Source organism: Oncorhynchus gorbuscha, linkage group LG07 (genome assembly GCF_021184085.1).
Source record: "Oncorhynchus gorbuscha isolate QuinsamMale2020 ecotype Even-year linkage group LG07, OgorEven_v1.0, whole genome shotgun sequence".
In the NCBI taxonomy this organism is placed as follows: Eukaryota; Metazoa; Chordata; class Actinopteri; order Salmoniformes; family Salmonidae; genus Oncorhynchus; species Oncorhynchus gorbuscha.
This window is the reverse complement of record NC_060179.1, coordinates 46,861,269-47,005,447: the sequence shown is the minus strand read 5'-3', so window position 1 is coordinate 47,005,447 and position 144,179 is coordinate 46,861,269. Positions and strand designations below refer to the sequence as shown.

The window sequence follows — 144,179 nt, the reverse complement described above, 5'->3', positions numbered from 1 at the left end:
CCCGCCCCGGCCGGAGAGGAAGAAGGCACTATGGTACCGGCGTCAAGAGACACAGATAAATAATCCTCGAGAGCCTTACGTTCGGGAGCCGACAGAGAGTATAGTCTACCCCGAGGAGGAGTGGTCCCCGGAAGGAGATCAATACTACAATCATACGACCGGTGAGGAGGAAGGGAGTTGGCTCGGGACCGACTGAAGACCGTACGCAGATCATGATATTCCTCCGGCACTCCTGTCAAATCGCCAGGTTCCTCCTGAGAAGTGGGGACAGAAGAAATGGGAGGGATGGCAGACATTAAACACTTCACATGACAAGAAACGTTCCAGGATAGGATAGAATTACTAGACCAATTAATAGAAGGATTATGACATACTAGCCAGGGATGACCCAAAACAACAGGTGTAAAAGGTGAACGAAAAATCAAAAAAGAAATAGTCTCACTGTGGTTACCAGATACTGTGAGAGTTAAAGGTAGTGTCTCAAATCTGATACTGGGAAGATGACTACCATCTAAGGCAAACATGGGCGTAGGCTTGTCTAACTGTCTGAAAGGAATGTCATGTTTCCGAGCCCATGCTTCGTCCATGAAACAACCCTCAGCCCCAGAGTCAATCAAGGCACTGCATGTAGCACCCGAACCGGTCCAGCGTAGATGGACCGACATAGTAGTACAGGATCTAGATGAAGAGACCTGAGTAGTAGCGCTCACCAGTAGCCCTCCGCTTACTGATGAGCTCTGGCCTCTTACTGGACATGAATTGACAAAATGTCCATCAAATCCGCAATAGAGGCACAGGCGGTTGGTGATCCTCCGTTCCCTCTCCTTGGTCGAGATGCGAATACCTCCCAGCTGCATGGGCTCAGTCTCTGAGCCAGAGGAGGGAGATGGTTGCGATGCGGAGCAGGGAAACACCGTTGACGCGAGCTCTCTTCCACGAGCTTGGTGACGAAGATCTACCCGTCGTTCTATGCGGATGGCGAGAGCAATCAAAGAGTCCACACTGGAAGGAACCTCCCGAGAGAGAATCTCATCTTTGACCACTGCGTGGAGTCCCTCCAGAAAACGAGCGAGCAGCGCCGGCTCGTTCCAGTCACTAGAGGCAGCAAGAGTGCGAAACTCTATAGAGTAATCCGTTATGGATCGATCACCTTGGCATAGGGAAGCCAGGGCCCTAGAAGCCTCCCTACCAAAAACTGAACGGTCAAAAACCCGAATCATCTCCTCTTTAAAGTTCTGGTAATTGTTAGAACAATCAGCCCTTGCCTCCCAGATAGCTGTGCCCCACTCTCGAGCCCGGCCAGTAAGGAGTGAAATGACGTAAGAAACCCGAGCTCTCTCGCTAGAGTATGTGTTGGGTTGGAGAGAGAACACAATATCACACTGGGTGAGAAAGGAGCGGCACTCCGTGGGCTGCCCGGAGTAGCAAGGTGGGTTATTAACCCTAGGTTCCGGAGGCTCGGCAGGCCAGGAAGTAACAGGTGGCACGAGACGAAGACTCTGGAACTGTCCAGAGAGGTCGGAAACCTGAGCGGCCAGGTTCTCCACGGCATGGCGAGCAGCAGACAATTCCTGCTCGTGTCTGCCGAGCATGGCTCCTTGGATCTCGACGGCAGTAATATATGCCATTTAGCAGACGCTTTTATCCAAAGCGACTTACAGTCATGTGTGCATACATTCTACGTATGGGTGGTCCCGGGGATCGAACCCACTACCCTGGCGTTACAAGCGCCATGCTCTACCAACTGAGCTACACAGGACCACAGTGTTACGAGCATCTGTAGTCGCTGGGTCCATTCTTTGGTCGGATCCTTCTGTTATGCAGGTGAATGAGGACCCAAAAGCGACTTGGCGAAAACAGAGTTTTTAATCCAGTAAAGTTACTTTACAAACAAAAGGCATAATACTACTCGTAATGACGAGAACAGACTGGAGACTTGATCAAGAACTGCAGGTTGCCTCAGGAAGGCACTTGAACGTAGCAGACTCAGACACCTGCTCACCACGCAGCATCTGAGGGAAACACGACACGACAGGGCAATACATAGACACAGCACGGTGAATAATAGACAAGGATCCGACAGGGCAGGAACGGAAAACAGGGAGAGAAATAGGGACTCTAATCAGGGAAAAGGATCGGGAACAGGTGTGGGAAGACTAAATGATTGATTAGGGGAATAGGAACAGCTGGGAGCAGGAACGGAACGATAGAGAGAAGAGAGAGCGAGAGAGTGAGAGAGGGAGGGGGAGAGAGAGGGATAGAAAGAGGGAAAGAACCTAATAAGACCAGCAGAGGGAAACGAATAGAAGGGGAAGCACAGGGACAAGACATGATAATCAATGACAAAACATGACAGCAATCTGAGGTGAAGTTAAGTCTAATGAACGTATCCTCTAGAGCAGAGGTAATTCTGGGTCTTCCTTTCCTGTGGCAGTCCTCATGAGAGGCAGTTTCATCATAATGCTTGATGGGTTTTGCAACTGCACTTGAAGAAACTTTCAAATTTCTTGAAATGTTCCATATTGACTGACCTTCATGTCTGATCCCCCCCCCCCCCCCCCACCCCACACACTCACACACACAGGACGGTTGAGCTAACGTGTGCTAATGTGATTAGCATGAGGTTGTAAGTAACAAGAACATTTCCCAGGACATAGACGTATCTGACATGGGCAGAAATCATAAATTCTTGTAAATCTAACTGCACTGTCCAATTTACAGTAGCTATTGCAGTGCAAGAATACCATGCTATTGTTTGAGAATAGTGCACAGTTAATAAACCAATTAGGCACATTTGGGCAGACTTGATACAACATTTTGAACAGAAATGCAATGGTTCATTGGATCAGTATAAATTGTGCACATACACTGCTGCCATCTAGTGGTCAAAATGTAAATTGTGCTTAAACAGGAATAATACATTTTGGCCTTTCTCTTGAGTTTCAAAGATGATAAAAATAAAACAAAAATGTAAAAAATATTTTCGTTGTATTATCTTTCACCAGATCTAATGTGTTGTATTATTCTACTTTAATTTTACATTTCCACAAACTTCAGTGTTTCCTTTCAAATGGTATCAGGAATATGCATATCCTTGCTTCAGGTCCTAAGCTTCAGGCAGTTCGATTTGGGTATGTCATTTTAGGTGAAAATTTAAAAAAGGGCTCCGAAGTAATGATGGACTGTAATTTCTCTTTGCTTATTTGAGCTGTTCTTGCTATAATAAAGACTTGGTCTTTTACCAAATAGGGCTATCTTCTGTATACTACCCCTACCTTCTCACAACACAACCGATTGGCTCAAACACATTAAGAAGGAATGAAATTCCACAAATTAACTTTTAACAGCAGGGCGGCAGGGTAGCCTAGTGGTTAGAGCATGGACTAGTAACAGAAAGGTTGCAAGTTCAAATCCCCGAGCTGACAAGGTAAAAATCTGTCGTTCTGCCCCTGAACAGGCAGTTAACCCACTGTTCCTAGGCCGTCATTGAAAATAAGAATTTGTTCTTACCAAGAGTGTGCAAAGCTGTCAAGGCAAAGGTTGGCTACTTTGAAGAATCTCAAATGTAAGATATATTTTGCTTTGTTTAACATTTTTTGGGTTACTACATGATTCCACATGTGTTATTTCATAGTGTTGTCTTCACTATTATTCTGCAATGTAGAAAGTAGTCGAAATAAAGAAAACCCTGGAATGAGTAGTTGTGTCCAAACTTTTGACTGGTACTGTATGTGTTCCAGAGTAGAGAGTAGAGTGCAGGTTGTTGGTGGCACCTTAATTGTGGAGGACAGACTCATAGTAATGGCTAGAACGGAATAAATGGAATGGTATCTCAGGGTAGCCTAGTGGTTAGCGCGTTGGACTAGTCACTGAAAGGTTGCAAGTTCAAATCCACAAGGTACAAATCTGTCGTTTTTCCCCTGAACAGGCAGTTAACCCACTGTTCCTAGGCCGTCATTGAAAATAAGAATTTGTTCTTAACTGACTTGCCTAGTTAAATAAAGGTAAATCAAACACAGATAACATTCCAATAACTCCTTTCCAGACATTATTATGAGCTGTCCTCCCCTCAGCAGCCTACTGTGGAGTAGTGTTCCAGAGTAGAGAGACCCACAGTAGGAACTGTAATTGAGTACTAGCAGTGTCTGCTGTGGCATGTGGGAATGTGCAAGTTACATGAAAAAGATCTAATCTCTCAATGTTTGAATCGCTCAATGTTCATTTCAAAGTGCACCAAATTCATATATTTATCTGTTGAAATCATTTTCTTCATTTTTTAGCCTTGGGTGAATGTACACGAGAGTGTAACCCCTACTGGCTTTGGGCTAAGCCCACAGTGTCTTCAATTCTTATAAATGCCCCTGATGGTTTTAGGTCGATTTTAAGATATTCGCATGAAAATCTGTTGCCAATTGGATGGAATCCTAGTTATTGAGAAAGAGGTCAAATTATGTAAAAAATTGCAATAAAATGTTTTCTATTGATTAGAATTGGAGGCAGCTGACAGCAGCAAGAACTAAACTAAATCTTGAAGAAACTCGCCATATTAAACAAATATTGCTGGTTTACTACTCTCCTCAAATAACAGCCAAACTAAGTACACGTATGTCCTTGTGCACTGCTGGGACTTGGCTTGAACAAACTTTTGTTCCTCAGTCTGTAGCATGGTAGAAGATCAACAGTAATACATAATTGGAATAGACAAGCCAGTCTGTTTAACTGATAAGTCGAAAACCACATCCTCAATGCCAGTCTCTTTGAAATGCAATCAAAACTGTTAAATAATGTTTATCTATATTATATATTGCACACGTATTACACACTATTGATATAGCTACAGTAATATGGTACATCAGGCCAACTCAAAGGACCATGCAAATGGATTTTACAATATTCAACATATCTGTTTCTGGAATAGCTTTTCCAAATAGATAAGGTATTGCAAAAAGGACAGAAATGGAGCATACACTTACTTTTAACATTATTAGCAAAATTTCAGTTGCGTTTTACTGTACTATACCTCCAGTACAGCAGGTGTCAGTAATTATCCCATGTTAATTGTAGAACATTTAATGAAGAAGACGTTCCTCTGTCGGAAGTACCCCTTCATCCAACGGAAGTTTAGAATTTCAAGATGGCGCTGGAAGGAATGGACCATAATGTAAGTGATTTCGTTGTCTTTATTATGACTATCACACTTTTGAGAATTTATTGTAGATAAGGCATTGATTAGACACTGAACAGTGTGTTCCGTAAAGTTGGTGCTCGTCAGAAGACGGTTGAACTGTTTTGAATGGACCAAAACGGTCTGTCAAAAATAGACAACCCTGCCAGTTTGCTGTCTCATTGTAAGCTACTTTTAGCTAGCTAGCTAACTGTTAGCTTTCTACCTAGTTAATCTAATTAATTATGTTAGTTTCAGTGACATTCCTTATTTTTGTGACTATGCATAACTTGGTATAAGTTAAGTATAATGGACAACAACAAAAAATATAGCTAGTTAAGTAACGTTAGCTAGCTAATTTAGTTATCCGCTAGTATGACATTTTTGTTAGTAAGCTGGTAAAAATCTTATCTTCAGCTAGTCGTCTTTCTAGATAGCTAGTTAGGCCTATATATATACACGTTAGTCACCTTGATGTTAGCTAGATAATTAACGTTATATACATTGTGTACTTGACAACTGTCCAACAACTATCTCAGTTATTGAACATGTATCGGTGTATTTGCAGATGGAGATGGAGGACAGTAAAGGTGGTTCTGGTCTCAGGCAATACTACCAGTCCAAGATAGAAGAGTTACAGGTAAGCAAACACAGGTTTTAATCCAATTGTATTAGCTAACGTTACATGTTGTCTGTTGACACCGTAGTGACACTACTAATACAACTGTCAAGCAAAGAAGTAACTGGTCTCTCTGCCTCCAGTTGACAGTGAATGACAAGAGTCAGAATCTCAGACGTCTACAGGCTCAGAGGAATGAACTCAATGCAAAAGGTAGGAATTATGGTTGTCTACCCAGAACAACAGCTAAACTTCTCTTCTAAATAGCAGTGTAGCTAACTAGATAGTAGTTAATTAATTGTGACAAAGCCTAAAGTTCAAGCCCCTGAGCTGACATGGTACAAATCTGTCATTCTGCCCCTGAACAGGCAGTTAACCCACTGTTCCTAGGCCGTCATTGAAAATAAGAATTTGTTCTTAACTGACTTGCCTAGTTAAATAAAGGTTTTAAATTAAAAATAAATATTGTAGCAATAATTGTGTGGATTATAAATTGTCAGTGCTGTGTCGGACTACTGTAATTTGATTGCACTCAGGAACATGCACATTATGAATTGTTCAAATCTATTTGCTTTGTCCTCAGTGCGTCTCCTTCGTGAGGAGCTGCAGTTGCTACAGGAGCAGGGTTCCTATGTTGGAGAGGTAGTGAGGGCCATGGACAAAAAGAAAGTGCTGGTCAAGGTGTGTATGAAGCTTCTTTTTTTTTTTTGCTGAAATGTAACACAAACTTTTTCGGTGGTAAACTGTAGTTGCTCTTAGATGTCATTGGCAGTCTACTGTACTATTGTGTCCAGGTCCATCCAGAGGGAAAATTTGTGGTGGATGTGGATAAGAATATTGACATCAATGATGTAAGTAAGGAAACATTGTTGTTGATATTTCACCACATTGTGGAGAGAACTTAATGTTTCTATGTACAAAGGTAGATCTATCTGTGTACAGTTCAGATTATCAACACACGGGAACCATATTTTAACCACATTCATTTGTTTTTGTCAAATTGGAATAAGTGTTAACAAAATTCAGTTGAAAAGCAAAAAATATCCAGATCCTATCCAGATGGCTGGACAGAAGATTATTATTCATTAATGTATTCACTGATTAACCCCGTTGCCCATTCCAACAGGTGACTCCAAATTGCCGCGTGGCACTGCGCAATGACAGCTACACCCTTCACAAGATCCTGCCCAACAAGGTGGACCCGCTGGTCTCCCTCATGATGGTGGAGAAAGTGCCTGACTCCACCTACGAGATGATTGGCGGCCTGGACAAGCAGATCAAGGAGATCAAGGAAGTGATTGAGCTGCCAGTCAAGCACCCAGAGCTCTTCGAGGCTCTCGGCATTGCGCAGCCCAAGGTGGGTAGCCCAAATGGAATAAATCCCTTATTGTGTTCTTTCTTAATTCAGATGTTGTATCATCTGTATATGTTAACCACTCTTACAATGTAAAGTCAAACAATTACCTTTTGCATTTGAGTTTACTTTATAAGCATATAGAGTAGGCAATGTCTGAAAGGGATGCAACACTCCAAAATCAACTTTTTGTCAGACCTTTTCATACGTTGTTGGCAGTGCCCTAAGGTCTTGTTCTGGTCATGTCTCATAGCATTCATCACATAAACCTCAACAGTCTTGATTGCCAGAAAGAACAGAAAGTGTCACCAGTTAATTCCAGCATAATCATCCTAAAATACATCATGAAATTTGAGATGCACTCTGTGTCATGTCTCTTAGGTTGTCTAACCCCCCTTGTTGTGTGTCTCGCCACCAGGGTGTGCTGCTGTACGGACCCCCAGGTACAGGGAAGACCCTGCTGGCCAGAGCTGTGGCCCACCACACTGACTGCACCTTTATCAGGGTGTCCGGCTCGGAGCTGGTGCAGAAGTTCATTGGAGAGGGTGAGTCATCAATGGTCAGCCATTTCGGTTACCATTCGACAGGGTTCCCAACTGTGAAGTAATTCCGGTAATAACAAGGAATTAAAGTTAGGGAATTCCAGAATCAAGGAGAGATGTTTTGCTGCTTACATTCTCCAAATAGCTGCTGTTTAGCTCAAGCATGTTTAAGTGCATTTCACTACTTTTTCATGGAGAACCGCAATGAGTGAAAGTAGTGGGCTAAATGTCTCTCACCATGCGTAAAACAGAAGCTGTTATTATAAGTATTTCACTCGCATCACGCTGCTGGCTGAAACCCTGCTCTCTTCCCCATCCCAGGTGCCCGTATGGTGCGCGAGCTGTTCGTCATGGCCCGCGAGCACGCACCCTCCATCATCTTCATGGACGAGATTGACTCGATCGGCTCGTCACGTCTGGAGGGTGGCAGTGGGGGCGACAGCGAGGTGCAGAGGACCATGCTGGAGCTGCTGAACCAGCTGGATGGCTTCGAGGCCACCAAGAACATTAAGGTGGGTGACTCGTACACCACTGTCATCTTTATATTGCTTTATAAATTCTACTCTACAATAAAACTGGACACTTATATAACACCACACACACAGTCTACACCCTTACTTAATTTGTATGCTATTACTCTGCTACACCACTCTTGACACCACTTTCTCTGCGGCTTTTCTCCACTGATTTCAATCTGCAGCTCTCCTGTCAGTAATGTCTGACAACACTTTCTTTCCACTGCTCACCAATCAATCACACGCTAGATATTCTATTCTCTATTCACTGTCCTCCCACCCAGTCTAGCACTCAACAACCTCTTAATCTGTATTTGCATGTTCTCTGTGATGGTACAAATAGACAAAACAACCAGTATTTTTTTTAAGACAATTCTATAGAAATTAGCAATAAATGCTGGATGGTGGGGGTGGACCGAAAGTCTGAGAGAACGGCAGCGTTTTTGACAAACCTGACTTCCAAGGGCTCCGCGAGCTCCTGCAGGCTCTCTTCCTGCTCCACCTCCCTCTTCCTCCTCTCCTGATGCTAGAGGGAAGGAGGGATGAATGGACAGAGAAAGAAAGAGTAGGTCAACACCACACAGTATGACAATCAGACCCGTAACACTATCAAAGGGGAAATTGTGTTCCTCTGTAGCAGTACAGTACTCCGTGTACAAAACATTCAGGACAGCCTCAATTCATCAGGGCATAGACTCTACAAGGTGTCAAGTGTTCCATAGTGATGTTGGCCCATGTTGACTCTAATGCTTCCCACAGTTGTGTTAAGTTGGCTGGATGTTTTTTGAGGGGTATTCTTTATACACCCGAGTAACTGTTAAACGTGAACAATCCAGCAGCGTTGCGGTTCTTGACACACTCAAAACGGTGAGCATGGCACCAAACCCCTTTTAAAGCCTGTTGTCTTTCCCACTGAATAGCACACACAGACAATCCACGTCTCAATTGTCTCAAGGCTTAAGTAACTTTCTTTAACCCGTCTCCCCTTCATTTACACTGAAAGTGGATGACATCAATATGGGGACATGGCTTTCACCTGGATTCACCTGGTCAGTCTATGGCATGAAAAGAGCTGGTGTTCCTACTGTTTTTGTACACTCAGTGTATGTATACATGCAGTGACATGCCTCTGCCATGAGAGAAAAGTCTTTCAGTGAAGAACGTGACTGAGCTGGGCCTGGGGACAATAGAATTAGGAATTAAAATGAATCTTGTTATGGTGGTCTTAAGGTCGGCAATGTTAGTCAGGGAGTTGGTTAACAATGGTTTGCCAGTGCTTTGATAAGGTGTTAAACTATGAATGTGAAGAATGTATATGCACTGTATGTGTGTTAGCTAGCCAGACAGTTTTAGAGGAGTGATTCCATGAATTCTTCAAATTAACTGCCAATCTGCCAACATTCCATTCAGACAATTTAGTCAATCCACAGCTACACTGGTTCAAATCAGTTGATGCTAGGACAAGTAGAACATGCAACAAATACTGATATTGTATCATATAATAGCACTCACTGCTTTCCAAGAAAACATTTATGGTCTGTTTACATATACTGAACAATAATATAAATGCAACAATTTCAACGATTTTACTGAGTTACAGTTCATAAAAGGAAATCAGTCAATTGAAAAAAATAAATTGGGGCCCAGATCTATGGATTTCACATCATTGGGCAGGGCTGCAGCCTTGGGAGGGCATAGGCCCACCCACTGTGGAGCCAGACCTAGACAATCAATAGTTTTCCCCCACAAAAGGGCTTTATTACAGACCAATAGTCCACAGTTTCATCAGCTGTCCGGGTGGCTGGTCTCCGATGATCCCGCAGGTGAAGAAGCCGGATGTGGAGGTCCTGGGCTGGCGTGGTTGGACATATTGCCAAATTCTATAAAATGATGTTGGTTGAAATGAGCATTCAATCCTCTGGAAACTGCTCTGCTGTACATTTCTGCTGTCAGCATGCCAATTGCGCGCTCTCTCTAAACTTGAGATATCTATGGCATTGTGTTGTGACAAAACTGCCCATTTTTAAATTCAGAATGTAGTATGCTTATTGGTCATAGTATGGATATAGTTAGAATGCCAAAGGTTCCCAGATGTCGTACTAAATTCACCAAGATACGAAGTATATAAGCAGTGGACACTTTCTGTGCTTTTAGGGCCCACAATGCAGTTCTTCAGGAAATGGGTGTGGCTTCACAACGTTTTCAGATTTGAAGAAAACTGAGGACAATATGCAGTGGAAGTACAACGAATGCATACAAATTCATTGCTTTAACCTATTATAAGAAATGTTAAGAATGTTGAGCAATCTAATAAATTAATGACTTTTCACAAGTTACTTTATGTTGGCTGACGACGTTAGTTGGCTACTAATACATCGAACTTGCCAGTATATTAACTATATGCTATCTAACTAACTACCCAACGTTTATTAACTTGATTATTCATGTCATTCTTAGCTTGTAGTGACGCATCTAGCGCTGAGATTCAGTGCCATAGATCGTTGCGCCACTCAGAACACTCAACCTCGGCCAGAGCGGCCAGTGTGCGCTCTGAACACTCCGAGAGCGAAACGCTCTGGATTTACGAAGTCCCAGAGCTCTTCCTACTGCTTTGTATAATGCCCACATGTACCTGGATTTGAAATGTGTCCATTTCTTGAGCAAATCTCTAAACATAATGCACAGAAATTGGCACAGTTGTAAAAGCAAGACCACTCAAGACTATAGTATAACGTTAGGATTCATCTTCCTATCATATGTTTCTAATTCTGTTCAATTTACAGAACAAATGTTGTGTGGAGTAACTGGGAGTAATTTGTGTTCAGATGTGTTAATTCCCTAAACCCTTTATGCTAATGTTCTTGCAATCTCCAATCTACTTTTCCCACACTGCAGTCTTTTGTCTTCAGAAAGTATTTATACCCCATGACATATTCCACATTTTGTTGTTACAGCCTGAATTCAACATGGATTAAATACATTTCTCACCCATCTACACACTACCCCATAATGACAAAGTGAGAACATGTTTTTAGAAATGTTTGCTAATTTATTCAAATTGGAGAAATATCTAAATTACATAAGTATTTCACACCTAAGTCAATACTTTGCAGAAGCACCTTTTGGCGGCGATTACAGCTGCAATATTTGCCCATATATTATTTTAAAAATTCATCAAACTCTGTCAAATTGATCGTTGCTAGAAAGCCATTTCCATGTCTTGCTATAAGATTGAAGTCTAAACTGTAACTAGGCCACTCAAGAACATTCAATGCTGTCTTGGTAAGCAACTCCAGTGTAGATTTGGTCTTGTGTTTTACGTTATTGTCCTGCTGAAAGGGGAATTAATCTCCATGTCTGTTGGAAAGCAAACTGTACCAGGTTTTCCTCTAGGATTTTTCCTGTGCTTATAGCTGTATCCGTTTTTTTTTCATCCTAAAATAAACTCCATGGTCCTTGCCGATGACAAGCATACCCATGCAGCCGCCACCCTGCTTGAAAATATTAGGATTTGCACGCAGTTATGTGTTGTTGAATTTGCCCCAAACATGACACTTGGTATTCAGGACAAAAGGGTTATAAGTGTCTTATTGCAAACCGGGTGCATGTTTTGGAATATTTTCATTATTATTCTCTACGGGCTTACTTTTCACTCTGTCATTTAGGTTAGTATTGTTGAGTAACTACAATGTTGTTGATCCATCCTCAGTTTTCTCCTATGACACTAATCCCTGAGCAGTTTCATTCCTCTCTGGCAACTGAGTTAAGAAGGACACCTGTATCTTTTGTCGTTACTGGGTGTATTGATACACAATCCAAAGTCTAATTATTAACTTCATCATGCTCAAAGGGATATTCAGTATCTGCTTTTTATTATTTTTTACTCATCTACCAATCGGTGCCATTTGCGAGGCATTGAAAAACCTCCTTGGTCTTTGTGGTTTAATCTGTGATAGAAATTCACTGCTTGACTGGGGGACCATGCAGATAATTGTTATGTATGGGGTACGCAGAAGTCATAAAAAAATGTTAGCCACTATTACTGAACACGGAATGAGTCCATGCAACTTATGATATTTGTTAGGCACATGTTTACTCTTGAACTTTAGGCTTGCCATAACCAAGGGGTTGAATACTTATTGACTCGAGACATTTCAGTTTTTAGTTAATACAAAAACAAATTAAATACACAATTCCACTTTGACATTATGGCGTATTGTGTGTAGATCAGTGACACAATATTGATTTAATACATAAATTCAGACCATAACACAAATGTGGAAAAAATGGAAATATCACTTTTACATAAGTTCAGACCCTTTATTCGGTGCTTTGTTGTTGCAGCGATTACAGCCTTGAGTCTTCTTGGGTATAACGCTACAAGCTTGGCACACCTGTATTTTGGGAGTTTCTCCCCTTCTTCTCTGCAGATTCTCTCAAGCTCTGTCAGGTTGGATGGTGGAGCATCACTGCACAGCTAATTACAGGTCTCTCCAGGGATGCTCGATCGGGCTCTGCCTGGGCCACTCAAGGACATTCAGAGACTTGTCCTGAAGCCCTCCTGAGTTGTCTTGGCTGTTTACTTAGGGTTGTTGTCCTGTTGGGAGGTGAGCCTTCTCGCCAGTCTGAGCGCTCTGGAGCAGGTTTTCATCAAGGATATCTCTCTGTACTTTGTTCTGTTAATCTTTGCCTCAATCCTGACTAGTTCCCCAGTCCCTGCCGCTGAAAAACATCCCCACCGCATGATGCTGCCACCATGCGTCACCGTAGGGATGGTGCCAGGTTTCGTCCAGACGTGACACTTGTCACTCAGGCCATAGAGTTGATTTTTGCTTTCATCAGACCAGAGAATCTTGTTTCTCATGGTCAGAGTCCTTCAGGTGCATTTTGGCAATTTCCAAGTGGGCTGTCGTGCCTTCTGAGTGGTTTCCGTCTGGCCACTCAACCATAAAGGCATAATTGGTGGAGTGCTGCAGAGATGGTTGTCCTTCTGGAAGGTTCTCCCATCTCTACAGAGGAACTCAGGTTCTTGGCCACCTCCCTGACCAAGGCCTTTCTCCCCTGATTGCTTAGGTTGGCTGGACGGCCAGCTCTAGAAAAGTCTTGGTGGTTCCAAGCATCTTTAATTTAAGAATTACGTGGGACCTTTATAAAGACTGTTGTGCCTTTCCAAATCATGTTCAATTGTAAAACCTGTTTTGCTTTGTCATTATAGGGTATTGTGGGTGGATTGAGGATTTTTATATTTAACATTTTGTATTTGATCCATTTTAGAATAAGGCTGTAATGTAACAAAATGTGGAAAAAGTCAAGTGGTCTGGATACTTTTCGAATGTACAGTATATAGATAAGAAGGGCATACCAAAGAAGCCAATAGGCAGAAGGTGAATAAATACACCTCTGCCATCTTCAACCAGGATCTCAACGATCACTGCCTCATTGCCTGCGTCCGTAATGTGTCCGCGGTCAAACGACCTCCCATCATTACTCTCAAACGCTCCCTAAAACACTTCAATGAGCAGGCCTTTCTAATCGACCTGGCCCGGGTATCCTGGAAGGATATTGACCTCATTCCATCAGTACGGGATGCCTGGTTGCTCTTTTAAAAGTGCTTTCCTCACCATCTTAAATAAACATGCCCTGTTCAAAAAATATAGAACTAAGATCAGATATAGCCCTTGGTTCACCCCAGACTTGACTGCCCTTGACCAGCACAAAAACATCCTGTGGCATACTGCATTAGTATCGAATAGCCCCCGCGATATGCAACTTTTCAGGGAAGTCAGGAACCAATATATTCGGCCAGTTAGGAAAGCAAAGGCTAGCTTTTTCAAACAGAAATTTACATCCTGTAGCACTAATTCCCAAAAGTTTTGGGACAATGTAAAGTCCATGGAGAATAAGAGCACCTCCCCCCAGCTGCCCACTGCACTGAGACTAGGAAACACTGTCACCACCAGTAAATCCCCGATATTTGAGATTTTCAATAAGCATTTTTTACGGCTGGCCATGCTCCCCACTTGGCTACCCTTACCGGCCAACAGCTCTGCACTCCCTACAGCAAGCCCCCCCCCTTTTCTCCTTCACCCAAATTCAGACCGCTAATGTTCTGAAAGAGCTTCAAAATCTGGATCCCTACAAATCAGCTGGGCCAGACCATCTGGACCTTCCCTTTCTAAAATTATCAGCCGAAATCGTTGCAACCCCTATCACTAGCCTATTCAACCTTGCTTTCGTATCATATGAGATCCCCCAAAGATTGGAAAGCTGCCGCGGTCACCCCCCTTGCAGTCATCCCCCTCTAGACCAAACTGTTATAGACCTATATTCATCCTGTTCTAAAATCTTTGAAAGCTAAGTTAACTTCTTACGGGCACATCCCACCTGGCCAACATCCGGTGAAATTGCTGAGTGCAAAATTCAAACTACAGAATTATAAATATTTAACTTTCATAAAAACAAAGTGTAATACATCAGTAAATCCTAACTTCTTGTTAATCTAGCCGCTGTGTCAGATTTCAAAAAGGCTTTACAGCTCAAGCACACCATGCGATTATGTGAGGACAGCCCCCCGCATACAAAAGGATGAAAAACATATTTCAACCAAGCAGGTGCGCCACGAAAGTCAGAAATAGTGATATATAAATGCCTTACCTTTGATCTTCTTCTGTTGGCACTCCAAAAGGTCCCAGATACATCACAAATGGTCCTTTTGTTCGATAATGTCCTCCTTTTATATCCATAACTCAGTTTACCTAGCGCGCTTCAGTCAATAATCCACCCAGTTTCCCTCCATCAAAATGCATACAAAATGAATTCTAAACGTTACTAATAAACTTTTCCAAACAAGTCAAGCAGCGTTTATAATCAAACCTTATGTACCCTAATACGTAAATAAACGATCAAATTTAAGAAGGAGAATCATTATTGTCTTTACTGGAGAAAAATACCAAAGAACGCACTCTCTTCCACTTGCTTGGAAACACTACAGCCAAAATGGGAGCCACCTAGAAAAAACTACCATTTGTGGCTCATTTTCCCCCCAAAATTAGACCTCTAGGAACTGCAATTTGGGACGATTTCGCCTTATAATAAAAGTGACAGCCATTGAAAACAGTGGTAGGCTGAATATTCTTTGGGGGGGGGTGGTTTGTCCTTGGAGTTTTGCCTGCCATATCAGTTCTGTTACACTCACAGACATTAGTCTAACAGTTTTTTAGAAACTGTAGAGTCTTGTTTATCCAAATTTACCAATTAGATGCATATCCTAGCTTCTGGGCCTGAGAAACAGGCTTTTCATCCGGATGTGAAAATACTGCCCCCTACCTAAGAGAGGTTAACAAAGAGATCACCAGCCATTTCGAATCCCACCGTACATTCCCCACTATGGAATCTGGTCTCCGAGCTGGTCATGGGTGCACGTCAGCCACACTCAAGGTCCTAGACGATATCATAACCGCCATCAACAAAAGACAATACTGTGCAGCCGTCTTCACCGACCTGGCCAAGGCTTTTCACTCTGTCAATCACTGCATACTTATCGGCAGACTCAACAGCCTTGGTTTCTCAAATGACTGCCTCGCCTGGTTCACCAACTACTTCTCAGACAGAGTTCGGTGTGTCAAATCGGAGGTCCTGTATTCCGAACCTCTGGCGGTCTCTATGGGGATACCAAAGAGTTCAAAACCTTGGGCCAGCTCTTTTTCTCTGTATAAATCAATGATGTTGCTCTTGCTGCTGGTGAGTCTCTGATCGACACCATTCTGTATGCTTCTGGCACTTCTTTGGACACTGTGTTAACAAACCTCCAAACGAGCTTCAATTCCATACAACACTCGTTCCGTGGTCTCCAACTGGTTTTAAATGCTAGTAAAACTAAATGAATGCTCTTCAACCAATTGCTGCCCGCCCGCCTAGCGTCACTACTCTGGAAGCTAGGCAGAATATTTGAACAAATACCTAGGTGTCTGGTTAGACTGTAAACTCTCCTTCCAGACTCACATTAAGCATCTCCAATCCAAAATTATACCTAGAATCTGCTTCCTATTTCGCAACAAAGCCTTCTTCACTCATGCTGCAAAACATACCCTCGTAAAGTTAACCATCCTACTGATCCTCGACTTCGGCGATGTCATTTACAAAATAGCTTCCAATACTCTACTCAGCTACTCTACTCACTATCACAGTGCCATCCGTTTTGTCACCAAAGCCCAATATACTACCCACCACTGTGACCTGTATGCTCTCGTTGGCTGGCCCTCGCTACATATTCATTGCCAAACCCACTGGCTCCACGTCATCTATAAGTCTTTGCTAGGTAAAGCACCGTCTTACCTCAGCTCACTGGTCACCATAGCAACACCCACCCGTAGCACGGGTATATTTCACTGGTCATCCCCAGAGCCAACACCTGCTTTGGCCGCCTTTCCTTCTAGTTCTCTGCTGCCAATGACTGGAACCAATTGCAAAAATCACTGAAGCTGGAGTCTTATCTCCCTCTCTAACTTTAAGAATCAGCTGTCAGAGCAGCTTACCGATCACTGTGCACAGCCCATCTGTAAATAGCACACCCATCTACCTCATCCCCATATTGTTAATTATCTTCTTGCTCTTTTGCACATCAGTATCTCAACTTGCACATCATCATCTGCGCATCTATCACTCCAGTGTTAATGCTAAATTGTAATTATTTTGCCTCTATGGCCTATTTATTTCCTTACCACCCAAATCTTCTACATTTGCACACACTGTACATAGATTTTTCTGTTGTCATTGACAGTACTTTTGTTTGTGTAAGTCTGTTGTTTTTGTCGCTTTGCTTTATCGTGGCCAGGTCGCAGATGTAAATGAGAACTTCTTCTCAACTGGCCTACCTGGTGAAATAAATAAAATAAAGGTGAATAAGACCCAAGGGACTAATATTGTATGTTAAATGTGTTTTTACTCCCTCAGGTCATCATGGCCACCAACCGTATTGACATCCTAGACTCTGCCTTGCTCCGACCCGGCCGCATCGACAGGAAGATCGAGTTCCCCCCTCCCAATGAAGAGGTCAGTACAGCCCCATACATATTTTTTTGTTTTTTGCCTAAAACATTGTGTTTATCAATATATCCTATGTTTATTTTAGTGTCAATCTCGTCATAAACACATTTGATTTATTTAAATTCAGCCCACAACTGGAATCAAAGTAATCATCAATTCTGAGCGCAGCACCACGAGACCTAGTCGTAATGCCCATGGTCAATTTGGTTTGACATTCGATATCCCTATGGGGCTAGCTAGGGGCCATCAATAAATCAATGATTTAAATGAAGGATTTATGCCAATGAGTCTAGTCCAACATCTTTACCGTCTCCTCACACAGATATTGTTGTATTTGCGTTGACACTTATTCAGCTTCATGTAAGCAGCTTGCTACTACAGTGTCTGCTCCTCCTTAGGCCCGTTTGGACATCCTGAAGATCCACTCGAGGAAGATGAACCTGACGCGTGGAATTAACCTGAGGAAGATTGCAGAACTGATGCCTGGAGCCTCTGGGGCTGAAGTTAAGGTAATAGACTGAGACGCACAGTTTGGAATGGGGCCCACCAAATGAAGGCTAGCACAGACAGTTCAGTGTATGAGGGGTTCAGTGTATGATGTGTAGTAGGGAAAACTTTGGCCCCGTCCAGAGATGACCCCTACCCCACAGTTGTGTAGATCTGTTTGTTTCACCATTGTACATTTTACATTTTGTAATGGTTCATTGTAAGTGGATACATGTCCAAATGGGCTTGACATTTACGGTGTATGTAGAATATCAGGAGAGAATAACCCCAGACTTGATACTCCACAAGTTATAGAATGGGGCCCACCACATTAGGACTAGCACATGCACAAGGGAAGAACATGTACAACTAGGGCTGTGGAGGTGACCATATTATCAGTCATGACCGCAGTAAAATTCATGATAATATCCTCTCATGCACTCTGGACATGTGTACCCAACTCGCTAAAGATCTTCAAGTTGCTAATGGATGGTACTGAGGGCTATATTGTCACTCTAACCACTCTGACAACAATGCAGATGCAGTCGAAAATCACAAACACTTATCATCAAACCAGTATGTGCTTTTAAAACTCACCTCACCGTGATTGATCAATATGAAGAAAAGTTCGACAACAGGTTGAAACTGAGTGGAAAACATAGTTGTTGAGGATGTTGTTTCAAAGCCTAACAATGAAATGGACAGCGCTTTCTAAGTTGATGATTAGTGAAACTCAACCATATACATATTAGAGCTTATGCAAACACATAGGCCTGAGCTCAAGCCCGAAAAAAAAACCATGAATTAAAATAATGGCTGTGCTGTTATAGCCTACCACATATTAAACACAGCAAATCACCTACATGACCAAAAGTAGTGAACAACTCATTCTAAAATCATGGTCGTTAATATAGAGTTGGTTCCTCTTTGCTGCTATAACAGCCTCCACTCCTCTGGAAAGGCTTTCCACTAGATGTTGGAACAGTGCTGTGTGGGCTTGCTTCCATTCAGCCACGAGCATTAGTGAGGTCGGGCACTAATAGTCAGTGTTCCAGTTCATCAAAGGTGTTCAATACGGTTGACGTCAGGAGGCCTGGAGATTCAAAACGTGTTTATGTTAATTGACTGTAAATTACCATGAGACCGGCATTCTTTTGCATGACAAATAAACGTCTGACAAAATGTCATGACCGCCACAGCTCTATGTACAACGAGCCATCCTGAAACATCCCCTAGTCCAGGGATTGGTAACCATGTTCCTGGAGTGCCTTAGTGTTTGACCACTGTCGGTCTTACTTACTTTTTCTTATTTCACCATGGGGATAAACCTTTGTTTCTGTTCCATCTTATTCCTCAGGGTGTGTGCACCGAGTCAGGGATGTACGCCCTCAGGGAGAGGAGAGTGCACGTCAACCAGGAGGACTTTGAGATGGCTGTCGCCAAGGTAAGTCTTCTATCAATGTTACTGACTTAACACTCCAAGAGACAGTTTGACTCTATTTTACCTCTAGCTCCCTTTTGTCCATATTATCCCGAATGTAATCATACACTGAACAAAAATATAAATGCAACATGTAAAGTGTTGGTCCCATGTTTTGTGAACTGAAATAAAATATTTCAGAAAGGTCCCATATGCACAAAAGGCTTATTTCGCTCAAATGTTGTGCAAAAATGTTTATATCCCTGTTAGTGACCATTTCTCCTTTGCCATACCACATGACAGGTGTGGCATATCAAGAAGCTGAACATTACACAGATGCACCTTGTGCTGGAGGGCAATAATAGGCAACTCTAAAATGTTCAGTTTTTATTCACAACGCAATGCCACAGATGTCTAAAGTTGAGGGAGCATGCAATTATTATCTGACTGCAGGAATGTCCACCAGAGCTCTTTCCAGATAAGTGAATGTTCATTTCTCTACTATAAGCTGCCTCCAGCGTCGTGTTTTTGGAGAATTTTAGCAATTTTATCTGTCCAACCAGCCTCACAACCGCAGACCACGTGTAACCACGCCAGCCCAAGACCTCCACATCTGGCTTCTTCACCTGCAGGATCATCTGAGACCAGCCACCTGGACAGCTAATGAAACTGTGGGTTTACACATCTAAAGAATTTCTGCACAAACTGTCAGAAACCGTCTCCGGGAAGCTCTTCTGCGTGCTCGTGTGTGCTCGTCGTCCTCACTAGGGTCTTGACCTGACTACAGTTCGATGTCGTAACCGACTTCAGTGGCCAAATGCTCACCTTCGATGGCCACTGGAAAGTGTGCCCTTCACGGATGAATTCCAGTTTCAACTGTACCGGGCAGATGCAGAGCATAGCGTGTGTGGAGTCGTGTTGCCGAGCGGTTTTCTGATGTCAACAGAGTGGCCCATGGTGGCAGTGGGATTATGGTATGGGCAGTCATAAACTACGGAAAATGAACATAATTGCATTTTATTGATAGCTATTTGAATGCACGGAGATACCGTGACGAGATCCTGAGTCCCATTGTTGTGCCATTCATCTGCTGCCATCACCTCACGTTTCAGCATGATAATGCACAGCCCCATGTCACAAGGATCTGTACACAATTCCTTGAAGCTGAAAATGACCCAGTTCTTCCGTGGCCTGCATATGTCACCCATTTGAGCATGTTTAGGATGCTCTCGATCAACGTGTACGACATCGAGTTCCAGTTTCCGCCAACATTCAGCAACTTCGCACAGGCATTGAAGAGGAGAGGGACAACATTCCACAAGCCACAATCATCAGCCTGATCAACTCTATGTGAAGGACATGTGTCGCCCTGCATGAGGCAAATGGTGATCACACCAGATACTGACTGGTTTTCTGATCCATGCCCCTACTTTATTCTATTTTTAAGTCATCTGTGATCAACACATGAATATCTGTTTACCCAATCATATGACATCCATATATTAGGGGCTAATGAATTTATTTCAATTTCCTTATTTCCTTATATGAACTGTACCTCAGTAAAGTCTCTGCAATTGTTGCGTTTATTTTTGTACAGTGTAGTTACTCTTGATCAGAGATTTTGTATAAAATAAAAATGATATATACTGGTCCCAGATCGGTTTGTAGTCTTTCCAACTACTATGGTCATTGGCATGACAGTTTGACACGTGACTATACAAAGCTCAAACAGATTTTGGACCATCTTGTCAGCATGTCAATTGCATTTAATATAATACAAAAATCTCCATAAAAATCAGTGTTTAAGTTGGATTTATTTTAGTTTGAGTTTTTTTTTTTTTTTTTACTTGGACAGTGCACATTAATCAACGTTTCAGTAAAATTGCCGGTTTTAGCCAGCCGGCTAATTTTCAACCGCAGTCCCTGGGCAGGTCTCAATATGAAAATAGTGCTTTTACAATGTAAAGAAACTCAATATTCCACAAATGACTTTGTAATTACAATGACTGGTATTTGTATCAGCATTTCAGCTTTTATAATAAACTAATGTCTTTACATTGTAATAAACTAAAGGTTTATACTTTTAGGGATTGAAATGGACAGACCCTTTTCCCCAGAGTTTGTTGTTTTGTTGATCACTGATTTTAATTTGGCTCCTTATGATGAGGTCCATTATCACTGGCTAACGACCCCTGCCCTGTGTCTTTCCAGGTGATGCAGAAGGACAGCGAGAAGAACATGTCCATCAAGAAACTCTGGAAGTAGACCTTTGGAATTTTTTGGGACCCGAACGCAGATATTTACCTGCAAAGTCAAACATGTATATTTTTACTCTTTTGTTTTAAGATTGGTTTATAATTGTTACCCAAAATTAAGTCTAAAATAAAATGGTGTCTCCCCACTGAGAAACAAGTCCCCTATTTCCATTTTTGTCCCCACCCTCTTCTCCTGTAGCCTGATCCAAGGTCTGTTTGTGCTTGGTAGCCTACACAACTATTGGAGTTGGCTATACAGGCTCTCTTCCCCACGCATTCAAGGTAAATACTGCGGATGTTGGCTCAATTGGAAATGACCTTTTAAATGTCACGCGCTATACATAGCCTGGTTTCTGATTGAATCCCGGCCTCAATAAGGAATACTCCTCTTAGCAGACTTCAAGGCGTTTTTATCTTTTCTTTCCTCGATTCCTTGTGTCCCATCTTCTCGCCACTCTCATCCAATAGATCTCATCCATTGGTTTGTGCAGGGCCTAGTAGAGCCCTATGCTGTAACAACAAGTCGTGAACCACTTTTTACACGCCCACAACCCAATCATCAGATTACGAACACCACATCTTAATGCAAGGTATAACCGGGGCTAGAAGGTCAATAACAAGTGAGGCCAAATAAACAGGGTCATCTTGTATATTTATGGAAGAGATTTTCTTGGATGGTTTGGTTAAATTTGAGATCTCACAATCAGTGTTATTTTTCTTACTATTAATAATTGATCATTTACTAATCAATATCTTCATCTTGTCGACATGTTTCATTTAAATCAATACTGATACTTACTAGATTAATCTACATATTCTAGATTATTATAGAGGGTATAGCTCTGTTAAATAATATATATGGATAGTATATACACTAGGTTTTCAAGACCATTGTCCAACATGCTTTTTCATGGTCGTCACATTGCCAATTAGGATTAGGCCTATTATGCACTACAAGCCCAGCCAGTATCCACAACTCTCAAATTGCACAGAGACAAAATAAATTCAGTAAACTGGACAAGCTCATGCAATGAGAGAATGAGCAGTACAATTTTTTTTTAAACGGTCCACAATGCAAAATAATTGATCGAGGTAACAACATCCAATACTTCTGATCCAACTTGAAATGGCAACGACAAGTCTCACAAACAGACATCCATTGTCAAGAGCTAAGCAAACCCACGCAGTTTAAATTGATTCCACTGTATTCACTTGAGTCACCACCGATAGCTGTTCACCTTGTGGAAAGGTCCCATTCCCAAGTTCCCTCTTTAATCTCCACTCATCTTAATGTCCGTTTGCCACCACCAACACCATCACTCTGGCAGTGGTGGTCTCGTGATTTAGCGTAAATGCATGTGATTTTGTTCTGGTTTCTGAGATTATGACAGAGAAACACTTAAGTCCAAATCCATTCCTATTATCTCAGTCACCAGCTAGTTTCCATGGTGTACAGTAATGGAGCTTTATTGTATTATAATAGCCCCTCTGTAGCTCCAGGGATTGTATGCTAGGTGGTCTGGACCCAGTGGACCTCAATCTCAACCCTCTGCAGTATGTCCCGGAGTTCTAAACGTCCTCCCACTGTAAACGTCCTCCCACTTATTATCAGGGGGGGGGGTCAAAATCAAAAGTAACAGTCAGTATCTGGTGTGGCCACCAGCTGCATTAAGTACTGCAGTGCATCTCCTCATGGGCTGCACCAGATTTGGCAGTTCTTGCTGTGAGATGTTAACCCGCTCTTCCACCAAGGCACCTGCAAGTTCCTGGACATTTCTGGGGGGAATGGCCCTAGCCCTCACCCTCCGATCCAACAGGTCCCAGACATGCTCAATGGGATTGAGATCCTGGCTCTTCGCTGGCCATGGCAGACACTGACATTCTGTCTTGCAGGAAATCACGCACAGAACGAGCAGTATGGCTGGTGACATTGTCATGCTGGAGGGTCATGTCAGGATGAGCCTGCAGGAAGGGTACCACATGAGGCAGGATGTCTTCCCTGTAACGCACAGTGTTGAGATTGCCTGCAATGACAACAAGCTTAGTCCGATGATGCTGTGACACACCGCCCCAGACCATGACAGACCCTCCACCTCCAAATCGATCCCTCTCCAGAGTACAGGCCTCAATGTAACGCTCAGTCCTTCGACGATAAATGCAAATCCGACCATCACCTCTGGTGAGACAACTGTGACTCGTCAGTGAAGAGCACTTTTTGCCAGTCCTGTCTGGTCCAGCGATGGTGTGTTTGTGCCCATAGGCAACGCTGCCTTACAACAGGCCTACAAGCCCTAAGTCCAGCCTCAGCCTAGTATGGACAGTCTGAGCACTGATGGAAGGATTGTGCGTTCCTGGTGTAACTCCGGCAGTTGTTGTTGCCATCCTGTACCTGTCCCGCAGGTGTGATGTTCGGATGTACCGATCCTGTGCAGGTGTTGTTACACGTGGTCTGCAACTGCGAGGACAATCAGCTGTCTGTCTTGTCTCCCTGTAGCTCTGTCTTAGGCGTCTCACAGTATGGACGTTGCAATTTATTGCCCTGGCCACATCTGCAGTCCTCATGCCTCATTGCACCATGCCTAAGGCACGTTCATGCAGATATGCAGGGACCCTGGGGATCTTTATTTTGGTGTTTTTCAGAGTCAGTAGAAAGGCCTCTCTAGTGTCCTAAGTTTTCATAACTGTGACCTTAATTGCCTACCGTCTGTAAGCTATTAGTGTCTTAACAACCATTCCACAAGTGCATGTTCGTTAATTGTTTTTGGTTCATGGGAAACAGCATGGGAAACAGTATTTAAACCCTTTACAATTAAAATCTGAAGTTATTTGGGGTTTTACGAATTATCTTTGAAAGACAGGGTCCCTAAAAAGGAATGTTTCTTTTTTTGCTGAGTTTACATGGGTGCTGTCTAAGTCCTCCTTTACTAGAACCCGGTCGATTAGGTGGCCATAACCCTCGACCGACTGCCTCATCTCCTGAAGGTCCTCCTAGCCATGGAACAGAGAGTGAGCGGAGAGCGAGAGATTCAGGAGTATCAGATGTTTTAAAAGTATTGTTTTTACTGTAGCTACTGGAAACACTTGAGTAACTGAGGATTACAAAGTGTAATGAAACTAGGGGCTTCCACACAGGTGTGGTTCCTGGGTTAGTTCATCAATTAACATCCCATCATGCTTAGGTTCATGGTTCAAAAATTCAAAAATAAACGTAACATGTAAAATGTTGGTTTCATGAGTTGAAATAAAAGATCCCATGAATGTTCCTTGTGTACAAAAAGCTTATTTCTCTGAACTGTTTTGCACAAATTTGTTTGGATCCCTCTTAATGACAATGTCTCCTTTGCCATGATAATCCATCCACTTGACAGGTGTGGCATATCAAGAAGCTGATTAAACAGCATGATCATTGCACCTTATGCTGGGGACAATAAAATGCCAGTAAAATGTGCAGTTTTGTCACACAACACAATGCCACAGATGTCTTAAGTTTTGAGGGAGTGTGCAATTGGTATGCTGACCACCAGAGCTGTTGCCAGAGAACTGAATGTTAATTTCTCTACCATAAGCCACCTCCAACGTAGTTAAAAAAATTGAGTGTGGCAGTACATCCAACCAACCTCACAACCGCAGAACACGTGTAACCACGCCAGCCCAGGACCTCCACATGGTTTCATAAGAAAGAAAACTATATTGCATGGCTGTCACCAGATCTCAACCCATTTGAGATGTTGTGCCTGAGACACCAACAAGACAAAAATGGTGTCACATTCCCTCAATAGAGTTCCAGACACTTGTAGAATACATGCCAAGGTGCATTGAAGCTGTTCTTGCTCATGGTAGCTCAACACCCTATGTTGATGTTTCCTTTATTTTGGCAGCTACCTGTACATAGGTATTATCATGTTCATTTGAATGAATTTAGCCTATTTTGTTCTCAAATTGTGAAATCGAGCTGCTTTTCCCTTTTTCAATGTATGTATGTCAATAGGATGCGATTGCTGTCCCTATGAAGGTGGGCGTGTCCCCTTAGGTTGAGTTTGACTTAAAGGGAACTGCACCCGCAGACTTGGCCTCATTTTTGGGCTTGCTCCTCAAGAAATGCTGGCGGTCATGACAGAAGCCAAACAAGAGTTGGCTTGGGGGTATGGGTTGATGTGAGTGTTCCTTGGGTGTGTCCTTGCCACCACCAAGACACACCAATCTGTCAGAACCTTGCCCACCGCTGTTAACCCCCACTAAATCACAACAAACAAACCTCCTGCAGGTTGAGTTCGATAACTACAGGCAGTAGGTATGGTGAGATGCCGGAAGAAGCTTTGCATAGGTCAGTACATGCACACCAATATTCCATTATTATTCAGAATCCTGAAGTATTCTATTTTTGAGTTGACGCATATGAACATCATATCCCGTTTACAATAACCCGAAAAGGCTTCTATTCCAATTATGAGAAACCCGGATAAGATGCCTGGGATAGGCTGATCTTAGACGGGATACAGTGGCATGTAAACATCCCGTTTACGGTTGTTTTCCACAGTTGCGCAGGCTCAAATTTACATTAAAATCATGGTTGTTGTGTAATGATGTTTTAATCTGATTGACAAACAAATCACTTCAAAAAGTAGGCTACCTGCGCAGTTCGATCCACTATAGCAATTCCATTATTAACTTTGCTCATACTCTATATTTAAGTAATAAGACCCACAGAGGTGTGGTATATGGCTAATATACCATGGATAAGGGCTGTTCTTAAGCACGACGCAAAGCGGAGTGCCTGGACACCACCCTTAGCCGTTGTATATTGACCATATATCACAAACCCCCAGAGGTGCCTTATTGCTATTATAAACTGGTTACCAATGTAATTAGAGCATTACAAATGCACATTTTGTCATACCCATGGTATATGGTCTGATATCACTGCTGTCAGCCAATCAGCATTCAGAACTCGAACCACCCAGTTTATAATGGACCGTATAGCCTACTGCCTACTTAACACCCTTAAAGTTGTCTGTTTCGTTTAGGGACCGGAGAGAAAACAACTCCAAAACAGAAATATTGGTCCTGTGCAAAATGTCATCAGTTTGACCGGTTTTAAGGAAATGAAAAGCTGAGAAAACAATTAAACATGTTTCTGTTAAGACTTCAGTTATTCGTGGTTGCATGTTTTAAGTGGTTGAAATACTGTCTGCTTGCATGTCAGTGTCAAAGATGAACTACGCGCGCATTCACATTTTCTCAAGAGATCCTATGCTGAAAGAAATCCATCATATTTCTCTGCTCCTGTTCCTGAGATAAAATTGACATTTGTTCTATAATTTTACTGCAAGAAATGCATAATGCAAAAATGATATTTCGCTACCTGTGAGAGGTTATAGGCCTACAGTCAGTGTCCAGATTTAAATTTCTATTCCATTTAACCCATGACAGTGGTCATACCTTCGTGTGTAGTATACAGTGCCTTCAGAAAGTATTCAGACCCTTAGACTTTTCCCATATTGTGTGTGTTGTGTTAGACAGAATTTAAAATTGATTTCATTTCTGTTTTGTGTCACTGGCCTACACACAATAATACCCCATAATATCATAACATAATGTTTTTTTACATTTTATTAATGAATAAAAAAAAATTAAGCTGAAATGTTCTTGAGTCAATAAGTATTCCACCCCATTTATGGCAAGCCTAAATGAGTAAAAATATGCTTAAGTAACACGTTTCATGGACTAATAAGTTATACATATGTAAATAAGATTTCAGTTTTAATTTTCAATACATTTGTCATTATGGGATATTGTGTCAATTTAATCCATTTTGAAATCAGGCTGTAACACAAAATGTGGTTTAAGTCAAGGGGTATGAATACTTTTAAGGCACTGCAACAGGAGTTCCCTCATCGTGTTCCCTCGAGAATTTCCCTGTATTTAGCTCCATCCATCATTCCTTCAATTCTGACCAGTTTCCCAGTCCCTGCCGATGAAAAACATCCCCACAGGATGATGCTGTTCTCGTATTGGGTTTGCGCCAGACATAGCATTTTCCTTGATGACCAAAAAACACAATTATAGTCTCATCTGACCAGAGTACCTTGTTCCATATGTTTTGGGAGTCAACAACATGCCTTTTGGCGAACACCAACCGGGTTTGCTTATTTGTATCTTTGATCTCTTTGTTGTTGTTCTGATTATTGCTCTCCTTGCCTGGTCTGTGAGTTTTGGTGGGCGGCCTTCTCTTGGCAGGTTTGTTGTGGTGCCATATTCTTTCAATGTTTTTAATAATGGATTTAATGGTGCTCCTTGGGATGTTCAAAGTTTTTTACATTTTTTTTTTATAACAAAACCCTGAGCTGTACTTCTCCACAACGTTGTCCCTGACCTGTTTGGAGAGCTCCTTCGTCTTCATGGTGCTGCTTGCTTGGTGGTGCCCCTTGCTTAGTGGTGTTGTAGACTGTAGGGCCTTTCAGAACAGCTGTATATATACTGAGATCATGTGACAGGCCATGTGACACTTAGATTGACAAAAGGGGAACTTTATTTACAGTGCCTTGCGAAAGTATTCGGCCCCCTTGAACTTTGCGACCTTTTGCCACATTTCAGGCTTCAAACATAAAGATATAAAACTGTATTTTTTTGGGAAGAATCAACAACAAGTGGGACACAATCATGAAGTGGAACGACATTTATTGGATATTTCAAACTTTTTGAACAAATCAAAAACTGGAAAATTGGGCGTGCAAAATTATTCAGCCCCCTTAAGTTAAATACTTTGTAGCGCCACCTTTTGCTGCGATTACAGCTGTAAGTCGCTTGGGGTATGTCTCTATCAGTTTTGCACATCGAGTGACTGAAATTTCTTCCCATTCCTCCTTGCAAAACAGCTCGAGCTCAGTGAGGTTGGATGGAGAGCATTTGTGAACAGCAGTTTTCAGTTCTTTCCACAGATTCTTGATTGGATTCAGGTCTGGACTTGGCCATTCTAACACCTGGATATGTTTATTTTTGAACCATTCCATTGTAGTTTTTGCTTTATGTTTTGGATCATTGTCTTGTTGGAAGACAAATCTCCGTCCCAGTGTCAGGTCTTTTGCAGACTCCATCAGGTTTTCTTCCAGAATGGTCCTGTATTTGGCTCCATCCATCTTCCCATCAATTTTAACCATCTTCCCTGTCCCTGCTGAAGAAAAGCAGGCCCAAACCATGATGCTGCCACCACCATGTTTGACAGTGGGGATGGTGTGTTCAGGGTGATGAGCTGTGTTGCTTTTACACCAAACATAACGTTTTGCATTGTTGCCAAAAAGTTCAATTTTGGTTTCATCTGACCAGAGCACCTTCTTCCACATGTTTGGTGTGTCTCCCAGGTGGCTTGTGGCAAACTTTAAACAACACTTTTTATGGATATCTTTAAGAAATGGCTTTCTTCTTGCCACTCTTCCATAAAGGCCAGATTTGTGCAATATACGACTGATTGTTGTCCTATGGACAGAGTCTCCTACCTCAGCTGTAGATCTCTGCAGTTCATCCAGAGTGATCATGGGCATCTTGGCTGCATCTCTGATCAGTCTTCTCCTTGTATGAGCTGAAAGTTTAGAGGGACGGCCAGGTCTTGGTAGATTTGCAGTGGTCTGATACTCCTTCCATTTCAATATTATCGCTTGCACAGTGCTCCTTGGGATGTTTAAAGCTTGGGAAATCTTTTTGTATCCAAATCAAGCTTTAAACTTCTTCACAACAGTATCTCGGACCTGCCTGGTGTGGTCCTTGTTCTTCATGATGCTCTCTGCGCTTTGAACGGACCTCTGAGACTATCACAGTGCAGGTGCATTTATACGGAGACTTGATTACACACAGGTGGATTGTATTTATCATCATTAGTCATTTAGGTCAACATTGGATCATTCAGAGATCCTCACTGAACTTCTGGAGAGTGTGTGCTGCACTGAAAGTAAAGGGGCTGAGTAATTTTGCACGCCCAATTTTTCAGTTTTTGATTTGTTAAAGTTTGAAATATCCAATAAATGTCGTTCCACTTCATGATTGTGTCCCACTTGTTGTTGATTCTTCACAAAAAAATAGTTTTATATCTTTATGTTTGAAGCCTGAAATGTGGCAAAAGGTCGCAAAGTTCAAGGGGGCCGAATACTTTCGCAAGGCACTGTAACTAATTATGTGACTTCTGAAGGTAATTGGTTGCACCAGATCTTATTTAGGGGCTTCATAGCAAAGTGGGTGAATATACATGCACAAACCATTTTTCTTATTTTTATTTAATTTTTTCAAGCAAGCTATTTTTTTCACTTCACAAATTTGGACTATATTGTCCGAAATAAAAATCAATTTAAATTACAGGATGTAATGCAACAAAATAGGAAAAACGCCAAGGGGGTGTCCTTGCCTAAACCTTCCTAATTCTGGTCTCCCCATCGACAACAATTGGTAAGCAAGCAAGAGATGAGACTGAAGCTGAGGTCTTTGCCAGCGCCCCATTGATGGGCATAGCCGGTAGATCAGCTCCTTGCCACTCATCAAAGATACTGGTCTTACACACACACACACTGATTACATTATCGATGTAATTATGATATCTGATGTGAAATAGAAAAGTGAATGCAGCAATCAGGCTGATTCCACCAGGCTAATCATAACCACCATCGATAATGTAATCGACCATGCCCGGGTAGAATGGTAAACACAGCAATCAGGCTGATCGTAACCACCATCGATAATGTAATCGACCATGCCCGGGTAAAATGGTAAACACAGCAATCAGGCTGATTCCACTATGCTAATCATAACCACCATCGATAATGTAATCGACCATGCCCGAGTAGAATGGTAAACACAGCAATCAGGCTGATTCCACTATGCTAATCATAACCACCATCGATAATGTAATCGACCATGCCCGAGTAGAATGGTAAACACAGCAATCAGGCTGATTCCACCAGGCTAATCATAACCACCATCGATAATGTAATCGACCATGCGCTATTGCACCTTCTTCACCACACTGTCATTGTGGGTGGACCATTTCAGTCTGTCCGTGATATGTATGGCGCGGAAAACGTTCCACCTTCTCGACTGCTGTCCCGTCGATGTCGATAATGGGGTGCTCCCTCTGCTGTTTCCTGAAGTCCACGATCATCTCCTTTTGTTTTTTAAAAGTTAAGTGAGAGGTTCTTTTGCATTGTCTGTGGACCTATTGGGGCGTTAAGCACATTGAAGTGGGTCTAGGGTGACAGGTAAGGTGGAGGTGATATGATCCTTGACTAGTCTCTCAAAGCACTTCATGATGACAGAAGTGCTACAGGGCGACAGTCATTTAGTTCGGTTGCCTTTGCATTCTTGGGTACAGGAACAATGATAGCCCTCTTGAAGCATGTGGGGACAGCAGACTGGGATAGGGAGAGATTGAATATGTATATAAACACACCAGCCAGCTGGTCTGCCCATGCTCTGAGGACGCGGCTAAGGATGCCATCTAGCCCGGCAGCCTTGCGAGGGTTAAAATGTTTAAATGTCTTACTCATGTCAGCCAAGGAGACGGAGAGCCCACAGTCCTTGGTAGTGGGCCACGTCAGTGGCACTGTGTTATCCTCAAGGCAGGCAAAGAACGTGTTTAGCTTGTCCGGAAGCAAGACATCAGTGTCTGTGACGTGGCTGGTTTTCCTTTTGTAGTGTGTGATTGTCTGTAGACCATGCCACATACATCTTGTGTCTGAGCCGTTGAATTGCGACTCCACTTTGTCTCTATACTGACGTTTTCCCGGTTAGATCTCCTTGCAGAGGGAATGACTACCCTGTTTGTATTCTGCCATATTCCCAGTCACCTTGCCATGGTAAATGTGGTGGTTCAAGCTCCACAGTTTCTGGTTTTAACAGTTACAGTGGGTTCTTTTTTCAGGTGTTATTGTTTTTGTTTGTGTTTCATGTCTATACGCTACTCCTCTTTGTTATATTGTTCGATGTTCCGCTTATAATTCAATTCACCACCTGACCTTGCAAAACATTTTTCAAAAATAAAAATAGATATGAATAAAAATAAAATAAATGACAAAATAAACATTTAAACTCAACAGCTGCACTTGCTTTCTGACTCCCAACATTTCAGAATACTGACTGTTCCTGTTTATATGTTTCATGTCTGTACACTACTCGTGTTTCTTGTTTTGTTCCATGTTCGTTTATTTGTTAAATTCACTCCCTGCTTCCCGATTATTAGTGTACACGTTACAGAATAACACCTCACCAAAGGGAAGCAACAGCAGTTAATTTTTTTCTGGTTACATCGGGTACATGAGCCACTGCCGAAGCAACCGGGGATGCCTCAGCTAGCTTGTCAGGCTTTCAAGCCTCAGCTAGCTCGTCAGGCTTTCAAGCCTCAGCTAGTTCGTCAGGCTTTCAAGCCTCAGCTAGCTCGTCAGGCTCCCATGCCTCAGCCCGCTCGTCAGTCTCCCATGCCTCAGCTGGATCGTCAGGTTCCCGCGCTTCAGCTGGATTTGTAGGTTCCCATGCCTAAGCTGATTCTACAGGTTCCCACGCCTCAGCAGAGGCGACCGGCCCGCTTCAGGTCCCCGGGACCGTCCCTCTGGTTGGCGTCCTGTGGCAGGAGCCACACGTCAGGGAGGGGGTACTGTCACCTCTACCCGCTCCCCTCTCTGGTGCTCGTTGTCACCAGTTTTCTCATTATTACGCACACCTGTCACCATCGTTACGCGCACCTGCGCCTCACGTGAGTCTGGATCCAAGATGTTTTGTCTTGTCCCGTGTAAATATAATTTTGTATATAATTCATATATATTTTAATCTCACTTTCCATCTACGGACTGAACATACTCAACCGGCAACCCGCCTCACCCAATGTGGTACGGATCTGTTATTTTTATACTTTATAACCGGAACCCCCTTCAGAAGCTAGCCAGCTAACAAGCTACTAGCTAGTAGCCAGTTAGCCACTGCTAGCGGTCTTCACCGTTAACTCGGACACCAGCCAGCCTCAGATCAGTCAATACCTGCCAGTCTGCACAGCGCGATATCAACCTAGAGCATATTGGAATGCTTTTCTCGACCACATCTCCGGATTCCTACCGCAAGCTCTGAACCATTACACCGGATCATTGCAGCTAGCTAGCTTTAATCCAAGTGGCTACTCCTGGTTAACGTCTCTGTCCCAAAGCAACCACCAGTTAGCCTTGAGCTAACCTCAAGCTAGGCCCATCTCCAGGCTCGCCAAAGAGATCTACCAGCCAATTCTTGGGCTACAATACCTCTTTTGCCAATTGGCCTGGACCCTTTACTGCCGACCTGGAGCCTCGCCAATCCATCACGACTGGTCTGCCGACATAATCACCTGAGGTGGTTTCAACAGGCTCTTCCGTTGCGATGTCGCCGGAAGGCCCATCTGCTAGCCCTGGCCCGCTAGCTGTCTGAATCGCCGTGTCTCCAGCTCGCCTAGCGTGGTAACAACTACTGAATCGGCTCCCTGACTCATCTATTGCTACTCATTGGACCCTATGATCACTCGGCTACACATGCCTCTCCCTAATGTCAATTTGCCTTGTCTATTGCTGTTTTGGTTAGTGATTATTGTCTTATTTCACTGTAGACCCCCCAGCCCTGCCCAATATGCCTTAGGTAGCCCTTTTGTTCCAACACCGACACATGCGGTGACCTCACCTGGCTTAACTGGTGCCTCTAGAGACAAAACCTCTCTCATTGTCACTCAATGACTAGGTTTACCTCCACTGTACTCACATCCTACCATACCCTTGTCTGCACATTATGCCCTGAATCTACTCTTCCACGCCTAGAAATCTGCTCCTTCTACTCTCTGTTCCTAACGCACTAGACGACCAGTTCTTATAGCCTTTAGCTGTACCCTTATCCTACTTCTCCTCTGTTCCTCTGGTGATGTAGAGGTTAAACCAGCACCTGCAGCCCCCAACACCCCTTCCATATTTCAGGCTGAAAGATTAGTGGAATCTGTGTGGGTTGCTGGACAGGTAGGATGACTGACAGTGAAGGTGAACAGGTGGTCACGTGTCAGGTGACAGAGGAATGTATGAGACTGAGGCAGGAATTCCTTTAACCATAAAGTGGTATATTTACTGAGTAGTCTGTGCTGCATCACAAAGGAAACAAATAACATATATACAATCAAATTCATAATCAAAGATCAAATCATATCAGTCATTATTAACATAAGTTAGGGAATTCAACAGTCCAGTTCATTAAGAAGTCAATAGTAATCATCCGTGAGTCATTAGGCTCATAACTATTTATCATAAATCATGAAAGAATACAAACAGTGAATGGTTATACAATCTATAATCCCCATGATCAAAGTCAATCAGTTAGCAAACAATGACGTTTCTCATTTCACGCTTTCAATTGTCTTCATGTGTACATATAATTAATTTCAATACACATGAACCATATCGATTGCATAATTGGCCTATGAGGATCCGTAGGGCCGTGATCATTGACAATTCACATTACACAATATGTTTGAAGCGTGCGCTCCAAGCCGCGCTCCGCGGTGATAACTATAAACAATAACTGAATGGCCCACTCTCCCGATCACCACAGATCATTCAGATGAAAGGTAAGAGTCGGTGGACTTACGTGGATTCATGGACGCACAGAACTTCTGGATCAGATGGATTTAGGGAAGAGAAAGCAGCGAGATCAGGCGATGGCAATTTCCTCCTTTTATGGAGTTGAGATCTGTAGGACATTTCCACCTGACCTAATTAAAGCGCCCCTGGCCCAGCTGAGTAAATGGCAATGAATTAAAGGAGTATTCCACCAACTCCATGGGCCTTTTCTACAGCCACCCCGGAAATTTGTTAATTTCCACATTCCTCAAAAAGGCTCATTGCTCCCCGTCCTCTGTCATCTCAGGGAGAGGAATCAGTCGGGCAACTGGCCGGATATATGTCTGGTTCTTCACCTGGATTTCCACTGATCTAACACGACCATCGGTCCCAGGCATGGTCTTAGTTATACGGCCCACCGGCCAGGAGGCTCGAGGCAGCTGAGGGTCCACCATCATTACTACTTGGCCAGTTTCCAGGCTGGCCATTTCTCTCCGCCATTTCCCTCTGTGCTGTAGACTTGGTAGGTAATCCCGAATGAATCGGGCCCAAAAATGGTCAGCTAAGATTTGGCTGTGTCGCCACCGGCGTCTGCCTACGAGGTTGGTATCAGCATACATGGCTTGAGGAAGTGACGCATCTCGGCGTCCCATCAAGAGCATATTCGGTGTAAACGGATCGGGGTCAGCGATGTCTGCAGAGAGATATCCCAAGGGTTTGGAGTTCAGAATCCCTTCCACCTCTATCAGGACAGTCCTCAAGACAGTTTAAGTGACAGTTCGGTCCCCTAGTACGACTCGTAAGGCCGTCTTTACAGATTTGATCTCTCGCTCCCATGTTCCTCCAAAATGAGGAGCGCCTGGAGGGTTAAATTTGAATGAGATTTGTTGGTCCATCAGCTGATCCTGGAGGCTGGGTTCCATGGCTTGGAAGGCTTCCTCCAACCTGGCTTCTCCTGCCTTGATGTTCGTACCTCTGTCAGCCAGGATCTCGTAGGGTTTCCCCCGTCGGGAGATAAACCGCCGTAGGGCCATGAGGAAGGCTTCTGTATCCAAACTCTCCAGTAGGTCCAGGTGGACACATCTGGTTATCAAACACTTGAATAGAATGCCCCAGCGCTTTTCCACACGACGACCTAACTTGATCATCAAGGGGCCAAAGCAATCTACTCCTGTTGACCAGAAGGGTGGTTTAAGGAGGTGCAAGCGAGCAGGGGGTAAATCTGCCATTTTGGGCACCGTAGCTCCGGCCCGCCATCTCTGACATTCTACGCAGGCGTATTGGTGCTTACGAATGGCTCCTCGTCCTCCAATTATCCAGTACTTCCGCCTCATCTCCCCATAGACCCTCTCTGGACCTGGGTGGAGAAGCCGCTCATCATAACTCTTGATGAGGAGCCTGGTAAGAGGGTGTCTGGAGTCAAGGATAATTGGGTGGATAGCATCTGGGTCCAAAACCTCTGCTTGGCGCAGCCTCCCTCCGACTCTGATCACTCCAAGGATTGGATCATATTCTGGGGCAAGAGAGAGAAGACGGCTGTCCTTAGCCACGTCCCTACCGGCTTTCAGAGCTTTTAACTCCTCAGGGAAGCTAACTGCTTGTGCTTGCTTGAGGAGTAGTGTCTCTGCCGCGAGGGAGGTAGGTATAGAAGCCACCCCATCTGAGGTCTGGTTTGTGGCGGTGATCAGATCCGGCAGTGTTTGGGATTGTGTTAGGTCAGGGAGATCCGTTGTTGGTTCCGTAGAAATGCTGTAGCATTGGGCGGACTTCCTTAACTCATGAGCTTCAGTTGGTTGCGGAGGGGCCGCACGCCTGGGGGCTGTCGGCCACTCGTTCTCTGGTTGGGACAAGAATGGTGGTCCCAAGCTCCAGCGATGGGGTTTAGCCAATTCCTTAAGGGTTTTACCTCTAGTAATGTCATCAGCAGGATTGTTCATGCTATCAACATACCTCCAGTCCTGGACTTCTGTTAGGTCTTGGATTTCAGCGATGCGAGTTCCGACGAACACCTTATGCCTGCAGGACTCCGACTTGAGCCAGGTCAATACAGTGGTCGAATCACTCCAGTAGATGACCCGTTGGATTGACAAGGTGAGCTCGGCTCGCAAGGTAGAGGCCAACTGGGCTCCGGAAAGGGCAGCACTGAGTTCCAGCCTAGGCATTGACAACTGCTTCTTGGGTGCGACCCTGGACCTGGCCATGACAAAGGAGACATGGGTGTGGCCTGCCTCCATAAGGTTATGAATCTCTCGGTTATGAACTTCTGCAAGCTCAGGATTCTTCACCAGGCGTCGCTCTGTTCCACGCAGTAGTGGGAGTACAGCCCGTGTCGTGGTTGCCAGAGGAGGATGGTTGGGCACCCGTAGCAGTGGGGTTGCATACCTGCGAACGCCATCCATTTCAGTGGTGGTGGTCCTCTTCTCCAGGAGGTCTAATGCATAGGAGTCATGTTTTGAGCGAGTGACCTCCTGTAGCTTCTAGTTGGAGAAGGTGTCCATCTTCCATAGCATCTCAACATTCCGAAGGAGGTCAGTGGCTGCATCTGGATTGCTTCTGGTGAAGAGGACTAGCTGTGACTGTACAGCTTGGGTGGAGAGAAGTAGATGGGATGGACCTTGCACAGCCCAACCCAAGGATGTATGGACAGCAATGGGTCCTCCTTCTGGTCCAGCTCGTATAGACTCAGTCGGGGTGACGAGATGTGGGTGGTCTGACCCAATCAGGATAAGTGGCGCTACTCTGGCCAGGTTAGGAAGAGGCAATCCTCGTAGATGAGGATATTGTTTCTATAGAACACTTACCGGGCAGGAGTGCTCTGCGAGATTCAAGCCATCTGCCGTGAAGGCATTGGTGATGTTATAGGCCACGTCCCTGTTTCCTGAAGGTGAAATGCTAAAGGTTACAGCAGAGCCTTTCATTTGGATAACATCATGTCGCACCGTTCTAAGATTAAGGGTCTCGGGGGTCCCTTCCAGGTTAAGCTGACGGGTGGCCGCTGTGAGAATGATTGTTCTTTCTGACCCATCATCTAGAACGGCGAATGTATCAATGCTTCTCCCTTCACTTTGCAGAGTGACTTTGACCACCTTCAACATGACCCTTGGAGACCGGTTCTGCTGGTCGAGGTACAGCTCCGTTGCAGCTCCTACCATGAGCATACTCTGCTCCTTCTTTTGTCATGCAGGTGAATGAGGACCCAAAAGCGACTTGGCGAAAACAGAGTTTTTAATCCAGTAAGAAACTTTACAAAACAAAAAGCATAATACTACTCGTAAAGACGAGAACAGACTGGAGACTTGATCGAGAACTGCAGGTTGCCTCGGGAAGGCACTTGAACCTAGCAGACTCAGACACCTGCTCACCACGCAGCATCTGAGGGAAACACGACACGACAGGGCAAAACATAGACACAGCACGGTGAATTATAGATGAGGATCCGACAGGGCAGGAACGGAAAACAAGGAGAGAAATAGGGACTCTAATCAGGGAAAAGGATCGGGAACAGGTGTGGGAAGACTAAATGATGATTAGGGGAATAGGAACAGCTGGGAGCAGGAACGGAACGATAGAGAGAAGAGAGAGCGAGAGAGTGAGAGAGGGAGGGGGAGAGAGAGGGATAGAAAGAGGGAAAGAACCTAATAAGACCAGCAGAGGGAAACGAATAGAAGGGGAAGCACAGGGACAAGACATGATAATTAATGACAAAACATGACAGTACCCCCCACTCACCGAGCGCCTCCTGGCGCACTCGAGGAGGAATCCTGGCGGCAACGGAGGAAATCATCAATGAGTGAACGGTCCAGCACGTCCCGAGACGGAACCCAACTCCTCTCCTCAGGACCGTAACCCTCCCAATCCACTAAGTATTGGTGACCCCGTCCCCGAGAACGCATGTCCATGATCTTATGTACCTTGTAAATAGGTGCGCTCTCGACAAGGACGGGAGGGGGGAGGGAAGACGAACGGGGGTGCGAAGAAAGGGCTTGACACAGGAGACATGGAAGACAGGATGGACGCGACGAAGATGTCGCGGAAGAAGCAGTCGCACAGCGACAGGATTGACGACCTGGGAGACACGGAACGGACCAATGAACCGCGGAGTCAACTTACGAGAAGCTGTCGTAAGAGGAAGGTTGCGAGTGGAAAGCCACACTCTCTGGCCGCAACAATACCTTGGACTCTTAATCCTGCGTTTATTGGCGGCTCTCACAGTCTGTGCCCTGTAGCGGCAAAGTGCAGACCTCACCCTCCTCCAGGTGCGCTCACAACGTTGGACAAACGCTTGAGCGGAGGGAACGCTGGACTCGGCAAGCTGGGAAGAGAACAGAGGAGGCTGGTAACCCAGACTACTCTGAAACGGAGATAACCCGGTAGCAGACGAAGGAAGCGAGTTGTGAGCGTATTCTGCCCAGGGGAGCTGTTCTGCCCAAGACGCAGGGTTTCTGAAAGAAAGGCTGCGTAATATGCGACCAATCGTCTGATTGGCCCTCTCTGCTTGACCGTTAGACTGGGGATGAAACCCGGAAGAGAGACTGACGGATGCACCAATCAAACGACAGAACTCCCTCCAAAACTGTGACGTGAATTGCGGGCCTCTGTCTGAAACGGCGTCTAACGGGAGGCCATGAATTCTGAACACATTCTCGATAATGATTTGTGCCGTCTCCTTAGCGGAAGGAAGTTTAGCGAGGGGAATGAAATGTGCCGCCTTAGAGAACCTATCGACAACCGTAAGAATCACAGTCTTCCCCACAGACAAAGGCAGACCGGTAATGAAGTCTAGGGCGATGTGAGACCATGGTCGAGAAGGAATGGGGAGCGGTCTGAGACGACCGGCAGGAGGAGAGTTACCCGACTTAGTCTGCGCGCAGTCCGAACAAGCAGCCACGAAACGGCGCGTGTCACGCTCCTGAGTCGGCCACCAAAAGCGCTGGCGAATAGACGCAAGAGTGCCTCGAACACCGGGATGACCAGCTAACTTGGCAGAGTGAGCCCACTGAAGAACAGCCAGACGAGTGGAAACAGGAACGAAAAGGAGGTTACTAGGACAAGCGCGCGGCGACGCAGTGTGCGTGAGTGCTTGCTTAACCTGTCTTTCAATTCCCCAGACTGTCAACCCGACAACACGCCCATAAGGAAGAATCCCCTCGGGATCAGTAGAAGCCACAGAAGAACTAAACAGACGGGATAAGGCATCAGGCTTGGTGTTCTTGCTACCCGGACGGTAAGAAATCACAAACTCGAAACGAGCGAAAAACAACGCCCAACGAGCTTGACGGGCATTAAGTCGTTTGGCAGAACGGATGTACTCAAGGTTCTTATGGTCTGTCCAAACGACAAAAGGAACGGTCGCCCCCTCCAACCACTGTCGCCATTCGCCTAGGGCTAAGCGGATGGCGAGCAGTTCACGGTTACCCACATCATAGTTGCGCTCAGATGGCGACAGGCGATGAGAAAAATAAGCGCAAGGATGAACCATATCGTCAGACTGGAAGCGCTGGGATAGAATGGCTCCCACGCCTACCTCTGAAGCGTCAACCTCGACAATGAATTGTCTAGTGACGTCAGGAGTAACGAGGATAGGAGCGGACGTAAAACGTTCTTTTAGAAGATCAAAAGCTCCCTGGGCGGAACCGGACCACTTAAAACACGTCTTGACAGAAGTAAGAGCTGTGAGAGGGGCAGCAACTTGACCGAAATTACGAATGAAACGCCGATAGAAATTAGCGAAACCTAAAAAGCGCTGCAACTCGACACGTGACCTTGGAACGGGCCAATCACTGACAGCTTGGACCTTAGCGGAATCCATCTGAATGCCTTCAGCGGAAATAACGGAACCGAGAAAAGTAACGGAGGAGACATGAAAAGAGCACTTCTCAGCCTTTACGTAGAGACAATTCTCTAAAAGGCGCTGTAGAACACGTCGAACGTGCTGAACATGAATCTCGAGTGACGGTGAAAAAATCAGGATATCGTCAAGATAGACAAAAACAAAGATGTTCAGCATGTCTCTCAGAACATCATTAACTAATGCCTGAAAAACAGCTGGCGCATTGGCGAGACCAAACGGCAGAACCCGGTACTCAAAATGCCCTAACGGAGTGTTAAACGCCGTTTTCCACTCGTCCCCCTCTCTGATGCGCACGAGATGGTAAGCGTTACGAAGGTCCAACTTAGTAAAGCACCTGGCTCCCTGCAGAATCTCGAAGGCTGATGACATAAGGGGAAGCGGATAACGATTCTTAACCGTTATGTCATTCAGCCCTCGATAATCCATGCAGGGGCGCAGAGTACCGTCCTTCTTCTTAACAAAAAGAACCCCGCCCCGGCCGGAGAGGAAGAAGGCACTATGGTACCGGCGTCAAGAGACACAGATAAATAATCCTCGAGAGCCTTACGTTCGGGAGCCGACAGAGAGTATAGTCTACCCCGAGGAGGAGTGGTCCCCGGAAGGAGATCAATACTACAATCATACGACCGGTGAGGAGGAAGGGAGTTGGCTCGGGACCGACTGAAGACCGTGCGCAGATCATGATATTCCTCCGGCACTCCTGTCAAATCGCCAGGTTCCTCCTGAGAAGTGGGGACAGAAGAAATGGGAGGGATGGCAGACATTAAGCACTTCACATGACAAGATACGTTCCAGGATAGGATAGAATTACAAGACCAATTAATAGAAGGATTATGACATACTAGCCAGGGATGACCCAAAACAACAGGTGTGAAAGGTGAACGAAAAATCAAAAAAGAAATAGTCTCACTGTGGTTACCAGATACTGTGAGAGTTAAAGGTAGTGTCTCAAATCTGATACTGGGAAGATGACTACCATCTAAGGCAAACATGGGCGTAGGCTTGTCTAACTGTCTGAAAGGAATGTTATGTTTCCGAACCCATGCTTCGTCCATGAAACAACCCTCAGCCCCAGAGTCAATCAAGGCACTGCATGTAGCACCCGAACCGGTCCAGCGTAGATGGACCGACATAGTAGTACAGGATCTAGATGAAGAGACCTGAGTAGTAGCGCTCACCAGTAGCCCTCCGCTTACTGATGGGCTCTGGCCTCTTACTGGACATGAATTAACAAAATGTCCATCAAATCCGCAATAGAGGCACAGGCGGTTGGTGATCCTCCGTTCCCTCTCCTTAGTCGAGATGCGAATCCCTCCCAGCTGCATGGGCTCAGTCTCAGAGCCAGAGGAGGGAGATGGTTGCGATGCGGAGCAGGGAAACACCGTTGATGCGAGCTCTCTTCCACGAGCCTGGTGACGAAGATCTACCCGTCGTTCTATGCGGATGGCGAGAGCAATCAAAGAGTCCACACTGGAAGGAACCTCCCGAGAGAGAATCTCATCTTTGACCACTGTGTGGAGTCCCTCCAGAAAACGAGCGAGCAGCGCCGGCTCGTTCCAGTCACTAGAGGCAGCAAGAGTACGAAACTCTATAGAGTAATCCGTTATGGATCGATCACCTTGGCATAGGGAAGCCAGGGCCCTAGAAGCCTCCCCACCAAAAACTGAACGGTCAAAAACCCGAATCATCTCCTCTTTAAAGTTCTGGTAATTGTTAGAACAATCAGCCCTTGCCTCCCAGATAGCTGTGCCCCACTCTCGGGCCCGGCCAGTAAGGAGTGAAATGACGTAAGCAACCCGAGCTCTCTCTCTAGAGTATGTGTTGGGTTGGAGAGAGAACACAATCTCACACTGGGTGAGAAAGGAGCGGCACTCAGTGGGCTGCCCGGAGTAGCAAGGTGGGTTATTAACCCTAGGTTCTGGAGGCTCGGCAGGCCAGGAAGTAACAGGTGGCACGAGACGAAGACTCTGGAACTGTCCAGAGAGGTCGGAAACCTGAGCGGCCAGGTTCTCCACGGCATGGCGAGCAGCAGACAATTCCTGCTCGTGTCTGCCGAGCATGGCTCCTTGGATCTCGACGGCAGTGTTACGAGCGTCTGTAGTCGCTGGGTCCATTCCTTGGTCGGATCCTTCTGTCATGCAGGTGAATGAGGACCCAAAAGCGACTTGGCGAAAACAGAGTTTTTAATCCAGTAAGAAACTTTACAAAACAAAAAGCATAATACTACTCGTAAAGACGAGAACAGACTGGAGACTTGATCGAGAACTGCAGGTTGCCTCGGGAAGGCACTTGAACCTAGCAGACTCAGACACCTGCTCACCACGCAGCATCTGAGGGAAACACGACACGACAGGGCAAAACATAGACACAGCACGGTGAATTATAGATGAGGATCCGACAGGGCAGGAACGGAAAACAAGGAGAGAAATAGGGACTCTAATCAGGGAAAAGGATCGGGAACAGGTGTGGGAAGACTAAATGATGATTAGGGGAATAGGAACAGCTGGGAGCAGGAACGGAACGATAGAGAGAAGAGAGAGCGAGAGAGTGAGAGAGGGAGGGGGAGAGAGAGGGATAGAAAGAGGGAAAGAACCTAATAAGACCAGCAGAGGGAAACGAATAGAAGGGGAAGCACAGGGACAAGACATGATAATTAATGACAAAACATGACATCTTTGCTTGGGGAAATAGATCATGCAACACGGTGAGATGGATTTCTTTACAGCGGTTGCAGGGTTTCCTCAATGTGCAGGTCTCCACCTTATGGCTATGGGCACACTTGTAGCATCGCTCGCCTGAAGTGATCCAGGCCTTCAATTGAGTTTGAGTGAGCTTTTTTACTCTGGGGCATGAGCCAAGGAAGTGCCCCTTACTATTGCAATATGGGCAGTAAGGCTGGAATTTGATGTTCTTGCTCTTGAGAGGGGTTTTCTTCCCGGGTTCCTCCCCGGCCTCACTATTTAAGTACATGGTAGTGGGATTTGGTATTTTCTGTCCCTGCTGGCGTTCAAACTCCTTCCTTCCCCCTGTGGCTATGGCGGAGATTGTGGCCTGGTGAGCGATGCTCTTCGCCTTTGCCTTCACCTCCAACCATGTGGCCAGGTCTCTGAGAGCATAGGTGCTTCTCGAGCCCTCCTTCAGGATGCCCTTATTCAAACAATGTTCAATGAAACTGTCTCTGAGGTACACTGGAAGTTTGCTAAGAAGCCTGTCCACGTGGGAGCCACATTTAAGCTCATTCCCGTCTTCTCCTTCAACGGATTGGAGCATCGAGGTCAGGGATTGGACAGCCAGGGAGAATTCTTGGAAGGCAGCATGGTCTCCCATTTTAATTGGAGACGTGTTCAGGATGTTGTTTAGTTCATTCTGGACTAGCTGACGTGGCTCACCATATCTCGCCTTCAGGGCCTGGAGAGCTGTTGTGTATGGTGTTGCGGAGTGCATAAAGGATTGGGCCAGCCTGTATGCACTTGGAAACCGCAAATGATCCATTAGTACTTGGTATTTGTAGCGTTCTGACAGATGACCGTGAATACCCAGTAGGCTCTCCAATGCCATTTCCAAAAGGACAAATTCACTCTCCTTTCCATTTTCAAAATATGGCAGTTTGGGTCTGGGAATTCCATAGGCTGAGGCTACTAGAAGTTTCATAATGTTGGCTCCCTCTTCTGGTTGCGTGAAGGATAAACCCGGGACTTCTGATGAACCCACTGTGGCCTCATTGGGCCTGTCCCCTACTGTCCCAGACCCTCCATTTGTGGCAGCCGGAATAGGGCGAGAGCCCTCCGACCTGTTGTTTGAGGACTGGCCTGGCCCTGGATGAAAGGAACGATTTGCCTTGGTTGGTAATTGGCGGAAAGGCGAAGGAGTGATGCTTTGTCCAGATGGAGGAATGCTAACTTGTGTCACTGGCATAGAGGGCGTTGGCGGAGCGGCCCATCTCCCGTGCTCCGTGTTGGCTGTTGACCCCAGAGCCTCCGAGGACTGTGTGCCATGCTGTACCAGAGGGGCAGATTGGGAAAGAAAGGCAGACAGTTCAGGTCCATGTGGAAGGGTGGTCAGGTCAACTCCCTGTTCGTTCTTCTCCAGGAAGGATGAGACCATCCGTGCCTCCTCTAATTCCCTTCTGGCTTGACGGTGCCGTCGCTGCTGTGCCAGGTCCTTGGCAATGAATTCCCTTTCCTGTAGAGCTCTACGGGCCTGCACATCCAATTGGTGACATCGTTCGTCAGCCTGTCGTTCCTCCTCAATCTGACGCTCAATTTCCTCCAAAGCTAATAGTTTCATCCTCTCTTGTAGGACAGCGGTCTGTGAATTGCTGAGGGCTAGTGAATGGCGGCTGCCATGGCCACTCCCAAAGGGGTATCCACTGGTCGAACTCCCACTCCGTCTAGAGTGCTTCGACGATTTCCCATTAGTTAAGGGGTGAGCGGAGCCTGCCTATGGAAGCTGGTCGACCTGTGCAGTGGGAGTTACCTCCTCCATAGGTTCTTCACGTAGACCACTTTCCTGCTCCAAAGCAGTTTCCGGTCCTTGGCTCAGAGGGGATGGTTGATGGCTGAAACATATAGTTGATCCATCAACTCTTTGAGCTCTGGTGGGCTTGCCCTTTGATGTCGGAACCTCGACCACATAGTCCTTAAGATAACCAGGTGCTTGCCTGGTTCTTCTGGTGCTGCTGGTAGTTGAGGATGAAGCCTTTGTTGCTTTAGGCTTAACTCCTGGATATTTCCTTTGTTCCAAGACCTTTCCCTCAGCTGCTCTCTCCTCCTCTCTTCTTCCTTCCAGTGGAGACAATTCTTCCCTCTCCGCCTCCATTTCCTTTTCACCTGTCTTTGGTTCAGTCATCATCCGGCTCAAAGGACCATTGAAAGATTAGTGGAATCTGTGTGGGTTGCTGGACAGGTAGGATGACTGACAGTGAAGGTGAACAGGTGGTCACGTGTCAGGTGACAGAGGAATGTATGAGACTGAGGCAGGAATTCCTTTAACCATAAAGTGGTATATTTACTGAGTAGTCTGTGCTGCATCACAAAGGAAACAAATAACATATATACAATCAAATTCATAATCAAAGATCAAATCATATCAGTCATTATTAACATAAGTTAGGGAATTCAACAGTCCAGTTCATTAAGAAGTCAATAGTAATCATCCGCGAGTCATTAGGCTCATAACTATTTATCATAAATCACTCCCAGTTAGGGGGAGTGATGAGCTCTACAGCAGAGTCTCACAACTCAATCGCTGGTTGAAAACTGTTTTCTGCCCCTCCCAAAAGATAGAATTTGTAGATAATTGGCCCTCTTTCTGGGACTCACCCACAAACAGGACCAAGCCTGACCTGCTGAGGAGTGACGGACTCCATCCTAGCTGGAGGGGTGCTCTCATCTTATCTGCCAACATAGACAGGGCTCTAACTCCTCTAGCTCCACAATGAAATAGGGTGCAGGCCAGGCAGCAGGCTATTAGCCAGCCTGCCAGCATAGTGGAGTCTGCCACTAGCATAGTTAGTGTAGTCAGCTCAGCTATCACCATTGAGACCGTGTCTGTGCCTCGACCTGGGTTGGGCAAAACTAAACATGGCGGTGTTCGCCTTAGCAATCTCACTAGGATAATGACCACCTCCATTCCTGTCATTACTGAAAGAGATCATGATATCTCACATCTCAAAATAGGGCTACTTAATGTTAGATCCCTTACTTCAAAGGCAATTATAGTCAATGAACTAATCACTGATCATAATCTTGATGTGATTGGCCTGACTGAAACATGGCTTAAGCCTGATGAATTTACTGTGTTAAATGAGGCCTCACCTCCTGGCTACACTAGTGACCATATCCCCCGTGCATCCCGCAAAGGCGGAGGGGTTGCTAACATTTACGATAGCAAATTTCAATTTACAAAAACAAAAATGACGTTTTCGTCTTTTGAGCTTCTAGTCATGAAATCTATGCAGCCTACTCAATCACTTTTTATAGCTACTGTTTACAGGCCTCCTGGGCCATATACAGCGTTTCTCACTGAGTTCCCTGAATTCCTATCAGACCTTGTAGTCATTGCAGATAATATTCTAATCTTTGGTGACTTTAATATTCACATGGAAAAGTCCACAGACCCACTCCAAAAGGCTTTTGGAGCCATCATCGACTCAGTGGGTTTTGTCCAACATGTCTCTGGACCCACTCACTCTCACAGTCATACGCTGGACCTAGTTTTGTCCCATGGAATAAATGTTGTGGATCTTAATGTTTTTCCTCATAATCCTGGACTATCGGACCACCATTTTATTACGTTTACAATTGCAACAAATAATCTGCTCAGACCCCAACCAAGGAACACCAAAAGTTGTGCTATAAATTCACAGACAACACAAAGATTCCTTGATGCCCTTCCAGACTCCCTCTGCCTACCCAAGGACGCCAGAGGACAAAAATCCGTTAACCACCTAACTGAGGATCTCAATTTAACCTTGCGCAATACCCTAGATGCAGTTGCACCCCTAAAAACTAAAAAAATGTCTCAAAAGAAACTAGCTCCCTGGTACACAGAAAATACCCGAGCTCTGAAGCAAGCTTCCAGAAAATTGGAACGGAAATGGCGCCACACCAAACTGGAAGTCTTCCGACTAGCTTGGAAGGACGGTACCGTGCAGTACCGAAGAGCCCTTACTGCTGCTCGATCGTCCTATTTTTCTAACTTAATTGAGGAAAATAAGAACAATCCGAAATTCCTTTTTGATACTGTGGCAAAGCTAACTAAAAAGCAGCATTCCCCAAGAGAGGATGACTTGCACTTTAGCAGTGATAAATTCATGAACTTCTTTGAGGAAAAGATTATGATTATTAGAAAGCAAATTACGGACTCCTCTTTAAACCTGCGTATTCCTCCAAACCTCAGTTGTCCTGAGTCTGCACAACTCTGCCAGGACCTAGGATCAAGAGAGACGCTCAAGTGTTTTAGTACTATATCTCTTGACACAATGATGAAAATAATCATGGCCTCTAAACCTTCAAGCTGTATACTGGACCCTATTCCAACTAAACTACTGAAAGAGCTGCTTCCTGTGCTTGGCCCTCCTATGTTGAACATAATAAACGGCTCTCTATCCACTGGATGTGTACCAAACTCACTAAAAGTGGCAGTAATAAAGCCTCTCTTGAAAAAGCCAAACCTTGACCCAGAAAATATAAAAAACTATCGGCCTATATCGAATCTTCCATTCCTCTCAAAGATTTTAGAGAAGGCTGTTGCGCAGCAACTCACTGCCTTCCTGAAGACAAACAATGTATACGAAATGCTTCAGTCTGGTTTTAGACCCCATCATAGCACTGAGACGGCACTTGTGAAGGTGGTAAATGACATTTTGATGGCATCGGACCGAGGCTCTGCATCTGTCCTCGTGCTCCTAGACCTTAGTGCTGCTTTTGATACCATCGATCACCACATTCTTTTGGAGAGATTGGAAACCCAAATTGGTCTACACGGATATGTTCTGGCCTGGTTTAGGTCTTATCTGTCGGAAAGATATCAGTTTGTCTCTGTGAATGGTTTGTCCTCTGACAAATCAACTGTACATTTCGGTGTTCCTCAAGGTTCTGTTTTAGGACCACTATTGTTTTCACTATATATTTTACCTCTTGGGGATGTTATTCGAAAACATAATGTAAACTTTCACTGCTATGCGGATGACACACAGCTGTACATTTCAATGAAACATGGTGAAGCCCCAAAATTGCCCTCGCTAGAAGCATGTGTTTCAGACATAAGGAAGTGGATGGCTGCAAACTTTCTACTATTAAACTCGGACAAAACAGAGATGCTTGTTCTAGGTCCCAAGAAACAAAGAGATCTTCTGTTGAATCTGACAATTAATCTTAATGGTTGTACAGTCGTCTCAAATAAAACTGTGAAGGACCTCGGCGTTACTCTGGACCCTGATCTCTCTTTTGAAGAACATATCAAGACCATTTCGAGGACAGCTTTTTTCCATCTACGTAACATTGCAAAAATCAGAAACTTTCTGTCCAAAAATGATGCAGAAAAATTAATCCATGCTTTTGTCACTTCTAGGTTAGACTACTGCAATGCTCTATTTTCCGGCTACCCGGATAAAGCACTAAATAAACTTCAGTTAGTGCTAAATACGGCTGCTAGAATCCTGACTAGAACCAAAAAATTTGATCATATTACTCCAGTGCTAGCCTCTCTACACTGGCTTCCTGTCAAAGCAAGGGCTGATTTCAAGGTTTTACTGCTAACCTACAAAGCATTACATGGGCTTGCTCCTACCTACCTCTCTGATTTGGTCCTGCCGTACATACCTACACGTACGCTACGGTCACAAGACGCAGGCCTCCTAATTGTCCCTAGAATTTCTAAGCAAACAGCTGGAGGCAGGGCTTTCTCCTATAGAGCTCCATTTTTATGGAACGGTCTGCCTACCCATGTCAGAGACGCAAACTCGGTCTCAACCTTTAAGTCTTTACTGAAGACTCATCTCTTCAGTGGGTCATATGATTGAGTGTAGTCTGGCCCAGGAGTGGGAAGGTGAACGGAAAGGCTCTGGAGCAACGAACCGCCCTTGCTGTCTCTGCCTGGCCGGTTCCCCTCTTTTCACTGGGATTCTTTGCCTCTAACCCTGTTACGGGGCTGAGTCACTGGCTTGCTGGGGCTCTCTCGTGCCGTCCCTGGGGGGGGTGCGTCACCTGGGTGGGTTGATTCACTGTTGTGGTCGGCCTGTCTGGGCCCCCCCCCCCTTGGGTTGTACCGTGTCGGAGATCTTTGTGGGCTATACTCGGCCTTGTCTCAGGATGGTAAGTTGGCGGTTGAAGATTTACCTCTAGTGGTGTGGGGGCTGTGTTTTGGCAAAGTGGGTGGGGTTATATCCTTCCTGTTTGGCCCTGTCCGGGGGTGTCCTCGGATGGGGCCACAGTGTCTCCTGACCCCTCCTGTCTCAGCCTCCAGTATTTATGCTGCAGTAGTTTATGTGTCGGGGGGCTAGAGTCAGTTTGTTTATCTGGAGTACTTCTCCTGTCCTATTCAGGTGTCCTGTGTGAATCTAAGTGTGCGTTCTCTAATTCTCTCCTTCTCTCTTTCTTTCTCTCTCTCGGAGGACCTGAGGCCTAGGACCATGCCCCAGGACTACCTGACATGATGACTCCTTGCTGTCCCCAGTCCACCTGGCCATGCTGCTGCTCCAGTTTCAACTGGCCTGGGCCCTAGGACCATGTCCCAGGACTACCTGACATGAGGACTCCTTGCTGTCCCCAGTCCACCTGGCCATGCTCCTGCTCCAGTTTCAACTGTTCTGCCTTACTATTATTCAACCATGCTGGTCATTTATGAACATTTGAACATCTTGGCCATGTTCTGTTATAATCTCCACCCGGCACAGCCAGAAGAGGACTGGCCACCCCACATATGCTCTCTCTAATTCTCTCTTTCTTTCTCTCTCTCGGAGGACCTGAGCCCTAGGACCGTGCCCCAGGACTACCTGACATGATGGCTCCTTGCTGTCCCCAGTCCACCTGACTGTGCTGCTGCTCCAGTTTCAACTGTTCTGCCTTATTGTTATTTGACCATGCTGGTCATTTATGAACATTTGAACATCTTGGTCATGTTCTGTTATAATCTCTACCCGGCACAGCCAGAAGAGGACTGGCCACCCCACATAGCCCGGTTCCTCTCTAGGTTTCTTCCTAGGTTTTGGCCTTTCTAGGGAGTTTTTCCTAGCCACCGTGCTTTTACACCTGCATTGTTTGCTGTTTGGGGTTTTAGGCTGGGTTTCTGTACAGCACTTTGAGATATCAGCTGATGTACGAAGGGCTATATAAATAAATTTGATTTGATTTGATTTGATGAAAGAATACAAACAGTGAATGGTTATACAATCTATAATCCCCATGATCAAAGTCAATCAGTTAGCAAACAATGACGTTTCTCATTTCACGCTTTCAATTGTCTTCATGTGTACATATAATTAATTTCAATACACATGAACCATATCGATTGCATAATTGGCCTATGAGGATCCGTAGGGCTGTGATCATTGACAATTCACATTACACAATATGTTTGAAGCGTGCGCTCCAAGCCGCGCTCCGCGGTGATAACTATAAACAATAACTGAATGGCCCACTCTCCCGATCACCACAGATCATTCAGATGAAAGGTAAGAGTCGGTGGACTTACGTGGATTCATGGACGCACAGAACTTCTGGATCAGATGGATTTAGGGAAGAGAAAGCAGCAAGATCAGGCGATGGCAATTTCCTCCTTTTATGGAGTTGAGATCTGTAGGACATTTCCACCTGACCTAATTAAAGCGCCCCTGGCCCAGCTGAGTAAATGGCAATGAATTAGGAGTATTCCACCAACTCCATGGGCCTTTTCTACACAGGCGCTCTCATTTGTTGACTTCTGTAAATGTAAAAGCCTTGGTTTCATGCATGTTAACATTAGTAGCCTCCTCCCTAAGTTTGTTTCATTCACTGCTTTAGCACACTCCGCAACCCTGATGTCCTAGCCGTGTCTGAATCCTGGCTAAGGAAGGCCACCAAAAATCCTGAAATTTCCATCCCCAACTACAACATTCTCAGACAAGATATAACTGCCAAATGGGAGATCTGTCATAATATCCAGGTCTGTGCCAAAACAATTCGAGCTTCTACTTTTAAAAATCCATCTCTCCAGAAGCAAGTCTCTCACCATTGCCGCTTGTTATAGACCCCTCTCAGCCCCCAGCTGTGCCCTGGACACCATATGTGAATTGATTGCCCCCCATCTATCTTCAGAGTTTTTACTGTTAGGTGACCTAAACTGGGATATGCTTAACACCCCGGCCGTCCTAAAATCTAACCTAGATCTCTTCAATCTCACACAAATGTTCATGAAAACCACAAGGTACAACCCTAAATCCGTAACCATGGGCAGCCTCTTAGATATCATCTTGACCAGCTTGCCCTCTAAATACACCTCTGCAGTCTTCAACCAGGATCTCAGAGATCACTGCCTCATTGCCTGGGTCCGGTAATGGTTCCGCGTTCAAAAAACCGTCCCTCATCACTGCCAAACACTTTCTAACACTTTCTAATCGACCTGGTCCGGATATCCTGGAAGGATATTGACCTCATCCCGCCAGTAGAGGATGCCTGGTTGCTCTTTAAAAGTGCTTTCCTCACCATCTTAAATAACCATGCACCATTCAAAAAATGTAGAACTAAGAACAGATATAGCCCTTGGTTCACCCCAGACTTTACTGCCCTTGACCAGCACAAAAACATCCTGTGCCGTTCTGCGTTAGAATTGAATAGCCCCCGCAATGTGCAACTTTTCAGGGAAGTCAGGAACCAATATACCAGCCACCATAATTTGCAAATAAATTCATTAAAAATCCTACAATGTGATTTTCTGGATTTTTCCCCCTAATTTTGTCTGTCATTGTTGAAGTGTACCTCTGATGAAAATTACAGGTCTCTCTCACAATTGCACAATCTCTCAGAACTTGCACAATTGGTGGCTGACTAAATACTTTTTCCCCCACTGTATATCTCCCTCTCTAACTTTAAGCATCAGCTGTCAAAGCAGTTTACCCATCACTGAACATAGCACACCCAACTACCTCACCCCCATGTTATTACTTACCCTCTTGCTCTTTTGCACCTCAGTATCTCTACTTAGACATCATCATCTGCACATCTATCACTCCAGTATTAATGCGAAATTGTAATTATTTTGCCTCTATGGCCTATTTATTGCCTACCTCCCTACTCTTTGTACACACTGTACATATATTTTTCAATTTTTTTCTATTATGTTATCGACTGTATGTTTGTTTATGAGTAACTCTGTTGTTTTTGTGAGCACTGCTTTGATATCTCTTGGCCAGGTCGCAGTTGTTAATGAGAACTTATTCTCAACTTGCCTACCTGGTTAAATAAAAGTGAAATTATTATTTTTATTTTTATTTATTTTAATTGATGGACGTCTATGGGAAAGCAGGAGTGAGAGGAGGTCTGGCCTAGGGCACACTCGTTCATCCACAATGGCTCGCTCACCTTCAAAAGAATCTGGGAGTCCCCGAAGGCTGTTTTTCTGAGAGGATCCAAAGACACCCGAGCTCCCTCGAGAATCATCGGCGACAGGTGAGTCAGATACTCCGGAACCTATGCAACTGGGCAGAGATAGATTATTGTCTAGAGAACGTTCACATAGGCTAAATTCCAACAGTTGTCTACTGTTGGGCAGCGGGACATTATATAGCCACCTGCCCGGTTAAGAGACCTATTTCTGTAGTTGGTACAAGTACTCTGGTGAGCCAGACTGGGAATCCTCTAAATCCCATCAACTGCACTCCTTTTTTTATACTGCCCTGGGGAGACCAGTCTAAATCTCTTCGGGTGCTCATTGACTCTGGGGCGGATGAGAGTTTTATGGATGCTACCCTAGTTTCTGAATTTGATATCCCCACTCAACTCCTCTCTGTTCCCATGGACGCTAGAGCACTGGACGGGCGCTCCATTGGAAGTTGGTAGCACTGTTCCAGTTAATTTGCGGGTTTCAGGAAATCAGTGAGGCTATACAACTTCTCCTCAGTGAGTCTCCACATGTTCCTGATTTGGGATTTTCTTGGCTCAAGATACCGAACCCCATTATTGATTGGACCACATGTTCACACCTGGGTTGGAGTCCGTTCTGACATTCCCATTGCCTCAAAGCATTGCCTTCCCCGAGATGGCCTCCTCAGGGCTTAAGTCAAGTCTCAGATTTCTATGCTGTCCCCACAGAGTACCACGATCTCCTGGAAGTCATCAGCAAGGCACAGGCTACTTCTCTTCCCCCGCACCGTCCTTATGATTGTGCCATTGATCTCCTCCCAGCCACCACGCTACCTCATAGTAGGATATATACTCTATCTGGGCCGGAGCCCAAGGCCATGGAGGAGTACATAGAGGAGTCTCTGGCTCCTGGGGCCATCCGTCCATCTGCATCTCCTGCAGGCGCAGGGTTTTTCTTTGTGGAGAAGAAGGACAAGACCCTGCATCCGTGCGTTGACTACCGGCGTCTGAATGACATTACGGTTAAGAATCGTTAACCCCCTACTACTCCTCTCCTCGGGGGGCCACCCTTTTTTCCAAGCTGGACTTTCTGAATGCCTACCACCTGGTTCGAAAACACGAAGGAGATGATTGGAAGACAGCCTTCAACACAGCCAGTGGACATTTGGACTCACGCTGTCTTCCAGGCTCTAGTAACCGATGTGCTCCGGGACACGCTAAACCGTTTTGTGTTCGTTTACCTTGATGACATCCTGTTTTTTTTCCTGGTCTGCCCAAGAACATGTTCTTCATGTCAGACTTGTCCTTCAGCGCCTCCTGGAGAACCAATTGTTTGTGGAAGCCAAGAAGTGTGAGTTCCAATGCTCTACAATCTCATTTTCTGGGATATGTCATCGCTGAGGGAAATGTCCAGATGGATCCTGGAAAGGTGAAAGCAGTGGTGGATTGGCCTCAACCCACGTCCAGGGTGTAGTTGCAATATTTCCTGGGTTTTGCTAACTTCTACCGCCGTTTAATTTGGGGTTACAGCACCCTGGCACCCCCTTCCCCCCCTCTGCACTCAACTCTCCCAAAGTACCGTTTACATGGTCTCGAGCTGTCGACAGAGCCTTTGTGGACCTGACGCATCGGTTTACCACAGCACCCATCCAGACCCGTCCCGTAAATTTGTGGTAGAGGTTGAGAATTCTGATGTTGGAGTGGGGGCCATCTAGTCCCAGCAATCTGCCCAGGACCAAATGCTTCATCCCTGTGCCTTCCTGTCCCAGGCAACCGAGAACTCCTGGCGGTGAAGATGGCATTGGAAAACTGGCTGGAAGGAGCAGAACAGCCATTCTTGGTCTGGACCGACCATAAAAACATTGAATATCTCTGTACAGCCAAGCACCTTAACTCCAGGCAGGCCCAGTGGGCTCTTTTATTTACAATATTTAACTTCACCATTTCCTACCGACCAGGGTCCAAGAATGTGAAGCCTGACGCCCTCTCCTGCCTATACAGTTCCTCTGCCATACCCTCAGTCTCCAAATCCATTATCCCTACCTGCCTTGCAGCCTCAGTGGGTTGGGGTATTGAGACCCTGGTTCGCAAGGCACAACATTCCCAGCCTGGACCTGAAGGGGGCCCCGGTTAACCTGCTATTTGTCCCTAACTCAGTCCGGTCCTGGAATGGGCTCATTCCTCCTGACTGACCTGTCATCCCAGTTTCCTCCGTACCGTAGCATTGCTCCGACAACGTTCCTGGTGGCCTACAATGGTTCCTGACGTCTCTGCCTTTGTCGCCGCTTGCACGGTCTGTGCCCAGAACAAGACTCCACAGCTCCTTCTGGCCTTCTTCAGCCACTACCGGTCCCTCATCGTCCCTGGTCTCATATCTCTCTGGACTTTGTCACTGGGCTTCCCCCATCTGATTGCAACACCGTCATTCTGACAGTGGTGGATCGGTTCTCAAAGGCCGCTCATTTCATCCCTCTCCCCAAACCTCCAAGGAAACGAAGGAAACGGCCCAGCTCATGGTACAGCACATCTTCAGGATCCATGGATTCCCGGTGAATATGGTTTCTGTCTGGGGTCCTCAGTTCTGGAAGGCGTTCTGCACCCTTATTGGGGTGTCGGCCAGCCTATCCTCCAGATTCCATCCTCAGTCGAATGGCCAGTCGGAGCGAGCTAACCAGGACCTGGAGACCACCATACGATGCCTGGTCTCAACTAACCCCACTACCTGGAGCCGACACCTGATCTGGGTGGAGTATGCCCGGAACACCCTTCCCTGTTCAGCCACAGGACTCTCCCCTTTTGAGGGCTCCATGGGGGAATCAACCTCCACTCTTCCCAGAACAAGAACCGGAAGTCAACGTACCCTTGGCCCAGATGTTTATTCACCACTGTTGACGTACCTTGAGAAGAGCTCAGGTAGCACTTCTCAAGACCAACTCCAGGTATCGTCAACAAGCGGACCGCCGCCGGACTCCAGCTCCCCGCTACCGCAGAGGGTGTGTTGGCTGTCCATACGGGATCTGCCACGTCGTGTAGAGTCCCGCAAACTGTCCCCCTGTTTCATTGGTCCTTTTCTCATCTCCAGAGTCCTTAGTTCAACTGATGTCCATCTCTTGTTATCCCGTACCCTCCATATTCACCCTATGTTCCATGTGTCTAGAATTAAGCCTGTGTCTCAGTCTTCTGTTTTCCTGTACTCCTGATTCTATTATCTTTTTGCTATTACTCCCGGTTTTAACCCTTGCCTGTTTTCTGGACTCCGTTCCCGCCTGCCCTCGGGCCTGCCTGCCACTCTGTACCTCCTGGAGTCTGAACTAGTTTTTACCTTTTGCCTGTCCACAACCATTCTCTTGCTTACCCCTTTTGGATTGATTAATACATATCAAAGACTCAAACCATCTGTCTCCCATGTCTGCATCTGAGTCTCAGCTCAAGTCTATCTGGGACCCTAAGTGAGATTTGAATTCGGTGCCTCTCCTATAGAAGTTGAGGGTCATGCGTTCCTGGGACACTCAAGTCATCTCATATCACTAACATTTGTCTTACCTCTCATTATTGAAGGTCTGCAATAAAGCCCTGAGGAGGTTCAAGAGGAGGAAGGGTTTCCAAATTGGGTCAAGTTCTATACGGAGATTGGTGGTGATTAATAGAAGTTCTCGCACAAAAGAAATGTATAGCATTCTCTATTTTGGTGTAGTGACATTCATTATCTGGGCTTGGGAGCTGAGAGAATTTGTTGATATATTTCACTAATGGTAATCAGTTGGCTTTTTTAATGTACTCCTCAGTAGATACAGTATATGGATAAAAAATAGAGGGTTTCCCCATTTCATATATTGGAATTATTTTATCAATACATTTGTGTGCTCTTGGACACATCATCAGTGACGTTTCCTAGGAACAAGTTTTGGGTCTTTCAACATTTTAGAACGTCACCCATCAGACCTTTGCTTATTATAAGTGACATCATGCTAGTTCCCATGGATTTACTGATGCCCCACCATTCCAAGGCAACTAACCACTGGCCAACTCCCTGTCACAAAATAACAATATTGTAACGGTTTTCTTCTGGCGAAAGAGAGGCGGACCAAATTGCAGCGTGGTTATTTTTGTACATCTTTAATAAAGATGAAAATACAACAATCTACAAAACAAGAAACGTGAAAAACCGAAACAGTCCTATCTGGTGCCACAAACACAAAGACAGGAACAATCACCCACAAAACCCAACACAAAACAGGCTACCTAAATATGGTTCCCAATCAGAGACAATGACTAACACCTGCCTCTGATTGAGAACCATATCAGGCCAAACATAGAAATAGACAAACCAGACACACAACATAGAATGCCCACCCAGCTCACGTCCTGACCAACACTAAAACAAGGAAAACACACAAGAACGATGGTCAGAACGTGACAGATATGCACTTGTTCCTATCTTTCAGTACAATCGTGGAAGGATTGGGCCAACATTGAGAAGGGTTGGGTGTTTGGGATGATGGAGGTCAAACCCAACAGACGGTGGCAAGTTCTTAAAATGGTGGGAAACCGTTCACAGAAAACCTTAATCCCTCTCATCAGACGACATGTGCAAAGAGGTTCATTCTGAGTGATTGCTGGAGAGTGTATGTCAAGTCTCTGAATAGGCTGGGTTACAATCACCAGACAGTCAACCACATAAAAAAACTTTGTAGATCCTCACACAGGATGTCACACGCAACACATTGAAAGAGCGTGGCAGACAATAAAGGGGTAGGTCTGGATGCTAAAGGGCAATCGGACCAAAAAAGGTTTCTTGAGTGGATGTACTGGTTGGGTAAAGAAAATAAGGAATACTCTCTCAACCCTTCAAAGACATCCGATTAGTATATCAGCTGTAAGATTTTCACTCTTAGCATACACCCCCTAGAGGAAATGGAACCGTGGGTACCCGACGCCCGTGTACTTTGCCACCTAAATTGAAATAGCGGTCAATACCGGCCTTTTAAATCCATACGACCACTACAAGCTCTATTTAGCCGAAAAACAGATTCTTATATCAACCATTACGATGTCTTTGGAACTACTATCTTATAACACATTAATGTTTCATTCTTTTGACAGGGTTATAAGCATGTTTTGTTGCTATCAGTGTTTTTTTGGGGTCACTCCACTAAAATGTATTTGATATCATATGAAACGGGAGACTTCCAAACATATCACTGTCCGATCAACAGGCGATTGAGATGGATTCCTATCGATCACAAGTACTGTATTGGGTGTCTCTAATCATTGTAAAATAATAACTACATAGAAATTACATGAGGGATTTGAAGATTTGATTAGATGTATTTCACTTTACATTAAGTTACTTTTTCCTGAGTAGAAACATTGTAATAATTGACATTTTGATATATCCTGTGAAATATGTAATTACCTTGAAAGTACATTGTAATTGCAGTTATAGGTGCTGTAACAACAGTTATTCTATATTGAAGTGTATTTTCCCAATGATTGTAATAAAAAGGTTTACCCTACTATATCTCACTTTACCTTAAGGCTAGGCGTCCCGCTAGCTGACAACTGCCGGTGGAACTGGAGGGCGCGCAATTCAAATAAATAATCATAAAAAGGATGGATATTAAACATTTAGGAACATACAAGTGTCTTATATCAGTTAAAAGCTTACATTCTTGTTAATCTAACTGCACTGGCCGATTTACAATAGGCTTTACAAAAAGCTTTTTTACGAAAGCATGCCATGTGATTGTTTGAGGACGGCACCCCACATCAAAATATTTTTCCACCGGCACAGGTTTCATAAGTTTCATAAATTCACAAATAGCGATTAAATATTCACATACTTTTTGAAAATCTTCCTCTGATTTGTCATCCAAAGGGTCCCAGCTATAATATGTAGTGTCGTTTCGTTAGATAAAATCCTTTTTTATATCCCAAAAATTCTGTTTAGTTGGCGCCATCAATTTTGAGTAATCCACTCGTTCAACATGCCAAGATAGGAATCCAAAAATATAGTCAAAATATATTTCTATTTAATCCTCAGATACCCTAAAATGTAATTAAACTAATATTTCATACAGAAAGAAGTATGTTCAATAGGAAAACGATATTAGCAGGTGCAGACATCATCATAGTGCACATACACACATTTCCAACTCATATTTCTTACTCGTTTTGGAAGAAATAAGCCTGAAACCTTGAACAAAGACTACTGACACCCAGTGGAAGCCATAGGAATTGCAGACTGGTAGCTAGATTTAATTATTTCCATATACGTTCCATTGGAAGAGCATGGGCTCTCCAAAAAAATATATTGTCTGCCAGACGAGCTAAATGCCTTTTATGCTCGCTTCGAGGCAAGCAACACTAAAGCATGCACGAGAGCACCAGCTGTTCTGGATGACTGTGTGATAATGCTCTCGGTAGCCGATGTGAACAAAACCTAAACTTCCTGACGCTACCCATCCCTTAAGCGGGATAATTGTCATTAGCAACCGCTTGAATAGCATAGCGCCTCAGTCAAATAATATTACTAAAAATATTCATATTCATGAAATCACAAGTGCAATATTGCAAAACACAGCTTAGCCTTTTGTTAATCCACCATTCGTCTCAGATTTTGAAATTATGCTTTACAGCAAAAGCAATCCAAGCATTTGTGTAAGTTTATTGATAGCACGACAAAACATTAAGTACACTTAGCATCAGGTAGCTCGGTCACGAAAATCAGAAAAGAAATCAAATTAATCGTTTACCTTTGATGATCAGCAGATATTTTCACTCACGAGACTCCCAGTTACACAACAAATGTTCCTTTTGTTCCTTAAAGATTATTTTTATATCCAAAATACCTCTGTTTGTTTGGTGCTGTCATGTTTGTCATTTATTATCATGTCTTGTCCCTGTGCTCCCCATTCTATTCGTTTCCCTCTGCTGGTCTTATTAGGTTCTTTCCCTCTTTCTATCCCTCTCTCTCCCCCTCCCTCTCTCACTCTCTCGCTCTCTCTTCTCTCTATCGTTCCGTTCCTGCTCCCAGCTGTTCCTATTCCCCTAATCATCATTTAGTCTTCCCACACCTGTTCCCGATCCTTTCCCCTGATTAGAGTCCCTATTTCTTCCTTTGTGTTCCGTTCCTGTCCTGTCGGTTCCTTGTTTAGAATTCACCGTGCTGTGATTGTGTATCGCCCTGTCCTGTCGTGTTTTTGCCTTCATCAGATGCTGCGTGTGAGCAGGTGTCTCTGTCAGCTACGGCCTGCGCCTACCCGAAGCGACCTGCAGTCTGTGGCCGCTTCTCCTGTTATTCCCCTCTACAGACTAGAGGATTTCTGTTATTCCCTGTTTGGACATTTCCTGTTAAGGATTCAGGATTTGTCGTTTTCTGTTTGGACTTGAATAAACTCTGTTTCTGTTAAGTCGCTTTTGGGTCCTCTTTCACCTGCATGACAGGTGCATTATGTTGAGAAATCCACAGGAAAGAGCGGTCATGACAATGCAGGCAAAAATTCCAAATAGTTTCCATAATGTCCACAGAAACATGTCAAACGTTTTTTATAATCAATCCTCAGGTTGTTTTTAAATTACACTGCTCAAAAAAATTAAGGGAACACTAAAATAACACATCCTAGATCTGAATGAATGAAATATTCTTATTAAATACTTTTTTCTTTAAATAGTTCAATGTGCAGACAAAAACATCACACTAAAATTATCAATGGAAATCAAATTTATCAACCCATGGAGGTCTGCCTTTTGGAGTCACACTCAAAATTAAAGTGGAAAACCACACTGCAGGCTGATCCAACTTTGATGTAATGTCCTTAAAACAAGTCAAAATGAGGCTCAGTAGTGTGTGTGGTCTCCAGCCATATGAGGTCTGGCATTGTCTTGCATTAGGAGGAACCCAGGGCCAACCGCACCAGCATATGATCTCACAAGGGGTCTGAGGATCTCATCTCGGTACCTAATGGCAGTCAGGCTACCTCTGGCGAGCACATGAAGGGCTGTGTGTCCCCCCAAAGAAATGCCACCCCACACCATGACTGACCCACCGCCAAACCGGTCATGCTGGAGGATGTTGCAGGCAGCAGAACGTTCTCCACGGCGTCTCCAGACTCTGTCACGTGTGCTCAGTGTGAACCTGCTTTCATCTGTGAAGAGCACAGGGCACCAGTGGCGAATTTGCCAATCTTGGTGTTCTCTGGCAAATGCCAAACGTCCTGCACGGTGTTGGGCTGTAAGCATTTTGCAGGGCTCTGGCAGTGCTCCTTCTGCTCCTCCTTGCACAAAGGCGGAGGTAGCGGTCCTGCTGCTGGGTTATTGCCCTCCTACGGTCTCCTCCACGTCTCCTGATGTACTGGCCTGTCTCCTGGTAGCGCCTCCATGCTTTGGACACTACACTGACAGACACAGCAAACCTTCTTGTCACAGCTCGCATTGATGTGCCATCCTGGATGAGCTGCACTAACTGACCCACTTGTGTGGGTTGTAGACTCCGTCTCATGCTACCACTAGAGTGAAAGCACCACCAGCATTCAAAAGTGACGAAAACATCAGCCGGGAAGCATAGGAACTGAGAAGTGGTCTGTGGTCCCCACCTGCAGAACCACTCCTTTATTGGGGTTGTCTTGCTAATTGCCTATAATTTCCACGTGTTGTCTATTCCATTTGCACAACAGCATGTGAAATGTATTGTCAATCAGTGTTGCTTCCTAAGTGGACAGTTTAATTTCACAGAAGTGTGATTGACTTGGAGTTACATTGTGTTGTTTAAGTGTTCCCTTTATTTTTTTTAGCAGTGTCAACATTCACAAAGCCGCTGGGCCAGTCGGATTACTAGGACATGTACTCAAAGCATGCGTGGACCAACTGTCAAGAGTCTTCACTGACATTTTCAACCTCTCCCTGACCGAGTCTGTAATATCAACATGTTTCAAGCAGACCACCATAGTCCCTGTGCTCAAGGAAGCAAAGGTAACCTGCCTGAATGATTAACGCCCCGTGGCATTCACGTCGGTAGCCATGAAGGGCTTTGAAAGGCTGGCCCTGGCTCACATCAACATTCTCACATAGGTGTTGCATTACCTCCTGGTATGGCAATTGTTCGGCATCTGAGCGTAAGGCGCTACAGAGGGTAGTGCGAACAGCCCAGTACATCACTGGGGCCAAGCTTCCTACCATCCAGGACCTATATAATAGGGAAAGCCCATGAAATTGTCAGAGACTCCAGTCACCCAAGTTACAGACTGTTTTCTCTGCTACTGCACAGAAATGGGACCAAAAGGCTCCTCAACATCTTCAACCCCAAAGCCATTAGACTGCTGAACAATTCATAAAAATCGCCACTGGACAATTTATATTGACACCCCCTGTACACTACTACTACTCGCTGTTTGTTTGTTACCTCTGCATAGTCACTTCGCCCCCACCTACATGTACAGATTACCTCAAATAACCTGTACCCCTACACACCAACTCTGTACTGGTGCCCCCTGTATATAGCCTCGTTATTCTTATTGTGTTACTTTTTATTATTACTTTTTATTTTAGCCTACTTGGTAAATATTTTCTTCTTCTTGAACTGCACTGTTGGTTAAGGGCTTGTAAGTAAGCATTTCACGGTAAAGTCTACACTTGTGTTCGGCGCATGTGGAAAAGAAAGTTATTTGATTTGAAGTGTGGTTAATCTGGTGTTCACTGTCATGATAGATTACATATTTAAGGAGGTGGAACAGTGAGTGGGTGTGGCCTTGTATGCTGATGATGGGGCTGTATGGAAGGGAGGTGGGAATATGAAATATGTGAGGGTTTAGGATGTTTGTGGACAAGTCCTGCTTTATGGTGTTTTCAGGGAGGAAGGTCAAAGATGTTAGGCTGCAAATATACAGACAGGAAAAGTATTGCGAAAGTATTCACCCACCTTGGCATTTTTCCTATTTTGCTGCCTTACAACCTGGAATTAAAATAGATTTTTGGGGCTTGTATCATTTTATTTATACAACATGCCTACCACTTTGAAGATGCAAAATATTTTTAATTGTGAAACAAATAAGAAATAAGACAAAAAAAACAGAAAACTTTAGCGTGCATAACTATTCACCCCAGCAAAGTCAATACTTTGTAGAGCCACCTTTTGCACCAATTACAGTTGCAAGTCTCTTGGGGTATGTCTCTATAAGCTTGGCATATCTAACCACTGGGATATGTGCCCGTTCTCCAAGGAATAACTGCTCCAGTGCCTTCAAGTCGGATGGGTTCTGCTGGTGTATCGCAATCTTTAAGTCATTCTATGATGAGTGTTGGGTTTGCGTCAGACATAGCGTTTTCCTTGTTGACCAAAAAGCTCAATTTTCGTCTCATCTCACCAGAGTACCTTCTTCCATATGTTTGGGGAGTCTCCCACATGCCTTTTGGCAAAGACCAAACATGTTTGCTTATTTTTTTCTTTATGCAATGGCTTTTTTCTGGTCACTCTTCCGTAAAGCCCAGCTCTGTGGATTGTACGGCTTAAAGTGGCCCTATGGACAGATACTCCAATATCCGCTGTGGCGCTTTGCTGCTCCTTCAGGGTTATCTTTGGTCTCTTTGTTGCCTCTCTGAATAATGCCCTCCTTGCCTGGTCCATGAGTTTTGGTGGGCGGCCCTCTCTTGGTAGGTTTGTTGTGGTGCCATATTCTTTCAGTTTTTTAATAATGGATTTAAATGGTGCTCTGTGGGATGTTCAAGGTTTCAGATATTTTTTCATAACCCAATCCTGATCTGTATTTCTCCACAATTATTTCCCTGACCTGTTTGGAGAGCTCCTTGGTTTTCATGGTGCCGCTTGCTTGGTGGTGCCGCTTGCTTGGTGGTGCCGCTTGCTTGGTGGTGCCGCTTGCTTGGTGGTGCCGCTTGCTTGGTGGTGCCGCTTGCTGAGTGGTGTTGCAGACTCTGGGGCGTTTCAGAACAGGTGTGTATATATATATACTGAGATCATGTGACACTTAGATTACAGACAGGTGGACTTTATGTATCTAATTAAGTGTCTTCTGAAGGTAATTGGTTGCACCAGATCTTATTTAGGGTATAGCAAAGGGGGTGAATACATATGCCCACATCACTTTTCTGTTTCAATTTTTATTTTATTTTTTGAAACAAGTATTTTTTTTCACTTCACCAATTTGGACTATTTTGTGTTTGTCCATAAAATGAAATCCAAATCAATTTAAATGACAGGTGATAATGCAAAAAACAGGAAAAATGCCAAGGGGGATGAATACTTTTGCAAGGCACTGTAGGTAGGGTGTCTGAGTTTAAGTATTTAATATGAGGTTTGATAAGAGACTTACGTGGAAGAGACATGTTGAGTATATTGAAATAAAGTGTAATGAGGGCAGTGGCAGGATATGATTGGGGGTTGGATAGACAAACACTGTTGTATATATATCAGGCATTGATCAGGTCATCTTTGGATTATGGGTACTTTGTATATGGATTGGCAGCCAAAATAGATGTGTCCGTTCATTTTAGAAGCCACTTAACATGAGTTGAGCTCACAAAAAGGGGTGGGTTGACAGCATGACCTTGTGTTTAATGTATATCTGTGCCTTGATAATTACTTTTATGATATTCCCCCCTGGGGTTTTATATTACTATAGAAATGAAATAAAATATACCTGAATAAAAATGTATGACAAATCGAGGGACTCCACCACAGTCCGATGCGGGCACTAAAACCTCAATGTATACCGCCATAACCAAACAGGCAAACGATCATCCAGAGGTGGTGCTCCTAGTGGCCAGGGACTTTAATGCAGGGAAACATAAATCAGTTTTATCTCATTTCTATTGGCATGCTAAATGTGCAAACAGAGAAATTATTCTAGACCACCTTCACACCACACACAGAGACACGTACAAAGCTCTCCCTCGCAGTCCATTTGGCAAATCTGACCATAATTCTATCTTCCTGATTCCTGCTTACAAGCAAAAAATTAAAGCGGGAAGCACCAGTGACTCGTCAATAAAAAAGTGGTCAGGTGATGCAGATGCTAAGCTACAGGACTGTTTTGCGAGCACAGACTGGAATATGTTCCAGGATTCTTCCGATGGCATTGAGGAGAACACAACATCAGTCACTGGCTTCATCAATAAGTGCATCGATGACGTCGTCTCCACAGTGAATGTACGTACATACCCCAACCAGAAGCCATGAATTACAGGCTACATCCGCACTGAACTAAAGAATAGAGCTGCCGCTTTCAAGGAGCGGGACTCTAACCCGGAAGAATATAAGAAATCCTGCTATGCCCTCCAACGAACCATCAAACAGGCAAAGCGTCAATACAGGACTAAGATCGAATCGTACTACACCGGCTCCGTCGCTCATCTTATGTGTCAGGGTTGCAAACTATTACAGACTACAAAGGGAAGCACAGCTGAGGGTTGCCCAGTGACATGAGCCTACCATACAGGCTAAATTACTTCTATGCTTGCTTCGAGGCAAGTAACACTGAAACATGCATGGGAGCATCAGCTGTTACAGACAACTGTGTGATCACGCTCTCCGCAGCCAATGTAAGACCTTTAAACAGGTCAACATTCACAAGGCCGCATGGCCAAACGGATTACCAGAACGTGTACTCTGAGCATGCGCTGACCGACAGGCAAGTGTCTTCACTGACATTTTCAACCTCTCCCTGTCTGAGTCTGTAATATCAACATGTTTCAAGCAGACCACCATAGTCCCTGTGCCCAAGAACACTAAGGTAAACTACCCGAATGACTACTGACCCATAGCACTCACGTCTGTAGCCCTGAAGTGCTTTGAAAGGCTCACATCAACACCATTATCCCAGAAACCCTAGACCCACTCTAATTTGGATACTGCACCAACAGATCCATAGATGATGCGATCTCTATTGCCCTCCACACTGCCCTTTCCCACCTGGACAAAAGGAACAACTATGTGAGAATGCTATTCATTGACTACAGCTCAGCGTTCAACACCATAGTGCACTCAAAGCTCATCACTGAACTAAGGACCATGGGACTAAACACCTCCCTCTGCAACTGGATCCTAGACTTCCTGACGGGCTGCCCCCAGGTGGTAAGGGTAGGTAATAACACATAGGCCACCCTGATCCTCAACACGAGGGCCCCTCGTGCTCAGTTCCCTTCTGTACTTCCTGTTCACTCATAACTGCATGACTCCAACACCATCATTAAGTTTGCCGATGACACAACAGTGCTAGGTTTGATCACCGACAATGACAAGACAGCCTATAGGGAGGAAGTCAGAGACCTGACCATGTGGTGCCAGGACAACAACCTCCCCCTCAACGTGATCAAGACAAAGGAGATGATTGTGGATTACAGGAAAAGGAGGGCCGAGCACCTCCCCATTCTCACCGATGGGGCTATGGTGGAGCAAGTTGAGAGCTTCAAGTTCCTTGGCATCCACATCACCAACAAAATAACATGGTCCAAGCACACCAAGACAGTCATGAAGAGGGCACAATAAAACCTATTCCCGTCAGGAGACTGAAAAGATTTGGCATGGGTCCTCAGCTCCTCAAAAGGTTCTACAGCTGCACCATCGAGAGCATCCTTACGGGTTGAATCACTGCCTGGTATGGCAACTGCTCAGCTTCCTGCTCGGCATTACAGAGGGTAGTGCGTATGGCCCAGTTCATCACCGCTGCCAAGTTTCCTGCCATCCAGGACCTCTATGCCAAGTGGTGTCAGAGGAAGGCCCTAAAAATATTCAGACTCCAGCCACCCTATTCATGGACTTTTCTGTCTGCTACCACATGGCGAGTGGTACCGGAGTGCCAAGTCTAGGTTCAAGAGGCTTCTAAACAGCTTCTACTCCCAAGCCATAAGACTCCTGAACATCTAATCAAATGGCTACCCAGACTATTTGCATTGCCCCCTCCCCTTTATGCTCCTGCTACTCTCTGTTATTAACAATGCATAGTCACTTTAATAACTCTACCTACATGTACATATTATCTTGACACCGTTGCCCCCGCACATTGACTCTGTACGGGTACCCCCAGGATATAGTCTCACTATTGTTATTTTACTGCTGCTCTTTAATTATTTCTTACTTTTATTTATTTTTGTAGGTATTTTTCTTAACTGCATTGTTGGTTCAGGGCTTATAAGTAAGCATTTCGCTGTAATACCTGTTGTATTCCGAACACGTGACAAATAAAATAGGATTTTACTCTTATTTTTTAATTGGAAATCGCAGAACTTTTATATTGGAATGACAAATTGCGAGACTTTGTTTGAAATGGGAGTTTCAGGATTTATTTTAGCGTGACAAATCGAGGGACTTTAATTTTGAAATTAGAAACAGCACGACTTATTTTGGCATGCCAAATAGAGGGACTTTAATTTTGAAATTGGAAACGTAACGATTTATTTTGGCATGACAAATCGAGGGACTCTTGAAATCGAAATCACAGGATTTATTTTGGCATGAGAAGTTGGACTGTTATTTTTTATTTTAGCATGACATGTAGGGGGATTCTTATTTTGAAGTGTTACATCCGGTTTTGTTTTTATTTTTTACCTTTATTTAACTAAGCAGGTCAGTTAAGAGCAAAATCGTATTTTACAATGACGGCTCAACAAAAGGCAAAATGCTTCCTGCGGGGACGGGGCTGAGATTAAAAATAAAAAGATAGGACGAAACACACATCACGACAAGAGAGACACCACAACACTACATCGAGACCTAAGACAACAACATAGCATTGTAGCAGCACAACACATGATACAAACATTATTGTGCAGACAACAGCACAAAGGGCAAGAAGGTAGAGAGAACAATACATCACACAAAGCAGCCACAACTGTCAGTTAGTGTCCATGATTGAGTCTTTGAATGAAGAGATTGAGATAAAACTGTCCAGTCTGAGTGTTTGTTGCTGCTCGTTCCAGTCGCTAGCTGCAGCGAACTGAAAAGAGGAGCGACCCAGAGATGTGTGTGCTTTGGGGACCTCTAACAGAACGTGACTGGCAGAACGGGTGGAGGATGAGGGCTGCAGTAGGTATCTCAGTTCCTAGTTACATCCTGCTGCATGTAACTCTGTGCTGTATGTAAAACTCATCCGGATGCTTTGCAAGAAGTTGTAACTCTGAGCTGGATGCCATACTGGATGTAACATCAGAGGATATAGCCCCTCCCCTTCTCACGAGAACGGTTTCCACTAGTTCCTACAGCTACAAAGTCGAAATGGGATTTATCGTAAAAAAAATCATGAAAACAAAAACGTGCTTTTTGGTCTGAATTGAAGGTTTGGCATAAGGTTAGCAGTGTGGTTGAGGTTAGGATTTGAAGAAGAGGAAATGTGCGGGGGTGTTGACTTTGCCACTGTGGTAACTAGTGGCGAGCCGTGAGAACCGGTGGATGGAGGACACAACAGACCCAGTGCGCCTGTGTTTGAGCGACGTGGGTGGGTGAGGGGAGGGAGAAAGGATTGAGAGCCAGCCGCCTTCAAAAATGGCGTCTTCCGAGGAAAAAGACTAAAAATATAGAAAACGAGGCCTACTTTCCGTCTTCATCGATTTTTGAAATTTAGATGATGGTTTCCAGATGTCGCGATATCGTCGTAGTCATGATTTTGTAATGTAAAAAAGGAGAAGGAATGGTAGAAGGCTATATAGATAGCAACCCAGTTTTATTTTGATGCGTCGACAGGGCTAGCTAGCTATTAACTAGTAGCATCTGCTAGCCCACAACGATTTCAGGATGGGAAGGCATTTTGCATGCTAAATAAATCACGATTACTGTTCTATGATCATTTATCGTTTGATCCTATTTGGAACAGTCGTGAGATATCGATGTTAATCTTTTCAGTCGCGGATCAATGCATTTGCTCTAGCAATAAAGGGAATGGTATACGGCATGAATGTTTCTCTGCAATTTATCGATAATTTATCATGATCGTGTATAGCGTCGTTGCAATTTGGCAGTTGTGGAAATTATATTTAGAGGAAAGTGTAGGAAAGGAGAGACTGATTTTTGGAGGTGGTTGGAGTACATCCCCTGACCCCCCCTTTTTGTCCAGTTTTCTCCTCCCCTCCATTTCTCTTTCAATATACTGTTTTCCAATCCCTTTGATTTTCTAATGAAACGGGGGAAATAGTCTAAAATCTATCACGGGGAAGACTGATACCCCAAGTCTGTGAAAATTCCTAATACTTAAGAGTTTTCGTCCTTGTAACACATTTCTCATAAATGAAAAATGGATAGAAATTACCCGGGAACAGGGTTCGGTGATTTGGGCGCAGGAGCCGGATGGAGTTATGAGAGATCAGCGAAAGCAAGGTAAGCAATTGATCCAGTCCTGCAAATGTTTGCACACTAGCTAATATATTGCATTCTGTTTTTGCGTGTATGTAATCGATTGGTCGTTCATTTGGTACGTTGACATCGATCTGTAACCTGCCTACAGGCAGCATCGCGTTGTTACCAGTATTATAAATGGATTGGAGCAATCCGTGTGGGGGTGGTGGAGTAGCTTGTAGGGCTCTTGAACATGTATAGAATGCGATTGACAGACTAAAAGCATGGTTTTAGGTAGACCGATGGGGAGGGAACGAGATTAGAGGGGGGTGGGTTGGAGTATATGTCTGGACCATTAGAATAATTATAGTAGTACATCCTTTTAGAATAGTTTGACACATTGACTGTGAAAACAGCCCATATCTTATTCATAGGTAAATGCACACGAGACTATTGCATTTGCAAGAAACTGCCATTACAATGCCCAGTTTGTATCTTTCTAGTTTTTCCTTCTGTGACATAGCTTGATACGTTAGTTTCACATATTAACTGAGATGCTTCCGCCTGTGATGTAGCAAAGTTGTTACAATGTAAATTGTTTGCTTGCAGTGATTTAGCGCAAGGTGGCAGTCGTCGAATGTTGCCAGCTCTGGTGCTGTGAAGAACGATAATGGTTGATAGTCAACACATTGGCTCCTAAAATAACAGCACAACTCTAGGTTGTTGTGCATAGTTAAGTTAAAATGCATTCCACCCAGTCTTGATAGCAGATCAAATATATTAGGTAGCTAAGTCTTTATTTTGATTGATCTTGTCAGTGTTTTCAACATATTGCCATCATACTATATCTACCATGATATGATTTGGTTTGCTAGCTAGTAGGCTACCTAGTTAATGACAAAAGCTAGCATGGTACATGGTCGGATCATGGCTATTTAGTAGGCTTGGGCGGTACACCCTATATACCACATACTGGGTTATTTAGAAATGGACATGGCATGGTTTTTCAATACTGTCAATACCGTTAACCATTTAATTGAAGTTGTAAAATACATTTAAATATTTGTAGTTACTTTTTAAGTAAATACCTACCGCCAACTTGTGCAATACGTTAGGAGATAAAGCAGATTGAGTTCTTCGTGTCACATTATTTTACAGTATTGTAATGAAACGGGCAGGGAGCAGGTCTTGAACTAGCCCGAAGTCCAGTGCGCTATCGACCGTGCCGCAAAAGCATGCTCAAGTGACCGAGTCGATATCCGCGCTTATAAACCCAGGGTCATACACTACTCCCTCCTTTCAAAGAGCGCGTCCTCGCGCTAGCTTGCGACTCTACGTCTTACAGGAACGCGCTCACCGGCCAAGCACACACACTGTCGTGGATGCAAGGTCCGATCCCTTCTGACACCAATGTAATGAAACAGCAGGGAGCAGGCCTCGAACCCTCGACCTTCTAGCCCGAAGTCCAGCACGCTATCGACCGTGCTGCAAAAGCATGCTCAGATGCAGAGTCGATATCCGCGGTTATAAACCCAGGGTCGTTACACTATGAAGCTTACCGTAGTTCCACATAGCCAGTCACGTGTTTATTTGGTAATAATGCAACGAGAAAAAGCCGGAGTCCAGCTGTGTATTGACAGTGGTCGAGTTTTATATTGAAAGGCAATAGTTTTTTTTGTTGCTTAAATATAATGATCGGGGACGTGCACTACAGTTTTACTTCACAGAAAATACATTAGTGCAACACATTAGGCAGAAAATGTCATTCTCATCAGATGGCAACCAGTAAATTGGCTTACAATGAAAAAAATAATTTTTGCAAAAACTATGCATGGACATCATGTTTGCATGGACATCATGAAAAGTAGGCTGGCTACACCAAGAAAATTCGCTACACATCAGTCAGAGCACTGTCTGCTGATAGAATGGCCTTTTGTGAATTCTTAGCCGAGTGGAGAATTACAACTGAAGCAAAAAATTACAAGAAGAATTGTCAATCTCCGTTTACAAAATGCATCATGATATTTCTAATGCATTTTATAATTATTTATTGCGTGGAAAAATGTAGAGTTCTGTGTTGACGCGACCCCTCAGATATCTAAGCAAGGGCCTGAATTAATAAGGTGACGGGGCATCATATAGTGTTTGCTTCTTGCTGTGTTTGAGAACTCATCCAAAGTGCTTTGACATCTGAACAGCAGCCGCTGCTTGATTTCCTTGCATTTTTCTCCTCTGTTCTTGGCCAGCAGGCAGGCCCGTTACCCTAGCGACTCCACACAGACACATGCTGCTTTAGTGCCAGTACAGTTTTTCCTTCAGACAAGCTTGTGTCAACAATGTCTCTCGTTCACATTCGCTTGTCAATATCCAAACTCGCCAACAATGACATTCGGTAGCTCCTACCTACATATGTATAACTTTGAGCTGGATTGCCTGTCTTTGCAATCCGTTTATTTTTGTTTGTGCTCATTAGCATATTTAGCTAGCAGCTTCCATTGACATTTGCTATTACTTGTGCAGATTTTGTTAGCATTCTGGTAATAGACACACAATGGGAGTCTGATAATTTTTTTTTGCACCCTCTTGTGTACTATGCTGGTAATACTATAAATCCCGGGATGAGAGAAGGATGGTATGACTATGAAAATCTGGATACCGCCCAACCCTTCAGCTAGCTATCTGCTTAAGTTTTTGAGATGATCAATCTGTCTCGAGAAGCTGGTTTTTACATATTGTTTATATTTATTGCTTCTGAACACATTTCTGTTTTTTTGGCAATGTCAATTCTTGTAGTTCTTTTCAAAATACTTTTATTTTCGCTGGCTGGACAGGCAAATGCAGCTGAGTAATAAAATGTAAACCAATCAAAACGTGTGTACTTTCTCTGCTGATCAAATCAAATTTTATTTGTCACATACACATGGTTAGCAGATGTTAATGCGAGTGTAGCGAAATGCTTGTGCTTCTAGTTCCGACAATGCAGTAATAACCAACAACACTCAATGTTAGTGGTGGCTGTTTAACAGTCTGATGGCCGTGAGATAGAAGCTGTTTTTCAGTCTCTCGGTCCCAGCTTTGATGTACCTGTACTGACCTCGCCTTCTGGATGATAGCGGGGTGAACAGGCAGTGGCTCGGGTGGTTGTTGTCCTTGATGATCTTTATGGCCTTCCTGTAACATCGGGGGGTTATCGGTGTTCTGGAGGGCAGGTAGTTTGCCCCCGGTGATGCGTTGTGCAAACCTCACTACCCTCTGGAGAGCCTTGCGGTTGTGGGCGGAGCAGTTGCCGTACCAGGCGGTGATACAGCCCGCCAGGATGCTCTCGATTGTGCATCTGTAGAAGTTTGAGTGCTTTTGATGACAAGCCGAATTTCTTCAGCCTCCTGAGGTTGAAGAGGCATTGCTGCGCCTTCATCACAATGCTGTCTGTGTGGGTGGACCAATTCAGTTTGTCTGTGATGTGTATGCCGTGGAACATAACTTGCTACCCTCTCCACTACTGTTCCATCGATGTGGATAGGGGAGTGTTCCCTCTGCTGTTTCCTGAAGTCCACAATCATCTCCTTAGTTTTGTTGAGTGTGAGGTTATTTTCCTGACACCACACTCGGAGGGCCCTCACCTCCTCCCTGTAGGCCGTCTCGACGTTGTTGGTAATCAAGCCTACCACTTTTGTGTCGTCCGCAAACTTGATGATTGAGTTGGAGGCGTGCGTGGCCACGCAGTCGTGGGTGAACGGTGAACAGGGGGTACAGGAGAGGGCTCAGAACGCACCCTTGTGGGGCCCCAGTGTTGAGGATAAGCGGGGTGGCGATGTTGTTGCCTACCCTCACCACCTGGGGGCGGCCCGTCAGGAAGCTTGATGACTAGCTTGGAGGGTACTATGGTGTTAAATGCCGAGCTGTAGTCGATGAACAGCATTCTCACATAGGTATTCCTCTTGTGCATCGTCTGTGGACCTATTTGGGCGATAAGCAAATTGGAGTGGGTCTAGGGTGTCGGGTAGGGTTGAGGTGATATGGTCCTTGACTAGTCTCTCAAAGCACTTCATGATGACGGAAGTGAGTGCTACGGGGCGGTAGTCGTTTAGCTCAGTTACATTACCTTTCTTGGGAACAGGAACAATGGTGGCCCTCTTGAAGCATGTGGGAACAGCAGACTGGGATAGGGATTGATTGAATATGTCCGTAAACACACCAGCCAGCTGGTCTGCACATGCTCTGAGGGCGCGGCTGGGGATGCCGTCTGGGCCTGCAGCCTTGCGAGGGTTAACACGTTTAAATGTTTTCCTCACCTCGGCTGCAGTGAAGGAGAGGCCGCATGTTTTGGTTCCAGGCCGTGTCAGTGGCACTGTATTGTCCTCAAAGCGGGCAAAAAAGTTATTTAGTCTGCCTGGGAGCAAGACATCCTAGTCCGTGACTGGGCTGGTTTTCGTTTTGTAATCCGTGATTGACTGTAGACCCTGCCACATACCTCTTGTGTCTGAGCCGTTGAATTGAGATTCTACTTTGTCTCTGTACTGACGCTTAGCTTGTTTAATAGCCTTGCGGAGGGAATAGCTACACTGTTTGTATTCGGTCATATTTCCGGTCACCTTGCCCTGATTAAAAGCAGTGGTTCGCGCTTTCAGTTTCATGCGAATGCTGCCATCAATCCACGGTTTCTGGTTTGGAAATGTTTTAATCGTTGCTATGGGAACGACATCTTCAACGCACGTTCTAATGAACTCTCATACTGAATCAGTGTATTCGTCAATGTTGTTGCCTGACGCAATACGAAACATATCCCAGTCCACGTGATGGAAGCAGTCTTGGAGTGTGGAATCAGATTGGTCGGACCAGTGTTGAACATACCTCAGCGTGGGAGCTTCTTGTTTTAGTTTCTGTCTGTAGGCAGGGATCAACAAAATGGAGTCTTGGTCAGCTTTTCCGAAAGGAGGGCGGGGCAGGGCCTTATATGCGTCGCGGAAGTTAGAATAGCAGTGATCCAAGGTTTTGCCAGCCCTGGTTGCGCAATCGATATGCTGATACAATTTAAGTCTCTCCAGTGAGCCATGTTTCCGTGAAGCAAAGAACGTTAGTCTACCGCTACGTTTCCCTCTTTTACGAAGTCGTTTTTTTGGGTCGCCGGCTGGGATCCATTCCGTTGTCCTGGGTGAAAGGCAGAACACAGGATCCGCTTCGCGAAAGTCATATTCTTGGTCGTACTGATGGTGAGTTGACGCTGCTCTTATATTCAGTAGTTCTTCTCGACTGTATGTAATGAAACCTAAGATGACCTGGGGTACTAATGTAAGAAATAGCACGTAAAGTATCTGTCTACATCACGTCTGCCTATCACATTATCGGCATCGAAGGTGCCAACCAAGTGCTATTCACCAAGCATGGGCTGATTATCTCACCTGTGAGAACCATCCTACTGCAGTTTAAACTATCCCTACCTTCACTATTTAGACATTGGGACCGCATATGTATATGCCTGTTGTGTTTTTGTTGAAGAACAACTACAGATAAACACATTTGTTTGAGCATCGCAAAGACTAAATTCAATGTAGAATCAGTTTAACCGGTGACCAACTGATTATTTTACAATTGTAACATTTTATTAATGAAATGTGTTTAATTGTTTATTAGGCTACTGTGCAGTCTACAATACGTACTGTAGTAAACATGGGAAAGTGCCTAATTCCTTACATTAGGGAGAGCAGACGATGTCTGTACTACAGAATGCGGGGCACGCGGGAGACCAGGGTTTCCTGTTGGGGAGGAAGGAGTAGGCTTTCCTTGTAAATAGGAATTTGTTCTTAACTGATTCCATATGTGTTATTTCATAGTTGTGATGTCGTCGCTATTATTCTACAGTGTAGAAAATAGTAAAAATAAAGAAACATCCGGTAATGAGTAGGTGTGTCCAGACTTTAGACTGGTACTTAATTAATTAGATATAATTTAAGTTTTTATTCCATGAAAAACTTAACCCTCTGGGTTTCTGTTAAGATGGAATGGAAATATGGCCCTGTACAACGTGATATCCGGCAGTACAGCACTGGGCTATTTAGCTAAAGAATCCCTGTGTTGTGCTTGTCTCAGAGCAACGCGAAACAGTGGTAAAATAGTTGTAGGCTTTTGCTTTTAACTTCAATATGCTCTATAAATAAATGACCTACACCATTTTTAACAGTATATCAAAACATTTTTTTTTTCAATGATTTGACTCTCCGCCAACAATTACATTTAGAGGATTGGAGGAGTCTAGGGGGCATTTTTCGTTAGGATCTGTGAGAATATCTGAATATCGGAGGGGCTTTTTATATAATTCTAAATGAATATTAATCACTTTCTTTAAAATGTAACAACATTTTGGAGATTTTGTTTTCATTTAACCTAGAGTGAGTGAGGTAAAAGGCAATTCTTGAACATGGGGTGAGACATTGTCACTAATTTGTAAATAAAGACTGTTTGTTATTTAGATTTCTCCAGAAATATATAATTCTAACTTGATTATTCAGCAGACATTACTTGCTTATATTCAGTCAACACAAATGGAATATTTTAACATTTTTGTTTCTGCAGGCTTGTCTCAGAGCAGCGCGAAACGGTGCTGAAATAGACGCCCACAGCAGGAAGGCTGTGTATTCTGTGCCCACTCGTGGTATCTCTCTTCGGTTACACATGCTTGGAATAGCATAACGGTCCGGGCGTCCCTTGCTGTGCCTGGTGAACATTTGGTCACGTTCTGTTGTCAGAAGAGGAATGGAAATGTCAGGGTGTGAACAGAAAACCCACCACGTATTGTTTGTTGACTCTGCCTGTTGAAGGGGGAGTTCCAGAAAGGCAATGCTACCAAATACTAATTGAGTGTATGTAAACTTCTGACCCACTGGGAATTTGATGAAAGAAATAAAAGCTGAAATAACTCTACTATTATTCCGACATTTCACATTCTTAAAGTGAAGTGGTGATCTTAACTGACCTAAAACAGGGCATTTTTACTAGGTTTAAATGTCTGGAATTGTGAGTTTAAATGTATTTGGCTAAGGTGGATGCAAATTTCCGACTTCAACTGTGTGTGTGTGTGTGTATATATATAATTTCTTACCGAGCCGTGATGCCCGAAGGTTGCCTTTGCCGATCGCTCATCATCTTTCATCAGGGAGTCAAATGTATTTATATAGCCCTTCGTACATCAGCTGATATCTCAAAGTACTGTACAGAAACCCAGCCTAAAACCCTAAACAGCAAGCAATGCAGATGTAGAAGCACGATGACTAGGAAAAACTCCCTATAAAGGCCCAAACCTAGAAAGAAACCTAGAGGAACCAGGCTATGAGGGGTGGCCAGTCCTCTTCTGGCTGTGCCGGGTGGAGATTATAACAGAACATGGCCAAAATATTCAAATGTTCACTAATCACAGTAGTTGTCGAGGGTGCAGCAAGTCAGCACCTCAGGAGTAAATGTCGGTTGGCTTTTCATAGCCGATCATTAAGAGTATCTCTATCACTCTTGCTGTCTCTAGAGAGTTGAAAACAGCAGGTCTGGGACAGGTAGTACGTCCGGTGAACAGGTCAGGATTCCATAGCCGCAGGCAGAATATTTGAAACTGGAGCAGCAGCACGGCCAGGTGGCCTGGGAACTGCAAGGAGTCATCATGCCAGGTAGTCCTGAGGCATGGTCCTAGGGCTCAGGTCCTCCGAGAGAAAGAGAGAGCATACTTAAATTCACTCAGGACACCGGATAAGAAAGGAGAAGCACTCCAGGTATAACAAACTGACCCTAGCCCCCCGACACACAAACTACTGCAGCATAAATACTGGAGGCTGAGACAGGAGGGGTCAGGAGACACTGGCCCCATCCAATGATACCCCCGGACAGGGCCAAACAGGAAGGATATAACCCCACTCACTTTGCCAAAGCACAGCCCCCACACCGCTAGAGGGATATCTTCAACCACCAACTTACCATCCTGAGACGAGGCCGAGTATAGCCCACAAAGATCTCCACCACGGCACAACCCAAGGGGGGGGGGGGGGGGGGGCGCCAACCCAGACAGGAAGATCACGTCGGTGACTCAACCCACTCAAGTGACGCACCCCTCCTAGGGACGGCATGGAAGAGCACCAGTAAGCCAGTGACTCAGCCCCTGTAATAGTGTTCGAGGCAGAGAATCCTAGTGGAAAGAGGGGAACCGACCAGGCAGAGACAGCAAGGGCGGTTCGTTGGTCCAGAAACTTTCCGTTCACCTTCACACTCCTGGGCCAGACTACACTCAATCATATGACCCACTGAAGAGATGAGCCTTCAGCAAAGACTTAAAGGTTGAGACCGAGTTTGCGTTTCTCACATGGGTAGGCAGACCATTCAATAAAAATGGAGCTCTATAGGAGAAAGCCCTGCCTCCAGCTGTTTGCTTAGAAATTCTAGGGACAATTAGGAGGCCTGCGTCTTGTGACCGTAGCGTACGTGTAGGTATGTACGGCAGGACCAAATCAGGGAGACAGGTAGGAGCTAGTCCATGTAATGCTTTGTAGGTTAGCAGTAAAACCATGAAATAGGATGATCAGACTTCCAGTTTGGTGTGGCACCATTTCCGTTCCAATTTTCTGGAAGCTTGCTTCAAAGCTCGGGTATTTTCTGTATACCAGGGAGCTAGTTTCTTATGAGAAATGTTTTTAGGGTTGCAACTGCATGTAGGGTATTGCGGTTAAAGGTTAAATTGAGTACCTCATTTACGTGGTTAACTGATTTTTGTCCTCTGACGTCCTTGGGTAGGCAGAGGGAGTCTGGAAGGGCATCAAGGAATCTTTGTGTTGTCTGAGGATTTATAGCACGACTTTTGATGCTCCTTGGTTGGGGTCTGAGCAGATTATTTGTTGCAATTGCAAACATAATAAAATGGTGGTCCGATAGTCCAGGATTGAGGGAAAAACATTAAGATCCACAACATTTATTCCATAGGACAAAATTAGGTCCAGAGTGACTGTGACAGTGAGTATGTCCAGAGACATGTTGGACAAAGCCCACTGAGTCGATGACGGCTCCGAAAGCCTTTTGGAGTGGGTTTGTGGACTTTTCCATGTGAATATTAAAGTCACCAAAAATTTGAATATTATTTGCTATGACTACAAGGTCCGATAGGAATTCAGGGAACTCAATGAAGAACGCTGTATATGGCCCAGGAGGCCTGTAAACAGTAGCTAGTCTTTTTTTTTTTTGTAAATTGAAGTTTGCTATCGTAAATGTTACCAACACCTCCGCCTTTGCTGGAGTCAATGGATCCAATGGATGATTATGGATCCCTATTAGCTACTCTTCCTGGAGTCCAGCAGAATTAAAGCAGTTTATACAATTTTAAAACATTACAATACATTCACAGATTTCACAACACTGTGTGCCCTCAGGCCCCTACTCCACCACTACCACATATCTACATGACGAAATCCATGTGTGTGTGCCAATGTTTGTGTTGCAGTCCCCGCTGTTCCGTAAGGTATTTTTTAAATCTATTTTTAAATACAATTTTACAGCTTGCGTTAGTTACTTGATGTGGAATAGAGTTCCATGAAGTCATGGCTCTATGTAGTACTGCATGCCTCCCATATTCTTCTGGACTTGGGGACTGTGAAGAAATCTCTTGTGGTATGTCTTGTGGGGTATGCATGGGTGTCCGAGCTGTGTGCCAGTAGTTTACACAGACAGCTCGGTGAATTCAATATGTCAAAACCTCTCATAAATAAAAGTAGTGATGAAGTCAATCTCTCCTCCCACTTTCAGCCAGGAGAGATTGTCATGCATTTTATTAATATTATTGCTCTGTATACATCCAAGGGCCATCCGTGCTGCCCTGTTCTGAGCCAATTGCAATTTTCTTAAGTCCTTTTTTGTGGCACCTGACCACACAACTGAACAGTAGTCAAGGTGCTACAAAACTTGGGCCTTCAGGACCTGCCTTGTTGATAGTGTTGTTAAGAAGGCAGAGCATTGCTTTTTTTATAGACAGACTTCTCCCCAACTTAGCTACTACTGCATTGATATGTTTTGACCATGACAGTTTACAATGTAGGGTTACTCCAAGCAGTTTAGTCATCTCAATTTCCACATTACTTATTACAAGATTTAGTTTAGGTTTAGGGTTTAGTGAGTTTTGTTCCAAATACAATTATTTTAGGTTAAAATATTGAGGGCTAACTTATTCCTTGCCACCCACTCTGAAACTTACTGCAGCTCTTTGTTGAGTGTTGCAGTCATTTGTTGCTGTAGTAGATGACATGTATAGAGTCATCCACATACATAGAAACTCTAGCTTTTACTCAAAGTCAGTGGCATGTCGTTAGTTAAAATTGAAAGAAGCAAGGGGCCTCGACAGCTACCCTGGGGAGTTCCTGATTCTGACTGTATTATATTTGATAGGCTTCCATTTAAAGAACACCCTCTGTTCTGTTAGACAAGTAACTCTATCCACATTATAGCATGGGGTGTAAAGGCATAACGCATACATTTTTCCAGCAGCAGACTATGATCCATAATGTCAACAGCTACACTGAAATCTAACAAGACAGCCCCTACAATAATTTTATCATCAATTTCTCTCAGCCAATCATGTAATGGAGCGAGTGGTCGCATCTGCACGTCGCTCCAACGGGTAGTATAACTTTTTCATTATATTTCATTATATCACAACGGTTTGATTTGTCTTATCCTAGCAATTTCTTCTCAGCTAGCTACATAGCCGTCTTTGTATCAAAGATAATTGCGTAATTATCGTATTTCGCCGTCCTAACGTAGTCTTCACTAGCCAGCTAGCTAACGTCCACTGATTAGCTGCACTGGGAAAACTATTACACTCAACTGAACGACTTGATTAGTTTAGTGTTAGCTAGCTACATAGCTGTCTTTGCTGTCTTCGTATCATCGTATCCAAGATAATTGTGTTGTTTAGGTTTAGAGTGTGTAGTCTTAGAGTGATTATCTTAATTTACCGAGGTTAGCTAGCCAGCTATTTGTCGTCCTTAACGTAGGTGACTCTGCTAGCTAGCCAACAGCTAGCCAACGCTAGCCAACGTCTTCTGTATAGAACTCAACTACCCGGTCGCATTCACAGGTTGTATCACATTTTCACTTCATTTCATTACAGTACAACGGTTTGATTTGTTTGATCGTAGCTAGCTACTTAGCTAGCTACATAGCCGTCTTTGTATCAAAGATAATTGTGTAGTCTAGAGCGATTTTCTAGGTTCGCTAGCCATCTATTGTCGTTCTTTTAACGCAACGTAACGTAAACAACACTGCTAGCTAGCCTGCTAGCCCCGAATAGCAACACTGCAGAAACTATTACACCCAACGGAACGACTTGATTAGTGTAGTGTCAACAACGCACCCACTGCCAGCTGGCCTACTTCAGCAGTACTGTATCATTTTAATCATTTTAGTCAATAAGATTCTTGCTACGTAAGCTTAACTTTCTGAACATTCGAGACGTGTAGTCCACTTGTCATTCCAATCTCCTTTGCATTAGCGTAGCCTCTTCTGTAGCCTGTCAACTATGTGTCTGTTTATCCCTGTTCTCTCCTCTCTGCACAGACCATACAAACGCTCCTCACCGCGTGGCCGCGGCCACCCTACTCTGGTGGTCCCAGCGCGCACGACCCACGTGGAGTTCCAGGTCTCCGGTAGCCTCTGGAACTGCCAATCTGCGGTCAACAAGGCAGAGTTCATCTCAGCCTATGCCTCCCTCCAGTCCCTCGACTTCTTGGCACTGACGGAAACATGGATCACCACAGACAACACTGCTACTCCTACTGCTCTCTCTTCGTCCGCCCACGTGTTCTCGCACACCCCGAGAGCGTCTGGTCAGCGGGGTGGTGGCACCGGGATCCTCATCTCTCCCAAGTGGTCATTCTCTCTTTCTCCCCTTACCCATCTGTCTATCGCCTCCTTTGAATTCCATGCTGTCACAGTTACTAGCCCTTTCAAGCTTAACATCCTTATCATTTATCGCCCTCCAGGTTCCCTCGGAGAGTTCATCAATGAGCTTGATGCCTTGATAAGCTCCTTTCCTGAGGACGGCTCACCTCTCACAGTTCTGGGCGACTTTAACCTCCCCACGTCTACCTTTGACTCTTTCCTCTCTGCCTCCTTCTTTCCACTCCTCTCCTCTTTTGACCTCACCCTCTCACCTTCCCCCCTACTCACAAGGCAGGCAATACGCTCGACCTCATCTTTACTAGATGCTGTTCTTCCACTAACCTCATTGCAACTCCCCTCCAAGTCTCCGACCACTGCCTTGTATCCTTTTCCCTCTCGCTCTCATCCAACACCTCCCACACTGCCCCTACTCGGATGGTATAGCGCCGTCCCAACCTTCGCTCTCTCTCCCCGCTACTCTCTCCTCTTCCATCCTATCATCTCTTCCCTCCGCTCAAACCTTCTCCCACCTATCTCCTGATTCTGCCTCCTCAACCCTCCTCTCCTCCCTCTCTGCATCCCTTGACTCTCTATGTCCCCTATCCTCCAGGCCGGCTCGGTCCTCCCCTCCCGCTCCGTGGCTCGACGACTCATTGCGAGCTCACAGAACAGGGCTCCGGGCAGCCGAGCGGAAATGGAGGAAAACTCGCCTCCCTGCGGACCTGGCATCCTTTCACTCCCTCCTCTCTACATTTTCCTCCTCTGTCTCTGCTGCTAAAGCCACTTTCTACCACGCTAAATTCCAAGCATCTGCCTCTAACCCTAGGAAGCTCTTTGCCACCTTCTCCTCCCTCCTGAATCCTCCGCCCCCTCCCCCTCCTCCCTCCTCTCTGCAGATGACTTCGTCAACCATTTTGAAAAGAAGGTCGACGACATCCGATCCTCGTTTGCTAAGTCAAACGACACCGCTGGTTCTGCTCACACTGCCCTACCCTGTGCTCTGACCTCTTTCTCCCCTCTCTCTCCAGATGAAATCTCGCGTCTTGTGACGGCCGGCCGCCCAACAACCTGCCCGCTTGACCCTATCCCCTCCTCTCTTCTCCAGACCATTTCCGGAGACCTTCTCCCTTACCTCACCTCGCTCATCAACTCATCCCTGACCGTTGGCTACGTCCCTTCCGTCTTCAAGAGAGCGAGAGTTGCACCCCTTCTGAAAAAACCTACACTCGATCCCTCCGATGTCAACAATTACAGACCAGTATCCCTTCTTTCTTTTCTCTCCAAAACTCTTGAACGTGCCGTCCTTGGCCAGCTCTCCCGCTATCTCTCTCTGAATGACCTTCTTGATCCAAATCAGTCAGGTTTCAAGACTAGTCATTCAACTGAGACTGCTCTCCTCTGTATCACGGAGGCGCTCCGCACTGCTAAAGCTAACTCTCTCTCCTCTGCTCTCATCCTTCTAGATCTATCGGCTGCCTTCGATACTGTGAACCATCAGATCCTCCTCTCCACCCTCTCCGAGTTGGGCATCTCCGGCGCGGCCCACGCTTGGATTGCGTCCTACCTGACAGGTCGCTCCTACCAGGTGGCGTGGCGAGAATCTGTCTCCTCACCACGCGCTCTCACCACCGGTGTCCCCAGGGCTCTGTTCTTGGCCCTCTCCTATTCTCGCTATACACCAAGTCACTTGGCTCTGTCATAACCTCACATGGTCTCTCTTATCATTGCTATGCAGACGACACACAATTAATCTTCTCCTTTCCCCTTCTGATGACCAGGTGGCGAATCGCATCTCTGCATGTCTGGCAGACATATCAGTGTGGATGACGGATCACCACCTCAAGCTGAACCTCGGCAAGACGGAGCTGCTCTTCCTCCCGGGGAAGGACTGCCCGTTCCATGATCTCGCCATCACGGTTGACAACTCCATTGTGTCCTCCTCCCAGAGCGCCAAGAACCTTGGCGTGATCCTGGACAACACCCTGTCGTTCTCAACTAACATCAAGGCGGTGGCCCGTTCCTGTAGGTTCATGCTCTACAACATCCGCAGAGTACGACCCTGCCTCACACAGGAAGCGGCGCAGGTCCTAATCCAGGCACTTGTCATCTCCCGTCTGGATTACTGCAACTCGCTGTTGGCTGGGCTCCCTGCCTGTGCCATTAAACCCCTTCAACTCATCCAGAACGCCGCAGCCCGTCTGGTGTTCAACCTTCCCAAGTTCTCTCACGTCACCCCGCTCCTCCGTTCTCTCCACTGGCTTCCAGTTGAAGCTCGCATCCGCTACAAGACCATGGTGCTTGCCTACGGAGCTGTGAGGGGAACGGCACCTCAGTACCTCCAGGCTCTGATCAGGCCCTACACCCAAACAAGGGCACTGCGTTCATCCACCTCTGGCCTGCTCGCCTCCCTACCACTGAGGAAGTACAGCTCCCGCTCAGCCCAGTCAAAACTGTTCGCTGCCCTGGCCCCCCCAATGGTGGAACAAACTCCCTCACGACGCCAGGACAGCGGAGTCAATCACCACCTTCCGGAGACACCTGAAACCCCACCTCTTTAAGGAATACCTAGGATAGGTTAAGTAATCCCTCTCACCCCACCCCCCCTAAGTTTTAGATGCACTATTGTTAAGTGACTGTCCCACTGGATGTCATAAGGTGAATGCACCAATTTGTAAGTCGCTCTGGATAAGAGCGTCTGCTAAATGACTTAAATGTAAATGTAAATGTAATTTGTGTAAGTGCTGTGCTTGGTGAGTGTCCTTCCCTATAAGCATGCTGAAATTCTGTTGTCAATTTGTTTTGGAAACTTGAGTGTTTTCTATCCTAAGCTGTCAATTATATGCATATTCTAGCATCTGGTCCTGAGAAATAGGCCTTTACTTTGGGAATGTTATTTTAACAAAAATAGCCCCCTAGCTTCAAGAGGTTCTGCCTCGTTCAGGGGCAGAACGACAGATTTTCACCTTGTCAGCTCGGGGGGATCCAATCTTATCTCTCGTTGCGCTCTACAAGGAGACTGCCTGTTACGTGAATGCAGTAAGCCAAGGTAAGTTGCTAGCTAGCATTAAACTTTTCTTTATAAAAAACAATCAATCATAATCACTAGTTAACTACACATGGTTGATATTACTAGATATTATCTAGTGTGTCCTGCGTTGCATATAATCTAACTGATCATACAAGCGATCATACAGTATCTGACTGAGTGGTGGTAGGCAGAAGCAGGCGCGTAAACATGAATTCAAACAGCACTTTCGGGCGTTTTGCCAGCAGCTCTTCGTTGTGCGTCAAGCATTGCACTGTTAATGACTTCAAGCCTACCAACTCCCGAGATGAGGCTGGTGTAACCGAAGTGAAATGGCTGGCTAGTTAGCATGCGCTAATAGCGTTTCAAACGTCACTCGCTCTGAGCCTGTGGTTGTTTCCCTTGCTCTGCATGGGTAACGCTGCTTCGAGGGTGGCTGTTGTCGTTGTGGTCCTGGTTCGAGCCCAGGGAAGAGCGAGGAGAGGGACGGAAGCTATACTGTTACACTGGCAATACTAAAGTGCCTATAAGAGCATCCAATAGTCAAAGGTATGTGAAATACAAATGTTATAGAGAGAAATAATAATAATAATATATGCCATTTAGCAGACGCTTTTATCCAAAGCGACTTACAGTCATGTGTGCATACATTCTACGTATGGGTGGTCCCGGTGATCGAACCCACTACCCTGGCGTTACAAGCGCCATGCTCTACCAACTGAGCTACAGAAGGACCACAGTCCTATAATTCCTATAATGACTACAACCTAAAACTTCTTACCTGGGAATATTGAAGACTCATGTTAAAAGGAACAACCAGCTTTTTCATATGTTCTCATGTTCTGAGCAAGGAACTTAAACGTTAGCTTTTTTACATGGCACATATTGTACTTTTACTTTCTTCTCCAACGCTTTGTTTTTGCATTATTTCAACCAAATTGAACATGTTTCATTATTTATTTTATTGATGTATTATATTAAGTTAAAATAAGTGTTCATTCAGTATTGTTGTAATTGTCATTATTATTTTCATTTTAATATTTCAACAACAAAAATCGGTATTGGCTTTTTTGGTCCTCCAATTATCGGTATCGGCGTTGAAAAATCATAATCGGTCGACCTCTAGTGTGTGTGTGTGTGTGTGTGTGTGTGTATACATATACAGTGTGGCAAAGTATTTAGTCAGCCACCAATTGTGCAAGTTCTCCCACTTAAAAAGATGAGAGGCCTGTAATTTTCATTATAGGTACACTTCAACTATGACAGACAAAATGAGAAAAATAAATCCAGAAAATCACATTGTAGGATTTTTTATGAATTTATTTGCAAATTATGGTTGAAAATAAGTGTGCCTATGATGAAAATGACAGGCCTCATCTTTTTAAGTGGGAGAACTTGCACAATTGGTGGCTGACTAAATATTTTTTGCCCCACTGTATACATACACGTGTGTGTGTGTGTGCTTGCGTGCACGGACCACTTTCATATTGAACGAGTCACTGGTACTTCCTGCTTTAGTTTTTGCTCGTAAGCAGGAATCAGGAAGATAGAATTATGGTCAGGTATGCCAAATAGAGGGTGAGCGAGAGCTTTGTCTGTGTGTGGAGTACATTTTCTCTTTTTTTTTCTGGTTGCACATTTGATATTGTGGTAGAAATTAGGTAAACGGATATAAGTCCCCAGCCTCTAGGAGCGCTGCTTCTGGATGAGCATCTTCCTGTTTGCTTAAGGCCTTTTATAGTTCCCTGAGTGCCGTCTTAGTGCCAGCATCTGTTTGTGGTGGTATATAGATGGCTACGAATAATAGAGATAGTGTGGTGTTCAGGTATTCTACCTCAGGCGAGCAATACCTCGAGACTTCTTTAACATTAGTCATTGCTCACCAGCAGTTATTGACAAATGCATCTTACCAGACGTAGCTACTCCTTCCTGGCGATACACAGAAAAAACAGCCATCTATCCGTGTCGTTCTGCGACGATGACTGTGAAGCATATAATATTACAGTTTTTAATGTCCCGTTGGAAGGATAGTCTCGACTGTAGATCAGTGAGTTTGTTTTCCAGTGATTGCACATTGGCGAATAGAACTTCTTCCATTTAAGAATGATGGAGGCCACTGTGTTCTTGGGGACCTTCAATGCGGCAGACATTTTTGTTTGTACCCTTCACCAGATCTGTGCCTCGACACAATCCTGTCCCGGAGCTCTACGGACAATTCCTTCAACCTCATGCCTTAGTTTTTGCTCTGACATGCACTGTCAACTTTGGGACCTTTTTATATAGGAAGGTGTTTTCCTTTCCAAATCATGTCCAATCAATTGAATTTACCACAGGTGGAATCCAAGGTAGCCTAGAGGTTGGAGCATTGGACCAGAAACCAAAAGGTTGCTGGATTGAATCCCCGAGCTGACAAAGCAAAAATATGTTGTTCTGCCCCTGAAGGCAGTTAACCCACAGTTCCACGGTAGGTCGTCGTTGTAAATAAGAATTTGACTTTAACTTACTGGCCTAGTTAAATGAAGGTGAAATAGTTTTAAACGTTTTTTTAGCAAGTTGTAGAAACATTAAGGATGATACACATGGACACAGGATGTACCTGAGCTCAATTTCGAGTCTCATAGCAAAGGGTCTGAATACTTATGGAAAAATTGTATTTCTGCCTACATTTCTAAACCTGTTTTTTTTTCTTTGTCATGAAGGCGTATTGTGTGTAGATTGATGAGGAAAAATCGTATGTAATTATTTTTTAGAATAAGTCTAACGGAACAACATGTGGAAAAAGGGAAGGGGTCTGAATACTTTCTGAATGCTCTGTAGACCTATAGGATGCAACCCTGCATAAAGCAAGCTCTGTCAGCTTGTGTTGGATTGCTGTGCTGATCTATGCAATGTGGATAGTTGGAATACACCACACAATGCTACTAATGAAGAAACATATCCTGTATGTAGGCCTATGATTTACCTCAAAATTGACATGGTATAACATTTTTGAGATGGAATCAAGTCATTGTTTTGGGTGGTGTTAATGGGTTTCCATATTGTAGGTCCATGCAATGCATAAAGTCATGTGTTGGTAAAATATCATGGACAGGAATTGTAAAGTAAGTCTACAACAGGCATTAAGATGGCAATCATATTTTAGTATTCATTCGGAGTTGATTTTGAGTAATCGTAGAATAGTAGACTAAATTCTTACAATTTCAAGAATGATGAGCTACAGTAATCATTTTATTAGGATGGAAGTAGACTAATGCATCTGAATAACTTTAAGATCTTAGTTTTCTGAAGAGTGTGCTGTAGTTAGGCATGACCTTCAAGCTAAACGGTGTTCTCAGTGTATTTACATTGTAGGCCTATTTACATAGGGCTTGCATCTGATTAAATTTAACGGGGTCTCCCAGGGGTCACCTTTTGAACAAAGGTTTAGGAAAATGAAGGCAATTGGACTTGAACAGTTGAATAAATGACCTTTTCTCCTCCCTAGTCTCGTCTATGGAAGTTCCAGATCATCACACCCCGAGTCGGAACTTCTCCATCGACAAACCTACGGCACTCCCCATCCTCTGCAGGGCTATTCGACCAATCACCACCCAGGCAGCTCTGGCCAAGGCGGGGCTTGGGGAGCAGGACGGAGTTTGGGTGAGGGATATGTCACACACCTTTAATTGTGTCGCCACAGTACAGGTGTTATGACTGGCCATGCTGCTGGCACTAAGGTTGCAGCCACTGAAAAATGCAATTTCTATGGAAACCCCTTTTGTGTGTGTGCAGGAAAAACCTGTATTTTACCTGGTAACATATCAGATTTATAACATCTGTTTGGACTACATCATTGTATTTTGTTGTAATGGACACTTCTTGACCTATTTATTCCCAGTTATGCCATTTAATCACATAGATATAGCAATCTCTCTAAATGCCCTGTTGAGTTTGCTTAATCTGTGAAAAGGGAAATGGTGGTCACGGTTTACTCATGGTTGTATTTGTTGTCCCATCAGGTCTCTCTGGACTGTTTGAAACAGGCCTGCACCATGCCAGTCCCTCTGGTCCAGATGCTTCGGTCATGAATCTGATCTCCGCTCTGGAGTCCCAGCGAGGTCCCCAGGCTCCTCCCTCCGCCTCCTCCCTCCTCTCCCAGTTCCGCACGCCGTCCTGGCAGACGGGTGAGCATGTGACCAGCCCTGTGTTGACGTTCAAAACGGGGTGGCAAAAGTCTTTCACATTTCCAACGCCTCACAGGTTCTATCAAATTGTCATTCCTCTTTCATGTCCGCATTATTGGTGAGATTATGTTGGTTTCATTTGCATATTGAATTATCTTTGCTTTTTACTTGTTAAGGGAGTGGTTGGGTTACAATTATTTAGTCATGCTTGTTAGTTTTTTCTGTCGATGGGCTTTGAATAATAGTCATCTTGTCTCTATCTGGCCCTGACAGCGATACATACCCCTGCCCCTGCTGAGCTCTTCATCTCCGGGCCCCTCCCCGGCTCGGGCTCCTTCACCTCTTCCTCGGCCCTGTCCGCCTATCAGCACCCGGCCTCCTTCTCCAGCCGCTCCTTCCCCACCCTCCAGGACACGCCCACGTTCAACTCCACCTCCAACGGACTCCTCTCCCCCCACGACCCTCTGTTGCATATCAAGAGTCCCTCTCAGTCCAGCCTGGGCTTTGACCGCCTCCTGCCCTCCCAGAGCGCCGCCACAGCCTACCGGGGCGGCCAGGACCCCACAGGCGCCTCGTCGGTCCAGGCCTCATCAGCGCGGCACCTACAGTCCCACCAGTTCAACCTGCTGTCCTCTCAGCTGCAGGACCAGTCCTCCCAGTTGTACAACGCCTCAGTGTTTTCCTCAGCCCAGGCTCAGGCCCAGTCTAACTCGATCCAGGAGAGGGCTGTGCCCCGGCAGGACAGCGTGATCAAGCACTACCAGCGCCCCACGCCGTCCCAGTCCCAGCTCTCCTCCTCAGCGGCCCACTCCCTGCAGCATTACCTCAGCTGCGGCGGGGCTGGGTACCAGCAGATCGCCCACCACAGGCAGGCCGGACTCTCTTGCAGCCCCGTGGGCGACCAGAGCCCCTCGGACCACAAGGCCTCTTCCCGGACGGAACAGGTGTACCGGCCCATCATCCAGCCCCCCCTACTCGATCTCCATCTCTTCTTCAGCAGCGGGAAAGGGCACCAAGAGCAACTCCAGCAACGGCTACTCCTCGACCAGCTCGGCGTCCTCCTCCCGTACCCCTCACACGCCCCCTTCTGCGTCCTCCAGCTCTTCAACGACCTCCTCTTCCTCCTCTGCCTCGGGAGCCCACCCCTCCAACTCACTCCCCCCCTCCAGCTCCAGCTCGGCCCCGTCTAGACAGCAGCCTCCCCCTCAGAGTGCTCCAGCTACCCAGCAGCAACCCCCTCCTACCTCTTCCACATCTGTCCAGCAGCCCTTACCCAAACACAGCCTCTCAGGCTACGGCTCACCCGTGCCCCCAGTGAAACCCCCCCGCCACCGCTCTCACAGGCCAAACCCCGCCACAACAGCAGAACCAATCATACTCTCCCAGCCAGCCCCCTCCCTCCCACCTACCCCAGTCCTATGGTGGTTTCAGCTCCCCTCAGGCCCAGGACCTGAGCTCAGCCGGAGGAAGAAAAGGCTACGGAAGCCTGGGAGGGCGAAGCCAGTCGTACTCGGCTGATGTGGTCTACGGGGCTGACTCTGCCTATGGGTCCGTCCCCTCCTCTCTGGGCGGAGCGGGATGTCCATCGCTGGGTTACGGCCCAGGCCACTCCCCAGCTCTTTTACAGTCGAGCGGGTCGTCGGTGGGCGGAACTTCAGGAGGCGGTGGTAGCAGCACCGCAGGTAGCGGGAACTCCGGTTCTGGAGGAGCTGGGAGTAGTATGGCCAATGAGAGAGTAGGTGGCGCCAGAGTAGGGCCTTACCATATCCCTGAGTCTATCCCCTCTCCGTCGGCTAACTCTGGGATCATCCGTCCAGGGTTGCACTCCCCCACCCCTGCCTGCCCCACCCAGTCCCCGGGAGGAACGGCCTCCAACAAATACATCTCCTCTGTCCTCTCTCCCACCTTCATCTCCTCCCCTCAGGGCTACCCCGACACCAGAGGTCCCCAGTCCCAGTCCTACCACCCCACCGCCAACAAGACCAAGTCCGACTCCAGCCGCATGCTAGGTGTGGGCTCCCAGAGGTCTCAAGAGGATGTGGACGATGATGACGACTTTTTGATCCAGCACCTTCTCCAAGCCCAGGCCAGTCCCACACCCCAGGCGTCCCATCACCACTCCCAGCAGCAACAACCTCAACAGACGGCCCAACAACAGGCACCTCTGCAGCCTGTCCCCTCTACCACGGACGGCGGCAAGGGGCTGTCGTCCTACGAGCTCGGCAAGAGCTCTGAGGAGAGGTACCACCTCCAGAGCGTCATCCGCACCCACAGCGCTACCTCCAGTGCCGGTGCCGGATCTGGGGGTGCGGTCACGAGCCTAGACAGCCAGCTGGAGATGTCTCTCAAGAAACATCAACAACAACAGAGGATTGACAGTGAAGGCGGTGGCAGGAGTGGCGGAAGAGGAGGTGCCGAGCAAAGCCACCCCCATCTACACCACCACGACTCCCTGGGGTCGGTGGTGCACTACGGCCGGAGCGACCCGTACTCCCAGCACTCCCTGGGCCCCCAACACTCCTCCCACGCGCAGCAGCAACACGCCGCCTCTCACACCCACCTACAGTCCCACGCTCACATGGAGCTGCAGAAGAATCCACAAGAGCGCTCCGAGCTGGTGTACCCTCGCAAGAACCCCGAGGTGCAACAGCACTCTCAATCCTCGGCCTCCCTTGTGGATTCCCCCACGGACCAGTCCCACCAGCCGCCCCACCTGCTCCAGTCTGTGCTGTCCCACACCACTCGCAACAAGATGGAGCCCCATCAGCAGCAGCATTCAGTGGGCCAGCAACAAGCAATGATGGATGGAGCCGGAGGGAGAATGGGCGCGGGCAAACACCAGTCCCAGACCCAGCAGGCCTCCCAGCTTCAGCTACAACTCCAGTCCCAGGCTTTGGAGGTCGCAGCGGCAGCGGCTCACTACAACCACGGACCTCCTCGGCAAGACCAGAGCCAGTCCAAGCAGCGACAGCAGAGCTCGGTGGTGTCCTCAATGGACATGCTTGACCGCTCGCTCTCCCAGACCTCCAGTGCGGACGGAGGGGGAGTGGAGGAGAGGAGAGGAGGAGGAGGTGGTGGTGGTGGTGCAGGAGGAAGAGGTGGAGGGAGCGGAGAGCGCCACAGGCAGCAGCAGCAAGAGCAGCAGAGGCTCTCGTCCCACCACCCTCAACACTCCGCCTCGGAGCTCCACTCGTTCCTCTCTGAGCCCGACATGGGCTTATCCGCCCCCTTGCACGTGCACCACCTCCCCCAACACCATCAACACCCCAACTCCCACCACCAGCAAAGCCACTCGGGGCACCACCCCCACTCCCATGGCCACGCTCACCCCCAGGCTCATACTCACCCCCAGCCCCTTCCCTCCACCCACTCCCAGCAACAGGAGTCCCAGTCACACCCGTCCCAGCTCACCCCAGGCCAGCAAGTCCAAATAGACCATCATCAGCGCACCGAGCAGCACCCATTCGACACGGTCAGCCCTGGGGAGAAAAGCTGTGGCCAGAGCCAGAACCGCTTTGTCACACTCAACTCTATTTGCTTCCCGGACTCGCTCCTGCAGGACGAGGACCGCTCCTTCTTCCCCCGGCATGGAGGACATGTTCTGCTCAGACGACTTCTCCAAGTCGAGCTGTGCCGGAGGCGCTGGCCCAGTGCAGGAGGAGATGAACCAGGAGGGACCAGGAGGGGGCCATGAGGAGCCCATGAAGGATAATTCAGGAGGGGGAAGCGGAGGAGCCGGGTATGAAATGCTGGCCGACCAGGGCTATGGGCAATACTGCCACAGGCTTCCCGAGTCCGGCAACCGCACCCTGGACCTGGATGAGCTGCCGTCCACTGTTAACACGGCGCAGCTGGGCCTGATCCAGTCCTCTAGTCCAGGCGGGTGCACCGGTGGAACTGGCACCGGGCCTGGAGGCCTCACCTCGCCCATCTTCTGCTCGTCGCGCCCCAAGAAGCTCCTCAAGTCCAGCTCGTTCCACCTGCTCAAGGAGCGCCGAGACCCCAACACACTGCCCAAAAAGAGCTACGCGCAGGAGTACGAGTTTGAGGATGATGAGGACAAGGACAACCAGCCAGCGGACATCCGTCTGAACAGCCGCCGGCTCCCTGACCACCTCCCCGACCTGGTCTCCAGCTGCCGTAAGACAGGAGGGGGGGCCGGAGGAGGAGGCACGCTCAGCCCCCTCATGGGCGACCTCGACTTCTACCACTCCCTCTGCCCCCCTCCCCAGCTCCTGCCGCAGGACGGGCCCAAGAAGAGGGGCCGTAAACCCACCAAGCCAAAGAGAGCAGGGCCTCCAAGGCCCAGGGGTAGGCCTCGCATTCGCCCGCAGCCCGAGCAGCACGCACCCCGTGGAATGATGGGCGGTGAGATGGGAGGAGGAACCGAAGCAGGAAGTGGGTTTGGAGGAGGAATTGAGGTTAAACGGAGCAGGGGCCGTGGTGGAGGCGGAGGCCGAGGGAGAGGGAGGAGAGACGACATGTTTATGGAGATAACTGGGAAGGAGCAGATGCAACAACACCACCTTAATCGGCAACAGCATCAACTTCACCACCAGGCTCCACCCCCACTTCACCAGGAGCCCATACCGCATCTCAAGGTGAGCGTGGATAATGGAACTGAACTTTGTTAATTCCCAGGGGGAAATGTAGACGTAATTTTTTTACATTTTTGCTTTATTTAACTAGGCAAGTCAAATTGTTATTTTCAATGACAGCCTAGTGGGTTAACTGCTTTGTTCAGTTGCAGAATGACAGATTTGTACCTTGTCAGCCCGGGGATTCAATCTTGCAACCTTTCGGTTACTAGTCCAACGCTCTTAACCGCTAGGCTACCTTCTGTCCCATGTCATTGCAGGCTTATACTTAAAGGGACATTACACTTTTAAATCAAAGTTTGATAAATGGTTTCAGATCTTTAAAGTAGTCTGTCAAGATTAAACCACATCTTGTAAATATGGATCAACATAACTGATGACATGGGATGCGATTGCATCAGGACATCAGACTCCTTTTGAGTTCCAAGTACATCTGACAACTTTTAATTTGAGTGTAATGTTCCTTTAGGTGGTGGGAATAGCCACTTTTTCTGTATTGTACTTTACTCTATTGGCATTTTAATCAAACATTTCCGCTTTTCCTGTCTTAGATCAAACTGCCCATTGGCTCCATGTCCTCTTCCGAAGCCCTGCTGAGGACCGACTCTCTGTCCGGCACGGACCCCGCTCTATCAGACGGCTCAGTGGGCTCTGCTCCCTCCCTTGGCCTAAGTCCTGGACCCCTGTGCGAAGGGGTAGACTCCCACAGGACCCAGGAAAGAAGCAAGCAGAAGAGCCAGATACAGAGTGACGGAGTGGATGGCGAGGGGATGGATGGAAGGGTAAGGGACGATTACTCTCTGTTTGGCCACTCAATCAGTCAGCTATTATGCTTAATCCTGCGTGTTGTATGTGACAAAATGTTAGCCTTAGCTCGTCAAATGAAGAGGGAAACCAGTATTTCCCTCTCTCAGGAACTGTCTATTTTCTCTCACTCTCTATTCCCCCCGTAACCTCTCCCTCTCTGTCTCTCTCAGGGGAATGAGAAATCAGGCTGCATGGCCTCCTTCATGGACTTCCTCAAGTCGGGAAAGAGACCTCCGGGCTTGGAAATGCAATCAGGAAACGGTGACGTCTCGCCTCTTAAATCTGACGGACTCTGTCCCCTGTCCCCGGCACCCCCTCCAACACTGCCTCAGTTCGGTGAGGGCAAGAGCAACAGCGGCCTAGGGGGCTGCCCCAGTCCCTGCAAGCGCACCCTGGACGATGAGCTGAAGAGGAACTTGGAGACGCTGCCCTCGTTCTCCTCAGACGAGGAGGATTCGGTGGGCAAGAACCAGGACCTGCAGAAAAGCATCTCCTCGGCCATCTCGGCTCTCTACGACACGCCGCAGCTGGCCTCGCTTCAGCAGCCCCCACCTTCTCCCCCACCCCAGTCCCAAGACTCAGCCAGGCCCAGCCAGGCCCCGCTCACACCGACCACCCTGCAGCCCCCAGCCCTTAGCCCCCAGCCTCCCTCACTCAACCCTCACTCCCAGCCCCAGGCGGCCGAGCCGGCAGTACTACAGCGAGAGGACCAGGAGATGGAGGAGAATGAGGAAGAGAGGAAGGTCCATGGAGGGGGTGATAAGGAGAGTGAAGTGAATGATATGGAAGAGGAGGAGCCAGAGTTGGAGATACTTGGTGCTCCCAGATTGGAAGGTAAGGGAAATACCGGGCCGATACAGATCATATGATCTTGTTGTCGATGATTGCCAATTCAGGTATTACAAAGGGGGAATAAACTTTTTAATGAAAGTTATTGCAGCAGAAAATACATTATTATACAGTGCATTTGGAAAATATTCAGACAACTTGATTTTTCCACATTTTGTTATTTTATTCTAAATTGGATTAAATTGTTTTTTTCATCATCAATCTACACACTACCCCATAATGAAAAACGAAAAACCTATTTTTAGAAAATTGTGCAAAGTTATGAAAAATAAACTGAAATATCATATTTACATAATTGTTTGGACTAGTGATGCACTGATCTGACATTTTTGGCCGATATCCAATATTTTCCTTGCCTAAAAAACGATACAGACATTTACAAATTTAGCGACCTTTTAACCATTTTAGTACAGTTAAATAGTTAACACCTACACATGGACTCAGCGTTCTAAGGCACTGCTTCTCAGTGCAAGAGGTGTCACTACAGTCCCTGGTTCAAATCCAGGCTGTATCACATCCGGCCGTGATTGGGAGTCCCATAGGGCGGCGCATAATTAGCCCAGCGTCGTCCAGGCCATCATTGTAAATAAGAATTTTTCTTAACTGACTTGCCTAGTCAAATACACACTGACCAAAAAGTTATTTCGGGGCGGCAGCGTAGCCTAGTGGTTAGAGCGTTGGACTAGTAACCGGAAGGTTGCGAGTTCAAACCCCCGAGCTGAGGGTACAAGGTACAAATCTGTCGTTCTGCCCCTGAACAGGCAGTTAACCCACTGTTCCCAGGCCGTCATTGAAAATAAGAATGTGTTCTTAACTGACTTGCCTGGTTAAATAAAGGTAAAATAAAAAATAAAATAAAAATTTAGTTGGCATTTACGTGTGCCCCCATTACCAGTAAAACATAATCAAAACCAATTTCTTTCACTTACTTGCAGTGCTGTGTCATTGATCATTTGTTCAGTCGTTTCATTCTCAACCAGAATTTTTTGGAACGCCGTTTGGGTCTTCGCATGTAAAAAAAAAGCTACACGTCAAATTACACTATTTGACGTGCCAAATTAGCTTGTTGACCAATCAGGGCCTGAATATGACTGCACGTCACACAATAATTTAAAGCGTTAATAATTTTTTACGTAGTTATTACACATTGATTACAGTTTCATTCGTATTTCATATGTCACAATGATACCTATGCTATGAGGCTGGTAAAGTTGTCAGGCACCTACAGTGCTGGTCATTACAAAAAAAGCCAACATGCAAACAATGTTCTTCCCCAAAAACATAGCAAAATGACAATCTGTTTCAGTAGCTATAGTTAGCTAGGTATCATCTAAAATAACCCTACTTTATAAGACAGTTCTTATTTGATTAATGGTGGTCTGACCCAGGCTATGTGAAGTTTGCCACAATAAGGATTAGTCACAATAATGGACTTTGTGGTTAGCCTTCAAAATAATAGCATGACATGATTCTACAATTTGTGTTAATTTGCATCACTGTCAATGATGTACTTTTATTTTCATAGCAAAACCGCAAATTCCACTATTGTGCCTTATTGTGGCTAGCTTCACAACCCGGTCCGGTTGAGCCTCACTAGCCACAGATGAAGCTAACTGGCTGCTTTTTCTACTGGTCATTGTTTTCAGGCTGGTTGTATTGGTGCTAGCTAGGTACCAAGCTAAAGCTAGCTACCCCAGAAGTTGCAGTCAAACAAATTATGCTTTATTACAAACGCGGTATTGTAAACAGGTCGTTCGTGGCCTGGGTTTGCTTGTTTGCAGACGTTTTTGTACAGCTTTGACAGTGCTACTGTATCTTTTTTGACACGCAAAGAAACAGGATTCCATAGTATGCATGTCGTGAAGCTAATTGCAGTGACGCTTACTAATTGCAGTGACGCATTCCACAGTATGTATGTTGTGAAGCTAATTCCAGTGACGCTTACTGATTACTGTGTAACTCCAGTAGGGCAACATCTGAAAAATGGCGTGCTTGGTAGTGTGTACAGGTGCTCGACCAGTCGGCGAAAGTCAACATCACCCACGACAGAGAACTGAATCCCATTATCTTGGCTTAATTCGATTTTGCCTTTGAGTTGCCTCGCTGAAATGTTCTTACTCTTTCAAATGACTGCTTGACCTGCTGACTGCTCGATCCACACAGCAGATCTTGTGGGCCAGGTTAGGAATGCTGTGTTGCACGTGAAGCGCAACATTTTATGTGGCGTTATTACATTATATAGGAATGCATGGTACCTTTGACATCGGTATTTAACATCGACGTTAAACTAGACATTGGGCCGATACTGATGTTGGCATTTTGAGCTAATATTGGCCAATTTCTGGTATGTTCACCGGTATATTGTGCATCCCTAATTCAAACCCTTTACTCAGTACTTTGTTGAAGCACCTTTGGCACTGATTACAGCCTTGAGTCTTCTTGGGTATGACGCTACAAGCTTGGCACACACGTATTTGGACAGTTATGCCCATTCTTCTCTGCAGATCCTCTCAAGGTCTGTCAGGTTGGATGGGGAGCGTTGCTGCACAGCCTTTTTTTTTCAGGTCTCTCCAGGGATGTTCGATCGGGTTCAAGTCCAGGCTCTGGCTGGGCCACTCAAGGACATTCAGTGACTTGTCCTGAAGCCACTCCTGTGTTGTCTTGGCCGTGTGCTTAGGGTCATTTTCCTGTTGGAAGGTGAACCTTCGGCCCAGTCTGCGGTCCTGAGTACTCTGGAGCAGGTTTTTATCAAGGATCTCTGTGCTCTAGTCATCTTAGCCATGATCCTGACTGGTCTCCCAGGTACTTGCTGCTGAAAAACATCCCTACAGCATGATGCTGCCACCACAATGCTTCACCGTAGGAATTGTGCCAGGTTTCCTTCAGACTTGACGCTTGGCATTCAGGGCACGGAGTTCAATATTGGTTTCATCAGACCAGAGTCTCTTGTTCCTTGTGGTCTGAGAGTCTTTAGGTGCCTTCTGGGAAATGCCAAGCAGGCTGTCATGTGCCTTTTACTGAGGAGGGGCTTACGTCTGGCCACTATACCATAAAGGCCTGATTTGGTGCATCAGTAATGGGAAAACCTTCCAGAAGGAAAACCATCTCCACAGAGAAACTCCAGAACTCTCTGTGACCATCGGGTTCTTGGTCACCTCCCTGACCAAGGCCCTTTTCCCCTGATTGCTCAGTTTGGCTGGGCGGCCAGCTCTAGGAAGAGTCTTGGTGGTTCCAAACTTCTGCCGTTTAAGATTGATGGAGGCCACTGTGTTCTTGGGGACCTTCATTGATGCAGAAATGTTTTGGTACCCTTCCCCAGATCTGTGCCGAGCTCGACACAATCCTGTCTCTGAGCTCTACGGACAATTCCTTTGACCTCATGGCTTGGTTTTTGGTCTGAAATACGCTGTCAACTGTGGCACCTTTTTATATGGACAGGTGTGTGCCTTTCCAGATCATGTCCAATCAATTGAATTTACCACAGGTGGACTCCAATCAAGTTGTAGAAACAAACAAGGATGATCAATGGAAACAGCAGGCACCGGAGCTCAATTTCGAGTCTAGTAAAGGGACTGAATTCTTATGTAAATAAGGTATTTCATTTTTTTTTTAAATGATAAATTAGCCCAAAATTAAAACCTGCTTTTGCTTTGTCATGATGGGATATTGTGGGTAGATTGTATTTAAAAGAAATCCATTTTAGAATTGGACTGTAAATGTAACAAAATGTGGAACAAGTCAAGGTGTCTAAATACTTTCCGAAGGCACTGTATATACAAAAATATGTGGACGCCCCTTCAAATTTGTGGATTCGGCTATTTCAGTCACACCTATTGCTGACGGGTGTATAAAATTGGGCACACAGCCATGCAATATCCATAGACAAACATTGGCAGTAGAATGGCCTTACTGAAGAGCTCAGTGACTTTCAACGTGGCACCGTCATGGCACCTTCCCAACAAGTCAGTTCGTCATATTTCTGCCCTGCTAGAGCTGACCCGGTCAGCTGTAAGTGCTGTTATTGTGAAGTGGTAGGCCACAGACGCTTACAGAACAGGACCGCTGAAGCCCATAGTGTAAAAATCGTCTTTTCGTTTGCAACACTCACTACCGATTTCCAAGTTGCCTCTGAAAGCAGTGTCAGCTCAATAACTTTTTGTCTGTAGCTTCCTGAAAAGGGTTTCCATGGCTGAGCAGCTGCACACAAGCCTAAGGTCACCCTGCGCAGTGCCAAGCGTGGGCTGGAGTGGTATAAAGCTTGGACTCTGGAGCAGTGGAAATACTTTCTTTGGGAATCACACTTCATCTGGCAGTCCAATGGACAAAGCTAGGTGAGGCAAAGCTAGGTGAGGCAGATGCCAGGAGAACGATACCTGTCCCTCTGGATAATGCCAAATGTAAAGTTTGGTGGAGGAGGAATAATGGTTTGGTGCTGTTTTTCATGGTTCAGGCTAGGTCCCTTAGTTCTAGTGAAGGGACATCTTAATGCTACAGCATACAATGACATTCTGTTCTTCCAACTTTGTGGCAACAGATTGTGAAATGCCCTTTCCTCTTTCAGCATGACAATGCCCCTGTGCACAAAGCGAGGTCCATACAGAAATGGTTTGTCAAGATCAGTGTGGAAGAACTTGATTGGCCTGCACAGAGGTTTGACCACAACCCCATCGAACACCTTTGGGATGAATTTCAGCGCCGACTGCGAGCCAGGCTTAATTACCCAACATCAGTGCCCGACCTCACTAACGCTCTTGTGGCTGAATAGAAGAAAGTCCCCAAAGCAATGTCCCAACATCCCAGAAGAGTGGAGGCTGTTATATTAGCAAAGAGGCGACCGGCGACATAGTAATGCCCATGATTTTGGAATCAGATGTTCGAGATGTACTTTTCGTTACTTTTGTTCAGGTCGTGGATGTTGCAAACGATCACTTAGTCATTTTTGGGACATTCCCCACATATTCACTATTTTGTCTGAGATGTAATAGTATATATAACTGTCCTATAATATCGACTGTCGTCTGGTACTGATAGCCTATATATTTTATTGGCAGAGAGTGTATGTAGGCTGTTACATTGTGCATCTCTTTGTGGAAGCACAAAATATTTCTTATTTATAACAGTACTTTTCTTCATAGTCTTGTTGTTTCAGCTCATGCCCCAATTTTCTTAGAATTAATTTTACGGCATAGCTCATGGAAAATAATTATTTTAGCCTCTGGCTTAGCAGTTGCTGTAGAATTCGGTCATTGATTCCATTTCCTGTGCACACATAGTAAAGAACTGATTGAAAGAAACGATAGCCCAATTGTTATATTTCTGATAGCTTGAACTAAATCAGACCCACTGATGTTTACAGCTGTTTTTGGTTATTTAAAGGAATGATAGATACCCACTGAGCTATTCCACACCAAGACAGACCAAAAATATGTTTTGTGTCTCAGATTGTTCTGGAAATTATCACATAGAAGCTTCATCGGGAGGAAGGATCTTTTGACATGCTTTTTACATTTTAGTGTGTCACAAACATGGTTTATTTTAGGCCCATTTTAGACCTATACGTGCCTTCTGTAAGACCCTATGATCTGTGAACCATACATCATACAGACATCTTTGTGTAATTATACTCTTATAGCAAGGATCATCGACTAGATTCAGCTGTTGGACGATTTTCCTTTTCTTGAGCGGATGGTCAGGGGGCATGATTATCAATCATTTAAGAGTGTTGGACAAGTAATCAAAAGGTTGCTGGACCTAATCCCTGAGCTGACTCAGTGAAAAATCTGTCTGTTAAGCAAGGCACTTAACCCTAATAGGTCATGTAAGTCGCTCTGGATAAGAGTGTCTGTTAAATGTATTTGTAGACCGCAAATTGACTGCAAGAAGTCCAAACGGCTTTAATATTTGACTAAAACGTAATACTTTGGAGCTGATTTCCTGTTGTTTTTAAAGTCTTATGTCCAACAATTTTTTTAAAATAACTAATTAATACTTTTTTGCTAAACTTGTGGGGACCAAATAAAATCCCCAGTGGGCCAAATTCGGGCTGCCATTTGGGGAATCCTACCTTTTTATAGTGGGCTCTCAAATGGAGTATGTCTTAATTCTGAAATACAATTTTTCACATTCATTTTTTTCAACATATTTAATATCTCTGAAGTATCGTTTTTAAACCATTGTTTGGAACAATTTACTCTTCAAACACTCAATTTCTAAAGTGGGCTCTGGTACTTATGACCCATTTCATACATAGAAATTGACATTTATAGGTCATTAACCAGTCACAGCCCTTAGGATTGCACATTCGGCAAATCGCCAACAGAAGATGTTTCCTTTTACTCAATTTTCCCGTTCACATACCATTTATCATAACTTCAAAATTAGAGCCCATTCTGGAAATGTCATGTACCCGCAAAGTTTATTGTTCCATAAAATTAACAAAATCAAAATCCTATTTTGAGATATTAATATTTTTAATGTTGAATAAATGAACGTGATAAATTATATTTCCGAATCTATATGTACTCCATATGTTGGAACACACTATAACAACACAAAGATGTTGCCTGTATCATGTACGGTCACGGATCATAGTGTCTTACAGGAAGCATGTAATGTGTCTTCGGAAAGTATTCAGACCCCTTGACTTTTCCCACATTTTGTTACGGTACATCCTTATTCTAAAATGGATTAAATAAAACACATTTGTTGTCAATCTACACACACTAACCCATAATGACGAAATGAAAACGGTTAATATTTTTTTGCAAACAGTGGGGCAAAAAAGTATTTAGTTCTCCCACTTAAAAAGATGATGCCTGTAATTTTCATTATAGGTGCACTTCAACTATGACACAAAATGAGGGAAGAAAATCCAGAAAATCACATTGTAGGATTTTTAATGAATTTATTTGCAAATTATGGTGGAAAACAAGTATTTGGTCACCTACAAACAAGCAAGATTTCTGACTCTCACAGACCTGTAACTTCTTCTTTAAGAGGCTCCTCTGTCCCCCACTAGTTACCTGTATTAATGGCACCTGTTTGAACTTGTTATCAGTATAAAAGACACCTGTCCACAACCTCAAACAGTCACACTCCAAACTCTACTATGGCCAAGACCAAAGAGCTGTCAAAGGACACCAGAAACAAAATTGTAGACCTGCACCAGGCTGGGAAGACTGAATCTGCAATAGGTAAGCAGCTTGGTTTGAAGCACTGATGATCTCCCTCGATCTGGGGCTCCACGCAAGATCTCATCCCAGAACCACACGGGGGGACCTAGTGAATGACCTGCAGAGAGCTGGGACCAAAGTAACAAAGCCTACCATCAGTAACACACTACACCGCCAGGGACTCAAATCCTGCAGTGCCAGACGTGTCCCCCTGCTTAAGGCAGTACATGTCCAGGCCCGTATGAAGTTTGCTAGAGCATTTGGATGATCCAGAAGAAGATTGGGAGAATGCCATATGGTCAGATGAAACCAAAATAGAACTTTTTGGTAAAAACTCAACTCGTCGTGTTCGGAGGACAAAGAATGCTGAGTTGCATCCAAAGAACACCATACCTACTGTGAAGCATGGGGGTGAAAACATCATGCTTTGGGGCTGTTTTTCTGCAAAGGGACCAGGACGACTGATCCGTGTAAAGGAAAGAATGAATGGGGCCATGTATCGTGAGATTGAGTGAAAACCTTCCTTCAGCAAGGGCATTGAAGACGAAACGTGGCTGGGTCTTTCAGCATGACAATGATCCCAAACACACCGCCCGGGCAACGAAGGAGTGGCTTCGTAAGAAGCATTTCAAGGTCCTGGAATGGCCTAGCCAGTCTCCAGATCTCAATCCCATAGTAAATCTTTGGAGGGAGTTGAACGTCCGTGTTGGCCATCTACAGCCCCAAAACATCACTGCTCTAGAGGAGATGCATGGAGGAATGGGCCAAAATACCAGCAACAGTGTGTGAAAACCTTGTGAAGACTTACAGAAAACGTTTGACCTCAACAAAGGGTATATAACAAAGTATTGAGATAAACTAAACCTTTGTTATTGACCAAATGCTTATTTTCCACCATAATTTCCAAATAAATTAATTAAAAAATCCTACAATGCGATTTTCTGGATTTTTTTATTTATTTTGTCTGTCATAGTTGTAGTGTACCCATGATGACAATTACACGCCTCATCTTTTTAAGTGGGAGAACTTGCACAATTGGTGGCTGACAATACTTTTTTGCCCCACTATATGTATTAAAAAAATACCTAATTTCCATAAGTTCTCAGACCATTTGCTATGAGAATCGAAATTGAGCTCCGGTGCATCTTGTTTCCATTGTTCATCCTTCAGATGATTTGGAAAGAGGCACACCTGTGTTTAGGTCCCACAGTTGACAGTGCATGTCAGAGCAAAAACCAAGCCCTGAGGTCGATGGAATAGTCCGTAGTGCTCCGAGACAGGATTGTGCTGAGGCACAGGTCTGGGGATGGTACCAAAACATTTCTGCAGCATTGAAGGTCCCGAAGAACACTGAGCTGGTGGTCCCAAAGAAGGGCCTTGGTCAGGGAGGTGACCAAGAACCTATGGTCACTCTGACAGTGTTCCTCTGTGGAGATGGGAGAACCTTCCAGAAGGACAACCATCTCTGCAGCACTCCACCAATCAGGCCATTATGGTAGAGTGGCCAGACGTAAGCCACTCCTCAGTAAAAAGCACATGTCAGCTCACTTGGAGTCTTACAAATGGTACCTAAAGACTCAGACTATGAGAAACAAGATTCTCTGGTCTGATGAAACCAAGATTGACGTCTTTGGCATGAATGCCAAGTGTCATGTCTGGAGGAAACATGGCACCATTCCTTCGGTGAAGCATTGTGGTGGCAGCATCATGCTGTGGAGGTGTTTTTCAGTGGCAGAGATTGGGAGAATAGTCAGGATCATGGCTAAGATGACTAGAGCAAAGTACAGAGATCCTTGATGAAAAGCTGCTCCAGAGTAATCAGGGCCGCAGACTGTGCCGAAGGTTCACCTTCCAATAGGACAATGACCCCAAGCACACGGCCAAGACAGGAGTGGCTTCAGGACAAGTCACTGAATGTCCTTGAGTGGCCCAGCCTGAGCCTGGACTTGAACCGAATCGAACATCCAACCAAAAAGCTGTGCAGCAACGCTCCCCATCCAACCTGACAGAGCTTGCGAGGATCTGCAGAGAAGAATGGGAGAAACTCCCCAACTACAGGTGCGCCAAGCGTGTAGTGTTTTCGCTTTGTCATTATGAGGTATTGTAGCCCGTCATTGTAAATAAGAATTTGCACTTAACTGACTTGTCTAGTTAAATGTAAAAACTAACTGTCCAAAAACATGTGTGCCAAGGTTGTAGCGTCATAACCCAGAAGACTCGAGGCTGTAATCACTTCCAAAGATGCTTCAACAAAGTACTGAGTAAATGGTCTGAATGCTCATGCAAATGTTATTTCAGAATTGAAAATATAAATTTGCAAAACTTTATAGAAAATGGTTTTTACTTTGTCATTGTGGGGTGTTGTGTGTAGATTGTTGGGGGGGAATATAATCCATTTTTGAACAAGGCTGTAAAATATCAAAATGTGGAAAAAATCAAGGGTCTGAACTTTCTGAATGCACTGTAGAGGTCTAAAAGGGCCTAAAATGGACACTTTCATCATGATTTTCTTAGTTTTTTGTGTATATTTGTTACAAATTTGAAAAGCATGTTTAACATCCCTCCTCCCAGTGTAGTTTCTCTATGAGAATTGCCAGAATATTCTATGATCTGAAAAATATTTTGTGCAATATGGTGTGGAATCGCATTTTGATTCTTGAAGAAAAATCACCACTTATCTCCTTTTATTCCAGCCTCAGCACCAGTGGCACCAGTCGGTCCCTCACCTCTCTCCGCCTCCCCCGCTCAGTCCTTCTCTCCCTCTCCACCACCTTCCCCCTTACTTCTCCTCTCTCTCCCTTCATCACCCCTGCCCCCACAAGAGGCGGCACAACAGAAGCAGTCCCAACCTCCGAGCCCCCTCCCTCCTTCTATTCCTTCTCTTCCTCCTGCTCCCGCCACCCTCCCTCCTTCCTCCCAGACTCCCCCGGCCTCGGATTCCCCCGAGCCAGCACTGGAGCCCCCCGCGTCCCCGGAAGACGCCCCTGCCCCTCAGGTCACCTCGCTGCATGTGGCCCAGAAGCAGGAGGACGCCGCCATTGCTGGAGAGAGCGAGGATGACAAGAGCGAGAGTGGAGGGGAAGGCATTTTCCGAGAGAGGGACGAGTTTGTGGTGCGCGTAGAAGACATCGGAACTATGAAGGTATTTGTGTGTGTTGCGTTTTTGTGTAACAAAATAAAGGCATCACTAACCACCAGATCAACAGTTAGATTGTTTCTCAATGTAGTCCATCTGTTCCATAAGTTGATTGTGTGTGTGTTCAGTATGCATTAAATCCCTCACCCCTCTTTCCCCAGCTGGCCCTGAAGACCGGTCGAGAACCTCCCCCCATCTGGAGGGTGCAGAAAGCCCTGCTGCAGAAGTTCAGCCCTGAGATTAAGAACGGACAGAGGCAGTTCTGTGCCACCAGCAATGTGAGTCAGTCGGTCTGTCCACCCGGCACAGTGGTACCCCATTTTTTTCCCCCTCAAAGAATTTCTTGTCGCCGGACCTCACAACCTTAATCTGTAAATGTATATTTTTACATCAATATAGAACCATGAATTCATTGCGTTTTCATCTCAATAAATACATTCACTCAATACGATTGTATTTTTCAAATGATCTTTCTCAGAAACATTTGTATATTTTCCCATACAATAATCTGTACTCTTAATTTTGTGTTCCACTTACCCAACACATGAAGATCACTGCTCAATGTCCACACAGAATGCATGTTTCTGTCTATCAGCAGAGCGGGCATCGGAAAAAGTCTTAAACATTTCGTAAATGGAAATGAGCGTTGCATAGGACAAGTTCGGATAGTCTCTTCCAGTACCTTTCCCACAATTACGTGCCTAAGGTTCCACTGATGTTCCTCATGAAGATCACTGCTTTGCCCGACTGTGTGATTGTTGGTTTCAGGTCTTCTTAATTGCAGTCGCTGAGCATCTTACGAGTACTATATCATATTAACGTGATTCCTGAGATCTAAAACTGTTCCTAGATCAGCATGCTGACTATTTTTCGTTTTGGATGATAAGAAATGGACAGTGGGAACCTGGTCCTTGGTCAACATTCCTACTCTGAGACACTATGAATATAGAACCAAATAAACTGCAGCACGACTGCAATAAAGATCACCTGGAAGAGACCCACTGATTTGTGTGGACACCAGGATGACTATCTGTTAAATAAGTAGCTATTAGGCATCCCAATAAACAAAATGGCTGCTTTTTCTTTTTCTTAGTATCTGGGCTACTTTGGTGACGCCAAGAGGCGATACCAGCGCCTGTACGTCAAGTTCCTGGAGAACATCAACAAGAAGGACTATGTGAGAGTGTGCTCTCGACGACCCTGGCACAGACCATCCGGACTGAGGTACCCATCTATACACCTATTTCCCGACTACGTCATGAAACGTAGCATGCGTAGGTCTTCATCAGAAACGTAGCAGTGGATACGATCACATGCAACTTCAAATGCACCTCGTGCAAGTTAACACATAATCAGATGGTTATCGTCAGAGGATTGATTACCTAGCAAGCCAGTCAGTTAAGGTAAAATCACAAATCGAGCTAGATAAAGCCAGAACAATAATATACATGCCTATAGCCGTCGGTCTTGCGTGAAAATGGCTTTATTTTAGACATGTACAGTTGAATTTGGAGGTTAACATACACCTTAGCCAAATACATTTAAACTCAGTTTTTCACAATTCCAGACATTTAATCCTAGTAAAAATTCCCTTTCTTAGGTCAGTTAGGATCATCACTTTATTTTAAGGATGTGAAATGTCAGAATAATAGTAGAGTGATTTATTTCAGCTTTTATTTCTTTCATCACATTCCCAGTGGGTCAGAAGTTTACAAACTCAATTAGCCTAATCCTCCTGACAGAGCTGGTGTAACTGAGTCAGGTTTGTAGGCCTCCTTGCTCGCACACACTTTCAGTTCTGGCAAGAAATTTAGGATAGGATTGAGGTCAGGCTTTGTGATGGCCACTCCAATACCTTGACTTTGTTGTCCTTAAGCTATTTTGCCACAACATAGGAAATATGCTTGGGGTCATTGTCCATTTGGAAGACCCATTTCCTTAAAGCTTAAGCTTAAGCTTTAACTCCCTGGCTGATGTCTTGAGATGTTGCTTCAATATATCCACATAATTTTCTTTCCTCGTGAGGCCATCCATTTTGTGAAGTGCACCAGTCCCTCCTGCAGCAAAGAACCCACACAACATGATTCTGCCACCCGTGTTCTTCACGGTTGGGATGGTGTTCTTCTGCGTGTAAGCCTTCCCCTTTTTCCTCCAAACATAATGATGGTCATTATGGCCAAACAGTTCTATTTTTGTTTCATCAGACCAGAGGACATTTCTCCAAAAAGTGTGACAAAGTACGATCTTTGTTCCCATGTGCAGTTGCAAACAGTAGTCTGGCTTTCCCCCAGCATCTTCACAAGGTCCTTTGCTGTTGTTCTGGGATTGATTTGCACTTTTTGCACCAAAGTACGTTCATCTCTAGGAGACAGAACGCTTCTCCTTCCTGAGCGGTATTACGTCTGCGTGGTCCCATGGTGTATATTCTTAAGTACTATTGTTTGTACAGATGAACGTGGTACCTTCAGGTGTTTTGGAAATTGCTCCCAAGGATGAACCAGACTTGTGGAGGTCTACAATTTTATTTCTGGGGTTTTGGCTGATTTATTTTGATTTTCCCATGATGTCAAGCAAAGAGGCACTGAGTTTGAAGGTAGGCCTTGAAATACATCCACAAGTACACCTCCAATTGACTCTAATGATTTCAAATAGCCTATCAGAAGCTTCTAAAGCCATGACATAATTTTCTGGAATTTTCCAAGCTGTTTAAAGGTACAGTCAACTTAGTTTATGTAAACTTCTGACCCACTGGAATTGTGATACAGTGAATAAGTGAAATAATCTGTCTGTAACAATTGTTGGAAAAATGACTTGTGTCATGCACAAAGTAGATGTCCTAACCAACTTGCCAAAACTTTAGTTTGTTAACAAGAAATGTGTGGAGTGGTTGAAAAACTAGTTTTAATGACTCCAACCTAAGTGTGTGTATTAAACTTCCGACTTCAACTGTACATTGTATATGCCTTCACTTCTCAAAGGGTTTCTTCCACCTTGTCATTGAACAGTTCATAGGACAGTGTTGTCCGAAATTGTATTACTTGCACCTTTTAAATATACATTTCAGAGTGTGCTGTCCTGTTTAATGTCCAAGGACAAGGCATAAGAGGAACATACTAGCCTAAAGAGCTAACATGGTGTTTGTACTTCCATCTAGCCATCCAGTGTTCCCAAAAATCTGAAGTAGCCAGCATTCTGAAAAAAGTTGCCAGCTAGGGGGGTGAGAGGGCATGACCCCCACAAAATTAGGGTTAGTAGTCATCTATTTGGTTGGAAGTGGGTGGTTATAGAACTGGGCATCTGAAATATGGTTGCTTTCTCTTTATTCAATTCTCTACTCTTCTTCAATAGGCAACAGGTCCTCCCCAAAATGGCGTCCCCGCCTCTCACCACCCAGATCCCGCCCCGAGCTGAGAAGGAAGAGAGGGAGCAGCGAGTGGCACCGGCGCGAGAGCTGGTGCAGCGTGAGCCCAGGGAGAGAACAAGGGCAAAGAACGAACAGCGAGAGAAGGAGAAGGCGGCTGCGGTAGTGAAAGAGGAGTTGGAGAAAGAGAAGCAGAGGGAGAAAGAGAAGAGGGTGCAGCCATCTCAGAAGCCCGAGAAACGGTCCGCCACAGTGGCAACGACAGAACGAGGGAAAGAGAAGATGGGGGGAGTGGAGAAAGGGAAGACTGTAGAGCGCCCTTCCAAGTCGAAGCCAGCCAAGGTCAAGGCGGAACCTCTTCCGAAAAAGAGGAAGTGGCTGAAGGGGGTCCCCTCGTCGTCTGATTCCGACTCATCTGAGGAGGCAGCCAGCGAGGATGAGAGTAAGAAGCGTTTTTTTGCCTGTAGGGCCAGTTTCTTAGACACAGATTAAGCCTAGTCCAGGACTAAAACGCATTCGCAATGGAGATTCTCTGAGTAAAAAGCTATTTCCATTGTGAATGTAGCCTGTAATACTTTATTATTTTGTGAAGCAGTCTTGTACTGATTATTGATTGTTACACTATATAGTGCACTACTTTTGACCAGAGCCCTATGGGCCCCCGTAAAAAACTACTGCACCCTAAAGGGATTACGGTGCCAATTGGAACGTAAGTGCCTTCAAAGTATTCATACTCTTTGACTTATTCCACATTTTGTAGTTAAAGCCTGAATTCAAAATGGATTACATTTATATTTTTCTCACCCATCTATCTCCTCACAATACCTCATTATGAAAAAGTGAAAACATATTTTTAGAAATGTTTGCAAATTTCATTGAAAATGAAATGCAGAAATATCTGATTTACATAAGTATTCACACACACACACAATACTTTGTATTAGCACCCTTTGGCAGTGACTAAAGCTTAGACTCTTTCTGGGTAAGTCTCTCTTAGAGCTTTCCACACCTTTATTGTGCAACATTTGACCATTCTTTTTTTCAAAATTCTTCATGCTCTGTCAAATTGGTTGTTGATCCCTGCTAGACAACCATTTTTTAGGTCTTCCCATAGATTTTCAAGTAGATTTAAGTCAAAACTGTAACTCGGCCACTCAGGAACATTCAGTGTCTTCTTGGTAAGCAACTCCAGTTTAGATTTGGCCTTGTGTTTTAGGGGTATTGTCCTGCGAAAAGGAGAATTAATCTCCTAGTGTCTGGTGGAAAGCAGACGGAACCAGGATTTCCTCTAGGATTTTGCCCTCATTCCGTTTATTTATTTTTATCCTGAAAAACTCTCCAGGATTACAAGCATACCCATAACATGATGCAGCCACCACTATGCTTGGAATTATGGAGAGAGGTACTCAGTAATGCGTTGTATTGGATTTGCCCCAAACAACAATTGAGGACAAAAAGTAAATTTCTTTGCCACATTTTTTGCAATATTATTTTAAATGTAGTGCCTTGTTACAAACAGGATTCATGTTTTCGAATATTTTTGTTCTGTACAAGCTTCATTCTTTTCACTCTGTCAATTAGGTTAGTAATTGTGGAGTAACAACGTTGTTGATCCATCCTCAGTTTTCTCTTATCATAGCCATTCAACACTGTAGTTGTTTTAAAGTCACCATTGGCTTCATGCTGAAATCCCAAAGCGGTTTCCTTCCTCTCCAGCAACTGAGTTAGGAAGGACACCTGTATTTTTGTCGTGACTGGGTGTATTGATACACCATCCAAAGTGTAATTAGTAACTTCACCATACTCAAACAGATATTAAATGTCTGCTTATACAAATTTTACCCATCTACCAAAAGGTGCCCTTCTTTGCGAGGCGTTGGAAAACCTCCCTGGTCTTTGTGGTTGTATCTTTTTGAAATCCACTGCTCGACTGAGAAACCTTAAAATGATCTGTGTGTGCGGGGTACAGATATGAGTTAGTCATTCAACATTTATGTTAAACACTATTATTGCATTGGCTTCATGGTGAAATCCCTGAGCGGTTTCCTTAGTCTCCGGCAACTGAGTTAGAAAGGGCGCCTGTATATTTGTAGTGACTGGGTTAGGCTTGCCATAACAAAAGGGATTGAATACTTATTTACTCTAGACATTTAAGCTTTACATTTTTTTCAAAACACATAATTTCACTTCATGGGGTATTGTGTGTAGGCCAGTGACAAAAATCTCAATATAATCAATTTTAAATTCAGGCTGTAACAACAAAATATGGAACAAGTCAAGGGGTGTGAATATATTTGTTTGGGTGCTCCAGGCAGTGAATAGAAGGGAAGGTGAAAAGAGATGCTTTCAGGAATGTATTTGGCAAATAGGTCGAGCTGTGTGTGTAGGGTTGTCACGATAATACGGTACAACATTTTCCATGGCAGAAAGGAAAACGGAATGCAGACTAAGCTCTTTGGCCATTTAGGAGTGTTATGTTACATTATGTGCTATAGTGTGGAGTTTAAACAAATGAGTCACTGTGTTACAACTAGAGGTCGACTGATTAATCGGAATGGCAGATTGAAATTGGCCCTAATTAAATCTTGGACAGTTAACTCGTTCAACACTCTAAACACCTGCTTCTCGTTGCACTCCACGAGGAGACTGCCTGTTATGTTACGCGAATGCAGTAAGCCACGGTAAAGTTGCTATCTAGCATTAAACTTTTCTTATAAAAAACAATCAATCAATCATAATCACTAGTTAACTACACATGGTTGATGATATTACTAGATATTATCTAGCGTGTCCTGCGTTGCATATAATCTGACTGAGCATACAAGTATCTGACTGAGCGGTGGTAGGCAGAAGCAGGTGCGTAAGCATTCATTCAAACAGCACTTTTGTGCATTCTGCCAGCAGCTCTTCGTGGTGCGTCAAGCATTGCACTGCTTATGACTTCAAGCCTATCAACTCCCGAGATGACGCTGGTGTAACCGAAGTAAAATGGCTGGCTAGTTAGCGCGCGCCAGTAGCGTTTCAAACGTCACTCGCTCTGAGACTTGGAGTGGTTGTTCCCCTTGCTCTGCATGGGTAACGATGCCTCGGGTGGCTGTTGTTGTTGTGTTCCTGGTTCGAGCCCAGGGAAGAGCGAGGAGAGGGACGGATGCTATACTGTTACACTGGCAATACTATAGTGCCTATAAGAACATCCAATAGTCATAGATATTTTAAATACAAATCGTATAGAGAGAAATAGTCCTATAATGACTAGAACCTAAAACGTCTTACCTGGGAACATTGAAGACTCATGTTAAAAGGAACCACCAGCTTTCAAATGTTCTCATGTTTTGAGCAAGGAACTTAAACGTTCGCTTTTTTACATGGCACATATTGTACTTTTACTTCTCCAACACTTTGTTTTTGCATTATTTAAACCAAATTGAACATGTTTCATTATTTATTTGAGGCTAAATTGATTTCATTGATGTATTATATTAAGTTAAAATAAGTGTTCATTCAGTATTGTTGTAATTGTCATTATTACAAATACATGTAAAAAATTGGCCGATTTAATCGGTATCGGCGTTGAAAAATCCTATTCGGTCGACCACTAGTTACAACATAAGAAACCATTATGCCTGTTTTTTTCTGCTACAGGTATTGTGACAACCCTGTGTGTGTGTGTGTGTGTGTGTGTGTGTGTGTGTGTGTGTGTGTGTGTGTGTGTGTGTGTGTGTGTGTGTGTGTGTGTGTGTGTGTGTGTGTGTGTGTGTGTGTGTGTGTGTGTGTGTGTGTAAAACCTCTATGCAGTGACCGTGCAAGGCAGGGTGAACAATCGGGCAATGCGGGAGATGTTCAGGAGCTATGTGGAGATGCTGGTCAGCACGGCCCTGGATCCCGACATGATCCAAGCCCTGGAGGATACAGAAGGTGAGGGCTCAACACACACATGCACACACACACGGCCCTTGACCTCGACATGATCCAAACCCTGGAGGACACAGACGGTGGGAGCAGAACACCACACAATACACAAACAGCCATGAGGGGTGAACCACGAAGCTGGATAGAGAAGTTACTTACTTTTGGTCAATTCCTTGTTTAACTTGGGATAACCGTTGACATGAAGGTGGCTCACCTTTTACTACATTTCTATGACAACGAATGCTTTAGCTTTAACCTGCTAACTCTTCATCCTGAATCAAGTGTTTAATTCCATCACTCTCGCAAAAAATGGGCCATCTTCTCCGGACCATATTTGAGGAAGATGACTGATTTTAAAAATATTTTTATTAGTCAGGTGTTCTTTTGTAACTAAAAATAGTCATTAAAATACATGCATTTGAAACTTCATGAGCTGTAAAACTTCCTATGACCTATCAATATTATAATTCTTTTAATTAAGAGCGGGGGAAAAGGACATTCATAAGCACACCAAAGACCACATTAACAATATAATTCATTAAATAATGATGGCACTTCTAATAGTCTATTTCCCACCATATCTTGCTGGATTTGCAGGGGAACCTGTCTTTCATTTAAATTTCGTAAAATGAGTGACTGGCGGATGAATGGCACGACAATGGTCCTCAGGATCTCGTCACAGTATCTTTCCTCGTTCAAATTGGCATCGATAAAATGCAATTTGTTCGTTGTCCATAGCTTATGCCTGCCCGTACCATAACCCCACCGCCTCCATGGGGCACTCTCAAACCGCTCGCCCACACAACACCATACAAGCTGTCTGCCATCTTCCCGGTACAGTTTAAACCGGGACCCATCCGTAAAGAGCACACTTCTCCAGCGTGCCTGTGGCCATCAAAGGGGAGCATTTACCCACTAATGTCAGTTATGACGCCGAACTGCAGTGATGTCAAGACCCTGGTGAGGACGACAAGCAAGCATATGAGCTTCCCTGAGACGGTTTCTGACAGTGTGCAGAAATGATTCGGTTGTGCGATCCCACAGTTTCATCTGCTGTCCGGGTGGAAGTCCTGGGCTGACGTGGTTACACGTGATTGTGAGGCCAGTTTTACGTACTGCAAATTCTCTAAAACGAGAGGCGGCTTATGGTAGTGAAATGAACATTCTGGTGAACATTCCTGCAGTCAGCATGCCAATTGCACACTCCCTCAACTTGAGACACCTGTTGCATTGTGTTGTGTGACAAAACTGTACATTTTAGAGGCCTTTCATTGTTCCCAGCACAAGGTGCACCTGTGCAATGATCATGCTGTTTAATCAGCTTCTTGATATGCCACACTTGTCAGGTGGATGGATTATTTTGGCAAAGGAGAAATGCTCACTAACAGGGATGTAAACACATTTGTGCTAATTTTTATGTGTTCGAAAATATCTGCAGTCTTTTTTTATTTCAGCTCATAAAACACAAGTTGTGTTTTTTATATTTTTGGTCAGTGTATTTAAGAGAAGCTGAACAGCGCTTTTTGTTGCTGATATTTATTATTTAGGATAATATTCAGCCTATTATTCAAAATACTTTAATATTTTTGTTATTTAGCTACTCATTTCAAATGGTTGAAACTAAAGAACTAATACGGTTGAGATTGTAATCAGGGGTTTGGAAAATGTATTTTTTGTTTACAATGAAAAGTAAAGTTACCCAGAAGGATTTTGTCATAACGCTGGGAACTTTGTTCATGTCAATTTAATGTGAGTGACACTTTTCTGAATAAAGTTGAGTTGGGGAAAATGTTTATTATGCCTTCCTTTGCAGTCTTTTGCTGGATCCACCTGGTAACCAAATGACTTGGCTAATATATTATGGACATTTCTTTGAAATTATGTAAAAAAGGCAGAGAGTAACTGCGCACCTTCCAAAAAAAATAATTTATCAGTATTGCAAAAAAATTATTTTATCGTGATATGGATTTTTGTCAATATCGTCATAGTTTATTCTGTCATCTCTTTCCCTGTCTCCTGTTGCAGCTGCTTCCCACACACAAAAAGCTTTGCAGCGCACTCGAGCTGTGCAGTTCCTCCTCCCCACTGTTAGATTCAAAATAAGCATGCTGCTCTGTTAGGTCAAATGCAGTGAACCAACCGATTGTTCCAAACAAGAACAATGCTGCTTTCCACTTTGCTTCTTAAATGCCATTCTACTTCTATGATTCCAACAGTAGACTAGTGTTTCGATCTATATCGCAAATCAGACCGCTATATTTGGTAAAAGAAATGGCAATTAGATTTTTTTTGTAGCCCTAGCCTAGGCCATGTTCATTTGGCTCCAAATGGAAGACATTGGACTGAAATGTGTAGGGACAATTTGTAACTGATCTCGGTGTGTCCTAATGAACACGGACAGCCCTGTTCAGGAGCGCTCAAAGTTACAGTGTTCAGATATGATGATCTATCATGTCTGATCTATTCATAACAGTTCACCTCAATTCACCTCACATCCCAGTGGCATCCAGAGAGTTAAAGTTAGGATTTGTCCCGAACAGGTGCAGAAAGTCTAACTTACCCGCCACCCTTTGGACAAACCCTAACTTTGCTATGCCCCTTGGGGCAGAGAAAGGTTCAACACTGACGCAATGGACATTAATCTTGCAATACGTCAAAGTTTTTTGTCAAGCACAAGTTGCCTCATTGCGTATCCCAAGTTGAGGGTTTGGACCCAAGTCATCCTTGTTATGAGTTGGATGTAATTGATATAAAGGTACACTGTAGCCCGATTCACACTAAAGACCCGAGCTGAACTGGGCTAGCCTGGTGACTCATTCACCGTAGCTGCTGGAACCATTCTAGAAAGGACAAGGCGAGAAGAAAGTATCTGAGTCAGCACAGTGTGATTTGGGTCGGCCATACAGTGTGAATAAGGTTAGGGATAGTTTCTGACCTTTTCCCTTGATTGTTTCGTGCTCATTTCTGAAAAGCAACTAGTGTTGTCATATCAGCTGTAACATGTCTGTAAAGAGTTTGATAAGGGAAGGCGGCGCCAAACGGGCAACGTTCATTTGAATTGAAACAGTGCTGTTTTGAACGACCAGTTGAATGTTGTGATTGTGTTCGGTTTTGAGATTTAGGGTTGCAAAGGGTCGGAAATTTTCCATGGGAAGTTAAGCCCTGGAATTTTGCTTAAATTATAACAGTGAACCTTTTTTTTGTGGTTTACACATAAGGCAATTCTAGGTCTTGTGGCATATTTTGGTTAAACTATCCCCAATTCAATGAAATTGCAACCCTCGCATGCACAGTGCATTCTTTCATCACATGTACAGCTGATTCTCAAGATCTTGCACACTAATGAGATGCTATTGAGCCCACACTATTACACTGTCTAAGCTAAGGACTACATGCTTTCTGGTAAGTTTTGATTACAATACTGGGTGGGGTGAATATATTTTATACGACATGCATGATTGGTTTTGTGAACTAGTAAACAGTAGCCTTCAGCAAAGTGTTTAAGTCATTTATAACTTGTTAACAATTTCTGCTAGTTAGTTGTTGCCACCATGTGGGTTTTTAGCTTGCTTGAGCCTGCTAACTGAGTGTTAATTCACCTGTTTCCATACATGTTTCATAAAACTCCTTTGTATATTTATATTTTTTTAATCTAAATGCTTAAACTTTTTATCTGTACATATATTTTTGTTACTTGTTTTTTTTCTTCAAATCTTAACAGGAAAATGCCACGGGCACTATCTGATGTGTGGAGACATTTCACTGCAGCTAATGTAGAAGGAAAAGCTGTGTACATTTGCAAATACTGTGCCAAATCATATGTGAAGAATGCAACAAATATGAAGAATCATCTGGCCAAGTGCGTAAAGTTCCCTCTGCGTTCACAACAACCAACCTCTGACAAAAGTCCCTCTACTTCTATTCGAGGTGAAAATGATGACTCTGACACCTTATCGATAGCAACAGCTCATGGTCCTCCTGGAATCAGATGGTTTTTTTTTACTCAATGGAGGAAAGTTGTCAGAGGAATACTGATGAATGTCTTGCTCGAGCTGTGTATGCAACTGGTTCACCTCTGCTCACAGGCAATGTGTATTGTAAGAGATTTGTGAATGTTCTTCGCCCAGCATACACTCCTCCAACCAGACATGCTTTAACAACTCATATGCTGGACACAGAGTTCAACAGAGTTCAACAGAGTTCAACAGAGTTCAACAGAGTTCAACAGAGTTCAACAGAGTTCAACAGAGTTCAACAGAGTTCAACAGAGTTCAACAGAGTTCAACAGAGTTCAACAGAGTTCAACAGAGTTCAACAGAGTTCAAGCAAATGATAGAGAAAGCAGACTGTATTGCAATCATCAATTATGGGTGGTCGAATGTTCGTGGGCAAGGAATAATTAACTACATCATCTCCACCCCTCACCCAGTATTCTACAAGAGCACAGACACAGGGAGAACACACACCGGTCTCTACATTGCAGATGATTTGAAGGCAGTTGTCAATTACCTTGGACAACAGAAGGTATTTGCACTGGTGACTGACAATTCTGTGAACGTGAAGACTGCTTGGTCTAAAGTGGAGGAGTCCTACCCTCATAGCACACCCATTGGCTGTGCTGCTCATGCATTGAATCTGCTCCTCAAGGACATGTCACTGAAAACAATGAATACACTACAAGAGAGCCAATGAAATGGTTAGGTATGTGAAGGGTCATCTAGTTATAGCAGCTATCTACCTCACCAAGCAAAGTGGGAAGAGTAAGAACACCACATTGAAGCTGCCCAGCAACACCCGTTGGGGTGGTGTTGTCGTCATGACAGTCTCCTGGAGGGGAAGGAGTTTCTCCAAGCTGTATCACAGTCTGCCGATATGGACAGCCCATTCAAGCGGATCCTCCTGGATGATGTATTTTGGGAGAGAGTGGTAAGCAGCCTGAAACCCCTGAAACCTATAGCAGTAGCCATTGCACGGATTGAGGGAGACAATGCCATCCTGTCTGATGTTCAGACTCTGCTTGCAGATGTAAGAGAAGAAATCCGTACTGCCTTGCCCACTTCACTGGTGCTCTAAGCAGAGGAAACTGCAGTTCTGAAATTATCAAAAAGCGTGAAGACTTCTGCCTGAAGCCCATAAACAATGCATACATGTTGGACCACATGCTGGCAAGAGCATCCTGTCCGGTGCAGAGATCAACCAGGCCTATGGTGTCATCACTACATGGCTCGCCACCTTGGCCTGGATGAGGGCAAGGTTCTTGGCAGTCTGGTGAAGTACACTTCCAAGCAAGGGCTTTGGGATGAAGATGCAATTTGGCAGTCGTGACAATATATCTCATCAGCCACCTGGTGGGAGGGATTTTTAGGGATCTGAGACGCTTTCCCCTGTTGCCTCCATCATTCAAATCCCACCAACATCAGCTGCCTCAGAGCGTAACTGGTCCTTGTTTGGGAACACACACCAAAGCACGCAACAGGCTGACCAAAACAAGGGTTGAAAAATTGGTGGCCATAGGGCAAATTTGAGGCTGACAACGAGCCATTCTCAACAAGGTTAGAAAGTGACTGAAGATGAGGCCTCCGAGTCCAATGTTCAAGAGGTGGACATTGAGGAGGTCCATGGAGAAGACATGGAAACCTGAGAGGAAGACAACCAAAGCTTTAGTTTCTAGACTCGTTTTACAGATATATGTTGAAAATGTTTTTGGTAGATGCGATGGATCATTGGGCATCATTCAATATTCCCTTTGATGTTGTTCAGTGAAGTCATCCCATGTGAAAATCAAATTTGTCACATACACATGGTTAGCAGATGTTAAATGCGAGTGTAGCGAAATGCTTGTGCTTCTAGTTCCGACAATGCAGTGATAACCAACAAGTAATCTAACTAACAATTCCAAAACTACTGTCTTATACACAGTGTAAGGGGATAAGGAACATGTACATAAGGATATATGAATGAGTGATGGTACAGAGCAGCATACAGTAGATGGTATCGAGTACAGTATATACATATGAGATGAGTGTGTAGACAAAGTAAACAAAGTGGCATAGTTAAAGTGGCTAGTGATACATGTGTTACATAAGGATGCAGTCGATGATGTAGAGTACAGTATATACATATGCATATGAGATGAATAATGTAGGGTAAGTAACATTATATAAGGTAGCATTGTTTAAAGTGGCTAGTGATATATTTACATCATTTCCCATCCATTCCCATTATTAAAATGGCTGGAGTTGGGTCAGTGTCAATGACAGTGTGTTGGCAGCAGCCACTCAATGTTAGTGGTGGCTGTTTTAACAGTCTGATGGCCTTGAGATAGAAGCTGTTTTTCAGTCTCTCGGTCCCAGCTTTGATGCACCTGTACTGACCTCGCCTTCTGGATGATAGCGGGGTGAACAGGCAGTGGTTCGGGTGGTTGATGTCCTTGATGATCTTTATGGCCTTCCTGTAACAACGGGTGGTGTAGGTGTCCTGGAGGGCAGGTAGTTTGCCCCCGGTGATGCGTTGTGCAGTCCTCACTACCCTCTGGAGAGCCTTACGGTTGAGGGCGGAGCAGTTGCCGTACCAGGCGGTGATACAACCCGCCAGGATGCTCTCGATTGTGCATCTGTAGAAGTTTGTGAGTGCTTTTGGTGACAAGCCGAATTTCTTCAGCCTCCTGAGGTTGAATAGGCGCTGCTGCGCCTTCTTCACGACGCTGTCAGTGTGAGTGGACCAATTCAGTTTGTCTGTGATGTGTATGCCGAGGAACTTAAAACAAGCTACCCTCTCCACTACTGTTCCATCGATGTGAATAGGGGGGTGTTCCCTCTGCTGTTTCCTGAAGTCCACAATCATCTCCTTAGTTTTGTTGACGTTGAGTGTGAGGTTATTTTCCTGACACCACACTCCGAGGGCCCTCACCTCCTCCCTGTAGGCCGTCTCGTCGTTGTTGGTAATCAAGCCTACCACTGTTGTGTCGTCCGCAAACTTGATGATTGAGTTGGAGCGTGCGTGGCCACGCAGTCGTGGGTGAACAGGGAGTACAGGAGAGGGCTCAGAACGCACCCTTGTGGGGCCCCCGTGTTGAGGATCAGCGGGGAGGAGATGTTGTTGCCTACCCTCACCACCTGGGGGCGGCCCGTCAGGAAGTCCAGTACCCAGTTGCACAGGGCGGGGTCGAGACCCAGGGTCTCGAGCTTGATGACGAGCTTGGAGGGTACTATGGTGTTGAATGCCGAGCTGTAGTCGATGAACAGCATTCTCACATAGGTATTCCTCTTGTCCAGGTGGGTTAGGGCAGTGTGCAGTGTGGTTGAGATTGCATCGTCTGTGGACCTATTTGGGCGGTAAGCAAATTGGAGTGGGTCTAGGGTGTCAGGTAGGGTGGAGGTGATATGGTCCTTGACTAGTCTCTCAAAGCACTTCATGATGACGGAAGTGAGTGCTACGGGCGGTAGTCGTTTAGCTCAGTTACCTTAGCTTTCTTGGGAACAGGAACAATGGTGGCCCTCTTGAAGCATGTGGGAACAGCAGACTGGTATAGGGATTGATTGAATATGTCCGTAAACACACCGGCCAGCTGGTCTGCGCATGCTCTGAGGGCGCGGCTGGGGATGCCTTCTGGGCCTGCAGCCTTGCGAGGGTTAACACGTTTAAATGTCTTACTCACCTCGGCTGCAGTGAAGGAGATACCGCATGTTTCCGTTGCAGGCCGTGTCAGTGGCACTGTATTGTCCTCAAAGCGGGCAAAAAAGTTATTTAGTCTGCCTGGGAGCAAGACATCCTGGTCCGTGACTGGGCTGGATTTCATCTTGTAGTCCGTGATTGACTGTAGACCCTGCCACATGCCTCTTGTGTCTGAGCCATTGAATTGAGATTCCACTTTGTCTCTGTACTGACGCTTAGCTTGTTTAATAGCCTTGCGGAGGGAATAGCTGCACTGTTTGTATTCGGTCATGTTACCAGACACCTTGCCCTGATTAAAAGCAGTGGTTTGCGCTTTCAGTTTCCCGCGAATGCTGCCATCAATCCACGGTTTCTGGTTAGGGAATGTTTTTATCGTTGCTATGGGAACGACATCTTCGACGCACGTTCTAATGAACTCGCACACCGAATCAGCATATTCATCAATATTTCCATCTGACGCAATACGAAACATGTCCCAGTCCACGTGATGGAAGCAGTCTTGGAGTGTAGAGTCAGCTTGGTCTGACCAGCGTTGGACAGACCTCAGCGTGGGAGCCTCTTGTTTTAATTTCTGCCTGTAGGCAGGGATCAGCAAAATGGAGTCGTGGTCAGCTTTTCCGAAAGGGGGGCGGGGCAGGGCCTTATATGCGTCGCGGAAGTTAGAGTAACAATGATCCAAGGTTTTACCACCCCTGGTTGCGCAATCGATATGCTGATAAAATTTAGGGAGTCTTGTTTTCAGATTGGCTTTGTTAAAATCCCCAGCTACAATGAATGCAGCCTCCGGATAAATGGTTTCCAGTTTGCAAAGAGTTAAATAAAGTTCGTTCAGAGCCATCGATGTGTCTGCTTGGGGGGGATATATACGGCTGTGATTATAATCGAAGAGAATTCTCTTGGAAGATAATGCGGTCTACATTTGATTGTGAGGAATTCTAAATCAGGTGAACAGAAGGATTTGAGTTCCTGTATGTTTCCTTCATCACACCATGTCCCGTTAGTCATGAGGCATACGCCCCCGCCACTCTTCTTACCAGAGAGATGTTTGTTTCTGTCTGCGCGATGCGTGGAGAAACCCGTTGGCTGCACCGCCCTGGATAGCGTCTTTCCAGTAAGCCATCAACTAATTTAAAGTTCAATTCGTAGCTAAAAATGTATTTTTTTTCTTTCTATTGGAAGGATGTAATTATTTTCAATTATGTCTACTTATGATAAGGTTAAAGGTTTATGTTTCTGTCTCCATATGATATGGTAAATATAGCCAATGCAAAAACCATCTAAATTTTAAATGGTATTAATATTAATTTGCATATATTCCCACGGAAAGTTTCCATCTCTGAATACTCCCCAAAATGTGCAACCCTACACCCATATTGATCAGGCCACACACACCAAACAGGCGCAAACACACCTTGAGGAATGTTGAACAGTGCACAGCATTGTGGGAAAGCGTTAGGTTCAGTACAAACCGTTCCGCAATGTAGCAAAACATTTCATCAACTGAATATACCCCTGGTTAGCCTCCCCAGGTTTGGAATGATTGACAGTCATTTGAAACATATCCATTTAATCAGGCTTTCCTCTCCATTGGTTCCCTCAGATGAGCTGTACCTCCCTGGAATGAGGAAGATTGATGGCATCATCGTGGAACAGAAGAGGAGACTGATGAGGAGAGTAAACATGAGTACTCAGCACCAGGTGACCTGCTCTGAATATACTGTAAATGTATATATTCTGAACAAAAATACAAAAGCAACATGCCACAATTTCACTGAGTTACAGTTCATATAAGAAAATCAGTCAATAAAAATAACAAATTGGCCCTAATCTATAGTTTTTACTGTGGCTTGCGAAAGTATTCACCCCCCTTGGCATTTTTTCCTATTTTGTTGCCTTACAACCCCCCCCCCCCCCCCCCCCCCCCCCCCCCAAAAAAATCTATTTTAATTCCAGGTTGTATCATTTGATTTACACAGCATGCCTACCACTTTCTTAATGACCCCTAACCTTTGAACGGTAGTGGGCAAGAATACATGCACGCACACACTTTGAAGAATCTAAAATATTTGGATTTGTTTAACACTTTAAAAAAAAGTTATTATATGATGCCATGTGCGTTATTTCATAGTTTTAATGTCTTCACTATTATTCTACAATGTAGAAAATAGTAAAGATATAACACCCTTGAATGAGTAGGTGTTCTAAAACGAGTGAGTATTTAAAAAAAAAATATATATATATATATATGTGTATGTATATATATGTGTATGTATATATATATGTGTATGTATATGTATATGTATGTGTATATATATATATATATATATGTGTATATATATATATATATATATATGTATATATATATATATATGTTTACAGTTGAAGTCGGAAGTTGACATACACCTTAGCCAAATAGATTTAAACTCAGTTTTTCACAATTCCAGACATTTAATCCCAATATTAAAAAAAATCATGTTTTATGTCAGTTAAGATCACCACTTTATTTTAAGAATGTGAAATGTCAGAATATTTTATTTCTTTCATCACATTCCCAGTGGGTCAGAAGTTTACATACACTCAATTAGTATTTTAGCATTGCCTTTAAATTGTTTAACTTGTGTCAAATGTTTTGGGTTGCCTTCCACAAGCTTCTCACAATAAGTTGGGTGAATCTTGGCCCGTTCCTCCTCACAGAGCTGGTGTAACTGAGTCAGGTTTGTAGGCCTCCTTGCTCGCACATGCTTTTTCACTTCTGCCAACAAATTTTCTATGGGATTGAGGTTGAGGCTTTGTGATGGCCACTCCAATACCTTGACTTTGTTGTCTTTAGGCAATTTTGCCACAACTTTGGAAGTATGCTTGGGGTCATTGTCCATTTAGAAGACCCATTTGCGACTAAGCTTTAACTTCCTGACTAATGTCTTGAGATGTTGCTTCAATATATACACATCATTTTCCTTTCCTCATGATGCCATCTATTTGTGAAGTGCACCAGTCCCTCCTGCAGCAAAGCACCCCCACAACATGATGCTGCCACCCGCGTTCTTCACGGTTGGGATGGTGTTCTTCGGCTTGCAAGCTTCCTCCTTTTTCCTCCAAACATAATGATGGTCATTATGGCCAAACAGTTCTATTTTTGTTTCATCAGACCAGAGGGCATTTTTCCTAAAAGTTCCAAACTGTAGTCTGGCTTTTTTATGGCGGTTTTGGAGCAGTGGCTTCTTCCTTGCTGAGCGGCCTTTCAGGTAATGTTAATATAGGACTCATTTTACTGTGGATAAAGATACTTTTGTACCTGTTTCCCCCAGCATCTTCACAAGGTCCTTTGCTGTTGTTCTGGGATTGATTTGCACTTTTTCGCACCAAAGTACGTTCATCTCTAGGAGACAGAAGGTGTCTCCTTCCTGAGCGGTGTGACGGCTGCCTGGTCCCATGGTGTTTATTCTTAAGTACTATTGTTTGTACAGATGAGCGTGGTACCTTCAGGCGTTTGGAAATTGCTCCCAAGGATGAACCAGACTTGTAGAGGTCTACAACATTTTTTCTGAAGTCTTGTTTGATTTCTTTTGATTTTCCCATGATGTCAAGCAAAGAGACACTGAGTTTGAAGGTAGGCCTTGAAATGCATCCACAGGTACACCTCCCATTGACTCAAATTATGTCAATGATGCCTATCAGAAGCTTCTAAAGTCATGACATTTTCTGGAATTTTCCAAGCTGTTTAAAGGCACTGTCAACTTAGTGTATGTAAACTTCTGACCCACTGGAATTGTAATACAGTGAAAAACTACTTGTGTCATGCACAAAGTAGAGGTCCTAACTGTCTTGCCAAAACTATAATTTGTTAACAAGAAATGTGTGGAGTGGTTTAAAAATGACTTTTATTGACTCCAACCCAAGTGTATGTAAACTTCCGACTTCAAGTGTGTGTGTGTGTATTCAAAGTAGCCACCCTTTGCCTTGAAGGCAGCTTTGCACACTCTTGGCATTCTCTCAACCCGATTAATAAGGTAGTCACCTGGAACGCATTTAATTTAACAGGTGCGCCTTAAGTTATTTTGTGGAATTTATTTACTTCATTACTTTAATGATGGTCCAACACATTACATGATTGACTGCTTTAATGATGGACCAACACATTACATGATTGACTGCTTTAATGATGGACCAGCACATTACATGATTGACTGCTTTAATGATGGACCAGCACATTACATGATTGACGGCTTTAATGATGGACCAGCACATTACATGATTGACTGCTTTAATGATGGTCCAACACATTACATGATTGACTGCTTTAATGATGGACCAACACATGACATGATTGACGGCTTTAATGATGGACCAACACATTACATGATTGACTGCTTTAATGATGGACCAACACATTACATGATTGACTGCTTTAATGATGGACCAACACATGACATGATTGACGGCTTTAATGATGGACCAGCAGATTATAGGTCAGTCAAAACAGAAAATTTCAAGAACTTTGAAAGTTTCTTGAAGTGCCGTTGCAAAAACCATCAAGCGCTATAATGAAACTGTCTCTCATGAGGACTGCCACAGGAAAGAAAGACCCAGAGTTACATCTGCTGGACACCAATAAGAAGAAGAGACTTGCTTGGGCCAAGAAACACGAGCAACGGACATTATACCTGTGGACATCTGTCCTTTGGTCTGATGAGTCCAAATTTGAGATTTTTGGTTCCAACCGCCATATCTTTGTGAGACGCAGAGTAGGTGAACGCATGATCTCCGCATCAAGAGTTCAAGGCGCACTTAACCAGCATGGCTACCACAGCATTGTGCAGCGGTACGCCATCCCATCTGGTTTGCTCTTAGTCCCACTATCATTTGTTTTTCAACAGGACAATGACCCAAAATATACCTCCAGGCTGTGTAAGGGCTATTTGACCAAGGAGAGTGTCATCTGATGCAGCACTCCATCAAGCCTCAACTCAATTTTAGATGGTTTGGGATAAGTTGGACTGCAGAGTGAAGGAAAAGCAGCCAACAAGTGCTCAGCATTTGTGGGAGCTCCTTTAAGACGGAAGGAAAATAATTCCTCAAGAAGGTGGTTGAGAGAATGCCAAGAGTGTGCAAAGCTGTCGAGGCAAAGGGTGGCTAATTTGAAGAATCTCAAATCTCAAATATTTTTTGATTCGTTTAACACCCTTTTTGGTTACTACATGATTCCATGTGTGTTGATGTCTTCACTATTATTCTAGTGTAGACAATAGTTAAAATAACTACTCATTCAAGAGTTTTTCTTTATGTCCAGACCTTTGACTGGTTGTGTGCGGTTTCCTTCCATTTTCTCTCGTAGGAGACCCTCCACATGTATCCTCATATGGCGGCAGACCCCCTGGATTCAGGAGCTGTGTGGATGCGGCTCAGTGGGGAGGGCTACAACCGCAAGACCCTTAACAGAGTCAAGAAGAGCCTACCCAAACCACAGGTGTGTGTTTGTCGGCAGTTCTGATGTGGGTGGTTTTGCATACCAAATATGCCAGATGTTGTTGTGGGGGGAGGCCAGCGGGAGTTGCTCATTGTGGAGGTGGGTTGCTCTTTTGATTCCTATATGGAGCAGACCTTTGCTGCCAAGTTGCTGAATTATCACCCGCCTTGATTACCAGCAGAGATGTGACAAATGGAAAACATTTATTTAATGTTTCAACTGCTTTATCGGTTTTCCATTAAAACGATAGAAATTCATGAAAGTATTGGACTTTGCTGCTGTCGCTTGCCGTTCTCAGCCATTTTTCCAACTCCTACTGACGATGACGTAGTGGTGGACTCGTCTCCAAAATAATTGATTCCCTGACTCCTTGCACGTCGCCTTCCGACGTCAACTCCCAGTATTTGTTTAACAGAGGAGGCAAATTTAGATGCTGTACTTTCGAGAACATAAACACTCGCATCTTTCATAGCGAGCTAGCGAGGAACGGAGAGAGGGGAGGATCACGATAGAGTGAGGTCGGCCACCAGGCAGACATTCAGAACCGTGCACTAGACCTGTGTATTGGCAATCAATAGCTGTATCTCAAAGTTTCTATCTCACAATGTCTCTCAACATCTGTAAAGCGGGGCCTATCATCAATGAATAGGCTAGGATATTGAGATACAACATTTCACACACAGTATGTGTGCAGGTTCGCTTCACGCTTTTCACAGCCTGGTTGCCATGGAACCTAAACAGCGGAGAAGTTGAGCCTCGCGCGTCAACCCTTTTAGTAATTGCGGAAATTGACTCACTATGTTTACTTTCTGCATCTACGTACATAAAAATAACAGAAATTGGGTTAGGGATTCTTTTTAACGTTAAGGATCCCAATTTTGTTGAAACGTTCGAATCAAACTTTATTTGTCACATGCGCCGTGAAATGCTTACTTACAAGCCCTTCACCAACAATGCAGTTCAAGAACGAGTTAAGAAAATATTTACCAAATAAACTAAAGTAACACAATAACAAGAACGAGGCTATATATAGGTGGTACCACTACTGAGTCAATGTGTAGGGGTACAGGTTAGTCGAGGTAATTTGTACACCAGTTACCAGTGCAAAGTTGTGGTACTGATATTTGGGAGCCTCGGCCGTGTACATATGCTTAACAGTGCATGGCCTTCAGATTGCAGGCTTGTATAAGACCGGCAAAGCAGCTAGGTAGATACTGCTCCGTGTCAGCTGTCATGGGCAGCTAAGCTGTATTGGAAATGTGCTTTCTGTATCCCTGAGTGTCCATATACATTGACTCCAGAAAGTATTCTCAACCCTAGACTTCTTTCAGATTTTGTTGTTCCAGCCTGAATTTAAAATGGATTCATTTGATATTTTGTGTCATGGCCAACACACAATATCCCCATAATGGTAAAATGGAGTTATGTTTTTAGAATCTTTTACAAATTAATTAAAAATAAAAAGCTGAAATGTCTTCAGTCAATAAGTATTCAATTGCTTTGTTATGGCAAGCCTAAATAAGTTCAGGAGTAGAAATGTGCGTAAATCACATAAGTTAGATGGACTCATTCTGTGTGCAATAATACTGTATTACATGATTTTTGAATGACTACCTCATCTCTACCCCACACACATACAAATATCTGTACGGTCCCTTAGTGGAGTAGTGAATTTCAAACAAAGGCCAGCGAGGTTTTCCAATGCCTTGCTAAGATGGGCACTTATTGGTAGAAATAAAAAAAGCCGATATTGAATATCCTTTTGAGCATGGTGAAGATATGAATTACACTTTGGATGGTGTATCAATACAACCAGTCACTACAAAGATACAGGCGTCCTTCCTAACTCAGTTGCCGGAGCTGAAGGAAATTGCTCAGGGATTTTACCATGATGCCAATGCTGAATTTTAAAACAGAGTTGGATGGCTGTGATAGGAGAAAACTGAGGATGGATCAACAACATTGTAGTTACTGCACAATACTAACCTAAATGACAGAGTGGGAAGAATGAAGCCTGTACAGAATACAAATATTCCAAAACATGGATCCTGTTTGCAATAAGGCAGAAAATGTGGATGCAAAGCCTTGTGTTTGGGGCAAATCCAACACTAAAACATCACTGAGTACCTCTCATCATATTTTCAAGCATGGTAGTGGGTGCATCATGATATGGGGTATGCTTGTCATCAGCAAGGACTATGGAGATTTTTTTTAAGATAAAAAGAAACGGAATAGAGCTAAGCACAGGCAAAATCCTGGAGGAAAACCGGGTTATCTGCTTTCCAACAGACACTGGGAGACAAATTCACCTTTCAGCAGGACAATAATGTAAAACACAAGGCCAAATATACACTGGAGGTGCTTACCAAGACGTCATTGAATGTTCCTGAGTGGCCGAGTTAGTTTTGACTTCAATCGGCTTGAAAATCTATGGCAAGACTTGAATATGGCTGTCTAGCAATAATCAACACCCAGCTTGACTGAGCTTGAAAAATGTTAAAAAGAATCAAGTGTAAATATTGTACAATCCAGGTGTGCAATGCTCTTTGAGACTTAGCCAGAAATATTCACAGCTGTAATCGCTGCCAACAGTGATTCTAACATGTTGGAGGCATGGGTGTTTGAGATGTGCATTTAATTTTCAATACATTTGTACAAAATAATAAAAACATTGTTGTACTTTGTCATTATGTGGTATTGTGTGTAGATGAGTGAGAGGAAAAACAATATATGTAATCAATTTTGAATTCAGTCCGTAATGCAACAAAATGTGGAATAAGTTGAGGGGTGTGGATAATTTCTGATGGCACTGTTTGTCCGTTGAATTGTTTAAATTCTTCGACTGTAATTTGTGGATTCAAATCAAGTATTTTGTGTGTATGTGTTTTTGAGGGGGCGGGTGTGTCTGTGGGTATTTGCAGTGAGTGGGTGTTTTGTGTTAATTAATCTCTTGCTACGAGCAATCCCGTATCCGGGATCATAAATATAGCCTCAAGCTCATTAGCATAACGCAACGTTAACTATTCATGAAAATTGCAAATGAAATGAAATAAATATATTGGCTCAACCTTAGCCTTTTGTTAACAACACTGTCATCTCAGATTTTCAAAATATGCTTTTCAACCATAGCTAAACAAGCATTTGTGTAAGAGTATTGATAGCTAGCATAGCATTAAGCATAGCATTCAGCAGGCAACATTTTCACAAAAACAATAAAAGCATTCAAATAAAATAATTTACCTTTTGAAGAACTTCAGATGTTTTCAATGAGGAGACTCTCAGTTAGATAGCAAATGTTCCGTTTTTCCCCCAAAATTATTTGTGTAGGAGAAACCACTCTGTTTTGTTAATCACGTTTGGCTAAGAAAAAACCCAGAATATTCAGTCATTATAACGCCAAACTTTTTTCCAAATTAACTCCATAGTATCGACAGAAACATGGCAAACGTTGTTTAGAATCAATCCTCAAGGTGTTTTTCACATATCTATTCGATGATATATCATTCGTGGAAGTTTGGTTTCCCCTCTAAACCACATGGAAAAATGCATGCAGCTGGAGATTACCAGAGGCATTACCAACAATCAGTTCAACAGCTGCTAGGTTGCGTTGCCCATCTCTCCCATAAGTTGATAGTTTGTTTGTAGGTGTTTGCAGGTGTGCGTGTCATGTGCAGTCTCATGTCGCACTGTTGAACCTTGATTATATAGGTGGATTTTATTCACTCCAAATATTGTTTTTACTCTGTCTTCCCCCAGGACCTTAAACTGTCAACAGAATCATGTCGGATCTACAGCCTCTATCACTCCCTGCATCATTATAAATATCATACTTTCTTACACTGCAAGAAAGAGGTAAGGACATGTATTTTATATTATTGTAATAGATACACCTATTTGATATATATAGCGTAGCCTAGTGGTTAGAGCGTTGGACTAGTAACCGGAAGGTTGCGAGTTCAAACCCCCGAGCCGACAAGGTACAAATCTGTCGTTCTGCCCCTGAACAGGCAGTTAAACCATTGTTCCCAGGCCGTCATTGAAAATAAGAATATGTTCTTAACTGACTTGCCTGGTTAAATAAAGGTACAAAGATTGTTGATATTGTATCAAGAACAGTTATTTGTGTACTGTGGTTTATTTAAATATTGTTTCAATTTACCCAGCAGAAATATTACCCAAATGTATTTTATTATTTTATCCTTGCTTAAACACACCAGATATATTGTGGTTTAAATCCCCTGATGACATAGAGTAAATGATTTGCTAATCAACAATGGTTGATAGGACTTCTAAATATTGTCTTTATATTAACGCTGTCAAACAAACAAAAATAATTGCATGATCTTTCAGTAGTTAATCGCGATTTAATTGCAATTTTTGAAATTGCTCAAATTTGGCTCTAAAAAGCAGGGCATTCATTGAGTTACAGGCATACTATACTTTGATTGCAAGGGCCAGAAACACACAATTATCTGTATCAGAAACAAAATGCTCTCAATGTTTAAGTAGGCTTACACCCTCGTATCAATGTTCTTGAAGTTTAAGACTTGCACATAGTCACACACGCACTGTTAAAGCTTCAGCCATTCTAAATGAGTGTTCTCCCAATTTCTGAAACGAGGAGCATATCAACGTGTCCAACTATGTTGTCAGTTCTACAGAAGACAACAGATCAGCCAGGCCTAGGTTATCCATGTTCTTCAACATGAACTAGTCACAAGCTGAAATGCGTTAACACATAAACCTTGACAGCCCTAGTTTATATTAATATTGTGTTTGCCCAGCATAGATCATGTTTATTCCATGGTTAGACACACCATAGCCTTGACACATGTACTTCTATTTGACCAAATAGACATGTTACCATAGTCTAAATATACTGTATATTGTGTTTATATTTGTGTTTCCCTGGCAGACCAACACTATAGAGCAGGCAGCTGAGGACCCTGGGCAGGAGGAGGTGGTGCAGCAGTGTATGGCCAACCAGGGCTGGCTGGACACCCTCTTCAACTCCTTCATCGAGCTGCTCACACTCAGCGCCAAGGCCTGAGCGACAGACAGAGGGGATGGAAGACAGAAAGAAAAGAGAGCGAAGAACAAAAGGCACAGAAACTAGGCCCCAGGAACGGTGAGGTGGGCGAACAAGGGGAACGAGGTAAGAGGTCCCATCCCACCTGGAGTCGTGTGGGTCCGACGGACAACTTGAAACTCGAGGAACAAGAGGGTCGGTAGGTGTGACCTTGGAGAGTGACCTCCTTAGTTCATTGACAAAAAAATATAGCAATTAATTGACTTGGCCTTGAGAATGGATGATGACCCCACAGGAGCTGGTGTTGTACCTGATTGGTCAAGAAGACACTGACCAATCAGGAGGCAAAGACCAAGGTGAGAAAATACACCGAAGGCAGAAGGAGGAGCTATTGCACCTAGTCACGTGGATTGCCTCACAGACATCGTAAAACTGTGCGTCAGACAGAAACGTTTCGGAGAATCTATTACTGTCTGTTTTTACATAAATGATTTGTTTTTAAACATTGCATTAGAGGAGTGCAGTGAGCAGTGTGAATATATGGCTTGTCTGTGGAAAGGATGCAACATAACGGTGTTAATTCTCTCACTCGTTCTATGCGACAGTAGGCAGCGGCACCGGTGAGCTATGTGATAATATATAAACCCATTTAAATTATTTATATGAGGAGGATTTTAACAAACTCTCACAAGTGCTGGGATGCCGCCTTAGCATTAACATTTTTCACGTTAAACGCTCAATTGTACGTACCACCCACATATCCGAGCTGTCTTGTTTTTTCCTTTGACACAAAAGATGGGTGGATGAGACGGAAACGTGGCATCAACTTTGTCTGTAGAGAATGGGTGTATTTAAAACCGACATTGTAGTGCTTTAGTTCATCAGAATCATGCAGCTGCAAAGGGAAAGAAACATTATCAAGTTCCCTTACGGGAATGGTTATAAATGAGTAATATTTAAAGAGAAAATGGTCATTTCATTTTTATGTCTGATGTTTTGCATATTACGATGATATATTTTGGGGGGGGGGGGGGGCATTTTTCCTTGGAAAGACAGTCTGTAAATATTGTACAGTTCTTGACAAATCTTTGTTTATACATTAGATACTCAGCGAAATGTTTTGCCACGAGCAGCATCGCAGATATTGAGATGAGTGAGATGCAAGACTTCTCTCTGTTCATATACAGTATCTGAGCATGTGAACGGGTTCGCTTCACACTGTTGCAGCCTGGTAGCCACGGGACCAAAACAGTGGACAAGTTGAGCCTCGCGCTTCAACCCTTTTAGTTGGTCTGTGGAAATTGACCCACTATGCTGTTTACTTTCTGCATCCACGTCATATCGCTGAGTCTACCTTAAATAACTCTCCTGTATTTGAAACACAAATAAAAACGGCAAAGAACAATTTGTTGTTGAAGTCCATTAATGTATATGAAATAGATTAGATTACAGAAGGGAAGTTATCCAGAGCTGTTGGTGACGTAGAAGCTGGAAAAAGAAATTGAAGACACAGCATTTTTGCTCATGGGGCATTTTTTAATTTTTAATTTTACCTTTATTTAACCAGGCAAGTCAGTTAAGAACATATTCTTATTTTCAATGACGGCCTGTTCAGGGGCAGAACGACAGATTTGTACCTTGTCAGCTCGGGGGTTTGAACTCGCAACCTTCCGGTTACTAGTCCAACGCTCTAACCACGCTGCCGGGTATAACATACGGCGACGTTCCTCATACAACCTGTTAAGCGAAACACGACATGTGCTATCTACTTGCGCATTTCCTGATTGTGCATGTCCAACAAAGAAGCCCATCTGTCATGGGGTGGGTAAATTACAATGTCAGTCTTTTCTGGTTGCAAGTTTTACATTTTTATTTTATTTTGTAATACTTTTTTTTGGATGCTATCGTCCAAGTTAATGTTACTAAAAACCTCTTAAGGATCGGCCCCCTTTTTTTTCATTTTCACCTAAAATTAAATTACATACCCAAATCTAACTGCCTGTAGCTCAGGCCCCGAAGAAAGGATATGCATATTCCTGGTAACATTTTAAAGGAAACATTTTGAAGATTGTGGAAATGTGAAAGGTATTTAGGAGAATATGACACATTAGATCTGTTAAAAGATAATACAAAGAAAAAATCTACTTTTTTTGTACCATATTTGAAATGCAAGAGACTGGTCATAATGTATTATTCCAGCCCAGGTGCAATTTAGATTTTGGCCACTAGATGGTAGCAGTGTATGTGCAAAGTGTCAGACTGATGCAATGAACTATTGCATTTCAGTTCAAAATTTTGTATCAAGACTGCCCAAATGTGCCTAATTTGTTTATTAATAACTTTTCATGTTCAAAACTGTGCACTCTCCTCAAACAATAGCATGGTATTATTTCCCTGTAATAGCTACTGTAAACTGGACAGTGCAGTTAGATTAACAAGAATTTAAGCTTTCTGCCAATATCAGATATGTCTATGTCCTGGGAAATGTTCTTGTTACTTACAACCTCATGCTAATCTTATTAGCCTACATTAGCTCAAGTGTCCCGCAGGGGACCCACCAATCCTGAAAAGGTTTTGAGTTTGCTACAAGTGTAGCTAACGTTGTAGTGTGATGCTATCTACCGAAATTGCTTATGTAAAGCTATTTTGCAAGCTATTTTTTAAGTTAGCTAGCTCAATTGTTTTCAGGCTGATCACAACATTTTTAACACTGCTTTTCCTGATAAGTATGTTGCAAACCAAATGGATGGGTCTAGCTCATTAATTTGTTGATCTGATGTAGTTGGTACCTCAGATTATCAACCCAGCAAAATAAGTATGTAGTATATGCAGATGGCCACGGTGAGGAGCAGGAGTTATAAACCCATACCATTTTTAGCTGGGAAAAAAACGCTAACCCTTATACCTATTTTAACCCTGAACAGTCAGTAAACTTAGAATTGGGTAGTCTATAACACTTTTAGAAATTATTTTTTTCTTTATATCATGTCAGTAAATACCATTTATAGGACTAAATACTCAACCTAAGTATTTGCTGGTTTTTGAATTTTATGTTTTTTTTTTATTGCAAGGCAGAACACTTCTAATAAACATGCCACATTTTTTAAAATTATTATTTCACATGTGGTTTGAACTGTGTGACTTCGTAACCTTTATGTGAAAGTCCAGCAATTGGCGTGGGCAGGTTTGAGACTGATCTCTTGAATTAATAAGAAAAATATACTCTATTTCACAGCTGTCTCCAATGTCTTTACGGTCTTCTTTTGAATATTTACAGGTTCACTCCTGGCAGCAGGTATTGCAGTAAGGAAACCGATCAGAAGAAGAGAGCTTCTTTTGAGAGCCACCATATATATTAAAAATGACTAATTTCCTGTGTCTGTGTTTTTTATACAGTGCATTCTGAAAGTACCCAGACCTCTTGACTTTTTTCCAGATTTTGTTACATTACAGCCTTATTCTAAAATTGATTAAATCGTTTTCCCCCCCCTCATTGATCTACACACAATACCCCATAATACCCCCCCCCCCCCCCCCCCCCCCCCCCCCGGGAATATGACATTTACATAAGTATTCAGACCCTTTACTCAGTACTTTCTTGAAGCACCTTTGGCAGCGATTACAGCCTCAAGTCTTGGGTATGACGCTACAAGCTTGGCACACCTGTATTTGGGGAGTTTCTCCCATTCTCTGCAGATCCTCTCAAGCGCTGTCAGGTTAAATGGGGAGTGTTGCTATACAGCTATTTTCAGGTCTTTCCAGAGATGTTTGATTGGGTTCAAGTCCGGACTCTGGCTGGTCAACTCAAGGATATTGAGAGACTTGTCCCAAAGCCACTTGGCTGTGTGCTTATCGTCATTGTCCTGTTGGAAGGTGAACCTTCGCCCCAGTGTGAGGTCCTGAGCGCTCTGGACCTTTCATCAAGGCTCTCACTGTACTTTGCTCTGTTCATCTTTCCCTCTCCTTACTAGTCTCCCAGTCCATGTCGCTGAAAAACATCCCCACAGCATGACGCTGCCACCACCATGCTTCACTGTAGGGATGGTGCCAGGTTTCCACCAGACTTGAAGCTTGGCATTCAGGCCAAAGGCTTGGTTTAATCAGAAACAGAGAATCTTGTTTCTTATGGTCCGAGTCCTTTAGGTGCCTTTTGGCAAACTCCAAGTGGGCTGTCATGTGCCTTTTACTGAGGAGTGGCTTCTGTCTGGCCACTCTACCATAAAGGCCTAATTGGTGGAGTGCTGCAGAGATGGTTGTCCTTCTGGAAGATTCTCCCATCTCCACAGACTAACTCTGGAGCTCTGTCAGAATGACCATCGGGTTCTTGGTCACCTCCCTGACCAAGGTCCTCCCCCGGTTGGTCAGTTTGGTTGGGCAGCCAGCTCTAGGAAGAGTCTTAGTAACCACCAACTTCCATTTAAGAATGATTGAAGCCATTGTGTGCTTGGACCTTCAATGTGGCAGAAATGTACTTTTCTACTGACAATTTCCTTCGATCTCATGGCTATGTTTTTGCTCTGTGGGACCTTATATAGACGGGTAGGTGCCTCTCCAAATCATGTCAAATCAATTGAATTTACCACAGGTGGACTCCAATCAAGTTGAAACATCTCAAGGATGATCAATGGAAGCAAGATGCACCTGAGCTCAATTTCAAGTCTCATACTAAAGGGTCTGAATAGTTATGTAAATAAGGTATTTCTGTTTATTTTTAATACATTTGAAAAAATGTCTAATCCTATCTTCACTGTCATTATGGAGTATTGTGTGTAGATTTACGTCTTTTATTTTAATACAATTTAGAGTAAGCTATACCGTAAAATGTGGAGGAAGGGGTCTGAATACTTTCTGAATGCATTGTATGTTAAAGCTAGAATTCATAGTTGCTACATCCATTTTTGGACTTATAAAGTAATGATTAATACCATTGATCCCTTTTGATTCTTGAAGAATATTACGTGTACCCCATATGAACCCAAAATACAAGTTTAATTTGTGCATTTCCTTGGCTAATCGCATTGTCGGTCACGACTCGGGCAATGGTCTCGAGCAACTCCAATGTATGCATCTGATTGGCTACTATTCCAAGGCGGGAATCTTCCTTCTAATGTGCCCTCTTGAAACTCAATGTGAGTTGCATGCATTTTAGTGCCTCGTGGATTTACTCTCTCGACTCGTGACATATACTTAACATGTTCGAATCTTGCATGCGGCAATATTGCTTTTTCCATTTAAAAAAAGCCTTTTACATTTGATTTTTAAGACAATGGCATGCCATTTCAATGTTATTGATATCCAGTGAACGGTGTAAATTGGATTAGCAATTTGGATTAGCATTGTCAGTAGCAAGTGTCTGAAATCTTAGAGACGTCAGAGAGAATTGAATTTGTAGTCGTGCTGCCACCTTGTGGTATAATTGAGATTTGCAGTATCTGTTTAGGAAAATGTTTTTCTTGACCAGAGGACACTGAATTAATGTTCATGATTATTGATAATCGTTATTTAAATAGTAATCAAGTATAATTTCTAAACATTTAAAACTGGTAATTATAATAATTTAAACATATTATGATACACATTGTAGCTGGGTAATATCTGAAAGGTAACAGACACACACAGACAATGGAAATGATCCCTTAATTATTAATGATTCGGCTCTGAAAACAGCTTTTGGTTTTTTGAAGGAATACCGTGTTCAAGATTGTAGCACCGACACTCATGCTAGTGAATGTAATCACAAAGGGTGTTGGTGCATTTCAATAGAGCCCCAACTAGAGCGAGTGAGAGGCAGACGTTTAAAACGATATACAAATAAGTAATGTACAAATAATACATATACACCGTCCTGTAAATAGAGTAGGATTCCAGGGTGGGAAGGGGCTCTTATAACAGCCTTTGTTTTGGGTTCGGAAGAGCTACCAAGCTAAATATTAGAACCCAAATCAAATGACCAAAGTTATGATTGTAACCTGCCATTTCAATGTTCACAACCCAGCTACAGACAACCAAGAACGCTGAAGGTCATTGGCCACAGGTAAAATGACATCAAAACACGTTATAACGACTGTAGCTTTGATTGGACTGATCGTGCCAACGTCAGTCATACTTACACAATCTTAGCTAGACACGCAGTCATCACGAATCATGTCGACAAATCTATTGGCAAATCATTGTAATATGAAGAGAAATTCGAGATCAAACGTATCGGTGCTCATCAGCCATTGGACGTAAACATCACAAATCGGAAATCGCAAATTCAACAATTAGTAGTTGGTAAGGGATCAATGGCAAACTGCAAGCGTCGCAAATATGTCACTATTTAGTTTCCCCTGCCTGCTATTCGGTGGAGAGGGTGTGCGGTCCATGTCTGGCTTTAAGAAATCAAAACATCTGTCTGAAAGGATCTGTTTTCCAAGTTAAAAGGATAAACGTTCACATGCAACACAATTGGCCAGAAATGGTTAAATATGTTGGCAATGCTGTCAATCCAGCATGACTTCTGCCACGTTCAAAACAACTGGGAAATCTCAGGCTTCAGTGTGTTCAAGACAACTGGGAACTCGGGAAAGAACATGCTCGGACTGGGAAAATACATTTTGAATTGTCATCCAACTCTGAATTCCAAGTGTGGAACTCGGGCCTCTTTCTAGAGCTCCTACCTGACGATCACTGACGTCATGATTCGTTCTTGTTTGGTCAAAATGGTAACCCTAAAAAGCAATCTCATTAGTATCTTATTAATAATTTTAGCCAATGGTGGAATGATTTCATTCTTTTATTTATTTTGTATTCTAATTAGTTCATTATTTTCTTGAAGGGATACTATATATGTTGTTGGGTCTGTAACCATGTTTGCCAGTGACACTTCCCATAATGTTTGTTTTTTAAACAAAAAGTTCAGTAATAGACTCATGAAATTCCAGTTGATATTGCAAGGATTGTTTTTTGTTTGCATAATGCACTGTCTGTCTTTATATTGTCTGAACGTGGATCCTGTATTGTATTTTCCTTCCCTTTTCAATCACATAGGCCTAATAAAATAACATGTTGTGTAGTGGTTCTGCTGGCATGCATCAAAAAATTGTATAATTGAGTTTTCCCCACCAAGATTTACATGCTAAAATTCCCACTGCTTACAACCATAAAATACCAATTTACAGCATAACAATAAATAATGAAACTAATGGGCATGCATGTAAAACAAAAACACAATACATTTGGTTAATTATTAAAAAACACTCTTTAGATGGTAACATTATTTGCCAAAGTAACAACCCCTTAATATACAGTTGAAGTTTACACACTTAGGTTGGAGTCATTAAAGCTTGTTTTGCAATCACTCCACACATTTACATTTACATTTAAGACACCTTTCTTGTTAACAAACTATAGTTTTGACAAATTGGTTAGGACATCTACTTTGTCCATGACACAAATATTTTTTTCCAACAATTGTTTACACACAGATTAATTTACTGTATTACAATTCCAGTGGGTCAGAAGTTTACATACACTAAGTTGACTGTGCCTTTAAACACCTCAGAAAATTCCAGAAAATGATGTCATGGCTTTAGAAGCTTCTGATAGGCTAATTGACATCATTTGAGTCAATTGGAGGTGTACCTGTGGATGTCTTTCAATGCCTACCTTCAAACTCAGTGCCTCTTTGCTTGACATCATGGGAAAATCAAAAGAAATCAGCCAAGACCTCAGAAAAAAAAGTACAAGAGTATCTATATCCACAGTAAAACGAGTCCAATATCGACATAACCTGAAAGGCTGCTCAGCAAGGAAGAAGTCACTACTCCAAAACCGCCATTAAAAAGCCAGACTACGGTTTACAACTGCACATGGGGACAAAGATTGTATTTTTTGGAGAAATATCCTCTGTTCTGAACAAAAATAGAACCAGGAGGGCCTGGTGCACTTCACAAAATAGATGGCATCATGATATATTGAAGCAACATCTCAAGACATTAGTCGGGAAGTTAAAACTTGGTCACAAATGAGTCTTCCAAATGGACAATGAACCCAAGCATACTTCCAAAGTTGTGGCAAATTGGCTTAAAGGACAACAAAGTGAAGCTATTGTAGTGGCCATCACAAAGCCCTGACCTCAATCCTAGAAAATGTGTGGGTAGAACTGAAAAGGCGTGTGCGAGCAAGGAGGCCTACAAACCTGACTCAGTTACACCAGCTCTGTGAGGAGGAATGGGACAAAATTCACCCAACTTATTGTGGGAAGCTTGTGGTATGCTACCTGAAACGTTTGGCCCAAGTTAAACAATGTAAAGGCAATGCTACCACATACCAATTAAGTGTATGTAAACTTCTGACCTACTGGGAATGTGATGAAAGAAATAAAAGCTGAAATAAATCATTGTCAACTATTATTCTGACATTTCACATTCTCAAAATGACATGGTGATCCTAACTGACCTAATACAGGGATTTTTTTTACTAGGATTAAATGTCAGGAATTGTGAAAAACTGAGTTTAAATATATTTGGCTAAGTTAACTTCTGACTTCAACTGTATAAACACACTGAAAATCTTCTTTTTCCCCCTCTTTGTTTCTTTTCATCTGATAGCTCTCAAAAGAGCTGAGCAGTTCGCTTTCAGAAGGGTGCCGCCTGTTTGCCAACAATCAGAAGTGCAGACCTGTGAATAATGAAAGTAAATAAGTTATTGCCACACTCCCATAGAAGCCTAGTTTATACCACAAAATGTAAAACACTAAAAAGGAAAATGGTAGTAGATAAATAGTTAGTTGGTTAAATAAAAAAACTGCTCTTAGAACTTTAATCTTTGTAAGGCTAGGCAGCGTGCTTCGCTGTTATCAAATGCTAGCCTTTTAAAATGGCAGAAATTCCGTATTAGAATGGGAACTCTGAGGCTGAGGGACATTCTACATGGACATGTCGGTCTTTTTTGCCAAATATCTCTGTGTTTATAGACGCTATATAAATCAAATCAAATTGTATTTGTCACATGTGCTGAATACAACAGGTGTAGACCTTGCCGTGAAATGCTTACTTACAGCCCTTAAGACTGTTTGTGTGAGCATTTGTTTATTTGCTTTCTGGAGCCGTGCTGTCTGACTCACCCATCCTCAGCCTTTCTCCATGCAGTCTCTCCGTGGTCCTGATTGGCTAGCCAGCCTAACCCACACTATCCAAGGGAGTAAATATTGCCTTAGCTGATCAGTGTTATCCCAGTTTGTGGGTGGACATATGCACATGGGATACGTGAACACAGAGTCAATTGTTGTTTAACTTGGCTTTGTACATCACTATGTAGCTATTACTTTGTTATATGCTGAAGTTTCTATTACATTTAGTGTAATGCTTGCTATTTATGTTTCCCATTTGTATAGCCTCATTGTATGCTATTAGGAAAGATGTTTACATTTGAACTCTGCTTTTGTTATTATTGTACTGTTCTGTAATTCCTGGTTATTAGATACTTACCTATTGTGCTTTTGCAGTTCTGTTTAATTTTTGTTCTCTGTTGTAGCTCATTTGCTATGCATACGTTCATCCTGCTCTGTTCGTATGTATTATCTCTGTTTTTGTACCTGTTACCGAACCATACCCATGTACATCCCCATGTTCCTCTTCTCCTGTGTTTCTGTGGGTTACTGTACCTCTTGGACTGATTTATTCCCCTCTAACAGTCACTCTCTTTCAACTTGTATATTTTGGTCAGAAGTTTGTTTCTTTCCTACTTCCTCATTTCGCAGACTTAAGTACACTTGACACCGGGGTGTGGATGTTTAGTTTCGACACAAGTGATTTTTCAGTTTCGTCCAGATTGTCGTGCTGAAATGAAAAGGGACCAATGTTTTGGTGCCATTTCGGGAAAGTGGAATTCTAAGCTTCACTGCAGTCAGAGGCTCAGCTTTGCTTAGGTTCTATTCATTTGTAATGGCCTCGCACTGGTATTCCAGTTCAGCCAACGTTCTTTGGCCATTTGGCCAACGTGGTCTCGGAGCATTTTGTATTATTTTGTACTTAAATCCGAGACTCTATTTAGTACAATATGCTCAGAATTTGTAAAATGTACAATGTGTTAAGAAATTGCAAAACGTATATGTTACGAATTCCAATTTGTTGTTGCTAAGTGGCTAATGTTGGCTAGCGCTAGGAGTTTGGGGTTAAGGTTAGGGGTTCTGTTAAGGGGAAGGGTTAGCTAATATGCTAAGTAGTTGCTAAGTAGTTAATTAGCTAAAATTATGAGATTTGAACGGTCAACCTTTTGGGTTGCTAGACGTTCGCGTTAGGCGCCCACCCCTACCACCCACTCTGCTTTCATTTTTGCCTTAAATGTAACCATGCCAAACATAACATATACTAATTTGAGTGTCCCGGATTTAAGTTTACTATGTTACGTCTAGTCTGAGACCAGTCTGTTTTTTTTACTCATTATATTGTCTTCTGTATGGAGCCATAGCTAGCTAGCATAATCATTAGAAAATGAATGATTCACCTGCTAAGACCTAGCAAATGACACAAATCCCATGTTTTATCAATCATCTTGTCAGGGCAGGCGTTATGGGTGGACCCTCTGGGGCCTGGCTGGCCCTACCATACCTGTTTACCTGTCCAAATAAAAATATTGTGTGCCAACGACTCCTCAATCTCCGATGTTAAAGCATCTGAGCAAGCGAAACAGCGCACCGCTGTCTCCCTATGTGTAGACCATGTATCTGATTTTCTGGCCTGACAGCATCAGATACATGGGTTAGTAAGACCGAGGGGTTGTGTTTCGCTCACTAATTTCAGCAGAGAGAAAGATTACACTCACTAATTTCAGCAGAGAGAAAGAGGCGCAGCGAGGGGGCTTACATTCGCCAAAATCTGTCCTAAATAAGCCTTATGCATTATAATAATAAGCCTTATGGGCATAATATGCAGACCTTTGGGACAATGACTTGCATTGTTAGGGCAGAGACATGAGCATCTCGTCATTATATACAGATCTCTGGTTTTAGCCACTTGCCAATTAGGATGCTGGCTTCCCCTAAAGTGAATTGATGTTTTGCCGAAGTTATATAATTCCTCCTGTCTAAATAAAACCATTCAAAATATTTTACCAAAGAGCTTGACTTGGCCACAGAGGATCAATAGCTTATTTTATTTTTTTAAAGCTGTCGATTGTTTCAAATCACAAGTGAAGAAGAGGCCTATGCCTATTTGGGAAGCCAGCAATTTGGACAGTGTGCGTGGCAACAGGCCTGATTGAGTTGCAGCTGTCAGTGAAATGCATCTAATATGTGTGAAGATAATGTGTCTTGAGTATAATTTAAAATGTTGAGACAAGAAGAAGGGGAAGGGGTGTGTGGTGAAGATATGGCCTTCTCTCCAGAATGTGCTCCACTGTCTTCCCGCCAATTCTGAAACATTCATTGTTTCATTGTGTGAATTGTTTGCCCTTTTGTTTATTTTGATCAATTCCCCATTACATACAACACCAGTCAAAAGTTTGGACACACTTTCTCAATCCAAGGTTTTTCTTTATTTTGACTATTTTCTGCATTGTAGAATAATAGTGAAGACATCAGAACTATGAAATAACACATAGTAACCAAAAACGTGTTAAGCAAATCAAAATATATTTTAGATGATTCGAAGTAGCTTTGCAAACTCTTGGCATTCTCTCAACCAGCTTCATGACGTAGTCACCTGAAATGCATTTTGATTAACAGGTGTGCCTTGTTAAGTTAATTTGTGCAATGTCTTTCCTTCTTAAATGCATTTGAACCAATCAGTTGTGTTGTGACAAGGTAGGGGTGGTATACAGAAGATAGCACTATTTGTTAAAAGACCAAGTCCATATTATGGCAAGAACAGCTCAAGTAAACAAAGAGAAATGACAGTCCATCATTACTTTAAGACAAAGTCAGTCAATGCGGAAAATTTCAAGAACTTTGAAAGTTTCTTGAAGTGCAGTCGCTAAATATCAAGCCCTATGATGAAACTATCTCTCATGAGGACCGCCACAGGAAAGGAAGACCCAGAGTTACCTCTGCTGCAGAGGATAAGTTCATTAGAGTTACCAGCCTCAGGAACTGCAGCAAAAAAAATGCTTCAGAGTTCAAGTAACATGCATATCTCAACATCAACTGTTCAGAGGAGACTGCGTGAATCAGGCCTTCATGGTCCAATTGCTGCAAAGAAAACCACTGCTAAGGTACACCAATAAGAAAATGGACACTAGACATGTGGAAATCTGTCCTTTTGGTCTATTGAGTCCAAATTTGAGATTTTTGGTTCCAACCGCCGTGTCTTTGTGAGAAGCAGAGTAGGTAAACGGATGTGTGGTTCCCACCGTGAAGCATGGAGGTTGTGTGATGGTATATGGCTACCACATCATTCACAGCGATACGCCATCTCATCTGGTTTGCTCTTAGTCCTATAATTTTGTTTTTCATCAGGACAAATCAAATAATATTTTGTCATATACACATGGTTAGCAGATGTTAATGCGAGTGTAGCAAAATGCTTGTGCTTCTGGTTCTGACAGTGCAGTAATTTCTAACAAGTAATGTAACAATTCCCCAACAACTACCTAATACACACATCTAAAAGGGGTGAATGAGAACATGTACATATAAATGGATGAGCGATGTCTGAGCGGCATAGGTGCAAGGTGCAATAGATGGTATAAAATACAGTATGATTAAATGATTAAATTGGCATTATTTAAAGTGGCATTGCTTAAAGTGACTAGTGATCAATTTGTTAAAGTGGCCAGTGATTGGGTCTCTGTAGGCAGCAGCCTCTCTGAGTTAGTGATTGCTGTTTAACAGTCTGATTTCCTTGGGATGGAAGCTGTTCTTCAGTCTCTCTGTCCCAGCTTTGATGCACCTATACTGACCTCGCCTTCTGGATGGAAGCGGGGTGAACAGGCAGTGGCTCAGGTGGTTGTTGTCCTTGATCTTTTTTGCCTTCCTGTGACATCGGGTGCTATAGTTGTCCTGGAGGGCAGGTAGTTTTCCACCGGTGATGCGTTGTGCAGACCGCACCACCCTCTGGAGAGCCTTGCAGTTTAGGGGGGAGCAGTTGCAGTACCAGGCTGTGATTGATTGTGAGGATTGATTGTGAGGAATTCTAGGTTGGGTGAGCAGGAGGACTTGAGTTCCTGTATGTTGTTATGATTACACCATGACTTGTTAATCATGAAGCATACACCCCCGCCATTCCTCTTCCCAGAGAAGTGTTTATCCCTGTCGGCGCGATGCATGGAGAAGCCCGGTGGCTGATCCGATTCCGACAAAATATCCCGAGAGAGCCATGTTACAATCTCTGATGTCTCTCTGGAACCCCTAGGTCCTGGAGAACAGGTAATGGAGGACATCAGGTGGATCCATGTCTGGGTGTTGGGCAGAACCCCTAGGTCCTGAAGAACAGGAGCAGAGTTAAAGGGAACAGGTAATGGAGGACATCAGGTGGATCGATGTCTAGGTATTGGGCAGAACCCCTAGGTCCTGGAGAACAGGTAATGGAGGACATCAGGTGGATCCATGTCTAGGTGTTGGACAGAACCCCTAGGTCCTGGAGAACAGGTAATGGAGGACATCAGGTGGATCCATGTCTGGGTGTTGGACAGAACCCCTAGGTCCTGGAGAACAGGTAATGGAGGACATCAGGTGGATCCATGTCTGGGTGTTGGGCAGAACCCCTAGGTCCTGGAGAACAGGAGCAGAATGAACGGGAACAGGTAATGGAGGACTCCAGGTTGATCCACGTCTGGGTGTTGGGTAGAACCCCATGGTCCTGGAGAAGAGGTAATGGAGGACATCAGGTGGATCCACATCTGGGTGTTGGGTAGAACCCCATGGTCCTGGAGAAGAGGTAATGGAGGACATCAGGTGGATCCTGGTCTGGGTGTTAGGTAGAACCCCTATGTCCTGAAGAACAGGTAATGGAGGACATCAGGTGGATCCTGGTCTGGGTGTTAGGTAGAACCCCTATGTCCTGGAGAACAGGTAATGGAGTACATCAGGTGTATCCACATCTGGCTGTTAGGCTGAACCCCTAGGTCCTGGAGAACAGGTAATGGAGGACATCAGGTGGATCCATGTCTAGGTGTTGGACAGAAACCCTAGGTCTTGGAGAACAGGTAATGGAGGACATCAGGTGGATCCACATCTGGGTGTTAGGTGGAACCTCTAGGTCCTGGAGAACAGGAGCAGAGTTAAAAAGAACAGGTACTGGAGGACATCAGGTGGATCCTGGTCTGGGTGTTAGTTAGAACCCCTAGGTCCTGGAGAACAGGTAATGGAGGACATCAGGTGGATCCATGTCTGGGTGTTGGGCAGAACCCCTAGGTCCTGGAGAACAGGTAATGGAGGACATCAGGTGGATCCATGTCTGGGTGTTGGACAGAACCCCTAGGTCCTGGAGAACAGGTAATGGAGGACATCAGGTGGATCCATGTCTGGGTGTTGGGCAGAACCCCTAGGTCCTGGAGAACAGGAGCAGAATGAACGGGAACAGGTAATGGAGGACTCCAGGTTGATCCACGTCTGGGTGTTGGGTAGAACCCCATGGTCCTGGAGAAGAGGTAATGGAGGACATCAGGTGGATCCACATCTGGGTGTTGGGTAGAACCCCATGGTCCTGGAGAAGAGGTAATGGAGGACATCAGGTGGATCCTGGTCTGGGTGTTAGGTAGAACCCCTATGTCCTGAAGAACAGGTAATGGAGGACATCAGGTGGATCCTGGTCTGGGTGTTAGGTAGAACCCCTATGTCCTGGAGAACAGGTAATGGAGTACATCAGGTGTATCCACATCTGGCTGTTAGGCTGAACCCCTAGGTCCTGGAGAACAGGTAATGGAGGACATCAGGTGGATCCACATCTGGGTGTTAGGTGGAACCTCTAGGTCCTGGAGAACAGGAGCAGAGT

The 144,179-nt window shown here is 44.3% G+C and overlaps 2 protein-coding genes and 1 long non-coding RNA gene across 4 annotated transcripts; 2 read left to right on the top strand and 1 right to left on the bottom strand.

The window, feature by feature from the left end:
* Window positions 1-5,077: 5,077 nt before the first annotated feature.
* On the top strand, window positions 5,078-21,554 carry LOC124039930 (26S proteasome regulatory subunit 8). Of its 2 annotated transcripts, none has more exons than XM_046356492.1 (12): window positions 5,078-5,161; window positions 5,733-5,804; window positions 5,927-5,996; window positions 6,367-6,464; window positions 6,578-6,634; window positions 6,910-7,140; window positions 7,556-7,682; window positions 8,001-8,191; window positions 17,147-17,245; window positions 17,638-17,748; window positions 19,083-19,169; window positions 21,357-21,554. In XM_046356492.1, exons 1-12 carry the CDS (start codon window positions 5,135-5,137, stop codon window positions 21,408-21,410), a joined length of 1,224 nt encoding a protein of 407 aa, XP_046212448.1. In that variant the 5' UTR covers window positions 5,078-5,134; the 3' UTR covers window positions 21,411-21,554. The 2 variants fall into 2 exon arrangements, with proteins under 2 accessions (XP_046212448.1, XP_046212450.1); XM_046356494.1 differs by lacking the exon at window positions 5,078-5,161 and adding an exon at window positions 5,188-5,348.
* A 45,791-nt stretch (window positions 21,555-67,345) lies between these two features.
* On the top strand, window positions 67,346-130,672 carry LOC124039929 (proline-rich protein 12-like). The gene is given in 18 exon segments (XM_046356491.1): window positions 67,346-68,221; window positions 86,587-86,741; window positions 87,101-87,265; window positions 87,539-88,238; window positions 88,240-88,585; window positions 88,587-90,845; window positions 90,847-91,866; window positions 92,415-92,645; window positions 92,841-93,504; window positions 103,385-103,833; window positions 103,989-104,105; window positions 104,921-105,051; window positions 107,176-107,630; window positions 110,984-111,103; window positions 120,372-120,469; window positions 124,107-124,238; window positions 127,995-128,090; window positions 129,154-130,672. Coding segments are annotated over 18 exon segments (7,356 nt in total). The 5' UTR covers window positions 67,346-68,138; the 3' UTR covers window positions 129,289-130,672.
* A 7,030-nt stretch (window positions 130,673-137,702) lies between these two features.
* LOC124039232 lies at window positions 137,703-138,987 on the bottom strand. The gene is made up of 3 exons (XR_006839531.1): window positions 138,738-138,987; window positions 138,374-138,438; window positions 137,703-137,928 (listed from the first exon to the last, which is right to left on the bottom strand). It is a non-coding gene; the product is annotated as an uncharacterized LOC124039232 (long non-coding RNA).
* Window positions 138,988-144,179: the final 5,192 nt, after the last annotated feature.

Excerpts from the sequence above, each read along its gene's own strand:
- LOC124039930 (XM_046356492.1), top strand. The coding sequence starts at position 5,135 with ATGGCGCTGGAAGGAATGGACCATAAT. Across the intron at positions 17,246-17,637 it reads TCCCCCCTCCCAATGAAGAG|GCCCGTTTGGACATCCTGAA; the intron begins GTCAGTACAGCC and ends GCTCCTCCTTAG. Across the intron at positions 19,170-21,356 it reads TTGAGATGGCTGTCGCCAAG|GTGATGCAGAAGGACAGCGA; the intron begins GTAAGTCTTCTA and ends GTGTCTTTCCAG.